This window comes from Taudactylus pleione, unplaced genomic scaffold, assembly GCF_031769625.1.
Source record: "Taudactylus pleione unplaced genomic scaffold, aTauple2 ptg000609l, whole genome shotgun sequence".
NCBI lineage: Eukaryota > Metazoa > Chordata > Amphibia > Anura > Myobatrachidae > Taudactylus > Taudactylus pleione.
The window spans coordinates 8399836-8536008 of NW_028285011.1; the positions used below are offsets into that span (position 1 = coordinate 8399836).

The following is a 136173-nucleotide window of genomic DNA, read 5'->3' on the forward strand; positions in this document are numbered from 1 at the left end:
TACTATATCTAATTCTACTAAATAATTCTGCATATGAGATGTTTACTATGACCCTTGAGTATAATTTAGTATACTTCTGGGGGTTGAGAAACCATGGGTCTGAGAAATGTATTAAGGTAAGCTTGACTCCTCTTGCTGCAAAGGCTAAAGCTAAGAGGGAAGCCAGTGTCTAAAGCTGGGTATACATTGGGCGATATATTGGCTGTTCAATCGAGCAGCTGATATATCGAGAGCAGATTGGCAGCAGAGCAAAATGCCAATATATCTGCAGATATATCAATGCATCTTGCTGTGTGTACAGACGGTCAGCCGAACACATGCTGCATGGACCGCCGGTGATTGACATCTCAGCTGGGCGGACAAATTGAAATGCACGCCCAGTTATGATGTCAGCACCAACACATCTAGTGGCTGATCGGTAAGTTTGTATAGCTTACCTGATCAGCCGCTCTGTTGGCACGATGGCAGGTTGTCAGAAAGAGCAGCCTGGTGTGTACCCACCTTTAGATATAGACATATCTGATAAGGAGGTCAAGGTACTCAAAAAAAGAGAGGAAAGGGAATCTGCTAGTTACTTAATATTTCCTGGTTAGTCTTTTGCTTTTAGAATAAAAAATTAAAATAGTGTACAATTTGCACAATATTTAACCTATACAAATGTTTAAAGGTTAAAAATAATTTGGAAATAGATAGTTTCAGTGTTGTAATAAATTGTTAAATACAGTATCAAAATGGAATTAGTCTTTTAAATTACTTATTTCTATTATTTATTTTGAAGTAGTAAACAGGTTTTAAAAATGTGTTTTTCTGAACATAAAGATGACTGAATTTGTTTTGGAATCCCTTTTTATATATATTTTTTGTGTTATTATACTGTTCTTCTATGTTATTTGCCATTTTTTAGGTGTTGAGGGTGATTACCCCATGTTTTTTATACACTTCACCCAGCTCGCACACACAGGGCTGGCTCCAGGGCTCTGAGCACCCTGTGCCAGCCCGGTAGAAAGCGCTGCACGCAACCAAAATTGGGGGTGTGGCCTCATTTTCATAGGCCACGCCCCGTGTGTGACTTTATCTGGAGTCGTGTCCGCATGGCACGCCTCCAAATAACGTCAGGCTGGGTGTAAAGCCCAGCCCTCCGTCACTGGCTGGGCATCCCCCAGCCCTCTGCCGTCAGTGAATGGATGCCGCGCGCATTATCCATTCACACTCCGGGGGTCCGGCACCGCCGCAACTGTCCCCAACCTCCCGATTTCACCACCCACGGGCCAAATCGAGATGTTGGGGAGGGGTGCACCCACTATGGGTGGCGCCCCTGTGCAACCGCACTGGTCGAACACCCCTAGAGCCGGCCCTGCGCACACACAAGTAGCGTGCTACATTGCTGCGATCCCCACGAATATATATGTTTACAATGAGTTGTGAGAATCGCAGTAGCACACTTGGGGGTCTATTCACCAAGCCTTGGGGGCCCATTTATCGATGTATATTTGAGGTATAATCCCCGAAAACACCTGGTTAACCACAAATATTTAGTATCCCCGGATGTAAGAAGGAGGGACCGTAGATTACCTGCTGTGATCCCTCCATTCCCGCAGACAGCCACATCCCCCATAGGTTTCTATGGAGGGTGTGGGGCTGGCAAATTTACCGACATCCGGAATGAGATGCATTCCGGATATTGGCCCCCCGCAGCTAACTCCATCTACACCTCGCATAATTAACCGGCGGAGGGAGTGACTGCGCATGTGCAGTAGTCCCGGCACTGGCCGGCAGCTCTCCAGGAACATCGCAGGAGCCTGTGTCCGTGCATGTCCTGGATGATATGAAACATCCGGGCACTATGATCGCATATTGCAATGCAATCATGGGCGGTAATGTCATGCCCAGATCGCATTGCAATAGCGATCATTAATAAATGGGGCCTTGGAGAGAGATAAAATAGAGAAAGATACGTCCCAGCCAAGCAGCTCCTGTCATTTTTCAAACACAGTCTGTAACATGACAGTTAGCTGATTGGCTGTGACTTCTCTTTCTCTATTTTATCTCTCTCCAAGGCTTCGTGAATAGACCCCTTCATGACAAGGCAGTGTTATGGTGGAGTCATCGGAAATTCCTTCCATTGCTGCTAAACTGCATGACTCGGTGCTGACTGATAAAAATGGTGTTTTATTAGAACAAATGGACAATGACCTCATGATTACTAAGCCTCATTCACTTGTTATTACCGAGAAATTATTTTCTACAGCTGAGACCACATGAAAGTTAGCAGCATAAGAAGCAGCGGATGAGCCCCACAGCAGATGCGCGGCCACGATTAGTCAGTGTCGGGAACGCGCATGCCCATTTCCGAGTCCGTGCTGCTGCTGCTGCTGCTGCTGCTGGAGTCTCATCATCACGACGCGGCGGCGGCGGCAGCATCTCGCGCCTGGGCGCCCGGGGCCTCGGGATTGAGGGGAGACGGTTGTGGTTCCCAGGTAGCGAATCTGGAGCAGCGCCGCTCGCTATATATACACCACGTCCGACGGCTGTTACCGGAGGTGTCAGATACAAGCTGGAGGCGACACTCTGGACATGAGGAGCGAGCGGGAGACTCAGCCGTCTGTGTTGAGAGGGAACCGGAGCAGTGACAGGCAGAGCCGGGATGTGGAAGTGGGAGGAATGGCGAGCACCGTGAGGCACAGGGAGGAGAGGAAGGCGGCTCTGAGCAAAGTGAGCATCATCCTCTGTGCTGTGTGTCTCCGAGTCCTATTGTTGTGTACTACGCTCCAGGGTGCTGTGCTGGGGACCAGCCTGTGATTGGACCAGAGATGCCACGTGACCTGTCACTATCACTCATCTCCTGTGTTTATGTGTGCTCCCTGTGCATGCCCAGTGTACATAGCTTGTACATGTGTGGGACAGCTAGGCCACCAGCTCCTCTCCAGCTGGGGGGCATGATGGTGGAGCCTCTGGCCAAGTGTTCATGCAGAGACCTATCCTCAACACTGCTGCAGAGCCACATGTTGCCTGATGTATGGTCTACTCTAGACTCACATCTCCATCACTTCATACAGGTCTCCATCATCAGCTGCCTACATGTGGATGTTAAACACTCATGGGGGTCAATTAAATTGCTGGTGGTGCTGGCAATACGCATGACCTAGTGTGTGCATATCCTGCATTTATAGTATCCCCTAGAGCACATCTCTATGGGCTGTGAACAAAAATAAACAATTTTGGGCAAACTTTTGGGTATATATGGAATGCAACAACGTCATGCGCATCCCCTGCAATTTAATTGACCCCATTGTTTATGTATGTGTGTCTTTTAGGCCAGTGACATGACAGAAACGTGTGAGACAGCACCATGGACAGCAGCTAAATTACTAGCTGTAAGGGAATATGAGCAGGCAGACACTAGTTCCATTCATCCAGTATATCCTTCATAGATCACTTTGCTTGCTGCACTGATGGCAACAAAAAAACAAATATGTTCAGTTACAGGTATATTAATATAGACAATTGGCTAATTCTGAGGGTGTAGTTCAATTAAGAAAGGTTTGTGGCAACTTGTCTCCTGGATAATTGCAGGTAAAAATCGCATCCCAGTTTTTGCAATTCATTTAGTTATCCGTGATCACTTAACACGTCGAAATTGCATTTTGTTCTGTGCGCATCTCCCAGAGTAGGTGAAAGATGGGGAAGTGCTTATTTTAAGGTAAAATTGTTAGTACTTAGTGCATTACCTCAGGTAAACTGCTCCCAATGAATAATAATGCATTTGGAGACGTTTAAATAAGACATCATTTTTCTGGTGTTGTATTGATAGGTGGGAAAGCGATTTTTGTGCCTTCAAATGGGAACTGCAAAGGTTTTTACCAACTTTTTACAAATTTATATTTAAACACAAAAAAGAGCATTATAGATATTTTTATTTACCTCATATTGCTTTACTGTAAAGACTTGTATTTGCTAAAATACTGTTGCTGGCTATGATTTTTTTCATCATTAATTAGAATGGAAATAATCAACAATTTTACACCTTTTAAAATCCTCCAATACTGTTAATGGCCAATAACAGTCGTCTATACTGTTCTGCTATGTTATTTGCCACTTTTTTGGGGGTTCAGGGTGATTTCCCCACATTTTTCATACTCTTCACCCTGGTTGCACACAGTACAAATAACTCTCAACATTGCTATGATCCCCGCAAATATCTGTATACAACTGAATTGTGACAATCACAGTAGCACAACTTGATGACAATTATCTGTGATGTGTGTGATTTTTTTGCTCCTAATTGAATTGACTCCGAAGGGTTGACACTTTTCATCAAGTTTACAATAAATACAAATATTACATTTGTCACAAGAGATTTAAGAAACATGTTGATTTCCCAGAATATGTAAGTTACTCTATTATATGTGGTTCTGACAAAAGTTCATGGGAGTCCTGAAACATTGACAACATTTTGACTATCTACTTACATGCTGGAGCTATACCTGGTAACTATGTATTGAGAGCTGTACCTGCTAATACAATCAACTTTGCTTTCCAACAAAAAACAGTGAGTGTCACCTTTTGTTTCATAAGGTATATCTGCATTTTATCTATCTATCTATCTATCTATCTATCTATCTATCTATCTATCTATCTTTTATGCATTGCAGTGCACGTGAGCAAACCAGTGCGAGAGATCGGATCAGTAAAACTTTTTGTGGGGCATATTCATCCTGTATCAGAGATCACCACCCTCATTACCCCTCTTGTGGCCTTGCCCTTCCCCAGTGCAGAAGGCAGTGGAGCGTGGATCAGGGGGGACTGATCATCAGTGCCCCTGCTGCAGCTGATCTCTGCACTTGCAGAAATCAACCTAACAGCGCTCAAGAGGAACTAATTTCCCTTCTTGCACTTTTAGTACAATCGCATGCACCCTGAAGTGCTGCTTGCACAGCATTCTAGGACGCAATTTTGTCAGTGATGTTGGAGGTCACAGACTGCTACAGCACTGCTGGAGGGCTGGAGGAAGAGGAGGAAATCCATTCTACACGTGCAGAACGGATCTCCTTAGCCACAGCCACCGGAAAAAAATGGATGTCAGAAACGCATTGGATGCAGCTATGTCACTGGAGCTCAGCTGGTTATGATCGCATCCCATGCAAACATGCCAATGAAGTGGGCAAAGGAAGATTCCACTTTTGTCAGGGGTTAACCGTACAAAATAGACCCTACAGATTTTTCTTTACCATTTATAACCCATATCCTATGTGGCTTGTGAATGGTGCTACTGCTCAAAAATCAAATCCCCCAGTTTTTCGGCTGAGGTTGTGAGAAGTACCAGAAAACCTGGATTGAAAAACAAAATGGCAGTACCCAGAGGAGTATCCAGGGTTCCAAGCTAGGGAGAGGTAGCATAATTAAATTGTATACTGTAGTTAGTGTATATGCTTACCATATAGTATAAAACACATGTAGTTTATCTTATTTGTGTACATATCATTTTGTAAAAAGTAATGTATAATTGCTGGAATCTGCAGGTATTTTTATTTTAACTTTTCTTACCAAGAGAGGCCTTATTGCTGTGACTCTTGTATTGGGCCTGCACACACGGTTATTATTAACTAATAAAACAAATAAAATGGCATTAAATATATGACAGTTATTTTCAAAGCAGGGCCGCCCATACAATTGTAGGGATGGATTTCAATTTTCAGTGTTAACTAATTACCCTCCCCAATGTGCCTTCTTTCTCTGTTTTATAAGATATAGGTCTGGATATATACAATAAATAAATCAATAGATACAGCATATAGTTGAGCACCCCTTGTAAAATTAAACACATCATTGAATATGTGATAACACCACACATGCAATGTTCAGAATATATTTCTGATCATTTAATGTATAATTACTATTTAGTTGCTGAATTTAACTGATCAAAACAAAATAAAACCGTGAATGTGGCATGCAAAAAAGTTTTGGGTAGCCTTCCAGTTGATCCATTATAAGTTTATTTTTAATTCTAGACCTTGGTTGACTGTTAGACCTTAAATTAAGCCAGGTGAAGATAAATCAATCATTGAAATCTGTAATCTTTACAGGATACTTTGTGTACTCTCAACAACGATGGGCTCTGCTAGGCAACTGCTGAGGTCTTGATAATAATAATTGATTGTTACAAAGCTGAGCAGGGTCATAAAAAATATCTGCAAACTTTCAAGTTGGAATTTCCTTTGTTGGAAGCAGAAGTCATATAACTATGAAAGGTCTGAAGAAAGGTTTTGCTTACACCAAAGTAGTGCTCCACAAAAGCTTTCTCCACTGAATAGTGGTAAAAATGTTCATGTAGAGACAAATGTGTATATAAGTATATAAAGAATAACAATCCTTAAGTATGTGGTTACATTTATAAAGTCCTTGTTTCAGTCTTTGACATTGGGCCTATTTTTTAGATGAAAAAATAATTACAGTCAATATTAACAAATTAACTGAATGCTCCAGAATTGAAGAACTTGTAGATAAAAAAGTTTGGTTGTTTCAGCAAGGCAACAATTCAAAACATACCTTAAAATTAATAAGTGTGAAGGATTCAGGTTTTCGAATGTCCTTCACAGTCCCCAGACTTGAATACTGTTGATAATCTCCAGGAACATCTAATACTTGCAGGGAATGCGAGAGGACCTACTGTAACGATAATTTGTTGTATGTATGGAATAGTTTTACACAAGCTATTTCTGCAAAATGAAAGCCAATACATTTATCTTATCTTAAATGACAATTTGAAAACATATTTGGCTTCCAATATGGTCTGTACTGTTAATAGATAGTAATAGCAACAAAGCCAATCTCACCATGCACAGGGAATGGAAACCACTGGCCACATTAAAATATTTGTTGGAAATTAACAGTTTGTACTTTATTGCTGTTCCTCTTACAGATGAATGATTTCTATTTTCACCAACCATAATACAGATTAAAGATTAGTCCCATTTATATGATCCCTTATGCATTTTCATAATTCAAATCATGTTAAAATTTAGAAAAAAAAATGGTAAAGTTAGGTAAGTTCAGTCTGGAAAGCCTCATAACTAACCGAGTCCCCTGGTTAATCGTAATTAGCGTTGTGATGAGCTGGGGGTTTTCGATCACCTGAAACTTTTTTTTCCCTATGATTTACCAGTGGTTCAATTATTATATTTTAATTTATGAAACAAAATAAATAGTTTTTACTGCCTTTTATGTCTGTAATGTTGAACTACCTAATTTTTGATAACCCAACAACAGATTGTCCAGTATCATAGTACCATGGTTATATTAGAGTAGCTTATTAGAGTATCACTTATTTGTGGTGTCTCTTGCAGGTGGTAATCCGTCGCCTTCCTCCCAGCATAAGCAAAGAACAACTAGAGGAACAACTACATCCTTTGCCAGCACATGATTATTTTGAATTTTTCACCGCTGATCCCAGGTAAAGATGAGGGGTGTTACTGAAGACAAGTACAAATTTTTACTTTTTGATAACGTGTGAGACAAGTATTAACATGTCAAAAGTAGAAGTGTATTGTACTACATAGATAAAATTTTAAGGAATCTATTTGTGCACAATGAACGAAAGGCAGAGCCGTACCTAGACTTTTTGGTGCCCTGTGCCAGAAAGAGCATTGGCGTCCCCCTCATTTTTCAAAGGGACATAATGCACCCAAAAAAGGACCATGGCTTCATGGGGAAGGGCCAGGGAAGAGATTGGGGATGCCAGGAGATGCTAGGGATGAAATAAGAGGAAGTTACAAGCAAGAATGATAATAAACAGAAATTTGACAGGCCCAAACAGCGCCCCCTGACCTGTGGTGCCCTGTGCGATGGCACCAGCCGCACTACCCTAGCTAAGGCCCTGACAAAAGGTTTGCCGCACAGAAACGCAACAATACAGTCAGTTATACACCTATTAACTGAATCAAATGACGCAACGCAACGTTGCGTTCATTTGTACTACATAGATATCAGACCCGCCATCAAGGGTCTGCAGTAGCAAAGATATTCAAAGAAGTTTAGTAAACGATGCAACATAGCAAAGAGTTAATACAGTGACACAACTGAAGGTATGTCTGGGAATTGGAATTTAGAGTACAGGTCTCCTAACAAGGTGCAGGTACCTCCATCCCTGACATCCACCACAAACCTAATACCTTTAGATATCCAGAGTTTAGAACAAGAGAGAGACAAACCAGGAGGAAAACTGGGATTGTCCCAGAGAGGAGTGACTTGGGAGGAATGTGTAATAAATTGTAAGTGCTGGAGAAATCTCAAATTTGGCAAGTGAAGTTAATGACTAGGTGGGTAGAGCATATGCCGTAGCTTTGGGGAACCTCCCAACAGCAAGGGCAGAAAAGCACCATTAGTCGTAGCATGATGTAAATTTGTAAAGTTAGTTCTTGGAATCTTATCCCTCCAGACAAACTGCCCAAACCACTTATGGTTCTGAGCAACAATACCATCAGGGACTTTTAACTGGTTGTGTCTGGAATAAGTAGAGGAGCCTGGGCAGGAGATTCACTTTAAACATCACAATCCTACCAAACCATGAGATAATATGACTTTGCCACCTGAAGATGTCCATTTTTTTGGGACAAAAGGATTCTATGGTAATTTGCTGTACAAAGAGTATTGTAACTATGCCATTGAGCTAACATTTTACTAACAATTGCTGTGCTTTAATATTTTTTTCTTTGCTCACTGTAGAAGTTATTTAGAAAATGTCATACTTGTGCTTCCATCTCGTCCTCTTTTCTGAATACCCCCCTTACCCTAGCCTAACCCTAACCTCCCGGGGGGGGGGGGGGCCTGACCCTAAGTCCCCCCCCTGGGTGCCCCCAACGTAACCCTCCCCCCCTGCGGCTGTCCGTGCCCTGCGCTCGGCTTACCTTCGATCGGTAAGCCAGGTGTCGGGCTCCTGGCGTAAGTCTAATGACAGGCGTCAGGATTTCGACACCTGTCATTAGACACTTGCCAGGATTAGACAGTCGGGAAGCTGGCGGTCGGGATTACGTCCGTCGGCTCCCAGACTGCTTACCCTGAGGCAGGATGGGGGCATACTAATGTAAGCCAAATACAGTAAAGGTGTGTTTACTTTTTGCAATTGTGAACAGACACATATAAGCCTGGGAACAATGTATTGTTTGTAGATGGTCACAGGGAAATGGTAAATACCTGATAGTGATAATGATGGTTGCCAGCACTAGCAAACCATTTGTGATTGGCTGTTGTGAATGCTCAGCTCACACTGATTGGTGCTTTCTTATTGGGTCATAGGATATGCTATTGTGAGTTTGTTTAAACTTCTTTTTGCATTCATGAGACTGTGAGTTATATCTTCTGTATCAGAGAGGGTTTTGTAGTTTAATTGGTGCCTAATAGTGAATCTGTTTCTCATACATAAGTAAATGGTTAATTACATGGTTGCTAGTGGGACATAAGTTTCTGTGACATGTGCCTGGCAAAAAAACAAACAAATATACTACTGTTGCCAACCAGAATGCATCTGAAGCGCTGTATGTGGGCAAAACCTCGCTATCTTTGCATTTACTTTTTATACCATTTATGCCCATTTTGCATCCAACTCTGCATCAGCCCGATAATCTTTACTCTCTAATGTTTTACGGAGAAAATAAAATTTTCTCTCTGTTTGCAGCTTATACCCACATCTCTTCTCAAGAGCCTACATTAACTTTAGACATCCTGAAGACATTCTTCTATTTAGAGATAGATTTGATGGATTTATCTTCATTGACAACAAAGGTTTGATATTTCTTTACATACTGGGTTTGTTTTTAAAATCTTTTTGAACAGTTTAATAAACTATTCATACAGTGGGCCTGATTCAGCAAGGATCGCAGTTGCTTATACGCACGCAATCAGCCGATTGTTGAGTACTGCGCATGCGTATGCATTGCAGTGCGTGTGCGCGAACCAGGCACTGGATCGGGACTGCGATCGCAGTGACTATGCAGACCCATCGCAGAGTGATTGACGGGGGGTGGTCGGCAAAACGCAGGCGTGCCAGTGCGTTTCAACGGCGTTGCATGGGCGTGCATAAATTAGCCACTGCAATACCATATGCAGCCTGAAGCCTCATAGCGTGCGCTGAAGTAAGCAATTCATGAGTAAGGTCTGACCTGCCTTAACTGTGTGTGCGCGCACGTTATAAGTACTCGATTGTACCAATGTTTTCGCAGTCTTGCTAAACATTATGTGTGTGTGTGTAGGTGAAGAGGGTCGTCCTTATGTATTGCTGCGGCGGCATTGGAATTGCTATGGATTAGCATAAATTCATAGTGAAACTGCGTACGTGCGCTATATTGTGATCCTTAGTGAATCAGGCCCAGTATACCTTGAGTAAATACCATTATTACATAGCATCAGTGCAAATGATTAGTATTTGTAACTCAGTTTTGTAACATTAAATCAGATGTATTAATATTATTACAATACTTTTTTTTTTAATTCTTCACACCTCTGTGACACTTGTGACATTGTGAATTACTAAGTATAAGTCTATGTGAATATTGACACAAGTCAATGCAATCAGGGGCAAATTAAAGGCTTGATTCAGAGATGGACGCTACTGCGATCACAGCTGCGATTTTGTACGCAACACAGCTGCAAAAATATACCAATGGTTGTGAAGATCACCCAAGCATAGGGACGCCCACTGCTGCCTTGTTATCTGCATTTGACATTGCTTACTTGCGTATATATCGGTAATATAGTTGCGCATCGAGCAGCCATCTTGCCCTTGCAGCAGGTCTGACCAGCCGCAAACACTGCAGCTCTCCTTGCACGCTGAAAGCGCTCATGCTGTGAATGCAATCGCAATGGCTAATTTGTGCACGCCCATGAAACGGTGTTCAAACGGTCAGACACGCCTACCATTTTCAAGACCATCCCCCCTGTTACCACCCTGCAAACGCTGACCACCTGTCACTCACTTTGCGAATGTATCCTATGTGCAAACATAATCAGTGTGACTTATATGCATGCGCACTGGCAAACAATTGCTCGATCTGCGTAAATATTACCATTGTGCCCGTCTCTGAATTAGGCCTTGAAAGCGATGCCTGCAATGTGCAGCGGTGTTGGTACGCTGGCAGTGGCAAAGTAAATTGTGATTTTGCCCTTATAATACACATCCATAGGGGTGCGTATTAGACTTCAGTACACAACCCAGGGTTTTCCTTATATGCGAAATAGGTACACACTACACCGCGGGCATCGTCCCTAATTGAATCGACCCCTAATAATGTCTATGAAATAAAACTTTTACGCACTGTAATAACATAAATTTAGTTTGATAGTTTCTTCAGGGAATTACAATTACCTATTTTGTTTGTCTGATATTGTAACCATAGACAATGTGCTCCCATCAAAATCGTCAAAGTAATTTCCCATGTGCACTCAGTGAGGGAATATGTTAGACAAGACAGCAATACATTTACTTAGTGTAGTAGGATTTCCTTAGCAATGCTCAAACTTCATTTCAGTAGGTTTGGACTTACAAACAGGGCCATCAGCAAGGTAAATGTGTCATTCTGAGAACACATATTGGAGGAGAAGAGCTTGACATTTAATACAGCTTGGTGTCATACACCAATGATACAATAATTCATAGGCATGTCCTTAATGGTAATACAAGGAGAACCTCATCCACATGTTACCTTATTCCACCTTACTTGTATTTCCACTAAAATGTCTCTGCTCTTGGGACATATTATTAGTTTATTATCAGTATTTGAAACACTCAATTATACAAATTAATGCTTTTGAAGAAGTAGATCTAATGCTCCATGTTCAAAAATGTTCTAATAAGGAAGTATAGATTTAGAAGGTGATAACATTTTCAGACATTGTATACTGTACAGCTAATTCTCCCATATTTTTAGAGGATTGTAGAAAATCTTTCATTCATCTGGCCAAACTATTTTTCAAAATAAAGAAGTTCATGTGACTTTGTATAGTTTGTGTCTTATGGCTAACAAATGGAGTGGTAAACTGTATTCAATAAGATTCATCTTATTGAAAAATGTTAAATGACCTTCATTTGGATCATAAATTGAGCCCAGTACAAGTTTGTTCCCCAAACATCTACATCTGACTCTCAATATAAATCTATCTACCTTCTGGGTCACTGGTATTAGATAAAAATTGAGTAGAAGTCTGTCTCTGAACAAGAATATCCACATCTCTTTTCTTCTCCTGGGAAGATGCTGTCACGGACTGGGGAACTTGGGGTTGTGTACCCGAACTGGGTTGTAAGACAGAGACTCTTGAACCAACAGGTAGTTTGAAACTGGATGGTTTAATGTAGTTTCTGCTCATACAGTAATAGAGTAGACTGTGATATAAGATGTTATAATATAGTCCTCTGTGCAGAGATAACGCAACTAGTAGATACTGAATAAACCTGTAAAACAAAAGTCTTTGAATAGTCACTGGACTTGGAAAGGAACTGTAGGAAGAAACTGTAGACTTGGAACTGAATGAACTTGAAGAATAGAATTTGACTACGGACTGGAGCAACGAGGATTGAACTTGCAGAACTTGGAATTTAACTCCGGACTGGAGTAACGAGGATTGAACTTGTAGAACTTGGAATATGACTCCGGACTGGAGTAACGTGGAATAAACTTGTAGAACTTGGAATTTGACTCCGGACTGGAGTAACGTGGAATGAACTTGTAGAACTTGGAATATGACTGCGGACTGGAGTAACGTGGAATGAACTCTGAAGCACTTGGAATATGACTTCGGACTGGAGTAGCACTGGTAACACACAGGAAACTCAGGAACATAGGTATTAAGTGAGAAACAGCCTAGATATGCTAGGAAGCATAGGTTTCACACCGGGAGCTCAGGAACATAAGTCTTGCAGCAGCAATGGACATTGTTGCACTGGCAACCAGCATGTGTTACAGGAAGGTCTTTTATACCATCAGGCTGAAGCGGATCGGCTGAAGCAACTTGAGACGGCTACTGACTGGATGCACGAATATCACCTGACCTGGCCCAAGATGGCCACACCCATGTTCCAGAAAACTTGTATAATGGCGCGCTATGCGCGCATGGATCTGCGGCAGAGGGACACAGGCAACAGCGGGGATGCTGCAGACGATCCTCAGGTGGAGGCCCCGCATCGTAGATCACCAACACAAAACAACAAACCGACAGCTCAGTGGGCAGCAATGGTACAGCCGCATGGGAAGATGTAGGGGTCTGAGACGGAGGTCTCTAGCACGGTTTGTGACAGATCAGTGATCGCTGTGAGTGACAAAATATGTGGGTCCCAGGGACCCTCCACTTTAACAAAATGGGGTCCTACCTGACCATTTCTGGGTCCCATCATAATTTATGCTTTAGAGCTCCCCATATGCCTCTCAGACCTCCCCTAACCCTTTACAAATGATGCCACACAGCCATGCCCGGCCTTTACACATTATGCCGCCTATTAATGCCCTTTACACATTATGCAACACAGCAGTGCCCGGTCTTTACACATTTTGCCACACAGCCTTGCCCGGTTTTAATGCCGCACATTAATGCCCGGCCTTTACACATTATGCCATACAGTAATACCCTTTAGTCCCTCTATGCATTAGTCCACCTATGCATCGCCCCCAGTAGTAGTCCTCATATGCTTTGCCCCCAGTAGTAATCCCCCTATGCATTACCCCTAGTAGTCCCCCTATGCATTGCCCCCAGTAGTAATCCCCCCTATGCATTGCCTCCAGTAATAATCCCCCTATGCATTACCCCTAGTAGTGCCCCTATGCATTGCCCCCAGTAGTTATCCCCTATGCATTGCCCTAGTAGTAATCCCCGTATGCATTACCTCTAGTAGTCCCCCTATGCATTACCCCTAGTAGTCCCCCTATGCATTGCCCCCAGTAGTATCCCCCCCATGCAGTGCCCCCAGTAGTTTACCCTCTATGCATTGCCCCCAGTATTGGTCCACCTATTTGCCCTTTAGTGACCTGGAGTGCCCCCAGTAGTTTACCCTCTATGCATTGCCCCCAGTATTAGCCCACCTATTTGCCCTTTAGTAACCTGGGCCTAATGCCCAGGTCACTCACATCTTCAATTGGGTCTAATTCCCCCAATGTAGCCTGGGCCTTGCACCTCTATACCCACAGGCCTATTGCCTGAATTTATCCCACGGGCCTAGTGCCCGACAACCCTGGTGGTCTAGGGAGGGGTTAAATAACGGTGGAAGAGGCTGCGGGGGGGAGCTTCGTTAGCTCTTTTTCTTTCCACCCCCGCAGTCCTCTTTGGTTCTCAGCTTCATTCTTCTGCCACTGGCCCATCCTGGCCAGTGGCACAGCCTCTTCCTATCTTCCTCCTTGATCACGCCGTCTTCTGGCCTCTTGCGCGGCCACCGGAACTGTTGCCGCACCGTACCGCTCTTCTTTTGTCTTCGGGAGGTCTTCACTCCTCCCCTCCGCCGCTGGACTGAACTTTCCCGCTCAGCGGCGTCTAATGCAACAACGCCGCGAGTGGCCGGGGCTATGATGCAGCAATCCGCGATTGGCTCGTCGCGTCTGCCTCCTATTGGCTGCTGGACCGCGAGCCATGTTTGGCTACTGGCAGTCTGTCACTCACTGATGGACTTTTAAGACGGAGACAGCAACAGCTTTTCTTCACCTATACAGTGGGTGGCCACTGGCCGGGCAATGAGTGACTGCTGCCCCCGCACTGATGATGCTGTGATTTGTGGGTATATGGGTAGGGGGCGGGGCCTAATGCAGTGACATGCCCGCCCCTGTCAGGAACATGAGACTGAAACAGGTAGTGTGTGTGCTTGTGGTCTCCCTCCTTCTTTCCCTCTGTCTCTCCCTCTGTCTTTGTCTCCCTCCCTCTCTGTATTCCTCCTTCTCTCTCCCTCTCTTCCCCTCCCTTCCTCTCTCTACCTCTCACTCTCTTTCTCCCTACCTATCTCCTTCTCCCTCTTTGTCTCTCTCATCTCCCCCACTTTCTATTTATCTCCCCCCTCTCTATTTTACTCTTCCCCCCTTCTCTCTCTCTTGCTCTCTCCCTAGGTAAAGGGCATAGTAGTAGTGGCTGCAGGGGGCCGTGGAAATTTTACTGGTAGGGGCACCCACAACTAAGTTGCCAAGTGGCCCCCGCAAGCCTTAATCCGGCCTTGGGACCTGACAAAGTGCTTATCTAGCTAAACACCTTCACTGTTGAGGATGAGTGGCATTAAGACCTTAAGACGAGTCCCACATGCTCTCCATAGTGACATATTTGTTAGTATGCTGCCAGCATTAGTTAACATTATTATATTGTTATTACAGTTACTTGTGTAAAATCGGTGACAGGTTTCAGACCATCCAACCATTACTCAGCTATAATGAACCAACTGTGGAAAGCTTGTCTGTTTTCCCTTCCAGTTTTAAGCCTCCTTCTTACAACATGGTTTGCCTTGGAAGCAGGACCAGGGCAGGGCTGTGACTAGCCTACACTTTAGTACATTTTCATTCATTCATCATATCTACACGGATGACATGTCGACATGATAGAATGTCGACCTAACATCCTTGGTGGTCCAGCGGTCACTTACCTGGTCCCGACAGCAGCGGCGTCTCCAGCGTTGTCTTCCAGCCCTAGCAGCTATGTGACCAATACTTCCGACACAGATGTCTGACAGAGGTGCGATTTTGTGTCAGTATTTTACCCTATCCCTAATACACCCCCTATTGGCTAATTCTAAAGTCCCTACCCCTGAGCCAAATCATAACTTCCCCTCACGACCTAACCCTAACCTTCGCAGAGGTACCTAACCCTAACCATAGGCTGTCTGAGAATGTCAACATTTTATATGGCGATATTTTAAATGTTGACATTGTGAACATGTCGACATTCTGAGGATGTCGACATGGTGCCTGTTGACAAGTTTGCCTATGTTGACATTCTAGAGTTGATATCGAGGTCTATGTATGTCAACATGGCAACTTTTGACTGGATCCCATTTGAAGGCAACATAGACATAAACCATCATTTGGATGATTCCTGTCAATGATTATTCCCTGAGCCTTCCTTAAAATCCATGTCTAATAATTTCTTCGGATACTGGGCAGCTGTAGCGTGTCCAGCAGTCTTCCCTAAAGAAATTTGCTCAGCAGCTGTATAGTTCCTGTACAATACAACAACTCCGTAGGTCACTCAAAACACTCTCCACTATACATCTATAATAGTTGTTGTCTCTCTACTCATGCCTGCCGTCCGCATCCTTTACAATAAAAAAATTAGCATTGTTGGGCCTTTTTTTTTTTACCAGGGACTGAATATGGAAAGACCAAGATAAATCATTTTAATTATTTATCCCTAAAAAAAACTACCAAACCATTTAACCGGCTGGAGAGGCTGTATGCTTATTCTCCTAAAGTCAACTATGAGCTCTGCATAATGTGTGCCCCCTCTCCCCCCAACCTGTTTATATATGATATCACTGCTCAGTGATCCATCTGAATGAGGATGAAGTGCAGTAAGAAGGTAGTAGAGCCTCAGAGGCGAATCTCGCCGCTCTTAACTTTAGCTTATTTTCTTGAGACTAAACGTTTTTTCACATTATTATGAAACCTATTTCTGCAGGAGAGTGTTGCAATGTTGTCTCCCTTGAATGAGGAGTTGTGGCTCCTGTGTATGAGTAATAAATCATCCAGGTAAATGAAACAGGATGTCTTGTGAAGGTGAAAGTTTGATACCATGGCTTTCATCATTTTGTCAATTGCTGGGGGCCGGGCCAGTAGTGCTTGAAAATTAAGTATGCTGTTAAAGCATTGCAAAATGTATTTAACATTTATCTGGGGAGACCTGCCCATAGCCCAATAAATCTGATTTAAAGAGAAAGGGGGTGAGATTAGGGTTAGACTCCACCTGGGGAGGGTTAGGGTTAGGCTACAGGGAGGGGGCTTAGGGTTAGGCACCACCTGTGGGAGGTTAGGGTGCGGCCAGGGGGGGTTAGGGTTAGGCACCCCCCAGGGAGGTAAGGGTTAGGCACCACTAAGGGAGGGTTAGGGGGGGGAGAGGCGGAGGGTTAGGGGACTCACCACCCCTGTCAGGATTTTCATCTATTGGGATGCCGCTGTCAGGCTATTCAGCCGCCGGCATTCCATACCCATCCCGTATGTAACATGATAGTGACATATAAGGACTCAGATACAATTGTATGAAGAAGTAGAGAAGAAAGGATGCTGAGAGGAAGATACTTCAGTATAAATAGTGAATGTTGGTGATAGATTAAATAAGTGAAATAAAAAATAAAACAGAGTAGTGGAAATGATTACAGTATAAGGAGACAAGAATGGAGAATAATAAGGTTGAGCCAGAAAACACTGAACAAATAACATTTAATACACAAGGAAAGCCATAGACTGTACAGAAAATATATTATACATTTATTTTTTCATTTAAAATAATGTTTAAATATATTAATTTTGCATTGTGTAATCAGCTTAATTAAAGTCAATAGTAGCCCATGCTGTCTGTGCACAAGTAACAAAAATAATTGGAAAGTTTCTCTAACTCTATTGTTAGTAAATCTCTGCCCTCCCTACAATATGTGTCCTTAGGTCAGGAGTACCCTGCTGTGGTTGAATTTGCACCTTTTCAGAAGGTTTCAAAAAAGAAACTGAAGAAAAAAGATGCAAAAGCTGGAAGTATAGCTGAAGGTAAGCGTGTATGTACTAGTGAAACGTATGTATTAAATTAGCAAAACGTAATTATATTATGCATAAAGACAACCGTCCAGGGACACTATGGACATCGCATGATTGCCGGTACACACTACAGCAATTAATGAAGGACGGAACGATGACTGCACGATCTGCACATGAGATCTCGTGATGCTTGTGAGATCTCATGCATACCCAGTGGAGCCGGCTAGGAAGGGAGACACAGCACATCAGCTCTAGGCTGATAAGCTGTGGACTCTGGCGGGGATCCCCACTCCAGCAGACAAGATGGTTATACATCTCGGCAGTAGTGCTTCCTGCTTTGTCTCGGTAAAGGCAAAGCAGGAAGAACCCAACCCCACCTTACCACCCAACCCCACTTTAATACATGGGAGAGAAGCAGTATCAGCGCACGTAAAGTTCGCTGATACCACTCCACCCCCATATCTCATATTCATACATCTCCCCCATAATGGAGTCACTGGTTCCAAATGGTGGTGTAATATCAGAGCTCATCTGTTTCAGTGCATGTTATCTTTGCTTTTTTTTTTACTAGCCTACATTGTAACATCTTCCAACCATAACTCATTATTTGAGTTGGATGTTCAACTGTTTTGTGTTCATTTTGTAGATCTTGAGTATAAGAAATTTTTGGAGAACTATTGTGCCGATGAGGAAAAGGTTTGCGCAAATCCAGAAACCCTCTTAGGAGAAATTGAAGCGAAAACAAAGGAACTTATTGGTTTGTTATTTATATATTTATGCATTGCATTATACAATTTACATAAAATATTTTATACAAAAAAATGTCTTTGCTATTAATATTTTACAGTCAGAGTAATAGGATAACTAAAGGTCAAAGACTTCATAATTTGTTCAGTTCACCAATGACACTTATTAACATTACTGTAAACCTATTTTTTTTTATTTATTTCTACATCCAATAGTAAAAATACTACTCAATGTAATAAAATGATGAGTAATAATTGTATAACTACAGATGTCTCCTCATACTCCTATACCTTTTGCGCCATATGGCACGAGACGCCTGGTGGGTTTCCCATGCTGTGTACTTTTCTTTCAGTTTTGCTACATTTTCCTCAACTTTTCTACTTTTTCCTTCATTGTGATACTTTTTCTCCTATTTTGCATCTTCGTACAAAAATAGTGTGCTAGGTAGTTAAGATTAGTTTTTTATTGCAAAAGAATTGGTATAAAGTCGCAGATGAAGAATAACAACGCGTGGCATGGGTCACACCTATCTTTTGCGGTCTTACACAGACTGTATACTTTTTCCCATAATTGTGTGCCTTAGTTTGCATATGGTGTCCTGGGTATTTAGGATTAGGGTTTTTTTTTAATGAAGGAAAGGAGTAGGTATAACGTCGCAGATTAAGCATAATGATGCAAGGTGTGTGTCATTAGTATCAGACCTTTTACCTATTTAGTGTACTTTCTCCTCAACTTTGCTACTATTTCCGCAATTTTGCATCTTAAGCTGGGTACACACTGTATGACAGTGATGCGATGTAACAATACATTGCGTCGCCACACCCACCACAGAATGTGGTGTACAAAAGTGCAGTGTATCATTACATGCTGCATGTAACAACACTGCATCGGCCGTGGAATCATCCCATCTGATGTGCAGCACAGCAGATGTTACGATTCTATGAACGATGGCCAGGAACTATGGACCTCATTCAGAGTCGGTCGAAGCGGCCGCACGGTCGTACGCCACCGATGTTCACTATACTGCGCATGCGTAAAGTTCGCAATGCGCATGCACAAACTAGCCGCTACGATCAGAAATTTCTCTCTCCTTGAACACAGCCAGGTCGGTAGTTTGAGTGACAGATGGAGGCGTTTGTGGGTGGTAACAGGGGAAGGTGCTTGAAAACGGGGGAGTGGAGATCTGAACGCAGGCTTGCCTTATTATGCGAACGGCGTTTTATGGGAGTGCATACGGATTATGGGAGTGCATAATTAACAAAGTAGCGTCATGGCACATGTGACATGGGAGGTTTTTACACTGACATGATCGTAGAGCTTAAGAGAGGGTATGGTCAACCTTAAGCTCTACGACCAGTGCCGATGGTCTCGATTAATCCTTATATGCCCGGAGATGACGTGCAATGCGTACGAGAAGGGGGCATATTTTTTTCCGACCGCTTCCTCCCCTTGGTCGGCCAACTACCGATCCGAACTTAGGGACGCAACTTGCGAGGGAATCATTTGAATATCCGGCCCCTTTCTCTGTACGACCATGCGGCCGCTTCGACCGACTCTGAATGAGGTCCAATATTTCAGACAATTCAATGAACTACAGCCGGAAACGATATTTCGTATGATAGATTGTACAGTCGTGGCCAAAAGTTTTGAGAATGACACAAGTATTGGTTTTCAGTTTTTCACAAAGTTTGCTGCTTCAGTGTTTTTGGACCTTTTTGTCAGATGTTACTATGGTATACTGAAGTAAAATTACAAGCATTTCATAAGTGTCAAAGGCTTTTATTGACAATTACATTAAGTTTATGCAAAGAGTTAATATCTGCCCAGTCCAGTCCTCAGCAGTCCAATCCCTGTACCTTTTTCAGAATATCAGTCTGTCCCTGATGTTTTTCCTGGAGAGAAGTGGCTTCTTTGCTGTCCTTCTTGACACCAAGCCATCCTCCAAAGTCTTTGTCCTGTGTCATGCCAATAGTAAAGCATCCTGAGATTATTCATGTATGGGGTTGCTTCTCAGCCAAGGGCTCACTCACAATTTTGCCTAAGAACACAGCCATGAATAAAGAATGGTATCAAAACATCCTCCAAGAGCAACTTCTGCCAACCATCCAAGAGCAGTTGATGACGAACAATGCCTTTTCCAGCATGATGGAGCACCTTGCCATAAGGCAAAAGTGATAACTAAGTCGCTCAGGGAACAAAACATTGAAATTTTGGGTCCATGGCCAGGAAACTCACCAGACCTTAATCCCATTGAGAACTTGTGGTCAATCCTCAAGAGGCGGATGGACAAACAAAAACCTACAAATTCTGACAAACTCCAAGCATTGATTAGGCAACAATGGGCGGCAATCAGTCAGTATGTGGCCCAGAATTTGATTAACAGCATGCCAGGGCAAATTGCAGAGGTCTTGAAAAAGAAGGGTCAACACTGCAAATATTGACACTTTGCATAAACTTAATGTAATTGTCAATACAAGCCTTTGACACTTATGAAATTATTGTAATTTGACTTCAGTATACCATAGTAACATTTGACAAAAAGGTCTAACAACACTGAAGCAGCAAACTTTGTTAAGACCAATACTTGTGTCATTCTCAAAACTTCTGGCCATGGCTGTACTCTTACGGGGCACATACTGACTGATGGCCGGTTCGCTTATAGTGTACTGGGTTCTTAGGATTAGTGTTTTGGAGAGGCTAAGTCCGTAACACGCTGAAATGGGGGTATTGACACGAATTGGGGATAGGTGTATTTTGACACATCTGTAAAAACCAATAAATACTTCAGAAATATTGATTGTAGCTAATCCATTTGTAGGATATGCTAACTCTTATTTTACTGGTTCAGAAAGAGGTCCTCAACCATTATTATCTCTGTATGCATCTCTCTACACTTTTGCTTGAAATGCTGATTGGCTAGACCCCTGACGGATCCACTTGTAATCCTTGGAGAAGAGTCACGAGACATACCCTGTTGGTGAAACCTAGGCACATTTGAGAACTGCTGCTAGTTTGGATGCCCCTTTCTTGTAGATAATTTTTTTGTAGCAAATACTCAAATTTGTCAAATCATGTACCAAACATGGCCAACCCTTTCCACTTTGGCTCATGCTAAATGTAAATATGATCTATAGATAGTAGTTTTTTGAGGTTGGGTGTTGGGTATGGGATGCCAGCGCTTAGGATCTCGGTGCTCAGGATCCCGACGCCAGCATCCAGACTGGGTTACAATGCCAACACCTACCGGTAAGTAGGCTAACCCTACCCCTATACCTAAGCCTCCCTCCCCACTGCCCAAACCTAAATCCCACCCCCAGCTGCCTGAATCTAACCCTCCCCCTCCGCAGCTTAAACACAACCCTCCCTCCCGCAGCCTAACCCTAACCCACCCCCTAGTGCCTAACCCTAACTCCAATACTTACCGTTGGGATGTCAGCAGTCGGGATGCTGGCATCGAGATTCTGATGGGTGTCGGGATTCCTGTGCCGGCATTCTGAGTGCCGGCAATCCCAACTGCATCCCCAGTGCAACAACTGTAAATAGCTTTTATAAACCATTTGTTACTTTTCTTCCACCAAAAGCCCAGAATGAGATGCTGTCCGAAATGTTAACTGGAGCTATAATAGAAAGAGTGGTACATTTTGTATTTTGGTCCTGATAAATGAGTATTGTGTAAGTCATTGTGGCTAAATAAGTAGAACAATTTTTCTTTTGCTTGTTTTTTTTTTTTAACATTCTTTAAAAGATCACTGTACAGTACAGTATATTGTTTTTATCTGTGAAAAGCATTAAAACGTCATGGTACATGACATACATGATGGTGGGCATATTTATACATAGCATTTCATGAATTAATAATAACTATAATTATAACTAATTTTGCATATGTTCAACTAATGCAATTTTGACTTTCAGCAAGAAGGACAACTCCTCTTCTAGAATTCATCAAAAACCGGAAATTAGAGAAACAGGTATGATAGAGCTCTAATTCTGATGAATGCATAATAACAGTTAATCTTATGGCATTTAATGTATATTTAATTTAAATCTGCTCTAGAGAATACGAGAAGAAAAGAGGGAAGACAGGAGGAGACGGGAATTGGAGAAAAAGCGCTTGAGAGAGGAAGAAAAAAGAAAAAGGAGAGAAGAAGAAAGGCGTAAAAGGAAGGAAGCTGACAAGCAAAAGAAATTGTGTGAAAAGGAAATACGAATTAAGGTAACAAAAAGAAAGAGTGATGGAAATATTGATTTAACTGATTAAATGTATCATCAATTCTTAGATTATTGTCAGATGGGCTGATGCAGAGTTAAATGTACGTCTATTTGAAGGGCTTATCTTACATCTATTTACACTACACATGCTATGGAAGCCTGCTTACATAAGTGCTAACAATGCAGAGTCCTACATATGTATTTCTGTTGCATCTCCACTTGCTACTGAGGATATGTAACTGGGCTATAGCGGCATTCTCATATAGACAAAGTACTGTGAAGGCGTTGCTTTATTGTCATGCACCAGACTCTCAGGTCCTGTTACTTGCCCCTTCTGTCTCTCCCGGATGTCCCTGAGGTCCGCAGGCTATAGATCTCCCTGCAGTGCATTACTCAGCCTGTCACCATGCCAGAGTTCCCACCAGTACCGGCACATGGCTGCCGCCATGTTGGTCCCTGTCACTTGTTCACTCTCAGCCAATCGGAATGCTGAATAGGCTCAGCTGACCGCAGCATCCAATCGAGAGACAGCAACCCCAATAAAAGGACTTCATGGAGCGCTAACCAGTGGCCAGTGCAACGTTGATTCCTCAGACGATTACCTGGTCTCTAGCAGCCTGCAGTCTTCTCTGTTGTTCCTGCCCAGACAGCGCAGCCTGCAGCCCAGTTTAGTCATCCGGTTCAAGGCCAGTCCAGTTATCTGATTCCAGTCCTGTCAACCCTGTTGCTACCAGCCTCCACTACTGGTTTCAGCACTAGTCAGCACTATCAGTCCCAGGCCGGTCAGCATTACTTGCTCAGTCCGCATTCTTGGTTCCAGCGAGGTCAGTATTATGGGCCCAGTCCGGTCAGCATTCCAGGTTCCAGGCCGGTCAGCATTCCAGGTTCCAGGCCGGTCAGTATTACCAGTCCCAGCCTGGTCCACATTCCTGGTTCCTGCATGGTCTATACTACCAGACCTAGGGCCAAATGTAATAGTGTCTGAGTTTTGAAAATGTGCGAGTATAGAGCTATACTTGCACATTTTTAGAACTCACCCTATGTAATAGGGTGTGAGAACATGCAAACTCGCATGTTTCTCACACCCCGCAACTCGCAATGCCAAAACTCACATCCAAATGTTTTGCCATTGTGAGGATACAACTCGGCAAATGTAATAGAGTATGAGTTTTTAACTCGTATACTATTACTGATCTAAAACTCGTGAAATAACAGACCTACTTCAGGCTAGCGAGTATAGCCTGAGCAGGTCCAAGTTACACAGAAACATGCACAGATACGTGAGATCCATGCTTGCTTCTGTAATAAAAAATAGTGAAGTGAAAAAGAAAATTATGTGGGGTCCCCACCTAAAAGCACAATCAACACTGGGCTTTTCTGAGTTGGTCCTGGTTGTGAAATACAGGAGAAAAAAAACGTAGGGTTCGGGCTCAATGAGTGAGTCCTGGTTGTGGTAATATAGGGGACAAAATGAGTAGGGGTACCCTGTATTTTCCACAGCCAGCACCGGACTCTTTCTAGCGAGGATGTAATGCCACAGCCGGGGGACCCTTTTACCGGGTCCACCGGCCAAAGCATTCATTACCTTACCGCTACTCAGCCCAGGCCGGGGATCCCTGTGGACAGAAATAGAAGAGTAAGGCACTCCTTTTTTAAATTACTTTTACAATTTTCTTACCCAGACAGCTGTCATTTCCTCTTAGTTAAGTCTACGTCTAGCGTAGATCAGCATTTTTCAAACATTTTCATTACTATTTAGAACATATGGTTGTATCATTTTAAATTAAGCTATTCTATGTGTCAATATTTGTCAAGCTTTTTTATGTGTCAGTATTTTATTAATATCTTCTCTGCTTTTGTACGTTATATTTGTTTGTTTATAAATACAGTAGCCTATTATTTTAGGTAGAATTTATCTTAGAAGATAATGGAACCTTGTGGTATAAAAGCTTAGCCAGGAGTATGGGCACCTTTTTAAAATTCTACACTTAAGGTGGGTACACAACTAGCCGATATATTTGCTTATCAAGTGATCTGCAGTTATATCTGCAGATGATGGTTATTCATTCACACTGAACAACCATCATCTACCTTATGTCCGCGGGTCCCACTGGCCAGGGGCTGCTGCAAGTCTGCAGGCGGTCTGCTGATCTGTCTCTGGGCCTGATTCAGAGCCGCTCGTAAGCGGCCTCTCGTTCGCTCCGAGCGATGTTTGCCCAACTGCGCATGCGTACGGATCGTTATACACATGCGCGAACCAGTCAGTGCGGTCGAAATTCATGTGCTCGCAAAATAGTGAATGCCTGATAATATGAGTGACAGGAGTGGAGTGGAGATCCGAATGCAGGCGTGCTTAAAGGTCGAAACGGGCATTTTATGGGTGTGCATAATTAAAACAGCAGCGTCATTGACCACGTCCCTGGGTTATTTTATAGCCAGAACTGCTCGCAAAATTGTGGTAGCAAAAACCAACCCCAAGAATAGCGAGCAGTTCATACCCTGGTCGATGTACTCGATTAATCTAATAAATAGCGGACATGACGTAGGATGCGAGCGGCCAGGGGGCGTATTTTTTCAAAAACCGACCGCAAGTTTTGTTCGCTCATTCAGACCTAGAGGCGTGAACAGACCGCAAAGAGCGAACGGTTGATTTGAATAGCCACCCCTATTTTCTGGATGAGCGAGCGCTAATTGCGTCCGGCTCTGAATCAGGCCCTCTGTTGGCTAATTGCCTCTCCTTTTCTACGCTATTGGTCAGAACTCATCTTTATCATGTGTGAAAAAGGGATTAGTTCCAGAAACAAGTCTGATGGAATAGCAACAGTAATATTTTATACTAGCTTGGATATCCTATGTGCAGCATGCAAGAGTGATGTCAACTACTGTGCAGGCCAGTGGGTGGTGCAAGTAATCTGACAAAACCAGCCTGGGCTGAATGTTGGCCCAGTCTATGTTTGACCTTTCACAGGCTTCAATACATCCTTGAAGAGTACAAATCCTTCTGCCCCTTGCTGAAGCTTCTAGGAATAACTCTATTCTTCCTTGTGCTTTTAACTAAGGGTCTTCAGAGACCATGACAGTTCCAATAAAGGAACCAGGCTAGGATTATAAACCTGGCTTTGTCTTTATAGGACCTTATAAAAGTGTCCTTTCATTTAAAGAGGACTTTAAATGCCACCTCTATAGCTGCAGTTTGAAAGCACCAAAGTGCTGCTGTGGCACAATACTGGGAAGGGTCAGATACCCAGTGCTTCTGACTGAGGAAGGAGAGCTGGCAGAGTTATCTGACTGTGAGTATTCCTTGTATTTGGATAAGAATTATGCTAGCCGGGAATTAGTGTGTGCCATGCAGCGAGCTATAGACATTAAAGATAGCGAAGGTCTGGAGCCTCCTGACATTATGCTGTTTAAAAGGAATAACAAGTATTCAATTTCCTTTACTTTTATTCCCATTTGGAAGAACTTTGGAAGCGTTGTCCAAACCTTTATCCTCTTCCTAGTGAGAATATAGAAAAATGTGAGCCCTGCCTCTGTAGCGTGCTTGGCCAAGACCATCACTACTCCAATTCTAAAGTCTATATGATACATTTATTAAAGGCCGATTTTAATCGATTTAAAATCGATGAGTTGATCAACATCGATGTTGTGTTTCTGGAACTAAATCACACATTTACAAATACTTAAAAAAACAAAAATGGTCTGTTAGTAAATGTGTGATTTAGCCCCAGAAACACAACGTCCATTAAAATAGACCTTTAGTAAATATACCCCTGTATAATTCATGTCTGGAGACTCAATTAGCCGCCCTGCTTGAGTTAACCTGGTTGTGTAGAAGTAGTCAGAACAGATTTTGGAGGATTTTCAATCAGGAAACACAGGTCTGAGTTGATAACCTTGGTTGAGCACATTTGTGAGTCATCCATGAAGGGGGGGATGCAGCCTTTGATTCTGGTCTCACTAGAGCTGGGATTTCAGCTTCAGTGGTCCCAGCACACTTTGGATCAAGTTCTAAAAAGCAATTGTGGAATCTAAATGGATGATTACGCTTCTGGCCATTCAAACTTTAATCATCTCAATTGTGGTCATCCCAGTGCTGTAAGAGCAGTAGGGCATTGAGGTTCTATTTATTTTTCTTGTTCCAAAAACCAGATGCATCTTTTCAGCCACTTTTTAACCTAAAGGCCTTGGGCATCCAGGTTTTAGTGTACACGTTCAATATGCAGAGGTCCATCACAAACAGCATGAAGATTGGTTTCAGATTTGCAGTTCATGCTCATCGTTTATAATTTTGGGCTCTTCCTCTTTCCTGGCAAAGCTTTGTTGATGTTCATGAACATCATGGCATTTATGGATGCTCTTCTGATGTCCAAGGGGTTAACTCCTTCCTTACATGGAAGATATTTTGATCAAAGCAAGATTCCTATCCTTGCTCCAGACCTGTGCAAGGATAGGAAGATGTCACTGTAAGGTTGTATAATTTACTATCAAACATCCTATCTAGTACCAATGCAGAGATTTGTTTTCCTATAGCTGTTATTTGACATCCAACAGAAATGGGTTTTCTTGCCAGAAGACAAGCAAGAGTTAAGGTGCCTACACACTATGTGATATTTTACACGATTTCAACACCTCGGAACTACAAATCGTGTAAAATATGTCCAAATCGTAAGTGTCCACTCACGATCACGATGCCGATGTGTGTACCCGCTGGTCGTACATTGCATCTTCAGATCTTGCCTGTTACAAGCAAGATTTGCCAATCTCATACATGATGTGTATGTGATCGTGAGTCAAATTGGACACATTGTACACCAAATCATGTCCACGATTGCCGGGGAGCTGCCGGGGGGAAATCGAACACTATATTGCATCATGAGCACACCGCATAGTGTGTAGGCACCTTTACTAAAGAGACTAGTAATATCTCTACTGGTTGTCAGACAGACATTTGTTCTGTTTTGTATGAGGGTCTTAGAGAAGCTGGTATCTACTTTCTAGACTATCTGTGTAATTTGCACAGTTCCATTCATGGGTGTTCCAGATTGAGCTTATGTTGAAATGGAATAAGTGAATTCACCCTCCAGTTCATCGGACTTTCTCCCAGAATACGTCAATCACTCCTCTGATGGCAGAGATTGAAGACCTCAATAGAGACCCTCAGTGTTGGAGGGGGGGGGGGACTATGCTTCTTCAGTGTCATTTTCAGGGGATTTGAGCTACAGATTAGACAAATCTTCCAACAAATGTGCTTGATTATTTTTATTCCAGGTGTGAAAAACTGATAGGCAGATTTTTTCAACCTCTATTCAGCCATATGTCAACATGATAGCATCTCAGTTAAACCCACAAAATGGAGTGGTTCTGCTGAAAACAAGGAACCCACAGGCACCTCTAGCAAACACGATGATGGTACCTTAGTATTGTCATCTGGTTGAATAGGGTGTGTTTGGAGACATCAGACTGGCCAAGATGGTACTGGTGCACAGACATTACCAAACTGTCAGCAGGATAGATGTGGCGTATGTTAAGTCAGGAACTAATTTATCATCAGGGATCAGTGCAGCTAGCTTTAAAAGTGTGGCAGATGAAGCCATAATTCTTAAAGAAAAGGGATGTGGTCTAGACCATGTTCAGTGCTAGAAATCCAGTTTTGTCAAAAACTTATTGTAGGGTTTGGTAGACATATATTTCTTAATGTAATAAAAAGAAGTTTCCAACCACTACCTTCTAAATATCCTGTTTGCTTCTGTTCTTGCAGGAGGTTTTGGAAAATGGGTTTTTACTAAGTTTCTCAAGGGTTCAGATGTCTTCCCTCCCTAGGGCATATTCAGTTGACTGCGTGATTTTTGCGGTAAAAATGACCTCAGCTATTACGGCAAATTTTTAATTGCCGCAGGTATACATGCACCCAAAACTCACGGTATCCCATTTTAAAAATTGGTTGTGGTGAGTAAAAAAAAATAATTTGTAGAGCCACCTATACCCACCCGAAAAAAAAAATATTGAGTAACAGTAATAATGGTTATTACTGTCTCAAAGAAAAAATGCAGCAAATGGCTGATTTTTGTGTTTGTTTTTAAAGTAAAAAAATTACAAAAATCAAACTTTTTTTCATTTAATTACAATAAAAAAAAATGAAAATAAAAGTAGAAAAAGAGAGGTGATTTTTGGGTTTTTAGGCCAATTTTTTTTTATAATCAATTATTTTTCATTTAAATTAATAGATTCATTAAATTTGGGGTGCATAAACTAACAAAAAAGTCTATTTTGGGGTAATTTGAGGCATTGTTTTTCTGCCCACCACTAATTACATATTTATTTGGACTAATTTGCGTGCAATTGGGTATGCCCCTCTGTCTTCTTTCAGAAGACGGTGGCACTATTGCTAAATGTGCATATTTTGTTGCAGAAAGTGATGCTTCTGCACTCAGTACAATCAACCAATAACTCCTTGGTGTTTGAATGTAAACCTCAGCAGCCTCCTTTTGAAATCCTGGATTTGGTGAAATTTAATCCCCTTGACTGAAACAGTAAAAATACCAGGTATACTAGCAGTGATTCACCATAAAATGATAAGAAGAGTCAGATACAGTCATAAAATAAGGGCAAGTGGCATTGCACAATCATAAACTGAGGTCAATGTATGCAGCAGAGAAGGATAACCATAAATCGGTACAAATCAGTACAGGCAGCCGATAAGGATAACCCTAAATAGACAGAAATAAAAACTGATGGCAGGCAAGATTAGTCAAAATGAGAAGGGGCAAAACACAAGCTATCTTAGGGGCGATAGGGGAAGCTGTGTCAGCCGGGGAAACCAGGAGCACGGCACCCGCTGGCGGATCACCCGCCACGTGTGCTGTCCTCCTAAGTGACCCCCGCAGTACCAGTTTATCCTCCTCTGTACCACTAAGGAGACGCTACACGAGCACTGACAAACAACAGTGCAGGTGAACACCATCCGAACATACTTACCCTTCCACCCCTTCATTGCCGGGTGACACAATCAGTGTCTGCAGCACTGATAGTCAGTAACACCTGCCACTGGACTCGGGACTCCCGAACATCAAAACATAATTTAATAACGATCAGGAATCCTGACATTTTCTATAATTTATGTTTGCACCCACTGAAAAAGCATCAGAATTCCCTATACTGAACTTATTTGGACTTACAAAATCCTTTTCTCTCTGGCATTATAAAACTATATACCAGATAATCCACATTAACCAACTCTACTTGGAAGTCAGCTATTTTTCATTCATCAACTTATTTTTCAATTATTAATTTATTATAATGTTTTGAACGTTTTACCCAGAAAGTTTTTATACAAAAGTTTTTAATCCTACCTTTTGAGCAATTCCCTCACTGTCATCCCTCCTTTTCCCTTCGTGTTTCCCTGTGATCATTGTATGTATTTATTTGTCCTTACATAAGTATATGAGTTTAAGACTACAATAAAACTCCTCAATTTAACATAGTCCCCTTACAGTTATTTGATTCAATCAGTATATTTTTATTAAAATTTTTTTTTTTTTTTACTTATATAGATTTTTTAATTATATTTTTATATACATCCATATATATATATACATATATATATATATATATATATATATATATATATATATGCAACTTCTCTCCTTAGGTGAGTGCTAGCTATTCCAAATGAAAAACGTGCCTGTATATTGAGAAGAATGGTGACCTCACTAGCTAAGAGCGCACGATAAAAAACTTGTTTCATTAGTAAAATAACTGACTTCAGGCTGGAGGATATAGGGGGAGATGTATTATAGCGGCACTCAACGTGCCGCTATAATGCTTCCTGCTTTGCCTCTTTACCGAGGCGCCGAAGCAGGAAGCACTAACTATGAGATGTATTAACATCTCTTCGGCCGGAGCGGGGAACTCCCCCTTCCGGCGATCACTGCCTGAGTACACAGCACATCAGCCTAGTGCTGTTACACTGTGTCTCAGTCCCGGCCGGCTCCACTGAGCATGCGTGGGATCTCGCAAATATCGCGAGATCCCTGGATCCAGCAGCCCCTGCAGCAGGGACAGCCAATGGCGTAAATTCATCCCAGACGCCCGTAAGCAAGTTATAATTTGGTGCCCCCAAAAAACAAAAGGGAAAATAAATATGGTGCATATCTATCTATCTATCTATCTATCTATCACATATGCACAAAAACACTAATATAGAACAGTCTTAAGTGGGGTGAATATATTGTGGGTGATAGAGGAGGTGCCCCTTTAGTGTTGGCACCCTGCGGCATGCACCTCCATTGTCTCCTATAGTTCTGCCCCTGGGGACAGCGCTGTTCCTGCTGCGGGGACAGGGCATCGCCAAGCTGTAGCTGTCGATAGCGACAACTGCAGCGGGCGGAACGGTCAGGCAAACTGACCGTTCATACATAGACTAGGCTATCGGCAAGATAGCAGCGCTGATAATGACAGGGGTTCATACATGGGAGAGAAGCGGTATCAGCGCACTTAACATTTGCTGATGCCGCATTGGCGCATCATATATTTCCTCCATAGAGTGGTAGGACGTTCAAGTCAGTTGTAATTGCTCCCACATTGTATAGATAAAGAAATGCATATAGTCACACATATGCAGAGTTGTATGCAACTGTAGTTGAACCTCCCCTATCTATGTAAAATCACCCCATTATCACGCAGTTACATGTCTTCAGCCACAAGTGGAAATGTGTCTGAATTGCGTATGACTCTGCATTGCCCAAACTTCACAGTGCTTCTTATGCTCAACCCCTGAGCAGGGATGCAGTCATAATCCCGGCAAGTGGGATGCTGGCCCTTAGAATACTGACGCCGGGATTCAGAGTGGGTTATTTAGCTGACTGAAGCTCAGGGTTTCCTGGCAACATGATCAGGGGCTCTTTAATTACACATTCAGCCCTATTTGAAGTTTGGGAAATAGGCTTGGTTCAATAAACGTGCCCAGTGACTTAGGCGAGGAGATTCACACATCTGGAGACTGAGTGTCTCTCTGTATAAACAACCATTCTTTGATCACTGTCCCCAAACAGAAAACAGGGCTCTTAATGACAGTTTTAGCAAGGCCCTGGCCAGCTGTCATATAATTCCACAGACTCTCACAAAACATTCTTACATACAACTGTACCAGAGGGAAAAAAATACATGTCATTACCGATACAATTTAATTTGCGGTTATGCCAATTCTGATGGGAAATGAGCATGTCCGCTACAGGGAGGGTTAGGGTTAGTCACTAAGGTGGGATGTTTAGGGTTCGGGGAGGTTAGGTTTAGGCACTAGGGGGGATGTTAGTTTTAGGCAACACGAAGGGAGAGTTAGGGTAGATGCAAATCCCGCGATCGCGTTGTTTGGCTTAAGGACGGCCTCTATGTCTTAGAGAGCGAGGGCAGTGACTGTACGCTGGTGTTTAAAGATGCCCTCTTTTCATTCTTAACCTACGTCATCTCCAGAAAGTGTATGAATCATCGGTAACATCGAGAGCCATCGGAGCAGCTCGCAGCCCTTGAGGTAGACCCTACCCCACCGCAAGCACTGCGATCAGTTCAGGGAAAAAAACAACCAAGTGACGTGTTCATTGACGCTACTTTGCTAATTATGCACACCCATTAAACTCCGTTTTGAAGCTCAGACACGCCTGTGTTCACACCACCACTCCCCTGTTCACAAGCACCTCCCTCTGTTACCACCCACAAACGGCACTATCTGTCACTAAAAGTAGCGCTCAGTCTGTGTACAACGAGCGGCCGCTTCCCGATCGCAGTGACTGGCTTGCGCACGCGCACTGTGAATCATACGCATGCGCAGATGTGCGATTATCACCCCTAGTGAGCGAGCGCAGCTTAGCGACCGGATCTGAATCAGACCCCGTGTCTTTTAAAGCCAGGTGTTACTCCTCATAGAAGTCAGTATTGTGATGTGTAAAATATCATGTCTCTTGTTACATAGTGTTTATGTTCACTGTAATATATCCCTATATTTAGCTTCTTAAGAAACCTGAGAAGAGCGATGACATTATCAATGAGAAGCAAAAAGAGAAGATAGAAGAGATTGAGCTAGAAGAAACAAAATGGGAAAAATCTTCTTCTGGCAGCATTAAGATGAGACCTTTTGAGCACTTTGTGAAAGAACTCAAGGAAAAGTAAGGTTCCATTGTTTGTGTTCCATTACATTCCATTTTATTTGTTGTTGTAATGAGTTGTATTCTAATAGAGAACCAATAATGACTACTGTAGACCAGGAATAGGCAAAACGAAACACGCATTTGGTGGCTTTCTAACTTTTAAAAGAGCCACACTTTTAATCTCAGTAGTTTATTACATTAATACATTTAATCAATGAGCCAGACACCTATATGTAAATAACATAGTAGCAGGTCTTTTAAACAAGCATTATAAGAACAATGCAGGAAGGAACTAGGTATTTGAAGGCCCCATACCAAAAGTTTGTAAGGGTCCATATGTGCCACTCAATGGTGAAAAAGGTATATAACACATGTAGCTTTGACAAGGAAGATGCCCCCCCCCCCCAAGCTCTGGGCCCCATAGCAGTTGCACCCCTTTTACCTATGGTAGTTTCGTCCATAGAACTAGGAGCTGCAAGTGAAGACTTGGAGGGCCTCATGTAGGCCAGGCTCAATACCGTTTCTTGCCCACCACTGGCCCACACTATTGACCGGTTCTGTGTGTATGGGATTAGAAAAAGAGGTCATCAAGGAGCCCAGGTTTAGTCCCAGGGAAATGTAATTGGTTTATTTTTGTGCCCTGTATAGAATAACTGATAACATACTTTTACCCTTTGCCAGAAAGATAGATTGCGCCAATAGCAACATACAGTAGTATCTGTACATAGTATAAAATAAGGTCCCTGGTAGGAGTCTGTCTGTTTGTTCGGGCTAATCTCGAGAACCACTGGACGGATTTTGATGCAGTTTTCACTATTCTATAGAGCATTTGTCGAGGGAGATTTTGTTGTATGAAACATTAAGGTATGACAAAAGGGAGCCAAGCAGAGACGATTTTAGTGAAGAAAGTCAATAAAAAAACTGACTTCTGAGTGCTTTCTTGGCTTACGCTGGACAGAATGATACATATTATCCGGTCTCTCCAGAAAAATTGATGTAAGCCCTGTTTACTGATACAAAATTTATTTTTTTCCCTTTTTAACCATTCCCACTTAATTTATTTGAAAAACGAGTCTTTAATTTCAAATGAGTCCAATTCCCGGTAAGAGTCTGATTTGGCATGACAATAAATAAAGCACAGGGACAGTCACTTAACTTGGCTGGAGTTGACCTAAGTGGAGACTGCTTTTCTCATGGACAACTTTATGTGGCCCTTTTGTGTCACGTCAAAACTAAAACTTTTTGTGTTGACCTCAGGAGGAAAAACAACAAATGTCATATTCACGGCAATTTATAAGAGGATGTATTCACAATCCCAGCTGTCCGGATTCTGGCGGTTGGAATGCCGGAGCCGGAATCCCGACACCAGTCAGAATCCCGGCACCGAAATCCCGACCGCCCGCATCCCAGCAGTAAGTAGTGGGGTTAGGGGGAGGGTTAGACCCCAGGGGGAGGGTTAGGGTTAGGTACTGGGCGAGAGGGTTAGGTTTAGGCTGCGGGGCAGAGGTTAGTTTTAGGTACTGGGGGGGGAGAGTTAGGTTTAGCCAGCGGGGGGGGAGGGGTAGGGTTAGGATACTTACCGACAGGTGCTGGTATCGTAAGCCTGTCGGGATGCCGTCGTCGGAATTCTGACTGCCGAGTTCCCGTGCGCTGGCATCCCGTACCCAACCCTTTATAGGACCTCAGTTAAAAGCAGCCATTTGAAAATTTTATATTTCTACTGCAGGGTCCATAGGGCTCCACAGGAGACCTTGGGGTATAGGTTGATGACGTCAGTCACCGAGCACCTCAATAGTTAGATTTGTGCTCCCGGGATGCACCGGGCTCCTCTCCTATACCCAGCCCCCAGGCCAAGGCACCTCAGTTTCGTAGGTGCTCGGCATGGAGTCGGGTCACTTCAGGAGGGGCTGCATTGAAGGCCAGAAAATAGTTGTTTTTTACTGCAGAGTGGTGAGCATGGGCTGTCCAGAAGACGCCCATGCTGCCACTCCGCTGGCGCCGTGACGCTGGCACTGCGCTAGGGATCACGGCGGGTGTCTGGGGGTTTTGGCTAGCAAAAGCCCCCAGACGCCCAGGACGGTGGCCAGACGCCACGGGGGACATTCAGGTAAGCAGCGGGCGTCCGCGGTGGGCGCCCGCTGATAACACAGTTCATTTACTTCTCAGGGCTGGGGGGTCCCTGGGAAGAGGCTGCGTGTGGCACCTGTCACTAGACCACCAGGGATAGGGGGGCACAGAGTGCGGACGTTGTGGCATCCCAGGGGTTAATAGCACGCAAGGGGAGCGGGCCTTCCCTGTATGACACAGCCGGCCCCTCCCCCGCTGCACTGCGCCCCTCTCAACAGCGGTTTGACAGTTGCAGGCAGCTTTCCTCCCTCAGGCACGCCCCCTGTGATTCCTCCGGCGGCCATTTTAATGTGCATAAAACGCTAGTCTTACAGGGAGCTGCGGAGCCTGGGTCCCCCTACATACCCCTCCTCCAGGGGCGGATTGGGAATTTAAAGTGGCCCTGGAAAATATTTTGAAAGTGGCCCCATGTGCGTGCGCCGAAGGCGCATGCCCTAATAAGTAGGTGTGGCCACGTGGCAAGGGGTGTGGCCTTATGTGAAATTCCTGAAGGCCGCTCCCCCCCATTTTTGTTATGCTGGGGGCATGCCCACCGCTACATGAGCTGATGGATATGCCCCCTATATGCAGGCACACATAAACATACATACTGTCACACGCATAAACATACATACTGTCACACACATACATACTGTCACACACATAGATACTGTCACACACATGCAGTCACACACATATGCAGTCACTCACATAAACATACATACTGTCACACACATAGATACTGTCACACACATATGCAGTGACACACATATGCAGTCACTCACATAAACATACATACTGACACACACATAGATACTGTCACACACATATGCAGTCACACATAAACATACATACTGTCACACACATAGATACTGTCACACACATATGCAGTCACTCATATAAACATACATACTGTCACACACAGATACTGTCACACACATATGCAGTCACACACATATGCAGTCACACATATAAACATACATACTGTCACACACAAAAACATACATACTGTCACACATATAAACATAGATACTGTAACACACATAGATACTGTCACACACATACATACTGTCATACACATACATTCTGTCACACACATAGATACTGTCACACACATGCAGTCACGCACATAAACATACATACTGTCACACACATAGATACAGTCACACACATATGCAGTCACACACATATGCAGTCACACACATAAACATACATACTGTCACCACATAGATACTGTCACACACATATGCAGTCGCACACAAAAATATACATACTGTCACACACATAAACATACATACTGTCACACACATAGATACTGTCACACACATGCAATCACACACATAAACATACATACTGTCACACACATAAACATACATACTGTCACACACATAGATACTGTCACACACATGCAGTCACACACATAAACATACATACTGTCACACGCATAAACATACATACTGTCACACACAAAAACATACATACTGTCACACACATAGATACTGTCACACACATATGCAGTCACACAAAAACATACATACTGTCACACACATAAATACTGTCACACACATAAACAAACATACTGTCACATGCATAAACATACATTCTGTCACACACATAAACATACATACTGTCACACACATAGATACTGTCACACACATATGCAGTCACACAAAAACATACATACTGTCACAGACAAAAACATACATACTGTCACACACATAAATACTGTCACACACATATGCAGTCACACATATACATACATTCTGTCACACACATGTCACAAATACACTTAGACAATACTATAGTGTCCCACTTACCTTACACTCTGCAGCTGCTCCTCCTCCTCTCAGTGCTCCCATCCATGCTGCTCCTGGCCCTGACTTCAGGCAGTGCCGTGTAGCTCCGCCCCCTACTCTGACTCCGCCTCCACCATTCATCTCAATTAATTTCAGATTGCAGCTACTGTAGCTGCGATCAAAGACTGGGGGGCCCTTCAGAGAGAGGGGGGGGGACACACAGGGGCACTTGAGCAGCCTCCCGACGTCTTGCTGCACCTGCTGGCCTTATGTTTGCACAATGCACGAGGAGGGGAGGAGGGCGGGGCGATGTACCGAACCTGTGCTGCTGCTTAACTTACCTTTCCTGCCGGTCCTGGGGCCTCTCCACTTCTTACACTATCAGCGGCCCGGGCCTCGGCACTGCTAGTTGTGACAGGCAGCCGGCGGGCTGCCTGTCAAGAAAGAGACTGCTAAGCTTTGGGCGGGTGACGTGTATAGGGGGCGGGGCCACAGGTGACAAGCGGCCCCACAACCCAATCGGCCCACCGGGAATCTTACCGCTGTAGGTAACGGCCAATCCACCCCTGCCCTCCTCCAAGCAGGTCGGTGTATGTAGCACTATTCCTACTAGACACAAGGTCTAGTTATTTGATAATAGTGCAGTATAGTGCAGGTTTTCCTGGCATTGTATGTGTCTGTTGCTAGCGCTGTCTGACTGTAAAACTCTTTTTCTCTGTCAGCCATTTTAGCTATCCCTGTACTTTCTCTGTCACTAGCCCTTGCGGTGACAGCGCTGCTGAGGGATCAAATTACTTCACAGTTCAGCGGTGAAGGCGGAGCCTAAGTTAAGCTGAGGAGTTTGACACATACATTCATTATGTCTGGCAGTGATTCCGCTCAGGCTGATATCCCCCTTACACAGTTCTGCAACAGGTGCTTTGCTGGACAAAAGGAGGGAGAGATTATTATGAGAGGTAGAGATGGCTAGTGAGTAAGTGTCTCAACACACTGGCTCGAATCATTCAGATGAGCGAATTATTCGAGTCACTCACTGTTTGGTGTGTCGAGACACCCAGCTCTCGAGCCTCTCTGTCAGTGGTAGCTAGTGAATGGAAGCTCTGCCCCCTACACTGCTGATCCGACCTGATCATACTTCTCCACTGTGTCAGATCAGCAGTGTAGGGGGCGGAGCTGTCAGTGACTCACTCTGAGTCGCGCAGCTACAGCCAGGGCTCGGGGAGTGCACTGACAGGAGAGTCAGTGAGAACCCTGAGCTGTAGTGCTGGGCTGCGGGGGGCGGAGCTGTCAGTGACTCACTCTGAGTCGCTGGCTCCCCTGCTGGCTACAGCGCTGCACTATCTAAAGACACTGTCTCAAGACACTTCACTGAGTTGAGCCATGTGGCTCAACTCAGTGCAGTGAATCGTCCTGCCCATCCCTAGTGGGAGGATTGTGTACCCTGTGTACCAGAAATGCAGAATTACCTGCTGGGCCCAGCTCTTCTCAAGAGCCGCCCTGGGCTTGTTTTGCACAAGCACTAACTACCCTGATGGGTCGGCTTGCTGCACCTATAGTGGCCCCACATTCGGGGTACGCTCCGCAGGTTGCTATGCCATCTACGTCACAGGGGATTCCGCGACAGTTGGTTACAACCTACTCCGTACCAGACTGAACCTGTTTGGGTTAATACTCTCTCCAATACAGTGCAAAACCTGATGTAAGTTTTACAGGGGGAGTCTTTCCAGCGCTCTGCTAGGAAGAAGGTACTGTCTTCCCAGTCCCAGTCAAGATGATATATCGATTGATGATGGGGAAATTCAGGAGTTATCTGATACAGAGCTCCCTCAAAAGGAGGCGGAGCCTAAGTCCAAAATTTATGTACTCGGCCTCATTCGTGCAGTCCGTGTGGCTATGGATATTGGGGATGAGGATACCCCAGCAGCCAAATCCAACATGCTTTCTTTAAGGAAGTGAAAAGTTCAGCAACGGCTTTTCCCCTGTCGGATCAGCTAGTTGAACATCTGGAAGAAGCCTGGAAAACTCCAGGCAGAAGGTTTCAACCACAGAAATGGTTGGAAGCCATTATCCATTCGAGGAGAAGTATTTCTCTAAATGGGAAACTCCTCCTTAGGTGGATTCTCATATTACACGTCTTATCAAAAGTGCGACACTTCCTATGCCGTCCATGTCATCATTAAAGGATGTTACGGACAGAAAAGTGGAGGTGTGCCTAAAGTCCATTCCCTCTCGGGGGGGGGGAGGGGGGTCTGCTTTGGATGTTAGTCTCCTAACATCTCGCATTTCATCGGCTGCAGTGTCAGCTGGACTCTCTCTTTGGTTGCAATCTTGGAGAGAAAGGATTAGAAGGTTTACCCTTTAATGGCCAGGTCTTATTTGGGCCAGATTTGGACAAATTCGTGGACACTTTGGCTGCTGCCAGTCTGCCTGTTTACCTTCGGCCCCAATGCCATCAGGATCTGGAACTCAGTCCTTTCGGACTTTCCGTCCTCAGAGTAAGGCCAAGGTTCAGTCCTTTCCCAGACCATCAGGATCTAAGAAGGTCACAAAGCCCAAGAAGCAGGCTTGGAGTACCAGGCGTCTAGCTGCCAAGCCCGAAGCTAAACCCTCAGCCTGACGGGGCAGGCCTCTCCTTGGGGGACCCCAAGGTGGGATGCCGACTTCTTCAGTTCTCCCAGTGTTGGTGGCATACGACAACAAACACTTGGGTAAGGGAAGTGGTCTCTCAAGGGTACACCCTTTCCTTCCAATACAGACCTCCTCATCAATTCTTCCCTACGGGACTTCAGATGGATCAGGTAAAGGCATTGGAACTGCAGAAAGTTATACGATCTATGCTCCTACAGGGAATTATAGTTCCGGTACTTACTCCCCAGAGGGGAACGGGCTATTATTCCACTCTCTTTTTCCTTCCAAAAACGAATGGTGCATACAGGCCTATCCTAAACCTCAAGTCCCTAAACAAGTTTCTCTGTGCCTTGGTTCAAAATGGAAACCCTGCGGTCAATTATACTGGCTATGGAACCTGGGGATTTATGGTGTCTCTGGACATAAGGATGCCTACCTGCATGTCCCGATAGCTTCAGGTTCGCATTGTTGCAACAACACTTCCAGTTTCAGGCCCTGCCCTGGAAGTTTGGACTGTCCACGGCACTCAGGGTGTTCACCAAACTTGCGGCAGTGATGACGGCCCAACTGCGGCTGCAGGGGGTCTGTTTGTTGCCCTACCTGGACGACCTACTATTGCTAGCCAGGTCTCCGGAATTCCTTCTTCAGCATCTACAGCTGACAATAACAGTGCTACAAAGCCACGGTTGGTTGATCAACTGGAAGAAGTCCTCGCTGACACCCTCACAGAGGATGCTACATCTTGGGGCATTGTTGGATTCTCAACAACAGAGGATTTTCTTGACCAGGGACAAGATAACCACGCTGCAGCAGCGGGTTTGCAGCTGCCTGCACAGTCGCCGGGTGTCGATTCACTCGGCAATGCAGTTACTGGGCTCCATGGTGTCGACCTTCGACATGATGGAGTATGGCCAGTTCCATTCCTGGCCTCTACAGACATTGATCCTTTCCAGATGGGACGGATCTCCACGCCGCGTACGAATCCAGACATTGGTACTGTCTCCGGAGGTACATCTGTCTCTGTCTCGATGGCTCCACACAAGTCACCTTACCAAGGGCCGCCCCTTTTGGATCCAGGAGTGGGTCCTTCTGACAATGGACGCCTGTCCACGGGGTTGGGGTGCAGTGACGGGTTCACACCTCTTCCAGGGAAGCTGGACAATAGAGGAGTCCGTGCTTCCAATAAACATATTGGAACTCAGGGAGATTCTAAGGGCTCTTCAGCAAACAAGGCTCATACTTCACGGACAACCTGTGCAAGTCCAGTCAGACAACGCCACCACAGTGGCCTACTTAAACCGCCAAGGAGGCACTCGAAGTCAGGTGGCACTAATGGAAGTGTCCCGCATCCTGACTTGGGCGGAGGAATATGTCCCAGCCATATCGGCGGTGTTTATCCTGAATTGGGAAGCAGACTTCCTAAGCTTTCACGATTTACACCCAGGGGAATGGTCACTTCACCAGGAAGTATTTCAGCTTCTGGTGAACAAGTGAGGACTTCCCAAAGTAGATCTAATGGCATCTGGGCACAACCACAAGTTGCCAAGGTACGGCTCAAGAACAAGAGACTTGGGGGCTCTGCTGGTAGACGCTCTGTCGGTCAAATGGACCTTCCAGTTCGCGTACCTGTTTCCTCCATTCTCCCTTCTGCCTCGGGTGATTCCGAAATTCAAGGAAGAAGGAGGTATGCTACTGCTGGTAGCTCCAGCGTGGCCCAGACATCACTGGTACGCAGATCTTCGGAGTCTAGCCATAGACACTCTGATGCTGTTGCCTCAACGTCCGGACCTGTTGTCCCAAGGTCCTTGTCTCTACCCGGGCCTGAGTCGTCTGTCTTTGACGGCGTGGCTCTTAAAACTGCCCTCTTGAGTTCCAGGGGTTTTTCCAGCTCAGTGGTGAACACCATGCTCAGAGCTCTCAAGCCTGCTTCTGCGAGAATTTATCACAGAATGTGGCATACCTTCTTTGAATGGTGTCTCCCCAGAGGTTATAATCCTCAAACATTTGGATTATCCAAGATTTTGGCATTCCTACCTGCGGGCTTAGATCACAGTCTTCGCCTTGCTTCTCTGAAGGTTTCTGCCCTGTCAGTACTGTTTCACTGTAGGATTGTTACTCTTCCGGATGTACACACCTGTATGCAAGGTGTGCTTCGCATCCAACCTCCCTTTATCCCATCGGTGGCTCCTTGGAATTTGACTGTGGTCCTTAGGGCTCTACAAGGACCGCCATTTGAACCACTGGGCTCAGTGGATTTAAAATGGCTCACAATTAAAACTGTGTTTCTTCTAGCCAGGGTGTCAGATTTGGGGGCTCTTTCATGTCGCCCTCCCTTTCTGATTTTTCATAGGGACAGGGCGGTTCTTCGTACTCGCCCTGGTTTACTACCTAAGGTGGTATCCAGCTTCCACATTAATGAGGAAATTGTAGTACCAGTTTTAAACTCCCCAGACCTTTCAGGTGGTGAGGCCTCTTTGGATGTGGTACGTGCTCTACAAACTTATGTGGACCGTACCAACTCATTTCGGAAGTCAGACTCGTTGTTTGTCCTTTTTAGTTTCCGAAAGAAAGGATGGCCTGCCACTAAGCAGACTTTGGCAGGCTGGATTCGCCTGGCAATTTCAGAGGCTTACCTTCATGAGGGCCTTCCTGTACCATCCTCTGTTAAGTCTCATTCTACTCGGTCTGTGGGTCCTTCGTGGGCAGCTCGTCGTGGCACCTCTGCTGTGCAAGGCGGCCACATGGTCTACTGTCCATGCATTCTTAAGGTATTATGCATTTGATACCTTTGATACCTTTGCCTCTCAGGATGCTTCCTTCGGGCGACGGATTCTCATTTCTGCACAGGAGCGTCCCCACCGTTAAGGAGACTGCTTTGGGACATCCCCAAGGTCTCCTGTGGAGCCCTATGGACCCTGCAGTAGAAAATAAGAGATATGGTAAGACCTTACCTTTGTTATCTCTATTTCTACGAAGTCCATAGGGATCCGCAGGACTCCCGCCCTGTCGCACCTGTGCTACAGATGGACTGTGTTCTGGTCACCGGTTTTCTGTCTCCTTCTGTATGTGAGAATGTGATACTTGAGTGTTCCAGAATTTCTTCCCTCTCTCTTCTCCTCCTCCGGCCACTGGCTTGTTATGAAACTGAGGTGCCTTGGCCTGGGGGCGGGGTATAGGAGAGGAGCCCGGTGCATCCTGTGAGCACAAATTTTAACTATTGAGGTGCTTGACGACTGACGTCATCAACCTATACCCCAAGGTCTCCTGTGGATCCCTATGTACTTCGTAGAAATTGAGATAACAAAGGTAAGGTTTTACCATATCTCTTATTTTTTTTATATATCCTTTTTGTATTTGTGCATGTGTACAGGCATGTGTACCAGTCCAAAATTAATTCCCCACTGGCGCAATCTATCTTACTGACAACTGTGTAGTTTTCTTCCTTAGACCTATTGGCAATTGGTCTTTTAGATTTGCTGCAAGTGAGGATTAACAATTCCAATTTATAAATTGAATAGTACCGGGATTTGGGGTATTATTCATACCCCTATTGTTTTCTATATTTTCACCTTTTGTCAGGACTCATAATGAAAGTGACAAGGAACAAAGAGATAATGACAGGAGATTTCGAGATAAAGAACAAGAACGGCAAAAGTATCAGCGCGTGGAGGATGTCAGAAAATCGAGAACCCACTATGAGTTTGAGAAGTTTTTAAGGCGGAACGAAGATGACCAGAAATGGGGAAAAGCATACAACCAAGACCGGGTCAAGAAAGGCAGCCACAGCAACAGCTTTGCAGGGGATGCTGTAGAGAAACTGGGTAAAGAGGACAAGTGTGATGACATGGCATCCAAAAAGGAACGCATAAGAAATAAGGTTCTTTTATTCTTTTAGGATCATTTTTCATTAGCCAAACATGCCCCTAAATAAGTGGTCATTATACACCAATAGGAAAGCAAACAGAAGCACATTATATTACCTTGTGTGACAAAAACATCATTTTTTCATGAAGCATCTTTTCTGGATGTTATTAATTTAACTGTATATTTTGTTGACTGCACTTAATGAGTCTGTATTGCCAAAATACATTCAACATGGTGAGTAGTAGGAGAGATGTGTTCTGTAACTGTAAGCCAGTGATCGTAACCTTCAAGTTTTATGGAGCAAAACAGGACCACCAGTCAATGAGAGGAATGAAGATAGTCGATAATTTAACATGAATTAATAAAAGCTGCTTTTACTAAAATTCCTGCACTTTGTATCTTCCATTAACTGTCAGCCAGTATTTGAGCCTAAAGAATTTTGGACTATATACTTTAGGGAGGCATTCATGCAGGGCTGTTACTCCAGTGAAGCAAGGTAAGAACCTTGTCTCAGGCTATACATAGAGACGGCAAAGACAAGGTTCTCACTAAATCTTCTGGCTGCTAACCTGCCTCATCCAGCACTCTGGTCACTGGCTGCCTTGCAGTAATTATTGCAGAAGGACTGACATCCGTTTCCTGCAGTTATTGTTGCATGGTGACTGAAAGTGAAAGAGCAGTAGGAAGAGCTATTCTCCCTCTCCGTCCCCTATACTTCAACACTCAGACACAGTGCCACAGCAAGAATCTCATTGAGCTGTGCTATAAGTGCCAGAAGAGAGTGTAAGGCCCTGGAATATGTCATGGAACTGTTGTGCCTATAACAACATGTGCTGCCATTTTTGTTGCAGTGTTTAGAAAGATTGATGTAGCAACCATGTAATTATTTGCAATTAATAGTCTCTTTTCCTACCTACCAGTTGTCATAATGCCCCCATTGTGTGCATAATATTATTGATTCTACCTTTCTTTTACTAGATTTTTTAAAAACATTAGTAAAATTAAAACACCAGTGTTAATGAGAACAGGGAAAGCAGCCTCCAAAGGAGATTTAGTTAATTTTCCGACAGCCACAATGTCGGCAGCCTAATGTCAAGTGGAGTATGCCGACGCAGTAGTAATGTTAATTAAAGCATTGTACCTGTGTCATCAGTATAAGTTTAAACATGATGTTTTACAATGCTTCAGCATTCTCTGATGGACACCAGGCTGCTGACAAACTTATTGTTGGCATTGTGATCCCTGGTGATCTTACACACTTCCCTAGCCAAGTGCTCTATGCAGACCTTCCATCTGCCCAAACTCTGCACCACAACATGCCATCCAGAAAAGCCTCCACTTTGAGATCTGCGTATCAGGAATAACCTGAATAAATTGGGCTAGTCCTGACCATCTCCACAAGGACAAGTGCAAAGATGAAGTGTAAAGAATAAACCATATTTTAATCCTTTTTTGAATATGACAGAAATACACATGGACTGATTCAGAGTCGCACGCTATGCCGATATTCACGCAAATGGCCGTCCCGATTGTTACCGCATGGAGACACGCAGAACAGATTTGGATGCAGGATCTGTGGATTTAAGTGGGTGTTCCTGGGAGGTAACGGGTTGGCTAAGCAGACACGGCCGTATTGCGGGCGTGTTGCTGTAAGTGGCTGCATCCAAAGAAGCACATCCGCTCACACAGGAGGCCATACTCGAACATAGAAACTGCACCTGCTTGCTATGGTATGTCTAAGATGCACCAAGACGGAAATGCACCATCGCAAGACGCTGCAAGTGGCCGCCTCAGTGTTCGGCCTTGTCAGTAGAGTGGTCAGTGGTGCAATATTTGGGTGTACAAGTAAAAGTCACCACACAGCTTGTCCAGGTTAAAACAAACAAAATTATACTTTAGTATTGGAAGCATACAGCAACAGAACATAAGAAACAAAATTGCCCCCATTCAGGGCACTACCTAATTTCTTCAGCCCTAATTATCAAGGGCAGCTAGTCTGGGACAACCTTATGCAAAGTCAGAGTCCTGCCTGCTTCTTATTGGTATGGTCCACTGGCCTGGCTTGGCTGCCATAGCCACACCTGGGCTGTATCCTCTGGGCAGCAGAGTGGATGCTCACGTCCCTTTGTAAACTTGTGTGGGTGGGTGGATCTCACCATCACAGCACAGATTCAGTGACTCACCAGTGCTGCCAATCTTCATTCTACCAGTAATATGTATATATATGTACCTACAGTATGTGGAATTGCTGCTTTAGATACTGCATAACATAACAATATACAGAATGTTTCTCCCTGGATAAATACTTAAGTTGAACAATCCCTGGAGGCTGTGGAAACCAAACCTCAAGCTATACTTGGGAAAGCCACAGTTTACATATGAAATCACATTTATATAGTATGTGTACTTTGACCAGTGTAATAGGATCATTCAAATACACAAAAATGACACAGGTGATAAAGCCCCATTTATCCAATAACTGTTATGATTCATATGCGACATATATGGGGCCAAAGTGAGTGGTATTTTAGGAGAAAAACTGAAAAGTTTAAATTAATAAATAGAGTGGTCCTAATGGGATGGTAGAGTTTGATTAAAGTCACACTCCACTAGTGAGTGGTTGTCGTGGGATATAAGAAGATCTCCCTCCCCTGTTAACCTGTCTCTAGAAGGAAGGCTCTACACATTGGTATGTTTTATCTTTTTTATGTACCACACCGAGTGGGAGAAGAATAGGAGAAGCACCTTTAATTTCTGGGGAACATTCATTGTGGACAAGTATATACATCTATAGAGATCTTCTGGACATTCCAGTATTTATTTCCATCATCGGAGACTCATATGTAAGACAAGCGCTCACTCTAAATTCCATTTGTATTTTTGTATTTCTATGTTGTTTTGGGGGGTAGGGTGATACCTCAGGAAGTTAACAAAGACGGCAGCTAGTTTATTGCGCAGAGGAGTGTTTCGTATTTTTTGTGTAAGTTTAGTAAGTATACCCCATATCGTCTACATGATATATGGTACGGCAAATGGCCACTTGATGGACAAAACCCACCATTTATGAAATTTGCTTTGCCCTTTGCGTATGTGTGGGTGAAAATTGCTTTGTTCACAACCTAACAAGACAGCGTCCCATTTTATGTTGAGCTAACAAAGTAAATGTGCATTTCCACTAATTGTGTCACAAGACACAACTCAGCCCTCACTAAGAAGTCAAGTAAATTTGTCTGATGTCTATAACATATCACAATTGGTAGCTGAAATCCTGTAATATTGGAGTAGGTTTTTGTTAGAATATCCCAATGTCTAATAAGAAATCTTGCATTCAGGCAAATAAAGCATGATTTTATGATTGGCTTATTACAGGAATCCATTATAATCTTTTGGGTACTTGTGTACTTTACGGACTCATTGCAGAGAGAACCCAAGTGTCCTACACTCATTATTATTATCAGTTATGGTAATTATGGTAAATCCCCTTCACGGAGAGGACCCTGACGTCATCAGCCAGTGTCCAGCATCATTTCCAGTGTCCAACGTCATTCGCTACCATCCAAGTGGGCATGGAGGGGGAATATAACCTTGTGGCGAGCGCAGCGAGCCCGAGAGGGGACAACTTTCTTCTTTATGTGGGGACAACTTTCTTCTTTAGGTGGGGACAACTTCCTTCTTTAGGTGGGGACAACTTCCTTCTTTAGGTGGGGACAACTTCCTTCTTTAGGTGGGGACAACTTTCGGTACATGTGTACGTAAAGTACACAAGTACCATTTAAAACATTCATTGGGTTCTCTCTGCAATGAGTCCGTAAAGTACACAAGTACCATCTTTTGTGTTCTTCCTGTAGTATTTTGTCATTTTCCCTTACAGCCAAACTTCTGTGAAACCTGCTTTTATCAAATCATTGTAGAAATGTATTGGATTCATAAATAATTATTTCAGTGGCAGTTCTTTGATTTACACTGGATTACTACTGAAATGTAACATCATTTATTGTCTGTACAGATATGTCTAGTTACATCCTTGCTGCTTGAGCGGCAAATCGCGCCCTCGAATGGTTACACGCACCTGCGACCCCATAGGATATGGTGCGATCTCAGTGTGTGCTATAGCGTACCATAGCATATGCAGCGATGTAAGCGGATGCATCTGTACATTTCACAGATAAATCTGTCACATCACTCCATCACCATATAAGATGATATTTGTGTCCCAGAAATTAATATAACTTTTGTTACAGTGAACAAATGAGTGAAATTGATATAGGTGGGGGAAGCATTTTGTGTCTTTCAGTCTCTCCCAACCAACCCCCCCCCACAAAAAAATAAAAATAAATATATATATATATATATATATATATATATATATATATGTATATGTATGTATGTATGTGTATATCGGCAATACAATTTTACCATATCATAATGTTTTCCAAAAAACATTAGCAAGGATAGATGTATTTTATTTATTTATCAACAGTTTCTTACCGTTGCGCTTTTCAGACAGATATATAGGTAGGAAGGCCCTGCTCGCAAGCTTACAATCTATAGCGAAATAGGCATTGATACACAAGGATAGGTGCTATATATTGCAATTTGGTCCAGCCAGACTTTCAGAGTTTCTTGGTGGGCTGTATGATCCAGTTTCACAGGAATGTAAGCCAATTGTCAGGATGATGTGAAAGAAAAACAATGAGGTTATGTATGGACTGTGAAAGGGGATGTAATTAGACATGGAAGCTATCAATGTTATGTGTGCGGTTCTGAAATCTGATAAGCTTGCCTGAAGAGGTGAGTTTTCAGGGAACGCTTGAAGGATTGGAGACTAAGGACCTCATTCAGAGTTGGTCGTTGCGGCCGCACGGTCGTACGCCACCGATGTTCGCTAAACTGCGCATGCGTAAAGTTCGCAATGCGCGTGCGCAAACTAGCCGCTACGATCAGAATTTTCTCTCTCCTTGAACACAGCCAGGTCGGTAGTTTGAGTGACAGATTGAGGCGTTTGTGGGTGGTAACAGGGGAAAGTGCTTGAAAACGGGGGAGTGGAGATCCGAACGCAGGCGTGCCAAATTATGCGAACAGCGTTTTATGGGAGTGCATAATTAACAAAGTAGTGTCATGGCACACGTGACATGGGTGGTTTTTACACTGACATGATCGTAGAGCTTAAGAGAGGGTATGGTCAACCTTAAGCTCTACGACCAGTTCCGATGGTCTCGATTAATCCTTATATGGCCGGAGATGACGTGTAATGCATACGAGAAGGGGGCGTATTTTTTATCTTCCGGCCGCTTCCTCCCCTTAGTCGGGCAGCTAACGGTCCGAACTTGGGGATGCAACATGCGAGTGCATCATTTGCATATCCGGCCCCTTTTCATGTACGACCGTGCGGCCGCTACGACCGACTGTGAATGAGGTCCTAAGTCTTATTGTCTTATTGTGCGTGGTAAGGCATTCCATAGAGTGGGTGCCGCCCGAAGAAAGTTCTGTAACTATGAATGGGATAAAGTAATGCGTGGGGATGAGAAACGCAGATCTTGTGCAGAGCGGAGAGGTCAGGTTGGGAGATATTTTGAGATGAGTGAAGAGATATATGTTGATGTGTTTTGGTTAGTGGCTTATGTGTAAGTAAAAGTATAAGTATTTCAGTTCAAATTATGTCATAAATGTACTTAATTGTGATAAGTCATATATGACATGTTTCTTCGGCATTGACCTATATACAGGCATTTAGCATCAAATTAAGTATTATGCAGTTATTCTAAAGGTAAAGTTATTGTTTGGGCAATTCACTGACTAATATCACTGACCTTGGAAATACTCTATACTATAAGTATTTTTTTATATCCTTCCACTTGTAAATGTGATGGGGTTGATAATCTTCCATATCCCTCAGGAATTTCCTTAGATGTAGTGATAGCCACCTGAGGGTGCTGTATATTAAATTTGGATTTATTACTCTTGTGTACAATATAATTTACAAATATGTTGGCTCAGAAAGGAGTCTGAAAATAGTGGATTCCTTGTTACCAACCAAGATTTGTACTTTCCAAATAGAGGCGCAGAGTATGTTCGATTCAGGGGACCCCCTGAAAGAAAATGTAGACTTCGCTGCAGGGAGCAGCTCCCAGATCAGCCCCTTGCTGTGACAAGCTGGTGATGGTGAACAGGGACCGCTGTTGGACTTAGTCAACAATAAGAAGAATACCTAACAAAGCCATGGTCAGAAACAATGGGGTATACAGTACAGGAAGGCAACACAGTATCAGAATTCTTGAGTAAGGGATAACCTGTTGTTTAATTAGACACATCTACTGTAGTTTGAATTTGGCATCCTGATCCAGGTAAAAACTATAACTGCATAGTGCACTGATTTATAAAGTCAATGCCAGCTGTTGTATCTCTATAATACCTGGTTGGATTAGAATTGAGAATGGGTAGGCACAGTGACTGGTACCTCTGTGACAGGATGTTCTCACATAGGCAAAGTTTAGTGACTGGAAGTTGTGCAGAAGTATGCATACACCTGTTTTCAGACATATCGTTTGCAGTGAGCACCAAGTATAGAACAGATGCCAGTTTGCAGCGATTATGATGACAGGGCCGCAAATGGGGGGACTTGAGGAAGGCGCCGAGAAGACGGAGCTGCACTGGCAGACAGCCGCCCTTTAGCAGCCCTTGACAGTAGAGACACAGCGATGCCATGATTCTAATATGGCGCCGGTCATGAGCCATTCGGAGCTTGCAGAGTGGCAGCCAATCAGCAGCAGCTCGCGTCCGGCTCCACATTATAATGATGGTGGTGGTGTGTCTCTAGCCTCAAGGGCTGCTGGAAACAGCTGGCTGCCAGTGCAGCTCCAAATCAACACCTGATGCAGGCACACAGGGAGGCAAAGTAAGAGGCTGCTGGAGGAGAGAGGGGGAAGGTAAGAGGCTGCTAGAGGAGGAGGGTAAGAGGCTGCTGGAGGGGGGGAGAGGAAGAGCAAGAGGCTGCTGGAGGGGCAGAGACAGAGGGTAAGAGGCTGTTGGAGCAGGAGGGGCGTAATGTGTAATAGGGGCATTACTGTGTGTGGTATAATGTGTAAGGGGCATTTTTGTGTGGCATAATGTGTTATAAGGGGCATTACTGTGGCATAATGCACTATAAGGGGCATTACTGTGTGGCATAATGTGCTATAAGGGACATTACTGTGTGGCATAATCTTATAAATAAAATTAATTGGTTTATTTGTCTGTCCGTTTATGCATTCGAACACTCCTGCACCAATTGGGATGAAACCAATGCAAAGTGGTGCAGTTGGATCCTGGCCAGGTTTTAGGGGGGTTAGGGTCCCAGTCGGACCTCCCAATGGTGTACGCTGGGCAGAACTTTGACCCGGAGAGCCTGTTCTGGACCTTCCACTGGATGGACTTAGATGAAAACTTCACAGAGGGGTGGTAATTGGTCTGGGATGCCTGTTGAGTGGTTGGGGTCCCAGTCGAACCTCACGGCGGAGTGCGCCGGGAAGAACTTTGACCCAGGGAGCCTGATCTGGACCTTCCACTGGATGGATTTGGATGACGTCACATAATAAAACTTAATAACTTGAAGATTTAAACCCAGGCAACGCCGGGTACTTCAGCTAGTGTGTTATAAGGGACATTACTGTGGCATAATGTGTTATAAGGGGCATTATTGTGTGGCGCATAATGTGTAAGGGGAATTACTGTGAGGCATAATGTGTTATAAGGAGCATTACTGTGTGGCATAATGTTCTATAAGGGGCATTGTGGTGTGTCATAATGTGTTATAAGGGCACTACGGTGTGGCATAATGTGTTATAAGGGCATTACAGTATTGCATAATGTGTTATAAGGGCATTACGGTGGCATAATGTGTAAGGGGCATTACTGTGTGGCACAATGTGTTATAAGGGGCATTACTTAGTGTGGCATAATGTGTAAGGGCTGTTACTGTATCACGAAACCACACTCCTTTTTCGTGAGCGCACGTGCTTGAGGCATGTGCAGAAGAACGTCTTTTTTGGTTTGTTTGTTTGGGGGATGCCAAATTTCTGTCTTGTCCGGGTGATAAAAATCCTAGGCCCTGATGATGACGTGTATCAAACCAGCCTTAAAGATGTGTACACATATAGGAGCTGATCCTGAGTCGGACACAGACGCTGCCTTGGCTGCGTCTCTTGCTGCAGTCACATCTGCGTCTTATGCTAATGTCACAGACGATTATCTTCAAACTGAGATGCCCACTTACAAAATCTTGAGGCGGTGCATATCCATCTTAGAGCATCTTTAGATGCACCCTCTGTGCACCAGTGAAACTTGCACCAGCCCTATGGCAGGTGCAATTTCAGTGTGTAAGTACGGCTTCCTGTGTGAGCGGTTCAGTGTCTTTGGACCCAACCACTTTCAGTGACATGGTTGTGATATGCCCATGTTGGCTTAGCCACCCTCTGTTACCTCCCAGGTACGTCCACTAAAATCCACAGACCCTGCATCTGATTCTGTACTGAGTCTCTGAGCGGTAACAATCAGGACGCATGCGCAGACTTACAACACGGCATCAACACTGCGTCCACCTCTGAATCAGGCCCTTATCCCAATTTGGGATGATTTGCGTTCAACTCTGCATCGGCTCCTCAATGTGTGATTAGTATTACTTGGTTATGTAGCAGCCTGTTTATTAATGGGGCTGAGTTTCTATCCTTGGAATACTCAGCTAATTACCTTTCCAGTCCAAAAGCAATACTTTCACAAATGCTAAGGAAGATAAAAAGATAAGGAATAACAGTGATTCTGGTGGCACCGATTAACCAAAAAGTTCATAGCACACAAACATTTTCAAGATGACAGCAGTTCCATCATGGCGTATTCACCTAAGGCAGGATCTGTTACTGTGACTCAGGGACCATTTTACAACAAAGACTAGCATTACTAGCTTTTACAGTGTGGTTGTTAAAGACCCCCCTTAGGATCTGAATTTAGTATTGATGGTTTCACAACATTGGGCCTGATTTAGCTTTGGGAATAGAGTGCGATAGAGCAAGTAACTGTGCACCTTGGTAAAACCATGCTGCACTGCAGGTGGGACAGATGTAAAATGTGCAGAGAGATTTAGATTTGGGAGGGAGGTGTCCAAACTGACATCTAAATTGTAGAGTAATAATAAAGCTGTCCAGCATTTGTGGGCTGCATGCAAAAGCAGCCAGTATTTGGTTACCCCAAATGCAAACATTTTTTATGTATTTACACCCCTTGTATTGCAATATGGTTTGTCCAGATTCACAGTTACTTGCTATATCTTACTGTATTCCCAAAGCTGAATCAGACCCTTTGTCCTTTCGAGTATTTGATAGTTTCTTACTTGGAATACTTCTTTCTTTTGGTTGTTAATCCAGGATAATGTGATGCCAACATTGCACCAAGATCAGCATTTGGAAGAAGAGGGATCCCTTTGGACAATGAAAAATGTCAATAGGATTCTTGAGCTTCATAAAACATATACTGTAGTCAGTTAATCCTCTATGATGTCCTTTAGAGAGGTTGTTTTCATTGAAGTAAACTATTGCTAGATATATTACTTTGGTAATTTGGCAAAGTTGCTAAATATGTAAATGATCATTCTGCCAGATCAGTGAGCAAGTTGGGCAGCCACTTTATCCTCTACATACCTTCACTACGTTTTATAGGTTCAATATTTTTGTATCTATAAATGCTAGTTTAGGACGCAAGGTGCTGACCACTGCAGCTTCTAAACATACCTGTAACTGCAGCTTGACATTTTTTTCGGATGTGGTAAATCTTGTTGACATTCATGATGTTGACATGAGAATGTCGATATAGTTGTAATGTCAACATCTAACATGTTGCCAAGTTCATGATGTCGACACTGATATAATGTCTACATATTTGAAAAGTCAACACTGTGTTTTTCCACTATTTCTATCCCTAAGATTAACCCTAATGGTAACCCTAACCCTAATGGAAATGTCGACATTATGACAATGTCGGCAATTTGCAAGTGTCGGCATTTTAATCATGTCGACATCATCAATACTGTTTTTGGACGCAGCAGCAATGCTAAAACTGCTAATGTTGCAGGAGGAGCCTGAAGGCAAAAAACGCCCACTGCCTGCATTGCATATCCGAATGTTGCGTCCTAAGATGCAGCATCAGATAGCCATCGGCCACCTGAGTAAGCCTAAGCTTACTCAAAAAGGCCGCCGGAACTCCTCTGTCGAGGCCAGGAAATCTGGGTCAGAAGATGTAGACCCAGGCCTCAGCACATCTACAAAACGGACAAATAGCCACAACCTCTCAGTCAGGTCACTGCGACCGGGGTTGCAATGACAATGCAGCACATGCGCACTGTTGCCCCAGCGCATGCGCAGTCTCCAAAACATTGGTAATTTGCATCCAATCGGGGAATGAGTGTGAGTCTGAATCAGGCCCTATATACCCAATGGACTCATATTACTCATGCCCCTTTCTATCATTCTATTTTTTTATTGTTCCTACTGTATTAATGACTTCTTCCATGATTGCCCCTTCAGTCACCCCCTTCTTCCCCCACCATATATGCAGAGCATAGTAAAGCAGCACCATGACATCCTGTGCACAGGACTTTCATCAAAAATTGTGGAGCCCGGGACTGACAAATTAGGAAGCCCCCTCCTGTGTTTAACTCCAGCCCTGCAGTCTCTATCCAGTTCCAGCCAGTCCCTTCTGTCGCCCCAGTAGGCACCCATTCTGTCTCCTGCCAGCCCCCCTTCTGTGTCCCCAACCAGCCCCCTTTCTGTGTCCCCAGCTAGCCTCCCTTCTGTGTCTTCAGCCAGTCCCTTTCTGTGTCCCTGGCCAGCCTCCCTTCTGCCTCCCCAGCCCCCTTTCTGTGTCCCCAGCCAGCCCACCTTCCATGTCCCCAGCCAGCCTCCCTTCTGTGTCCCAAGCCAGCCCCCTTCTGTGTCCCCAGCCATCCTCCCTTTTGTCTCTCCAGCCCCCTTTCTGTGTCCCCAGCCAGCCCCCTTTCTGTGTCCCCAGCCAACCTCCCTTCTGTGTCTCCAGCCAGCCCCCCTGCAGTGTCCCCAGCCAGCCCCCCTGCTGTGTCTCCAGCCAGCCCCCTTCTGTATCTCCTGCTACCCCCTCTTCTGTGTCTCCAGCCCCCACACTTACCTTCTTCTTCTTCCTCTCCTGCTCCTCTCTTTCAGCAGTGTGGTGTGACATTATGCTGGGTCTCCAAAAAAAGAACAAACCTTTAGTGCACATGGGGGTGGGGAGTGGGCGTTAGCTGGTGGGCCAGTGAGCGGGCAGTGGTATTGTGGATGTCCTCTCTGTCCAGGCCTTGGACTCCAGTCCCGGCAGTCCCCCCCTGATACCGGCCCTGCCTGTGCAGACCAGCCAGCCTCCTCTGAGAAATATTTTTTACTGATGATGGGAGATGAGCTCTGCACTCAGAGGCTTATCATCATACAATGGTCCTCATTGAGTGCAGTGGAGCTGGAGGGGCAACATAGTGTTGAGGTTCCCCTTCAGCTTTTTTTGTGTTTGGTGCTCCAGAATGTCCTCGGATGCAGCAGTGGATCACAAAATCTGCCAGGATACACAAGATGCCTCCTGCATCCGGCATTAGCGTATGTTAGCTGGCAGCGTACAACTCTGAAGTAGGCCCATTCTTCCAGAAGCATTGTAGTTTGTTAATATGCATTTTAGCAAATTCCAGCCTGCTTTGTTTATGTTCTTTCAAAGTGGAGGCCTCCTGGGTCTTCTTCCATGGAACCCACTGTCATTCAAAATACTTGGGATGGTTTGAGCAGACACTGACGTACCTTAGACAGCAGAGTGACTACTTTTATGTATTTAAATGGAATGAATAACTAATTTGAAGATTGAAGATATATGTAATGCTAATTCAAGAAAACAGTTTGAAATATCACTATAATCCAACAAATCTTTGATTTTAGAATCTCTTTGAAGAACAAGCAATAATGTATCTCTTTCACAGTTTTTTTGGTTTATTATATTACATAGCAAAGACAAGCAGGTATACATTAGACAATAGCTTTTACTTTAATCACTTTTCAGGAGGAATGAAGCATTGTTTCAACAATCTTTAAGGGTACCAACTAATTTGTCCACGTCTGTATAAGAATCATGCATAGCTTTTAGTATCATGAAATTATTGTTGCTCCAACCAGCCCCACTGCTGTGTCCCCAGCCAGCCCCACTGCTGTGTCCCCAGCCAGCCCCCCCCCCTACTAACATTCATTAACTTTTTCCAGTTCCTAAGTATATAAATTCACCTATTTGATATGCATGCTATGCTCCAGAACGCCTTACGTTTTTAGATCTAAAACAGAATTCCATGAAGCAAATTGTTTTTGGAGACCGAAACTTTCCCACCCTCAACTGTTGGTTTGGACGTTAGAAGATACTCACACCTGCTGGCACCTCCACACCCAAGATCCTCCCTTGCAAGCATCCAGAGTTTAAATAGGAGAGGTTGCAGTTAGGGATTATTGACTAAACTGATTGGACAAGCCACATGACGAAGCTCTACCTGCAGCAATTTATATTTAAACTCCTAGCTGTTATCCCTAGGGGTATATTTACTAAAGTGAGAGTTTTTAGAAGTGGAGATGTTGCCCATAGCAGCCAATCAGATTCTAGCTATTATCTTCTAGAAGGTGCTAGTTAAATGTTAAGTAGAATCTGATTGGTTGCCATTTCTGAAAACTCTCACTTTAGTAAATATACTCCCTAGAGGATATTTAGCAGTGCAAATATGGCCCCCATATACCAGCGACGTTTTGCCGCGATGCTGCGTTCCTGCGCTGCCGGGATGGAGGATCGGTGAAATCCAACATGTTGGATTTCACTGATTTGCTCATCACGATCTAAATATGAATGTCATTTGCCAATCGGTGATATTTAACATGTATTATTTAATCCAATCCTCCGACTTATCGCGGCCGGCTGATTGGCATTTCCATTGCCTAGTGTATGAAGGCTCTGCACCTAAAGTGTGGGGTTTTTCAGTATGGAAGCTTATGGTCCTGCTAATTGGGTAGAGGGATTTGGATTCCACTAATAAATGTATTTCATGGATTTATTATTAACTTTTTCATTTACCTTTGGGTTTAATGAGCTGCTACAATAGAAAAAAAAAATAAGTAAATTGAGTAAGTCTTCTACTAGATTAAGCAGAGAGATGACAACATTTAACTTTGGTAGTTTTATTTATTCTGGCTATTTGGAATCAAACCATGAGAGTTTAACGTTAATATTAGTTCTTAAAAGATAATTCCATCCAAACTAAGAATGAGTCTAATCAGGTAATATAAAATAATGAATGAAGTTATTAATCTGTCATTTATTAATTAAAATGGGTTGTTACAATTTCAACAACGTTGTGTTTGATACTGCCATGTATTGTGTAATCTTCAATCTGATAACAGCTGGTTGTGGCTTACCTTGCGCAGGATCGGTCGGCCATGCAGTTATACCAGCCAGGAGCTCGCAAACGCATAGCTACAGGATTTGCAAGTAAATATGTGGAAGAGGCCTAATACAGAGAGAACGACGCAGACAGTATACCAGGAAGAAGATCAGAGAAGAATGAAAATGCTGGGTAAAACACAATTGCTGAAAAGTACAGATTTCTATGTAAGTTCTCTGACCCGATCAACAGACCATAGGTAGGTCATAGAACATGGACAACAGAAGCTGAAACCATGCCACATGTTACCTGCCTCATGATTGTTATGGAAAGGAGAGCAGATATGAAGGATGTGTATACTTTTTTTTGTTAACCCCTTCAGTGCCAAAAAGCTCCTAACAAATTTTACAATGGCCACTCTGTCCAGTTCAGATGTACTTTTTAGGGTCATAAAATTAGCAACTTTGACCAACCCTTATTTTAAATTATGATTGTCTGTTATGAATCATTAATGTAGAACTTAATATCCAATGTCTTCACTGATATTCATAGATAAATAAAGCTAAAATTGAATGGCTAAATCCACGAGAAATTTTGCTTTTATTTGTTTTTTAATTTTTAGCAAAAACACTTAGTAAGTTTTTCTTTTATTTTCAGAAGACATTGTGACCTAATATGAGCAGTGATAGTTTCAGCATTTTCCAAGCCGTAGTATGCAACTAAATGGAAAGAGCTAAGACGCTTCTTATATAGTGCGTGGATGTAGGGGAAGATTTACTAACCAGTTTGAAATACTGGCAGGATTGTAGCGATTTTCCAACGTGCCAATTTATGAAGCTGAATCACACTGTAAAACTGACATAAATCCACACTTTAGAGCAAAAAAAACTCTATTACGATTTTCCCCATAAGTATACAAACCACCAGATTTACTAAGCAGTGGGTTTCTATGCGCTGCAAACCCCTAAAGTCCCACTGCAAAAACACTGAAAAAATTAGTTACCTCTGACAGGCATGTTTTTGTAAAGAGCTGCACCGATCTCTATGATCCAGACAGACTTCTGTATATTATTTTTATTAAAACAAAAAAGGAAAAAATAATAATTCCCCCTTCTAATAGAAATAAATTGATGATCAGCACTAGGCCTCTAAACTTAGGTGGCTAATAAAAAACATTCGGAGGACAAATAGTGAGGGGCCCCACCCCTGAAATTTACACTAACCAGCAGTGGTGTCACTATAGCAGGGGACACACACACAGCGTGGGGTCCTCTTGCCTTAGTACCAACTAGCCATAGGCTGGTCAGCATGATGCTGCGTTCCCTAGAGGTGGTTGGACCCTGCACAAATAAATGTTTGTATCCCTTCCCCCATAGAAGAAACCAGCACTAGGCATAGTTCTTACACCCACGTAATTAGGTGTGGGGTAATATTAATAGTTAGAAAACAGAATTAATATTTCCAATTTACTGGCACACTAAAGGCCCCTGCTAGCCCTGTCATGTCCAATTTAAATGGCTGCCATAGCATACTGACACTTGGAGTACCACAAGTGTCAGCATTCTCCGATGTAAAGAGCCCTCTGGCTCCTTGTGCTCTTGTAAAAAAATTATATTTTCCACGTCATTGGTCACATATAACCTTAGAGATGATCCTCTTTGATCCATGAACTCTTGAATTAAATCAAAATAATATACACTTCTCAGAGCCGGCCCTAGGCATAGGCATTCTAAGCAAATGCCTAGGGCATCTGGAATTCCTGGGGGCATGCCACAGCTCTGCTGGCTGGTGCAGAGATTGATAGGAGCTCAGCTCTCTGATCAGGCCAGTGGAGGGGGGTGTTGAGGGTAATTCCTTCTCTCTGTACTTTTCAGGATTCATGCAAGTTACAAGGAAGTGCATTGTTCTTCAGCAACCCCCTCGAGGGCCCCCCAGCACCAGCAGTGTCTGGCTACAGCTTCCCGGCTAAACAGTGAGTGGAGTGCAGTACTGCTGGGGAAACTTTCTATGAAGAGGAATGCTGCAACTTCTGCTTTTGTGATGCAGTGTATCAACTGCCCCCATTTACCCCCTTACTACCTGGGGAAATGGGCATGTATCTTAGTCACTGTGCCAGCTGTTGCAACCAGCAACAACTTACATTATACCGGTACCAGCAACAACTTATATTGTCCTGTATGAGAATATGAGGCTGTGTGCAGGATGTCAGAGGTCTATTGTGTGTGTTGGTCTGGAAAGCCCACACAGTTCAAGGTGGGTTAATAGAACTGCACTCTAAGGGGGTGCAGAGGGGGTTAAATGCATTGTAGCAGAACTGTCAGATCTTTTTGACAGTGACAGCTTCATATATGGGCAGGAGGGAGATAAGAGAATGCTGCAAGGAAGGGACACTCACCTACACATGCACAATGTTCCAAAAGCTGCCTGAATTCCCAGTTTGTTGTACTTCTTTGGCTGACATTACTGTAGTCCTATGCCAGGGTGCAGAGAAGGGCTCTCTGTCATGTGCTATAATAATAATGTGCACTGTCTGTGCTGTATGGTAGGTAGGTGCAGAGCCTCTAGTGCCAGCTGCAGGACAATGAGCCATGAGGTTCTGCAGATATGACTTTTCCTGGTCCTGTTGGACTGCTGCAATGACTGATCTGGTCCCCATTCTCAGAGGCTTCTCCAGCACCAAGAATGTCCCTGTTCTCAGTTAAAGATACATATGTATGTACTGTGTCACGGCATGTGTATTATGGAGCATGTGTATGTACTGTGACATTAAACAAATAGAGACATCACACATTTTAAATGTTCATTTTAGCATTGTGAAGCAGGGGGCGGGACCACGATGACGCGATTCAGCACAAATCGCATCACCGCCCTCTCCCCCCGACTATGAGGGTTTTTATCATTACTGCGGGGAGGCCGGGTGGAAGGCTTGATATCTGCTAGGGGGCACCAGCCAGAATTTTGCCTAGGGCACCAAATTAGCTAGGGCCGGCTCTAACACTTCTGAACTAACCCTGTTAGGAGCCCCGTCACTAATGACAAAGTTAAAGCTGTCATCCCATAGTAATGAATCTGAGTGCTATGATTGGCCAGAGTGCTCCATGCAACAGTGGCCAGGAGAGAACTATCATTTGTGGTGGGACCTTGTTGGAGGTATTAGTGTATCGCCTATATGGTTTCTTTTTTTTTTTTCAAAGATCCCAGGATTCCTACATGGAACAAAGAGGACCGTATTCATTTGGATCTAAGCGAGTAATAAAGTGGTGAATAAGGGTGTGTGAGGAGTATTTTTTAATAAATTACTTTTTTCAAGGTCTCCTGGCAGTCACTTAAATTTGGCATGACCTGTAGTGTGCCAGTAAAGAACAATATTAATTTTATTATTCAATTAATTTTTTAGCCCCACAGCTTAGAGGTCTGGGGAATAGCCCTAGTGCTATTAGCATTTTTTGCAGCAAATCTAGAGACTATCAGGATCAACTGTGGGTTCTGCTCATAAGGTCAAAAGGAAATTTAGTAAATACTATGGATTTGACATATGGCGTGCGGGTCCAATAAGTTTGTAAACCCCTTCTAACCAGCCACTTAGTAAATTCAGTTATTTTTGAAGGTATACTTGATAAAATAAAGTAATACACACTGTAACATGTAATGTCTCTCTTGATTGTACAATGGGAGTTAAGAGACTGGTAATGATTAGCCTAGTAGCATGATGCTTATAAGGGTGTCCAGATGCACACGGACACAGAGAAAATGGATGTATTATCTGGATGATAAAAGTGGAACTTGGGGCCTGATTCAGACCCGGTCGCTAGGCTGCGTTCACACGTAGCCTGCCGATGTTTGCAAGCTGCGCATGCGTACAAGACGCAGTGCGAGAACTAGTTCATGCGATCGGGAAGCGTTTACACCCTGTACACAGACACTCCACAAGCGTGAGTGACAGGTCGTGCCGTTTGTGGGTGGTGACGGGGTGGTCGATGGTAACAGGGGTGTGGGGGTGCGAATGCAGGCGTGTCTATGTTTCTGAACGCCATTTCAGGGGCGTACATAATTAAGACGCAGCATCAGTATACACGTCACATGGCTGAATTACACACAGCAGCACTCGCAGTGCTTGCGGTAGGGTATGGTCAGCCACAAGTGCTGCCTATGGGTCCGATGTTATTCAATGTTATAGATTGTTTAATACACTTCCTGGAGATGACGTATGTTACTAAAGGAAAGTGGGCGTCTTGTATCCGGCTGGTGGGCATCTAAATACATACCGCGATAGCACGGCAAGATATAGTGGGCATGCTTATGTCTTGTTAGCGATCACAGGATTTGCATACTTTGGCTGCCGACGGCTGCGTGCGAACGCATCCTAGCGAGCGGATCTGAATCAGGCCCTTGGTTCTAAGGCTATTGGTAGAAACACAACATTAACAAGGATGTTTTTAGATTTTATTGGCTAATTTGCATCCCCCATTCAGTATAATAGCCCGCACAAAGCAGAATACAGATGGAGCACACCCACATGCTGAATCCAAGCTAGTTTCTAAATGTCCTCCTTACAGAGGTCAAACCTGAAGGATGGATCAATGAAAATATCAATCAATAAGTCAATCAATAAAACATTTCACTCCTGTATGGTTTGTCTGTATACAGAGGAAAATTACTACATAAAAAAACAAATCTTTAACCTTTTTTTTCCACTAAAACAAAGTGCTTTTACTTTTTTGCATCCAGGCTGGACCCTCCACCTTTTCAGTGAGTCTTCTTGTCTTCATAGAACCTGATCCGCTTTTCCTTGGGTTTATCTCTTGTCTTGGTTTGATTTTTTCCCAAAATTCTTCACTGCTGCACAGCTGGGGAATAAACGTTTAGACTCAAAGATCTGGCAACAGTTTAAATGAAGTATTTTTGTAGAAACACTTTGTACTCGCTTCCTTCATGTATATTATGTTTCCGGGTGCATACATTGCGTAATGAAAAATATAATTTTAAGTATGTACATACTATTTAATGTAATTCAAGTTATATCATTATGAGAGTTTATCATATTATAGTGTGGCATGTCAATACACTTTCCTGTTATTAAAAACACTTTTTCACATACTGAGTAATAAAAAATAACAAAAAAAGTAACATATATTTCTATGTACATTTCTCTTTGTCTCACAAATGTGACCCCAAGTCTATAAGGGATGTACACAAATATTGGACAGATATGCTCATAACATTATAAAAATGTCCATAACATTATAAAAATAAGCGTATATGGATTAAACTAATTGAGTAAAAATAGAAGAATCACGGAAAAGTATTTTTCTGGTTATTTTTAACATTTAATGTCCATCTTTGAAATAAAATACGATTTTCAAGGTGAAGTAAACAATAGAAATACTGAAATATCAAAAATGTTCTATTCAGATCGAAAGGGGTAAATGTAAATGTAAAAGCAGGGTTTTCTAACTTTGTGAGAATAATATTTGTATATTGTTTCTATATACTAAACATATATAAAGAATGTTTTGCTTCATAATTTAAACAGAACCTGGCGTGGGGAAAGCTCGCAGTGGAGCCCTTTTTACACAGATTCAGACTCAGTCACACACGCATGTACAAATGTCGCACATCCCATTGATCAGTGTACGCCAACAATGCAGTGCCATTAACTATGGTTTAACTATGTGAATAAGACGCACATTTTTTTGTAAAAAGGATGTGTGACCGAGTCGCACAGGACCTGGTACACCGAGAGGGGCTATTTTGCCCAACTGAAGCAACAGTAAGAAAGAACACATCTGCATTATTTCCCTGCTATTTGACAAGGCACTCGCTTGGGCCTCTTCCATGTGGGAGCGTAATGATCTTCTGCTTCACAATTGTTCATCTTTGCTGGAGGCCATTAAGAAAGTTTTTGATGAGCCAGACAGAGTGGAACTTCTACCCTAGTTACATTATTCCAGTTCTGAACCTTAGCTTTTGAAATGTCATTGCACAACAAGGCCATGGTCACCACATTTTGGCAGGGTCTTAATAAAAGAATTAAGGACGAGTTGGCTGTAAGATAGCTGCCCACCTTCCATGATGATCTAAGCTCACTCTGCAATAAAGTAGATATTGGCTTCAGAGAGTGGGTTCAAGAAAAATAATCTATTTGACACTTGAGAATTTAATTAGCATGCCATTTCCAGACCTCGCGGAGCAACGGCTCCCTTCTCCAGCTTTGCTAGTGGAGGCACCAATGCAAATTGGATGCTCCAAACGGACGCCACAGAAAGAGAGAATCGTTTGAAAAATAATCTGTGACTTTATTGCAAAACACCAGAGCACATGGTAGCTGAGTGTCCCAACAAACCGGGAAACTCCAAGGCCTAAATAGTAAAGAAGTGACTGTTCTAGGTTCTCTATGCTCTACACCCATGTCATTGGAGATCCATAATAAGGATTGGTCAAATTCCTGCGTTTCTGGCTTTCAGGGCTGCTGAGCATTTTATTTGTATGTCTTTGGTTTCAGATTTAGGACTATATATGCAATCTCTTAATCCGCCTTTATACCTTGTCATCATAAACAGGAATAAGGTGTTGAAAGAAAACTTTTTTCTTAAAACCAATACTATTATCATGCGTGTGGGAGCCCTCCATCGGGTAGAAATAAGCTTCCTGGTCATTCTTCTAGCCATAAATCCTTAGGTGGACTGGTCAAATTATATCATGGGTATGTACATGCCATTCTCAATGCCTACAAAAAGTAATAACCTGTACCATGTCCCGCATTTGCGTAGCTCAATCTGGAGTCTTTATTCCTACACAGTAACTGTCTTTTGCTGATGTGTGTTCAGCAAGCATCAAGCTGAGTAGCTTCCACCACATATGTCTGGGCACTGTGCTTTAGAGTTCTTGGGAAACCCCCTCCCAGGGGTCAGGTAATTCCACTATCCATACCTGAAACCTTGATTATATTGGTAAAAATCTGTATCAGGATTTTGTCCATAAACCTCCTTCACCGGCAGAAGCAGGCTTCTTTTTTGTAAAGAAAGGGAGGACTTCATCCCTGCATCAATTTCTGAGGCTTCAATGCTATCACCCCATTTCTGAGTTATGTGACCAGATAAAGTGAGATTAGATTTTCATCAAGTTGTTTCTATGTAGAGCATAAAACCTAATAAGCATTAAGCCTGGAGATGAGTGGAAGACTGCATTCAACACTGGAGACAGTCATTTCGAATATCTGGTCATGCCATTTGCGCTTAGTAATACTCCTGCAGTTTTTCAGTTTCATGAATGAAATATTTCAAAATTTCTCTACAAAATGTGTGGTCATGTATCTCCATTATATCCTCATCTTTTCTAGGACTCTTTCCTTCCATCAGGAACAGGTTTGGGAAGTCTTCAAAAAAATATTTTTACTGTAAACTGGAAAAGTGCTCACTGAAGTAATCAACTATTCCCTTCCTTGGATACATATTGTCTGCTCGGGGACTTCAAATGGATCAAGAAAAAGTAAAGGCTATACAGGATTATCCACAACCTTTGGGTCTAAAAACCACGCAACGATTCCTTGGCTTTGCCAGTTACTATTAACAGTTCAAGAAGGGATATTCTTCTGTTGTAGCACCCATTTCCCTTACCCATAAAGGGAGCTAACTCTGCAAGTTGTCCTTTTAAGACCATCCAAGATTTCAATATTTTAGAGAAAACTTTCCTCACAGCTCCCATCCTAAACCAGCCGGACATTACTAAACCGTTTCCTTGAAGTGGACACATTCTCTTTAAGATTCAGAGCAGTTCTTTATCATAGACAGGTCTCAGGAAAACTTCACCCCTATGGGTTCTTCTCCCAAAAAATTCTGGTGGCTGAAAAGAACTACGTAATTGGAGATAAGGAACTTTTGACTGTCAATTTGGCACTGGAGGAATGGCGCCACTTGTTGGAATGTGCAGGTTATCCTGTGATTGTCTATACTGTTGCATACTTACAAAGTGCTTTGCAATTAAATTTTCAGCAAGAATGGTGATTACTTTTCTCCACCCATTTCAATCTTATAATTACTTTTCATCCTGTAGTAAATAATGGGAAAGCTGATGCCCTCTCTCGTTCTTTTGATTCAACGGATGAAGAGAGCACCACTGAATCTAAAGCTTTATTGAAACTTGGGAGTGTGTTACCGACTAGTGCTAGTTAACAGAATTGTAATCTTCACCAGGGATATCCTTTGTGCCTCCAAAATAATGCTTCAAACTCTTATCTTGGGCCCACTTTTCCCATTTGTCTGATGATATAGGGGTTAGAAAACTGGTCTCTTCAAGTAGTCTCTAGAGGTTATTGATGGTCATCTTTGTGATGAGATGTCAAGGATTTTGTGTCAGCCTGTACCATCTGTACACATAAATCTCCTACTCCTAGGCTATATGGTCCACTTTTCCCTCTTCTGTTACCAGATAAACCTTGGACTCATCTCTTAATGGATTTCATCTATGAATTATCCCCTTCAGAGGGTTATAATGCTATATGGTTGATTGTGGATCACTTGTGAAAACTGTCTCACTTCCTACCTTTAAATGTCATGCTCTCTCCTTCCAAACTGACTTCACTTTTCATTCAGTGTGACTTTCATCTCCATAGCTGTCAAATTGTTTGTGATCTGGAGAACTTTGTGCAAACAATTAGGAATTAAGTTAAATTTCTCCACGGCATACCATCCACAGTCAGATGGACAGACCAAAAGAGTTAACCAGGATTTGAAAAATTCTTAAGAATATGTATCTAAGCCTCTCAGGATGATTGGGTCCATATTCTACCATGGGCAAATTCACCCATAACAATCGATGTCATGAATCGTTAGATACAAATCCATTTTTCAATGTGTATGAGATACATCCCTTTGTGTCTATGCCTTCCATATTCCCTCTTTCTGGAGTGCCAGCTGCAAATTCCCATTTCCGAGATTTCATGTCAATATGAAGACAAGTAAAGAACAAACGTTCTTAAAGCTTCGTACAAGTTTTCTGCAATTAAAAAGAGGAAGATGGTACCTTGTTTCAACCAAAGAGACCGGGTCTGGCTATCTACTTGCTACTTCTGGTTGAAAATGCCTCATATGAAGTTTGCACCTCATTTCATGGGATCTTTTAAGATTGTTCAAATAGTCAATCCGGTAACATTCAGGTTGAAACTTCCAAGATAATTACGGATTCATAATACTTTTCATGTTTCCCTCTTAAAACCTCTAATAATAAATTGGTCTTCTTCTTCCTCTCGCCCTGCTGATACTATTCTTGTGCATGAGCAGGAGGAGTATGAATTTAATGGAATATTGGATTCCCAATCCCCTTGATACACTATATTTCCCTCTGCATTGGAAGAGTTTTTGTTCTGAAATGCACTCATAATTTGCTGATGAACCCCTTTTGGAGTGTTCGGTGCCCACCCCTAAGAGGGGGTATACTGTCACAAATTGGCACTCAGTGCCGTATTACCAGGTCCAACAACACAGCATGTTGTGCAGTTCTCCTGCCTGACAGCCAGCCTGTCCTCTTCAACTGCCAGCAGAAGCAGGCGAGTTCTGGCTGTCTGTGATTGCGCTGGTCACTTGAATGTAATGTCACACTGGTGCCAAATTCAAACCTGCAAGCTACTAAAGGCTGTTTCTGAGCACTACACAGTGCCAGAGTATTATGTCACTTTACCTGTTCCAGCTTCTGCAGTTGTCCACTTCCGTGTACTATACTAGCATTCCCGCTAGGCTGTTTTAGTAGGGTGCCGCGCCCTACCCGATTTTCAAAAGGGCAGAATGCACCCTGCCCTTTTGGCAGTGCCCTGCTAAAACAACATGCCCACCCATGGGCCACAGTGTCCTGCGGGTGGGAAAAATAGCAGTGCAGCGATGCGCACGGCAACTATTCACAGAGAGAGGAGAGCTTGGGGACAGAACTGCATGTCTGTAAGTGCCAGGCATGCCCCCAAGATTGATGAAAAGGGGGTGCGTCTTAAAGGCACGCCCCCTTTTCTCATGGCCATGCCCCCTTTTTGGACACGCGCGACTTTGGCGCACGCTGGAGTGCCCTTTCTAGGTCCGGCACCCTGCCTGACACCGGACCTAGAGTGAACACTACCATACCCAGCTTCCTCCTGACTATGCTAACTATAAACCTTTTGTCTGTGCCCAAGACCCTGGTTTGTCTCCACGTTCTGCAGCCTTACTTGGGAGACTGTTCTTGGAATTAGTGAAACCTCTGTACCACTCTGATATCCTTAGAGTGGTACAGATTTGACACCTCCATGGGGCAGTTAGAGGGCTGCGACTTGCGGACTCCCTGCAGCGAAGTATATCCCGCCATGCGGCAGTTCTTGGTGAAAACCGGGGGTTCCATCAGACACTGCCAGTACAAATCCTGGTATGACAGAATCCAATCTGCCCGTAGACATGATAATGACAAAGGCCTGCTACCAGCTTGGGACCTTTCAATTTTTTGGAAGACTCATTAATGACTTAAAAAATACATGATGTAAAAATACATCTACAGCCATGGCCAAAAGTTTTGAGAATGACAAGTATTGGTTTTCACAAAGGCTGCTGCTTCAGTTTTTATGATGGCAATTTGCATATACTCCAGAATGTCATGAAGAGTGATCAGATGAATTGCAATTAATTTCACAGTCCCTCTATGCCATGACAACGAACTTAGGGCCCGATTCAGACCCACTCGCTAGATGCGTTTGCACGCTGCCAAAGTATGCAGATCCCGCGATGGCACTGCAAGGCAATAGCATGCCACTATGTCTTGGCGTGCGATCACGGTGTGTATGCAGACGCCCACCAGCCTGTCTTAAGACGCCCACTTTCCCTTCGCAATACACGTCATCTCCAGGAAGTGTATGCAACAATCGGTAACATCGAGAACCATCGGATGCATACGCAGCACTTGTGGTAGACCATACCCTACTGCAAGCACTGTGAGTTCTTCAGTGTAAAATTCAGCCAGGTGACGTGTACTATGATGCTGCGTCTTAATTATGCACGCCTCTGAAACGGCGTTAAGACACTCAGGCATGCCTGTGCTAGCACCACCACTCCCCCGATTCCAGCAACCAACCCCTGTTACCACCCACAAACGCCTTGTCCTGTCACTCAAGCTAGCGAGGGGCGATCGCTTGGCAATCGCATGGACTGGTTTGCGCACACGCACCAATATGTACGCATGCGAAGAATGCAAACATTGGCAGGCTGTGTGCAAACGCATCCTAGCGATCGGGTCTGAATCCCAAAAAAAATTTCCACCGCATTTCAGCCCTGCCACAAAAGGACCAGCTGACATCATGTCAGTGATTCTTTTGTTAACGCAGGTGAGAGTGTTGACAAGGACAAGTCTGAAGATTACTCTGTCTTGCTGATTGAGTTAGAATAACAGACTGGAAGCTTTAAAAGGAGGGTGGAGCTTGAAATCATTGTTCTTCCTCTGTTAACCATGGTTATCTGCAAGGAAACATGTGCAGTCATCATTGCTTTGCACAAAAAGGGCTTCACAGGCAAGGATATAGCTGCTAGTAAGATTGCACCTAAATCAACCATTTATCGGATCATCAAGAACTTCACGGAGAGAGTTTCAATAGTTATAAAAAAGAGTTCAAGGCGCCCAAGAACGTCCATCAAGCTGCATGATCGGGGCACCACCAGTGCAGAGCTTGCTCAGGAATGACAGCAGGCAGGTGTGAGTGCATCTTCACGCAACAGTAAGGTGAAGACTTTTGGAGAATGGCTTGATGTCAAGAAGGGCAGCAAAGAAGCCACTTCTCTCCAGGAAAAACAGACTGCTATTCTGCAAAAGGTACAGGGATTGGACTTCTGAGGACTGGGATAAAGTTATTTTCTCTACTGAATCCCCTTTCAGATTGTTTTGGGCATCTGGAAAAAAAACGCTTGTCTGGAGAAGGAAAGGTGAGCGCTACCATTAGTCCTGTGTTATGCCAACAGTAAAGCATTCTGAGACCATTCATGTGTGGGTTTGCTTCTCAGCCAAGGGAGTGGGCTCACTCACAATTTAAGAATACAGCCATGAATAAAGAATGGTACCTGTCACGGCCAGGGTTTCTCGGCATGGTAGTCACCGGGTATTACCTGTGAGGTCGTTATGGCGGGGGGCTCTGGCAGTGGTGCTGGTGTTTGGCGAGGGGCATTGACTGCGCGTGGTTCTGTGCGGGCACATTGTCACTAGGCCTGGTGAGGTCTGGCGGTGGTTCCGTTGGCATGGGTGCCGCCATCTTGCCTGCAGCCATGTGATTCCGGCTGTCCAATCCTGGTAGGTCATGTGCTCATTCCAGCCAGTCACAGTGCGGCACTTTAGGAAGGTCCAGAGCCTTCCTTCCTTTGCCAGTGCAACGTGTTTCTCGGCTGCAGCTTAGAGAGAGTACCTGTGCCTTACCTGCCTGCTTGTCTGTTACGCTACTAGTCTGAACCTTGTCTGCTCCAACCTGCTGGATTTACCCTGCACCCTCCACATACCTTTCACCTGCCTGAGTACCTGAACCTGCTGTTCCCTGCACCTTGCCTCCCTTCACTCCCAGCTGGACTTCATTACCACAGCCTGCATTTGTTACAGCTCATCATTCCTGCATTTGTTACAGCTCATCATTCCTGCATTTGTTACAGCTCATCATTCCTGCATTTGTTGCAGCTCATCATTCCTGCATTTGTTACAGCTCATCATTCCTGCATTTGTTACAGCTCATCATTCCTGCATTCGTTACAGCTCATCATATTTGTTTACTGGACTCTTCCTGCCTGTCACTATCTGGACATTTCCCATTAACCCCCACTACAGTTATCAAGGGCACTTTAGTGCTATACCTGGACTTTTTATTTGCCATTCCCATGTCTTCTAAGTCACTTATTAAAAACGCCACTTTTTCATTTAAGTCTGCTTCTGTGTCTGCTCCTATCACCACCCCGGGTCCACAACAAATTCAGAACCTCACAGTTCGCACTGTCCCCATGGATCCGGCCACGGAACAGGAGTCTGGACTGGATTTATTTTGCTGTATTGCTGGTCGTTTAGAAAACCTGGAAGCTATGCAACATCAAATGGCCCAGTTCCTACAGGAGATGTCTGAATGCCAAGATAATTAGCAAACCTCGTTAATCACCCCTGGGGTATCAGCAACTTCACCTCCTCCTGTGCCTGGTAATACAGGGACCAGGGTATCCCCTCGTCTACATCTACCCATGCCAAGCAAATTTGACGGTAATCCTAAACTCTGTCGTGGCTTTTTAAATCAGTGTGATATACACTTTACATTACAGCCTGATAACTTCCCCACCGCTAAAACCAAAGTGGCATACATTGTTTCCTTGCTGACCGGCTCGGCTCTGGATTGGGCCTCCCCACTCTGGGAGCGTTCAGACTCGCTGCTGGATAACTATACACACTATTCAGGAGGATTTTCGATGAACCTGGACGCACAGCATCGTCCAGCATCATGACCCTGAGACAAGGAACCCGCCCTGTCAGCCAATATGCCGTACAGTTTAAAATTTTGGCATCAGAGCTTAAGTGGAATGAGGAGGCCCTCACCTCAGCTTTTTGGCATGGTCTATCCGACCGATTAAAAGATGATCTGATTACCCGTGAGCTTCCTACCAATGTAAATGATATGATCTCACTCTGCAACAAAATTGACCTACGCTTCAGAGAACATCAGGCTGAAAAGCACAGAACTGACCGGCAAAGGTCATTTACGTCTCCCTTGCATACCCGTCCACCCCATTATCCTATAGATGAGGAGCCCATGCAGATGAACCAAACCCAGCTCTCCAAAGAGTAACCTCAGAGAAGTATGCTAAAAAACCTCTGTCTGTACTGCAGAGATTCGGGTCACCTGGTGGCCTCCTGCTCCAGCAAGTCGGGAAATGCCCGTTCCTAACTAACCTTGGGGACATCAAGTTAGGAGTTATTTGCCATCCTCAAACACTAAAGATTTCAAGATTTCCTTAGCTTTGGATCTCAAGCCCAACCCTGTCTTCGTCTCTGCTCTATTAGACTCTGGAGCAGCCGGAAACTTCATGACTTCCAGCCTAGTTGATAAACTACAGATTCTTTGTTCATCTCTCAAGCAAGCAATTTCCCTGACTTCTGTAGATGAACGTCCTCTAGCTAAAGGAGTGGTCACCAAGGAAACTCAACCAGTATTAGTTCATGTTGGGGCACTCCACTCCGAGTCTTTAAAATTCTTCATGATACCAGAGGCTTCTCAAGAAATCATTTTAGGAATACCCTGGTTACGCCAACATAATCCCAGGATAGACTGGTGTTCAATGCAGATTATTTCATGGGGAACTGACTGTCAGAAATCCTGTCTTCCCAAAATACGATCTGTAAGAAAGACAGTTTCGTTACCATCTCCAGCTATACCTGAGGAGTACCAGATGTTCTCTGATGTTTTTTCTGAGCAACAGGCGAACGTCTTACCTCCCCACAGAGAATGGGACTGTCCTATCGAGCTGCTGTCTGACAAGATGCCACCCCATGGTCGCACCTATCCTCTATCCGTGCCTGAGACTCAAGCCATGTCAGAGTACATCCCGGACATTCTAGCAAAGGGATTTATTCGACCTTCCACCTCTCCCGCTGGAGCCGGCTTCTTTTTCGTTGGCAAGAAAGACGGAGGCCTAAGACCTTGTATAGATTACCGGGGCCTCAATGATATAACGATTAAGAATCGGTGTCCTCTTCCCCTGATCACTGACTTGTTTGACAGAGTTAAAGGGTCCATCATATTCTCAAAGCTGTATCTGAGAGGGGCTTATAATCTCATCCGCATTCGTGCTGGCGATGAATGGAAAACCGCCTTTAATACTAGAGATGGACACTTTGAATACCTTGTGATGCCCTTTGGGTTGTGCAATGCCCCTGCCGTGTTTCAGGGCTTTGTTAATGAGATTTTCCGGGACTTGTACATCTCGATTGTAGTTTACCTGGATGATATATTGATTTTTTCATCTTCTGTAACAAAACATCATGAACATGTGAAGGAAGTATTGTCCCGTCTGAGAAAGAGCCTTTACTGCAAACTGGAGAAATGTGTCTTTGGGGTTCCCAGTGTGCCATTCCTTGGTTACATCATCTCTGGCTCCAGTCTAGAAATGGACCCCAAGAAGGTGCAGGCGATTTTGGATTGGTCCCGTCCTCAAACTTTGAAAGCCGTCAAGAGATTGCTTGGGTTCGCCAACTACTATAGACATTTCATTAAAGGATTTTCATCATTATTGGTGCCCATTACCGCGTTGACCCGAAAAGACACTAACCCTGCCTTATGGCCACCTGAGGCAGAGACTGCCTTCTAACTTAAAAAAAAAAAACAGGCAGTTATTTCAGCTCCAGTCTTACGACAACCAGATTTGGATAGGCCGTTTCTAGTGGAAGTGGATGCATCTTCAGAGGCCGAGGGTGCAGTTCTTTCCCAGCGTTATGACGAAAATCGAGTTCATCCCTGTGGGTTCTTCTCCAAGAAGTTTTCTCCTGCCGAGAGAAATTGTGTCCCGTTTTTGATGTCCCAGCTGTAGAAGACACAGGCCCTCATTCAGAGCCTTACGCTCTGAGCAGAGCGCACGCTCTGAATGAGGGCCGGTCTCCATGAAAATGGAGCGTCCTCCTGGACGCTCGTATAGCTGTGGGTCACCACCCACAGGCTATACGAGCGTGCATTTTGATGGCCGCGATGGTCGTGACCATCGCGACCATCGAAACTGCGAGCCGGAGCCTGCGGTTGAGGTTTTCAACCGCAAGCTCCGGAGTGATTTTGGCTCTATCAGAGCCAAAATCACTCCCACTGACATCACTAGTGATGTCAGTGGGCCGGCTTTTGACGGGAGGCGTTCCCGTGGGAACGCCCCCGTCAGGGAGGCACGCCTACCAAAGGGGGCATGCTGTCAATCAACATTGACTGCACGCCCCCTTTGATCGGACACAACGAGCGAAGGACTTTCCTTCGCTCATCGCGTCTGGCGCATGCGCACGACGGAGCTCCCTCCGTCGTGCGCATGCTCAGTCCAGAACATCGACCCACTTGCGAGCGGACAGCCGCTCGCGAGTGGGTCTGAATCAGGCCCACTGTACGGAAATTTGCTTCAATCTGGTCTCAATTTCGTACTGACCTGGAGAAGGCGTCCTCCCGTTACAAATTTCAAGCTGATCAGAAGCGTAGGAAAATACCACATATGCAAGTTGGAGACCAGGTCTGGTTGTCCACCCAGAACCTACGACTTTGAGTGCCATCCATGAAATTTGCTCCACGCTTCATTGGGCCCTTCTCCATCATAGAAGTCATTAACCCTGTGGCTTATCGCCTTCAACTACCCCCTTATCTGAAAATTCCCAATTCCTTTCATGTCTCCCTGTTGAAACCCCTGGTGCTAAACAAATTTCACAGAGTCCTGCCTGCTTCTCCCCGTGTCCAGACTGAAAGGGGCATAGAGTTTGAGGTCTCCCAGGTCTTGGATTCCCGTCTCCGCAGAAGACATTTGCAGTACCTACTGGACTGGAGGGGCTACGGCCCAGAGGAACATTGTTGGACCGATGCCCAAGATGTCCATGCTCCTGCAGTCATCAAGAGGTTCCATGCTGCCCATCCGGAGAAGCCAGGTGAGTGTCCTGAGGCTACCCATAAGGGGGGGCACTGTCATGGCCAGGGTTTCTTGGCATGGTAGTCACCGGGTATTACCCGTGAAGTCGTTATGGCGGGGGTTCTCTGGCAGCGGTGCTGGTGTTTGGCAAGGGGCATTGGCTGCGCGTGGTTCTGTGTGGGCACATTGTCACTAGGCCTGGTGAGGTCTGGCGATGTTTCCGTTCCGTTGGTATGGGCGCCTCCTTCTTGCCTGTGACCATTTGATTCCGGTTGTCCAATCCTGGTAGGTCATGTGCTCATTCCAGCCAGTCACAGTGCGGCACTTTAGGAAGGTCCAGAGCCTTCCTTCCTTTGCCAGTGAAACGTGTTTCTCAGCTGCGGCTGGGAGAGAGTACCTGTGCCTTACCTGCCTGCTTGTCTGTTACGCTACTAGTCTGAACCTTGTCTGCTCCAACCTGCTGGATTTACCCTGCACCCTCCACATACCTTTCACCTGCCTGAGTACCTGAACCTGCTGTTCCCTGCACCTTGCCTCCCTTCACTCCCAGCTGGACTTTATTACCACAGCCTGCATTTGTTACAGCTCATCATTCCTGCATTTGTTACAGCTCATCATTCCTGCATTTGTTACAGCTCATCATTCCTGCATTTGTTACAGCTGTCATATTTGTTTACTGGACTGTTCCTGCCTGTCACTATCTGGACATTTCCCCCACTACAGTTATCAAGGGCACTTTAGTGCTATACCTGGACTTTTTATTTGCCATTCCCATGTCTTCTAAGTCACTTATTAAAAACTGCACTTTTTCATTCAAGTCCGCTTCTGTGTCTGCTCCTATCACCACCCCTTTGACACTTATGAAATGCTTGTAATTTTACTTCAGTATACCATAGTAACATCTAACAAAAAGGTATATAAACACTGAAGCAGCAAGCTTTGTGAAAACCAATACTTGTGTCATTCTCAACAGCAACAGCACACCAACGAGAAATTGCCCTATCAACAGTCTCATTTCAACTTGTCATGCCACAAAACAAAATCTGTTGCAGGTATGAAAACATCACTCATCCAACCAGAATGTGTAAAAATTTGCACCAAAACAAATGTAACCATATTGACATGCAACCTCCATGCACATTAAATAAAACTAGGAGCAATTGTGCAAGCATAGGTAATATAGCATATAAATCTGTAACCTTTAGCAAACCAGTTTCCGTTGACTGAGCACACCTGCAGTATATTCATTTTACTGCTATTCAGCATTTCTAGCAAGGAACTCAAAGAAAAATAATTGTTAGTGCTTACTAGAACATGACCTTTGGAAAATGAAAATCTATGGAACAACGGCAGTGTATTGCTTACCTTCTGGTATGTCCTACAGGTTTCTGACAGCTGCTTAATGTCTTGGGAGTCAAGAAAAGATAAGATACGAATCTTGAGGGTATCAGGTATCCGAACAATGAAATCAAACTGTCCTCTGCACAGGTTCAGTACATATTCCATTGTGTTCTTGCCAAAGATCTTTTCTAGTGGTTCTACAAGGTTTAAAAAGCAAAGCTTTTAATAATTTAATGTGAAACTGAGCAACATGTTATAGTCTACAACACAAAGAATATACTTGCAGAGAAAGAAATATGCTCTCAATAAATTATACGTTGCTAAAGTATTGTTTATACATGAAACCCTCCAATACAACCTACAATATAGTAAACAAAGTTCCCATTCTCAGTGAAAGTAGTAGGTTTATAGACACACTCATGTTCAGTAAGAGTACTAAAATCTACAACACAATTTAATATTAAAGACAAACACCACACAGCATTATGTTGTTGGACTATGTACTTTACACCCCAATACTCCAAAAACAGTTTAGCTGTTTTTTTTACAAATATTAAAGACACAGGGCCTGATTCAAAGATTAATTTCCGATGCGCTGTGATCTCACAGTCCCCCCTAACCACAGCATGATTGACATGCTGCAGCTCTTGGGGATGGAGCAGGGGCTCCTGATTTCTGAAAGGGATGAGGTCAGGGTCTGCGTCGGTGGATGAATATGCAGAGCAGATACATTTGTACAGCTGCTGCTCAAATGAGCCCCCAAAACCAAGTCAAATATTAACTTAATGATTAATAGTACATTATAGATTAGATGTCTAAATGGCGCCAACACTGAGTTTAGCTATACCCAAGTAGCACACACATCTTCTGTCTGCCAGCATTATTAGCTAATGGTGAGCAGTAACACTGACACCACGCAATTGATGCTGTTACATGTGACAGTCTCAGCCATTAAGAATCAGCCTGATAGTGTCTGTTGCTGTCACACATGAAAGCCTACAGGGACAGCCGCGGCTTTAGCTAGCTGAGGCTTAATCCAGCAGCGGCTTCGGTGCAGCTAGTCGATAAGAATCAGCCTGATTTTTATTGATTGCTGATGTTGGACGTCATCGCTATCTACCGGTTGATCGTGATTGATGCTTTTCCCCCCTCCTCATACCTCCCGCCCCCCGACTTACCTGCCCACTGCAGCGCCTCTGGTGTCTGCTCTGACACGTGGTCTCCCAGCAGACCACAGTACAGTTCAGAAAAAAAAAAAACTTTTTTTTTCTAAACTTTATTGTGTTCTGCTGAGAGAACACGTGTCAGAGCAGACACCTGAGCCGGAGGAGGGACCAGAGCGCCGGAGGAAGACGCCGGGGAACTGCACACGCTGACACAGGTAAGTGTCACTTGCTATTCGCCACCTCACAGTGGCGGATATTAACTCCATCAAATTCCGAAAATACATAATTTTCGGAATTTGATGAATACCATAATTTCCATATCCCCATACTAAAGTATGGGGAGTGTGGAAATTAACGCAGTGGGACTTAACCAGGAGATATCAGTGATATCTCCTGTGTTAAGTCTCTTCATGAATACTAAAATAACGTTAATTAAGGAAAATGTCCTTAAAAATTTTATTTTAGTGTGGATGAATAGGCCCCTTAGTACATATGACACTTATGCATAACAGAGCCAGTTATTTCTTGCCCCATCAACACTTTTTTTACTCACCTTCTTGACTGACACAGCAGCACTACATGGCACTCAAGACTGACGCAGACCTATTTTTGCTACTCAAGACAGACTGAAGTTTCAAACACACTTTTTGGAGGTTTACACTTTGTCTATAAGATGCATTCAAGGTCATATCTATAAATTGTAAAGAGCACACCTCAGAAACGTACAGTTATTCAATGCAGTGCAGAAGGTTAGCGATGACATCTCTAAAGTTAAGGTCATCTTCGTTATTGTCTAAAGGTTTTCCACTGACTAAACATCACACACCTCTTAACATAATGTGGCTATTTTATCCCATACTGCTATATCATTTACAGAATAACAGAATAAAGAGATAAGACTTTGCAATTTATACACACAATTTTTTCATAAAATTTTATATAAAATAAAAACTGGACTAATGAGGAGGGGGGTTTAATACTGTCCTATGTCACACACTAGACAAGCTGGTCCCCTAAACAAGATTATGCAAGAAGCTGTACGGATCCATTCTAATCTTGGCAGCCAATGGTTTGATACAAAGGGTATTGATTGGGAATGACAAGTGGCAGAATTGTCTGTGCTGATGCTTGGGCTGAACACGGATAAACCGAGCCCAATGATAAAGACTGAAGACAAGGATGTTATTACATAGGGCTTGGATGGTCCACAAAACCTTGCCACGGGATCCCAAATTTCCCAAAGTGTGAAATATAAGTGGCCTTTCAAAAGCTTTTTTTACATTTGGTGACAAAATCTGCTAACAAAGGTTTTATTTGGTTGATGTGGATGGTAAGGGACATTGGCCCTGATTCAGAGCCGGACGCTCTGACAGAGCGCTCGCTCTGAATCAGGGCCGACCCTCTTAATTTTTAAAGCGGCCTCCTGACCGCTCGTATAGCTGTGGGTGACCACCCACAGCTATAGCGAGTGGCCAGGAAGATGGTCGCGATGGTCAAGACCATCGCGACCATAGAGCTTGCGACGAGACCCTTGTGGTAGGGTCTTGTTGCCGCAAGCCCTGGAGTGCTTTTGGCTCTATCAGAGCTGAGAGCACTCCCACTGACATCGCTTGTGATGTCAGTGGGGCCGTCCCCAGACGGTAGGCGTTCCCATGGGAACACTTCCGTCTGGGCAGCTACGCCCCCGGCACGCCCACCAAAGGGGGGGTGCTGTCACTCATCATCGACAGCATGCCCCATTTGTAGCGAGACCCGGAGCAACGGCTTGCTCGTCGCTGTCCAGGTCTCGCGCATGCGCACGACGGAGCCGCCTCCATCGTGCGCATGCGCACTGGGCCACCATTGACCCGCTTGCGAGCGCTCAGCGCTCGCGAGCGGGTCTGAATCAGGCCCTTTATCCTTCTAATGTCTGCCGAGTAGAAACAAAGCCTATTTGGTCTGGATCAATCTAAAGAGTTATATAGTTAATAAGTCTGTTAGATAAACCTGTCGCAAAGAGATTAATGCCCATGATTAGCAAATAAATTGATCTTTAGTGGTGCACTTGGTGGGGTCTTTATTAGGTTTGGGAATTATTATGATATTGGAATGACTAATATCAAAATGACATTTCCACTTGTATAACAAAGTTAATGACCTGTACCAGTTATAAAGTTAAAGTTTGTGCAAAAGTTTTATAATGCAACATGGAAGAGCCATCAGGGCTGGCGGCCATGTCCCTTTCATGCACGAGGGGTAGGGAAGTGCAGCAGCGGGTATCAACATACCTCATAACGCCTCTGCATTATTTATATTATGGTTCATGATGTGTATACAAGTAAATAGAGTTAATAATCAAACAATCAACAAGTGAATAGTTTGACAGACAGACTTAGGCTGGAACTGATGATTCCTGTAAAATGTTACATGGACATGAGAGAGTATGCCAAGAGATGCCCAGACATGCCTGGGCATTGTTTACCATTCGTACAAGGTGTTACCTTACAGAGCATAGACACAGTTAACAAGAAGAATTTATAAACATATATTTTCTTCTATAAACAATGTAAGTCTGCTCTTGAAAGTCATTACTGTATTCATTACAGTGCAGAGGGTGAATACTTAGGAAGTAGTCTGAATCATTGATGTTGCAACTTTCTGTTTTAAGTGCTGCACTATGGTAACTGAGGCATTACAATTAAGTGGCCAACATGACACATCAGACAAAATGATTTACTTGTGAAAGGCCCATTGAAAGTATGATATATTTGGCAGCGAAACAATTATGATTACAATTCAAAGTTGGGCAACAGTTTTACATCTAGTCTGTAGTTAACATTTTCTAAAATACAGAACTATTTGGATAACACAGAGATTCTGACACAAGGAGCCAATAACAATATTATATTTATCAATTTATTTATAATTACCCTGGTACCCACACGATGGTACCAGGATGGGACGCTTATCTCTAGGTGGGGAGCAGTAAGTCCATTTAGGGAGGGAGACTAGAGGAGGAAGTCAGACAGGAGATCATTATTTATTCTATGGTGATTTATATGTAGGCATGCAGGAGGCCAAGGTGGGGATGAGACAGAAATATTAAAGGTAAGAAGGTCATGGACATGGATAGTTAAGCTGAAATATATATTGCAAACACAGTTGGACATCCCCTCATTTTTCATGCACTGCCGATGTGTTTGCCCTGCCTGCCTGCCCCAAGAATCGCCGCTGTGTCCAGCATGGAGAGTGGGAGTAGGAGACTTTTCCAAACCAGGAGGTAAGAGAGAGGCTTAGACACAGCGGCAGTGACTGTAGAGTGTACAATGGTGATGTTGAAGTAAAAATAATAAGGGTGGGTGTGTCTGAGGAGAGGATATGTGCAGCCAGAAAGCACAATGGTTAAGGAACTATGAGCCAAGGAGTCTGTAAATAACAGCTGCTCTGAGTGGGATGAATCATAATAGAGAAATTATGTGCACTTTATATAAGGAACTGAAGAGAGAGGGAAGGGAGTGAGTACAGTGGGGTAAGCATAGCCGCACACCACTGATATGTCACGTAATCACCCTGAACCCATTTTATTTTAAACTCACCTGTCCGGGGTCCCGTGTCGGGTGTAAGCACTGCTCGGAACACCGAAAATGGCCGCCGTGGCCATTTTACCCGTTTTCTGCACATGCGCAGTAAACTCTGGGCACACTCTAATGCCCAGAGTCTACTGCGCATGCACAGAACATGGGAAAATGGCCGCCGCTACCATTTTCCCGGCGTTCTGCGCATGCGCAGTAGACACCGGGCACACACTAGTGCCCGGAGTCTACTAATGCTCCAGTGGCTGGCCAGCCACGTCAGTTGGCTGCCGGCCACCGGGCAGAGAGGAGGGGGCACCGCATGGGGAGTGCACACGGGCCCCCTCCTCTCTTAAGACGCCCCTGCCTCCTGCTGCATTACCATATTAGTGCTATCGCAGCTACTAACATGTTAGCAGCTGCGATAGCAACTCCATCCTCTGCTGAATCAGGCCCACTGTTCAGTTTACATTGAATCCTTTAAATATTGAAGTGCCCCACAAATTTCTCTAAATAATCTTTTCCTGCAATACATTTCTATTTGCATAAATGTGCCTTACTGTATTTTTCTACCTCACACTTACATAAGTACATGCCACATTCCAGTTATTGCAAACTGCATCTATAAAATAATTTTGCAAGTATATTTGACAGATTGCCAGTAAAACTAGTAATGCCCTTGGCAACAACAGTAATTTGGCCACTTCAAAATGCTGCCTACTAGCAGTTTTGAATCACACTGTCATTACATGAAACTTTCTAATTTGTTCTCTTAAAATACTGCTCATTTCACCTTCAATTATGTTTTATTGCAATCATAAGAGTGAGGGCTTACTTTATTACATATCTCACTAATGCATAGTTACTTGTACATATATAAATGTGTGATCTACAATTTGTGACTTGTAACTATTGCTGTGTATTCTGGGCCTGATTCAGAGCCGGACGCACTGAATCAGGGCCCTCCTACATGAAAATGGAGCGGCCTTATGGACGCTCGCATAGCTGTGGGTTACCACCCACAGCTTATGCGAGCGTCCATGATGATGGTCGCGATGGTCAAGACCATCGCGACCATTGGGCTTGCGACGGAGACCCTGCGGTAGGGTCTCGCTGCCGCAAGCCCTGGAGTGATTTTGGCTCTATCAGCCAAAATCACTCCCACTGACATCACTAGTGATGTCAGTGGGGCCGGCTTCAGACGGTAGGTGAACATCGACAGCACGCCCCCTTTGGTGCGAGACCCAGAGCGACGGAGAGCCCGTCGCTAGCCAGGTCTCGCGCATGCGCACGACGGAGCTCCCTCCGTCGTGCACATGCGCAGTGGGGCAACATCGACCCGCTTGCGAGCGTCCTGCGCTCAAGAGCGGGTCTGAATGGCCCCCTCTGTTCAATGAGTTTTCTAAACTGAAACACAAACATGTTTCTCAAAGTGACAATTCAACATTAGATATATTTATCTTCCATGCAGAGCTTATACAGGATTATCTAATGGCAACAAAAATAAATAAATCTACCTGGAATATTACATTATGTGAAGGTGGTCATCTTCTTTGGAAGATTCTCCTACATTCTTATATTTGATTGGCTCTTTAATTTAACAAATGTAAAGGGTTAGGATGCAGAAGTAAAATTGTTATATGGAAAAATAATTGCATAATCCAAGTTTTTTTATGGTCTGTGTTACACCACAACTAATCTCAGATCACAGAATAGCTACTATTTAAAAGAAAATAAAAATCTAACCAAGTTCAGTGCTATTGTTTTTGGTTATGTGCTATACCAGACACTTACTGTGCAACATTGATGCTTGTAAGAATTCACTGTGTGTTTTCTTTACTTCTATTGGTGGCATTTTCCTGTGCTCAGCCCGGACAGAGATCTTCCACGATCTAAACGTAACCTAAGAAAGTTTAGTGACCAAACAGAGTTACAAGTTTACTAATATATTAATAAGCATCACTGTACTTGTTCTGTGGGGTTAATTCAGTTAGGGGTGATTTTCAGTTGCAATGACATACAAAACGCAGGCAATAACAACGTCATTTGCACTATGGGGCTGTGAGCAAAAATCCACAAGTCCAGCAGTACTATAAGTGCGACTTATAGCCACACTTACTCGCGGGCGCAACATAGTTGTCTCTAATTGAACTGTGCCCTGTATGTGAAAAGATATCTATCATTCAATTTCAATAAAGGCATGACTGTATAATGGTTATATGATGTTTGCTCTAAGCTTTCTGTCATTTCGTAATTGTATTCTGCTTTACTTGGGTTAGTTTCAGCGTAGACAATATTGGATGATGGTGTAATCACAAATCAGTTTAAGGGCTCAATTCAATTAGCCGTGACTATGTCGCACCTGGAAGTAAATGCAGCTATATGCCGCACTTACGGTACCGCCAGATTTGTGGCTTTTTGGTTGCAGCCCCATGGGGCTCTGTACAAAAATCCAAGTGTGTGAGGCGAGTACCTCTCCCCCTTTGCCCCTAATTGAATCAACCATCAAGAATTAGATTTGTGGGTTATTGGTTTGACTGTGATTGGCTCGCAGCCGGCGCCATATTTGACATGCATTCGGCACTGGATTGCTGCTGGATATAAGTGACTGGGAAAGCAGGAGGAGGGGCAAGGCCAGTGAGTGAACCATCGGCGCTGTTTTCACCTGGCTGGACCAGCTGAAGAAAGTAAAAAGACTAAACCAGGTACTACACAGTTCCTGAATTTACCCTGTGCCCCCCAGTCAGCCAGTCTTCCGTTTTCCCCCAACTCCAGACAGCTTTCCCTGCCCTGCTCCCCCAGTCCAGCCAGCCTGTCCTGTCCCACCCTAGTCTAGCCAGCCGTCTCTGCCCTGTGCCTCCCCCCCCAATCCAGACAGCTTTCCCTGCCCCCCCCCCCCCCGAATCCAGACAGCCTTCCTAGCCCTGTGTATCCTAGTCCAGACAGCCATCCCTGTCCTGTGTGCCACCGCTCCCCCCCTAACCATGTCTAGCAATCCCTGTGCCCCCCAATAGGCGCAGCTCTCTCTGTCCTGCACTTCCCTTCTGGCTTTTTATGTAGATCTAACATTCCAGTGTATTTTATATTTTATTTTATGTGCATCTGGCTTATTTGATGTTTTATACGTGGTTTTGGCTGTTTCAATGTATGTTATGTGGTCCCTGCAATATATATATATATATATATATATATATATATATATATATTATGTGTCTGTGTGTATGTATGTAGAGTCAACTTTGCTTTTCCTATATACATTTAGTATAGATTTTGGTTTTGTGTATAAACTTACTGCAGCTTTTTCTTGTGTAGTTTCATCTATTATATTATATTTATATTGTATTTATAGTTTGACAAGTTATAAGAACCACAGCCCAAACACTGAGAATTTTTAAACTGGATTACGCAACAATTGATGCCCCCCCCCAGTGTAGCTCCGCCCATCTTTGCCCCATTCCCCCCGGGGGGCCCTGCCTATTTTGTAAGTACCGGGACCAACAATTTCTGATGGCAGCCCTGATGGTACTCGATTGTACCAATGGTTTTGCAGTGTTGCTAAACATTATGATGTGTGCTAACTGCTAAGTAATGTGGGCGTCCTTGTGTAGTGCTGCGATCACAATGAATTAGCATACTATCGCAGTTGAACTGCGTGCGTAATCGCAATTGCATACACAGTTGCAATTCGTAGTGTGTCAGGCCCTCTGTACCTGGACAAACCCTGTTCCACTGCCAGGGGTGCAAATACATGTATTTTTTTGCATGCAGGGTAAATACTGACTGCTGCGTGTAGCCCACAAATGCTGGACAGCTTTATTGTTACACTGCAATTTATATTTTAATTGGACACTCCCCTCCAAAATCTAAATTTGTCTGGACAGTTTGAATCTGCCCCACCAGCGGTGCAGCATGAAGGGCCGTAATTAGGGGTGTGCGAGCAGTGCGGGCGCACAGAGCGCAGAGCCTTGTGGGAGGCACCACGGCTCCTGTAACTGGCTAGCAGGGTGCCTGGAACGTCACCCTGCAGCCATAATTTATGCAGCAGTGCCACCTGGAGCGTCCCTAAGATGCTTCAGATGTGCACATCACTGCCCTAACATCCTGAGGATGCTCCGGCTATTGCTGTAATGCTCGGTGTTCGTAGCCCCCTCCATATGACGTCACATGGAGGGGGCGTGGCCTTAACCGGGCAGCGTGAGCTGTAGTTACGGCTCTGGCAGCATGGTATGTCCAAGTGCACAGTTACTTATTTCTGTTCTGCTCCTAACTCAGAATCAGCCCCTCTCTATACTGTATATACTGTATACATATTATTCCTTGTAGTTAAGGGTGCAATCTTATTACAAGGGTTACATGTTAAAAAAGTAAAGCTGAGTTAAAAACAAGGGTACTGATTCTGAGTTGGATGGATATCTTTGCATGGATGCAAATAGCGAGTTTTAGCATATAGCACTTGCGTAGATGTAAATTAATGTATATTTGCGAATCTCTCTCCTGTTCTGAGACGGATGGATCTTTGCTGTATCTGTCTTTGCATGAAGTGGGCATTTCAGGGCAGGAGCTGGGCAGCAACAATACAATTGCATTAAACTGTTCTGTCTTGTGTGAGTGTTGTGGGCGTGTAGCTTGCGCTTCGTGCTATTCTGGGTCATGCATACCAAGAAGGGAAGCCTGTTACAGCATGGGGCTGGTGCACGTACCAACACTAATGATGAAGGTTGGAGCTGGTGCACGTACCAATACTAATGATGATGGTTGGGGCTGTGGACGTACCAATACTAATGATGATGGTTGGGGCTGTGGACGTACCAATATTAATGATGAAGGTTGGGGCTGGTGCACGTACCAATACTAATGATGATGGTTGGGGCTGTGGACGTACCAATACTAATGATGATGGTTGGGGCTGTGGACGTACCAATACTAATGATGATGGTTGGGGCTGTGGACGTACCAATACTAATGATGATGGTTGGGGCTGTGGACGTACCAATATTAATGATGAAGGTTGGGGCTGGTGCACGTACCAATACTAATGATGAAGGTTGGGGCTGGTGCACATACCAACACTAATGATGAAGGTTGGGGCTGGTGCACGTACCAATACTTGTGATGAAGGTTGGGGCTGGTGCACGTACCAATACTAATGATGATGGTTGGAGCTGGTGCACGTACCATTACTAATGATGAAGGTTGGGGCTGGTGCACGTACCAATACTAATGATGAAGGTTGGGGCTGGTGCATGTACCAATACTAATGATGAAGGTTGGAGCTGGTGCACGTACCAATACTAATGATGAGGGTTGGGGCTGGTGCAAGTACCAATACTAATGATGAGGGTTGGAGCTGGTGCACGTACCAATACTAATGATGAAGTTTGGGGCTGGAGCATGTACCAATTCTAATGATGAAGGTTGGGGCTGGTGCATGTACCAATACTAATGATGAAGGTTGGGGCTGGAGCATGTACCAATTCTAATGATGAAGGTTGGGGCTGGAGCATGTACCAATTCTAATGATGATGGTTGGAGCTGGTGCACGTACCATTACTAATGATGAAGGTTGGGGCTGGTGCACGTACCAATACTAATGATGAAGGTTGGGGCTGGTGCATGTACCAATACTAATGATGAAGGTTGGAGCTGGTGCACGTACCAATACTAATGATGAAGGTTGGGGCTGGTGCAAGTACCAATACTAATGATGAGGGTTGGAGCTGGTGCACGTACCAATACTAATGATGAAGGTTGGGGCTGGTGCAAGTACCAATTCTAATGATGAAGGTTGAAGCTGGTGCATGTACCAATACTAATGATGAAGGTTGGAGCTGTGGACGTAAAAACTGTGGGCTTGAAGTCGCAGGGATCCTCGCACTCTCCCTACAGAGACCCGCATTAGCATAAGGTGATAAATCATGCTTCCGCAAATACAGCCGCTCTGTGCCCCACAGAATCCACCCCAAGATAATCAGTCAGCACTAAGCAAGAAAACAAACCTGTATATATATAGATTAGAAGCACCAAATGCTGAATAGCATGGTACTGTCAGTGAGCTGTAACTAGGGAATGCAAACTGTAATATGTATATTCCAATATACAATATCTCTATACTGATTTTATTTTCTCATGGTATGCCAGCTTAAATGGTTAAGTTTGATAAAGAACTTCTCAGGGAATAGGAGCTCAGCCTCATTCAAATGGGTAAGCCCTAGGCTGGGCATTATGATTGTATATAATGATGGTCATTATATGTTCAACCTTTGTATATATCAATATTTTTATTACAGGAGTATTTATAAATATAAATGTATATAAATGTGCAAAACTGCATCAATTGTGTCTAAAAAACAATGAATGCATCCATTGGAAGCGCTATAGGCTAACTCCAGATACCCGGCACCTCCAGAGTGTACATGAAAAATAGTCCTCTTGTAGTGAGAAAGAAAATGGAACTGTGGGATCCCATCAGGATCTCTTCAACCATTCAATCTTATTTACATAGAGCTATGTGTTTTCTATAATCTACTGCATTTGTACAAATATAGGAGCATAATGTTATAAAACATAGAGCATATTTGCACATTGATAAATGACCCTTATTGCTGGCAAACATGAGTGGTCCTTGGTGGTCTCATCTGCTTCTGCCCAGTTTTATATATCCTCCCCTAAAAACGTATTTCTCCATACTGAAGAGAAGTGGTGCAGATAGAGGCATGGGCAGTGATTTTAGCTCACACATGCAAGATAGGAGTCTAACTCTTATCTGGAAAATAAAAAGAACAATGGCAGGGCATCGTCATATGGGCTGTGTAACTGCTGTTTGCAGCAGGCACTGCCATAGAATGTAAGGGAAGTCTTCCTTTATAAGTGTATTTCTTTATAAACCCACTAGAAATATGTAGGAAAGATTTCAAATTGTGGTTAGTCTGCCTTTAAATGTAATTACAATTTTGGTTATTGTATTTACATACAGTGGCTCAAAAGTAATTAGGCTGAGATGTTAACAAAACACATTAAAATCAATGGAATAGCTTGGAGTCACATCAACTACCCTAAAGATATTTTACTGAATTCAGGAAAAGGAAAAGTACATTCATTGTTGGGATTAATCTTACCCTTAGGTGTCTTGGCAACTACTGGTTTGAGAAGAAAAAATGAGCTTTACCTCTTTATGTGTAATGGTAAGATGGTGAAGGTCTTTGCTGGGAGCAGGAGCCTGGCACTGGATTTCATACAGCGGATCTTGCAGAAGAGATACCATAGTAATACAGTATACTGTAGGTGTTATCTCCTGCCGGTGCATGTCAGTAGTTTATGTAAGCCTCCCCATGTGTCTTCTGGGATCTGTGCACAACTCCCTCCTCCTTAGGTGGCTTGGCAAATCTGCCTGGTTAGTGATCACCACATTCCTGGGTTCCATCTGCTGAATGCAAGTGTTAATATTTTATTCACTAAGCAAACATGACTTTGTTTACAGTGTAACCTGCTCAGTTTCTGGCAAGAGGACAATAAGACAGGAGATCAGAACATTTGAATTAAAACCTGGAAACAGATTAAACGCTACAATGTAATAGCTTTTGGGCTTATTGTAAATGGCTAATTTCCTGAGTCACAAAGTCATAAACTCAATCATATGTCTGCCTAACTAGTTGTTGTCCCATGACAAGTCTGTTTGCTCAATAAGTTTTATCATCCATGTACACCATAGCAAACCCTAACTCTCCTTTATTGTGTTCCTATTTCAGTGGGTAAGATGATCTTTGCCATTATTTTCAAACCTGTATGCCTTGTAACTGATATTATATTTATTTACTAGCTAAACCCTCTTATTGACTCCTAAATGTGTGTGTCTGGCTCTTAAAATGATTATAGCCATTACTCACTGTCCTCCCTCTGGTTTTCATTACATAGATATTTATGGTTATATAATGGTTCCAAACACTAATTCATAAATCCAATATATTTCTATTAGGTACAATTTTTTGGCAACCAAGTGAAAGAGTTTGTGCTTACGGAAAAAGGCAGCAGTTCTATGAGTCAGAAGATATCAGTAGCAGACAATATCAATACTATGCCAGATTTCAATATGAATACGCAAATTACTCTATCTCCTTATTATCTATCCATAAAGAAATTGAGTTGTTTGATATTGGCTGGAAATTGTTTTCAACATAAAGCTCCCAGCTCCATAGAATCCACTGGTCATTATTCAAGTAGATAATACAAAATAGCAAACATTATTTATTTTACTAATATACATCACAGTTACTATCAATTATGTCATTTTCAGTGATATTTGGTTGTTATTATTATTATCCTTTATTTATATGGCGCCACAAGTGTTCCGCAGTGCCTTACATAGTACATAGAACTAATAAGTGAACAAGAAACAAGTAACTTACAGTACATTACAGTGCAGGACAAGGACACGATTTGTATACATTGCTGCAATAGCGATTAAACACTCACAATAAGCAGCAGGGAGTTGGCAGTCACGTGTTAGGTGCCCTTATGGGGAGTAAAGAGTCAAAGAAAATGTAAAGAGAAGCACATGAGGGAAGAGGTCTCTGCTCATGAGAGCTTATATTCTAAAGGGGAGGGGCAGACAGACATGTGTGACACAGAAGGGGAAGATAGGGAGGAAACAGCATGAAGTTGGTTAGCATGAGAGCTGGAAGGCCTTGATGAAGTAGTGGGTCTTGAGAGCCCGTTTGAAGATTTGTAGAGAGGTGGAGAGTCTGATAGCAAGAGGGAGAGCATTCCAAAGGTAGGGAGCAGCACGGGCAAAATCTTGGATGTGGGAGGGGGAGGAAGTAATCAGTTGGCAAGAGAGGCGGCATGCATTTGTTGAGCAAAGTGGACAGGCAGGAGTGTGAAGGGAGAGAAGGTCAGAAATGTATGTGGGAGAGGATTTGGTGAGCGCTTTGTAGGCAAATGTAAGAACCTTGAATTGGCATCTGAAGGGGAAGGGTAGCCAGTGTTGGGCTTGAAGGAGAGGGGAAGCAGATGTAGAATGTCTGGAGAGGAAGGTGAGCCGAGCAGCAGCATTGAGAACTGATTGTAATGGAGAGAGGTGAGAGACTGGGAGGCCAGCTAGGAGAAGGTTACAGTAGTCCAATCTGCAGATGACCAGTGAGTGGATGAGGGTTTTAGTGGCATCCTGGGTAAGGAAGGGTCTAATCCTGGAGATATCTTTTAGGTGGAAATGGCAGGACTGCGAGAGGTGCTGAATGTGTGGTTTAAATGAGAGGGATGAGTCTAGGATAACTCCAAGACAGCGCACTTTGGGGCTAGAGGCGATAGTTGTGCCATTAATAGATAATTAAATTGTGGGAAGTGAGGTGGTGGAAGAGGCTGGAAAGATGATCAGCTCAGTATTAGACATGTTAAGTTTAAGAAAGCGCTGGGACATCCATGAAGAGACAGCAGAGAGACAGTTGGAGATACGGGTGAGGAGCGAGGGGGAGAGCTCAGGGGTGGAAAGGTAATTTTGAGTATCATCAGCATAGAGATGATATTAGAGGTCAAAGGCGTTTATGAGTTCATCTAAAGAGGATGTATATAGGGAGAAAAGGAGAGGTCCAAGAACAGAACCTTGGGGAACTCCTACTGTTAGTGGAAGTGGTGGGGGGAAAGGAGTCATGAGAGGACACAGAGAAGGAACGATCAGAGAGGTAGGAGGAAAGCCAGGAGAGGGCAGTGCTACGTAAACCAAGAGAGTGAAGGATTTGCAAGAGGAGAGGGTGGTCTACAGTGTCAAATGCAGCAGAGAGGTCAAGGAGAATAAGCAGAGAGTAGTGGCCCTTGGATTTGGCTGCAAGGAGGTCATTGCTGACTTTTGTGACGGCAGTTTCAGTGGAGTGGAGAGAACGGAAGCCAGATTGAAATGAGTCAAGGAGGGAGTGGGAGGAAAGAAAGGTGGTAAGGCAGTTTTAAACAATACGCTCAAGGAGTTTGGAAGCAAAAGGGAGAAGTGAGATGGGTCGGTAATTGGAAAGTATGTTAGGATCAAGGGTAGTTTTTTTTAAGAATGGGGGAGACAAGGGCATGTTTGAATGCAGAAAGGACAGTGTCAGATGATAGGGAGAGATTAAGGAGGTGAGTAAGATGGGAACAGGCAGAAGGAGACAGGTATGTAACAAATAAAGAGCGCTTGTGAATAAACATGTATGAATGTAACGCAATACCTGTAAAAAAAAAAAAAAAAAAAAAAGGGATTAGTAAAAGATGTTTAAAACCCTTTTTTAATTTTAGGAAAGTCCATAATTGACATCAGGGTTCCGATAACATGCCTTGCAGTGCGGTGTGATACTGGAGTCAGACGTGAAAAACTAACTGTCTCTCCCTATATCTGCCTACCTTTAACGGCTTCCGCTCCGTCCGGCTGGTTTTTCAAGGGCCAGGAGCCTGAAACGCGTTGGTTTTAGCGCACATCTGACACACAGCAGAGACATAGTGACGTCATCACACTGCACCTTTGCAGCATCGGGCCGTTTACACGGACGAAGAAGACGATCACCCCGTGCAGGGAACCAGCCGGACGGAGCGGAAGCCGTTAAAGGTAGGCAGATATAGGGAGAGACAGTTAGTTTTTCACGTCTGACTCCAGTATCACACCGCACTGCAAGGCATGTTATCGGAACCCTGATGTCAATTATGGACTTTCCTAAAATTAAAAAAGGGTTTTAAACATCTTTTACTAATCCCTTTTTTTTTTTTTTTTTAACAGGTATTGCGTTACATTCATACATGTTTATTCACAAGCGCTCTTTATTTGTTACATATTGAAATTATTTTATTAGGAGCTGCTTTCAAAATAACATCCATAGCGCAGAATATATATTTTTTTATCAGAAGGAGACAGGTAACAGAGGAGACAGGAAGGGATTGGGTCAAGAGGAGAGGTGGAAGGAGGGGAGGACCGGATGAGGGCCATGACTTCCTCTCCAGAAACAGGGGAGAAGGATGTCAGAGTTGGCGAGGCAGAAGGGGAGGGGTGGTCAGGAAAAGGAGGGAGAGGAGTGCTGAGGGTCTGATGGGATATGATGTCCTCACGTATGGAGACAATTTTAGATGTAAAGTAGGTGGCAAAGTCAAGGGCAGAGAGCGAGGAGGGGAGGTGAGGAGGGGAAGGGCAGAGGAGTGAGTTGAAAGTGGCAAATAGACGCCGGGGGTTTGAGGACTAGGAGGAGATGAAGTTCTTGAAATATGTTTGTTTGGAGAGGGACAGGGCAGCACTGTATGATGAGAGAATACATTTGAAATGGAGGAAGTCAGCCTTAGAGCGTGATTTTCTCCACTGACGCTCGGCAATTCTTGAACACTTTTGCAGGTACCTGGTGCATTTGGAATGCCAGGGTTGTGGTGTGGATCTGCGAGGATGAGTAGTTATTGCTAGCGCAACAGAGTCAAGAGCAGTAGTAAGGGAGAATTGTACAGGGAAGTAGCTTGTTCAGGACAGGAGAGAGAAAGGATAGGGGAGAGAAGAGAGTCTAGTAGGGAGGAAAAAGCAACAGTGTCAATAGCCTCAATGTTACGCTTAGTAATGGTAGCCTTAGGAGGTAAAGGAGGAGAAGGTGAGAGGGATAGGTTAAAAGAGAGAAGGTTATGGTCAGAGAGGGGGAATGGGGAATTGGAGTAATCAGAAATATCACAACGGTGAGTAAAGACCAGGTCAAGTGAGTGCCCACTCACATGGGAGGGTGATGAGGTCCATTGGGCGAGACCAAATGAAGAGGTGAGGGTAAGGAGTTTAGCTGCAGAGGATTCTGTGGGAATGTCAATATGAATATTAAAATCACCTAGTATAATGGAGGGAAGATCTTTGGAGAGAAAGTGAGGTAGCCAGGAAGCGAAGTTGTCAAGGAATTTGGAGGGCGAGCCAGGGGGACGGTAAATGACAGCTACTCTGATGTTTATTGGTTGGAAGAGGCGTATAGCATGAACCTCAAATGTGGGCAATGTAAGGGATGGTTCAGAGGGTATTAGCTGGTAGGAATAACTGGTGGACAGAAGGACCCCAACACCACCACCATGGCGACCCCCAGGCCGGGGGTGTGGGAGAAGGTGAGGCCCCCAGAGGATAGGGCAGCAGGAGAAGTGGTGTCAGAGGGTGAGATCCAGGTTTCAGTGATGGCTAGGAGATTCAGGGAGTTGGAGATGAAAATGTCATGAGTGGGGACCAGTTTATTACAGACTGACCCAGCATTCCAGAGGGCACAGGATAGAGAGATAGCGTTTGTGGGGGAGATGTGAATAAGATTATCTGGGTTGCTGTAATATGGAGGTAAGATAAATTTGGGGGACCGATATGAATAGAGTTTAGTGATGGTGTGGGCACCTGAGCTAGAAAGGGAACCTGTAGGAGGTGGTCAGGTAGGGAGATGTGGACGGCAATGGGATGAACTGACAGGGAGAGTAATATAGGAGGAGGGTTTGGTGGTGGGGTAGTAAGACAGAGGGGGGGTAGAACAGGAAGAAAGTGGAGAATTGGGAGAGGAGGGAAGAGCAGGCAGACAGAGGAGGGGGGAGAAGGGGAGGAGGAGGTGGAAGAGATAAGGGGGAAAGGATAAAGGTGGAAACGGGGCAGAACAGAGGATTAGGTAGAGACTGAATGAAGGAGGGAGTTGAAGAAAACCTTGTCATGGTGTTTATAAGTAAACAAGAGGAATGAAATTTGGAAATGTAATTGAAATATGAGTGCAAGAGATTTGTAGAAGTGCAAGTGAAAGTACAGTGATGGTAAATATGTATGCAGATTAACAAGTTTGTTATTGAGAGTATTAAAAGTGGAGATCTAATGTGTGCAGAATTTGAATAATAACGCAGATCGTAAGCAGACAGAGGATGTGAGGCTAGGCAAGAAAGCTAAGATAAAGGACAGTGTTTCAAAGAGGAAATATGTAAACTGACATGGGGACAAGTATGATAAGCATAGAGATGTATGTGAGAATCAGAAGGCCAGTAGTATTCACAGCAATCGAAGTGTTGTGTTCTTGCCTTGATTGTGCAGGGAATCCAGTTGTAACTGTCCTGATTCTTTAGACCGTTGAGGTTTGAAGTTTGTTGGATCTTAGAGTTTCCTCCTTCTGTTTTACCTCGGTTTAACGCAGGTATAACACTACAGTTTTTGCTGTAAAGGTGCAACCTAAGCACTTCACAGACAAAATGATTAAGCAGACCTTGGTGTAATACAATTCCCATCATGACATCTTCACAGAATAGGGTTATATTGTAATTCATACCCAACAGTTGCAATTATCAAAGGAGGGTCCATATTTTTTGTGATCTGAGGAGGGGAGGCCTTAGCTATTTGAGGCCTGCCATCGTATTTGTCCAAGTTGAGTATGGCTTGTGCAGATCGGGATAATTGCCAATTTTGGCCCGATGTACAGTAAATGGTATTTGGTTGACACGTCTTTGAATTGTGATTAATATTATTCAGTAACATTTAATATCCACAGAATAAGTACAGATAACAAATATTTGCATCCAGTATACAAACAAATTAAGTTGGATTCAATAAATTGCTTATTTTTCTCTTTTCTTTCATACTTTTCTTATACACAATACTATTCCCTGCCACACATATTATTTAAGCATCGACAGACTTTAGTTAAACCCTGACCCACAGATTTTGTGTTAGTAAAACTATTAATTTTATCAGTCACTTCAAAACCAGTAAGAAAATTGTTACACTAAAGCTGCATACACACGTAACGATTTTTTGAACGATTTTACTATAATGACGTCGTTATCGTTCAATTGTTAAAAAAATCGTTCAGTTTCTGAGTTATAAATATGTACAATAATTGTTCTTGCACGTTCCCGTTTGTAGTTTGTAGTTCATCGTCCATTTCTGACTGCCCAACTTAACGATTTTCATTAAGGGAAGGAACATTTTTCGTTCATCGCTGAAAAAATCATTCAAAAAATCGTTCCTTACACCAAAAAATTGTTCACTTTTTCAAAGGAAAAACTGATCGAAAATTGCTCACTAACAAAATTGTTACATGTGTATGCAGCTTAATACATGCAGAAAAACAAATTGCCGGGTCAAGCATTTGGACCCAATAATTTGCGGATCAACATGGGCCTTTTTTCTGTTCTTACTGGGGTCGAGTCCTATGACTCAGCTGTCTGATTAGTGCTTAATATATAATTGGATTTCCCGTGAAATAGATCTTGATATATATATATATATATATATATATATTTATACAAGCATACATATATATCTGTTGCCTTCGGCATGTGCAATATATATATATATATATATATATATATATATATATACAGTCATTTTAGACTTGAGGAGTCTGTACAAATTCTGATAAAAAAAATGTTGTCTCCATAGTTCATAATCAGTCCCACAAAATATATATTTATATACAGCTGACACCCACACTATAGGGGAGTGCTATATACACATGTTTGTGTATTTTAAAAAAGTATATATTTATAACAAGCACATTTTATATATTTATTTCTGACTGAAAAGTAATTTTAAAAAGAAAATAAATGTTCTTTATTGAATTGAGTAAGGGTGTGTATTATCTTTTGGCGCTGTGTCCTTTCATTTTCACAAAAAATGTATATACATCTAGTAATTTTTTGGCTTGAGGGGCTCGTACACTCCACAAAAAAAAAATTCAGAAAAAATAAATGTTTGGCTCAACAGTTCATACACAGGCCCAAGGAGTACATTTCTCCAAAAAAAATTATATGTATACACCCAACCATTACAACTTTATTATAAGTATATATATTTTTTTCAATTACATGTTATTGATGCATTCATTTTTTTGTTGAAATCCATTAATATTGAGTTTAATAACCCCCCTTAGTGTTTTTGCACGAGGCGGATTTCACACCTGTGGAATCTCATTTTCTAGCTGAGTTTTAAAATTCGGGGCTGATAAATGAACAGAGGTTTATCTGATATTATCAGAAAAAATGGAGGAGTTACCATGCTCAACCCCTATATATAGTGTGTGGTGGTATATGTATAAACAGCTAACCTAGTAAGAGTGTAAATATCTATTTAATGGTTAAACACAGTGTTAACGTTAAAATAAGTATTTATATACAGTCAGTTAACTGGTACAGGTATATAGTACAGGGTCAAATGACAGTATATGACATATAATTACACTGTTGAAATGTGGCAACATAAGGCACAGGTTATACATACAGTACAGGGTGAAAACTACTGCACAATACTAAGGTATATATGCTGATACAGTTGGAGACAACTAGTAAATTCAACAAAGTCCAGTATTATATGGGAGATGATGAGTCCATGTGTGTGTAGCGTGCTACATAGTGCATATAAGAGTCAATCACAGAGAGCGGCATCCCACTGTCCTGCTTCTGTTTGTGGTAGGTAGTGCTTGGCAAGAAAAAAAAAAAATAGAGCGGCCACAGTATTACCTCCAAGACTAGACTGCCCACAGGCTCTGCTCCCCACAGTGCACGGCATCTAGTCAGTGTTCAAATTTTCTCCCAACCTTTCCCCCACCCACGGAATACTGTGGCCAGTGGGTAGAATAGAGGGACAGGGTCTGAAAAGCGGGACTGTCAAGCTAACATTGGGATGGTTAGGAGGTATGCAGTGTTACTGTGCATGGGAGACTGAGAAAGGCATATTCTCACCTCCACCGTACGGACACATGCAGACACAACTGTGCACACTGGGAAGTCTTCTATAGAGCTCCTCCCAGCTGCTGCTGTCACTACATGGGAATTCAAAGCAGTAACTTAATTGAGCTGGAATAGGTATGGAGCCTGAGGTAAGGTGCGAAGGAGGTGAATTGAACATGACCCGTTCCATTAGGTACAAAATGCTCTGCTCCTGGACTTCCCACCTAATGTATGATTGCAGCCACCTGTGGTGAAACACCTGCCTCATCAATTACCTAGTTCAACACAGGTGACTGCAATCATACATTAGGTGGGAAGTCCAGGAGCAGAGCATTGTGTACCTAATGGAATGGGTCATGTTGGAGGGTAGGAAGGGTGGTGTATACTGTAAAGCTGGCCACACATCTAAAGATTATCTGTCCAACCAACCAACTAGTTGATTGGTTGGAATGAAAATCAGGTAACGTATGGGAGTAAATGATGATCAGCAATTTGCTCCTAAATGCCAGAAAACAGATGAAAATGGTTGTCAGACAAGTTTGTTAAATGTTTGATCTAAACAATTTGTTCAAACAACAGTTTTTGTCCATTTTCCGGCATTTGGGAGCAAATTGCTGATTGTCATTTCCCTTCTGCTCCACGGGAGGTTTCTTACCAGATTTTCATTCCAACCAATCAACAAGTTGGCTGGTTGGACAGATAATCTTTTGATGAGTGGCCAGCTTAAGTGTACTTCAAAATGCATTTACGTGTTTCTGCTTTTACATCCTATATCAGTTGTGGGTCTGGTCTGCAGTGTCCAAGTACCTTCCCCCCCCCCCCTTGCGCTGGCGCATATGCACTATGCTAGAGTCTACCCCGCATGTACATATCTCACAGAGAATGGTGTTTGCACTATTTTCCTGGAGAACTCCTCTCAGAGAGTAGGATGTGGGGTGTGGGCCCCCCTGGACCCAGGGGCCCATGTGTACCCATTAGGGATACAATACAGACCCTCCAACATGACTCCTTCCACCAGGTACAAAGTGCTCTGCTCCTAGACTTCCTACCTAATTTATGATTGCAGTCACCTGTGTTGAAACCTTCTTCTCATCAATCAACCAGTTCAACACAGGTGAAAGGAATAATAAATTAGGTGGGAAGTCCAGGAGCAGAGCATTTTGTACCTGGTGGAAGGGGTCATGTTGGAGGGTCTGACACCATACCTCCCAACTGTCCCGAATTCAGCGGGACAGTCACGTTCTTTTGGGACTGTCCCGCTGTCCCACCCGTGGGCTGCAGTGTCCCACGGTGGGGGGGAAGTTGGGGGAAGCTTACACCGCTGCTCTGCATAGCAGAGCAGCGTGCACGCAGAGCGTGAATAGATGCTGTGCGTATGCGCACAGCATCTATTCACAGTACGGGGGGGAAACCAGGGGGCAGCCCAACATCTCAGAGATTCTGGGCACGCCCCTTAGAGATGCAAACAAGGCGTGCTGCAAGGCCACACCCCTTTTCATGTAGACCACGCCCCTTTTCAGGGACGCGCACGCCTTTGGCGCACGGATGTCCCGATTTAAGCAATTCAAATGTTGGGAGGTATGTGACACTACTGCACAAGGCACCTCCAAATGTAGCCACCCTGCAGGGAATAATAAATGTAACATATAAAGCTAATCTGTAGAAACAGCACCGACATAGTAGTAGGTCGCAGGGTGCATAGAACAGTTTCCCAATGCTCATCCAGAAGGGGACCTAAATCTTCTCACCTGGAATGAAGCTGGAGAGGCCATCAGTCATAGTAATAACATAGCAATAGCAAATGGAGGTGAGCTACCTGGACCCCAGGGCTGTAGCCTGTTGTATTACTGATGTGATTAAATAAAGTTGGTTGTCAGCCTGGGAACCTTTCTCAGCAACATTCTCCTAATAAAATGTGGTACTTAGCATCTGTGTATGTATATATGAATAATACATCCCACAGATATACCCTGGTGTGATTGGTGCACTTAGAATAGCCCCTCCCATCACACAGGCCCATGCCAGGGCTTTCCTGACTGGTTACTGCAGTCACATGAACTAATCAATTTCAGCTGATTAATGTGCTGCAGTGATTTCTGTCTTCCATCAAGCAGAGTCTCGGAGGTCCCAGATGCAGCCTCATGTGACCATATATAGGTCTATTCACTGCTGCCCTTATGGTTTTGATTACTATTATTATAATATTTTAGTATATATATTTTTTTCTAAACAAAGTTCTACTTGTCAATCGGACAACACTTTCCATAGCTGCTCTGCAGATCCTAATGGGGAAGGGAGAGAATGTAGTGCTGAGTTTTATGGCCAATATGAAGTTTAATTGAAAGTATCACAATACGTCTGAGGGAGGTCAGTGCCATAAACAGTGCTTAATCCTTAATTGAGGTGATCACTGATAACATTAACAAACAACGTAAAGTTTTACTTCTTTATATAGAGGTGCTATTGATTTCAGTTTGTTTATATAATTTTTTGGGTTTATATAAGCATTGTGCTGAATGTGATTTGATTTACAAATGTAATGCTCCCCAAAGGAATGTAAATGATACACCAATATTTTACATACCTGTATTGATAATGTTTTTTTATACTGGAATTCATTTTTTTATTAATTAATTTAAAAAAAAATAACCATAACCAGTGAAATTGGGTTCATACAAAGCAGCACAAAAATTAACAGGGACGCCCTGCCATAAAAAGCTTAGTACTGTCTAACTGTCACTCCACACCTTCTTGTTCCTCTTATAGGACAAGAGTGTAAGAATTCTGGACCAATCTTGGTCCAGAATTCCCTATTTTAAAGTTAAATTTTACTTGAAATAAAGATTACATTTATTTTTTAAATATATTTTGCTTCTTAATGCCTAGAAGGACAGGCAGTCCTTCAGCCATGGCTCCCCAGAGGGGTTTTCTCCACAGGGGCTTTTCCCTCTCCTGAGTGCTGAAGGATGATTCTTCGGGGAAGCAATCGGGAAGCCGACTGCGTAAATACCGGCAGCCGGCTTCCCGACTGTCATATCCCGGCAAGGGTGAAATGCCGGGCGTCTAGATGTAGACGCCCGCATTTCCCCGATGCCGGGAGACCGGCGCCCGGCATCCCGATTGTAGTGATGCCGGGCGCAGCGAGCGGACAGCCGCAGGGGGGAGGGTTAGGTTTAGGGCTCCCGGGGGGGACTTAGGGTTAGGCACCCCCCCCGGGAGGGTTAGGCTAGGGGGAGGGTTAGGGTTAGGCACCCCCGGGGGGGAACTTAGGGTTAGGCACCCCCCGGGGGACTTAGGTTTAGGCAGCGGGGTAGGGAGTGGTTAGGGTTAGGCACTTAGAGGGGGGATTAGGGTTAGGCCCTTGGGGGGGAAGTTAGGGTTAGGCACCCCTAAGGAGGGTTAGGGTTAGGGGGGTTAGGTTAGGTTAGTAGACACTTACCTACTCACGATCGGGATTTCCAGCGCTGTCGGGCTTCCGCTGCTTCTAACTCTGCTCTTGTCGGGCTGCCGCTGACGGGAGTCGAACCGGGAATTTCATACCCATTCCATTCTTCGTGAGTCATGAGGTTTCCGCCATCTTGTTCCTCTTATAGGACAAGAGTGTAAGAATTCTGGATCAATCTTGGTCCAGAATTCTCTATTTTATAATGCAGAGTAAATAAAACAAAAGTTTATATATTACTTGAAATAAAAGCTTAAATATTTTTTAAAAATATATATTTCTGCGTGAAGTTGTCTTTATTTTTATGAATAAATGCTCTCAAAAGGCGAAGAGGCTGAAGTGAGGCCTGGCGAGGTAAATGAGAGCAGAGTTGGTAATGGGAGTAATATGGTGGTGGGGAGGTTGAGAGGATGAAAGCTCAGCTTAGATAGAGTATAGGTAAAGGTGTCAGATCTGCAGGCTTAGAGCCTAAACACTGAGGTAACACTGAGGTAACAATGCAAATGAGAGGGGTTTATGGAGACATGATGAGATTGGATCAATGCCTCTGAGTAATAAGTGATCAAGAATTGTAAGTAAGAGATTAATACAAGTCAAGAGATGACACATAATTGTGGAAAATACTAGGAGAGATCCTTGCTAAATCACCAGAACCATGCATTGTTTATTATACACAAGAGAGCATCAGGCGAGGCAGCCATCTTGGGTGCACTTCTTCGGTTACAATGTGCAATTAGCAATACATGAAAATAAGACATACAAGGGTAAAATGAAAAGCGACTAACAGGATAATCACTGCATAAATAGTTCTGCAGCTTACAGGATGAGGAACATGGTCTTACTCTATAAGGACCTCATTCAGAGTCGGTCGTTGCGGCCGCACGGTCGTACGCCACCGATGTTCGCTAAACTGCGCATGCGTAAAGTTCGCAATGCGCGTGCGCAAACTAGCTGCTACGATCAGAAATTTCTCTCTCCTTGAACACAGCCAGGTCGGTAGTTTGAGTGACAGGATGAGGCGTTTGTGGGTGGTAACAGGGGAAGGTGCTTGAAAACGGGGGAGTGGAGATCCGAACGCAGGCGTGCCTAATTATGCGAACGGCGGTTTATGGGAGTGCATAATTAACAAAGTAGTGTCATGGCACACGTGACATGGGTGGTTTGTACACTGACATGATCGTAGTGCTTAATAGAGGGTATGGTCAACCTTAAGCTCTACGACCAGTTCTGATGGTTACCGATGGTCTCGATTAATCCTTATATGGCCGGAGATGACGTGTAATGCGTACGAGAAGGGGGCGTATTTTTTGTCTTACGGCCGCATCCTCCCCTTGGTCGGCCAGCTAACGATCCGATCTTAAGGACGCAACTTGCGAGTGCATCATTTGCATATCCGGCCCCTTTTCCCTTACGACCGTGCGGCCGCAACGACCGACTCTGAAAGAGGTCCTAAATGCTTTCATCTATTTTTTTCCTTTACAAAATGTTTTAAGTGAACTGAGGTGAAAATATCAAGAGGGGCCAGTCACATGCAATAATGTCCAAAAAGTATCTGGCTGAAAAAATAAGCAAAAAACATAAATACAAAAAACTGATATTAATCATGTGATACTGTACTCAGAAGATGTTAGATTCATATTCATACTGATATTGTTTTGGTGCAATATAAACAAATGCAAGCATATGAGACCATCTAAACATATACTGTATTTATAAAATTCTAATATCATACAGGTTTTATCTAACTTTCACTTGAAAACCAATTTCAATAAAAACACAATAAAAGTGTGATGGCATATTAGAGAATAAGTACTGTCACTCCAATATATATAAGGGATGCTGTGAACAAAAATAAATTATATTGGGATAAATAGAAGCTGTTACAATTACCAGGTGTAGGCAGCCATGGAGGATAACCACACAATTGTACAGTCAGACACACTGGGTTGATATTCTGTAAAAGGGAAAGCCCCGTGAGGCTGGTCCAATAGCGTAATATGCACTGGTATTCAAATGGGAGAGGGCCAGTGTGAGAGTTACAGCTACTGATGGTCTAGTGTAGTCCGCACTAGTATCTGGATGGGAGCAGGCCAGTGTGAGAGTTCCAGCTACTGATGGTCTGGTGTAGTCCGCACTAGTATCTGGATGGGAGCAGGCCAGTGTGAGAGTTCCAGCTACTGATGGTCTGGTGACTTAGTCCACAGTACTATCTGGATGGGAGCAGGCCAATGTGAGAGTACCAGCTACTGATGGTCTGGTGGAGTAGTCCGCACTAGTATCTGGATGGGAGCAGACCAGTGTGAGAGTACCAGCTACTGATGGTCTGGTGTAGTCCGCATTAGTATCTGGATGGGAGCAGGCCAGTGTGAGAGTTCCAGCTACTGATGGTCTGGTGGACTAGTCCGCACTAGTATCTGGATGGGAGCAGGCCAGTGTGAGAGTTCCAGCTACTGATGGTCTGGTGACTTAGTCCACACTAGTATCTGGATGGGAGCAGGCCAATGTGAGAGTACCAGCTACTGATGGTCTGGTGGAGTAGTACGCACTAGTATCTGGATGGGAGCAGGCCAGTGTGAGAGTACCAGCTACTGATGGTCTGGTGTAGTCCGCACTAGTATCTGGATGGGAGCAGGCCAGTGTGAGAGTACCAGCTACTGATGGTCTGGTGGAGTAGTCCGCACTAGTATCTGGATGGGAGCAGGCCAGTGTTGAGAGTACCAGCTACTGATGGTCTGGTGGAGTAGTCCACACTAGTATCTGGATGGGAGATACGCTGTCTTCTTTGGGGTGCAGCTCTCTCAGACACAGCACAGTATATTTTGGTGAGCTGTGCCCCATAAAAAAAGAGTCTCCTTTCCTCTCTCCACATCTATACAGTTATACATCTCTATGAAGCATCACCAACCATATAACAATTTAGGACTCCCTGTATAGGGAACACTAAACTTACAATATTTGTTGGTTTTCTTAACTATTTTGTTAATTATTAGCTCATTTGCGGTACCTCTCACAGTACTGTCTCTGGGCCTGATTCAGAGCCGGATGCTCTGACAGAGTGCTCGTTCTGAATCAGGGCCATCCTTCTTGATTTTTAGAGCGGCCTCTTGGCCGCTCGTATAGCTGAGGGTGACCACCCACAGCTATAGCGAGCAGCCAGGAAGATGGTCACGATGGTCAAGACCATCGCGACCTTCGGGCTTGCGACGAGACCCTTGTGGTAAGGTCTCGTTGCCGCAAGCCCTGGAGTGCTTTCAGCTCAAACAGAGCCGAAAGCACTCCCACTGACATCACTTGTGATGTCAGTGGGACCGGCCCCAGATGGTAGGCGTTCCCATGGGAATGCCTCCGTCTGTGCAGCCACGCCCCCGGCACGCCCACCAAAGGGGGCGTGCTGTCACTCAACACCGACAGCACGCCCCCTTTGGTGCAACACCCGGAGCGATGGTTTGTCCGTCGCTATCTGGGTCTCGCGTATGCGCACGACGGACCCGGCTCCGTCGTGCGCATGCGCACTGGGCCACCATCAACCCGCTTGCGAGCGCTCAGTCTGAATCAGGCCCTATGTCCCTAATGCAAAGATATACTGTATACACTTGAAATGTGTACACAGTAAGTGCAGATCAGACTCATACACAAACAGGAGCCCGTGCAGATTGCTAGTTATAGGGGCATATTCAATTAAGTGCGAGAGTAGCAAAAATTCTGCACCTGCAGGGACTTTCCTGCAGGAGCAGGATGTTTGCTATTCAATTAGGTACAGGCTTTTTCATTATTTGAGTGCCAGGAGGTTTTATTTGCGCACTTCTAGAGCACAACCAATTTTTCTTAAAATCCATCATTTTAGGAAAATTGATCGGGTATTGCTCTGGGACCCCGGTGGCAACCCCCCTAATGACTTATTAAGCAATTGTAAGTTTGCAATTAGCTTAATTAGTCATTAATTACTCACCATTTGCAGTGCTATCCTCCTCCTCCTGTTCTTTCCAGCATTGCAGACAGCTTCTAGGGACTGGCCAAGCACAGGACAGGTATGTACTACCCCTTCACCACCCTCCCCGCACATTACACTACCCCCTCTACCCTGCACCCCCTCCCAGCACACTCTACACTATCCCTGCTACCCTGCACCCCCTCCCACACACACTACACTATCCCCACTACCCTGCACCCCTTCCCCGCACACACTACACTATCCCCACTACTCTGCACCTCCTTCCGCACACACTACACTATCCCCACTACTCTGCACCTCCTCCCGCACACACTACACTATCCCCACTACCCTGCACCCCTTCCCCGCACATACTACACTATCCCCACTACTCTGCACCTCCTCCCGCACACACTACACTATCCCCACTACCCTGCACCCCTTCCCTGCACACACTACACTATCCCCACCACTCTGCACCTCCTCCCGCACACACTACCCCCACTACCCTGCACCCCCCTCCACGCACACACTACACTATACCTGCTACCCTGCACCCCCTCCCACACACACTACACTACCTCCACTAGTCTGCTCCATTCCCTGTACACACTACACTACCCCCACTTTCCTGCACCTCCCTCCCCAAACACGCTAAATTACCCCCACTATCCTGCACCCCCCTCCCTACACACACTACACTTACCTTCCCTGGCCGGCTTCATTCTTCTGCAGTGGAGCAAATGAGCCGGTCCAGCCTTCAGAGGATGCGGAAGCTGGGCTCAGATGGTAGCAGATGTCCGGAGCAGGTGAGTTCTTTCGGTATTGGGAGCGCGCATACCCGCAGTAATCCAAAATTGGTTGCGAGGTCCGCGTGATTTTTTTGCAGTCACCACCTCGCGCCCATTTAGATATGCCCCACAGTGGATATCCCTTATCTCTCCTTGTCATATACAGCATTGAGCAAACTGGATTGTGGCCGGAGGCCGGCCACACGTGATTAAAATGGCTGCCAAGGCATTGAGGGGATTAACCCTCATGCCATTGCGCCATTTTTAAAAGTACAGTGTAAAAGCACACTGCACATGGTTTATAATAAACTGTATTAAAGTATATATGTATTGCTGTAATGCACTGCAGCCAATCTGCAATGCATTAGTGCATGTAGCAATGTATATTTAATAGGCTATGCACTATATGGTTTAAATGTATGTTTTGTAGAGAAAATGCACTTTTGGTATAAAACATGACCAGCCTCTGTGGCTGCAGGAAACTAGATGCTAATTTCATTCCCTTAGCAGGAGGTCTGATGAATAGGCTTGACTGGAAGTTCTCTGTGTAAAGGTGTGACTAGTGTCATATAGCCAAACACTTCATGTACAGAACTTCCTTTGAAAAGACAATTTGTTTTAAGAACCTTTTGGAAGTCACTGAATGTGTTAAGGTTGGAAATGCCAAACTGATTGATACTTCCATTGGGAAGGATGAATGTCATTTACCATTCCTGTGAAATGTTATATCAACATTTTAGGAGACAGTATAATGTATGATAAATCAGTTTGTGTTTAAAGTTTGGGTGGTGGATTAGGAAAGAGGATATTGAGTGACTCCTTTGAAATGTAATATGTTAGGGGGCGTGGCCTGACTACCTTCCTGGGCAGACGTGTTTTCCGGAGCTCCAGCTAGTTCATCAGAATTTTGCCCTAATTATAATTATAATAATAATTATTTTATTTATATAGCGCTTTTCTCCCATAGGACCTAATACTCTGCAGTGCCCCACAGAAATTACACCCACACAGTCCGCTGAGTGTATACTTAGCCCCGTCCCTGTTCCCAGGTTTCTGGAGAGCCTTGAGAGGGTCCCGAGTGTAGCGGCCCGCGCGCTCACCAGAAGCTGCGGCCTCGAGTAGAAGGCCCCGGTGCCGGGCCGCGTGACGCGGTAGCGGCTGCTGCCGCTCTATCTACACAGCAAACGGGCTAAATCCCCTCTCCTGCCAGCGGTCCCCGATCTCCCCATCCCCACCATCATTACCTGTGAATGAGCTGTCTGGGGCGCGGCTCTCTACGGTGGGCTGACTGTGGTTCTCGCCGACTCCTGTCTATGCAGAGCTTTCACACCATCCAGTGAGTACCTCCGGTCTCTGCTGCTGGCGACCGGGACCCTGTTGTACCGGCACACACCCGACGCCCGTCTGGGACCTGCAACCACGGCTCTGGATGAGCTCCGTTTCTGGGGCCCACATTTACCTGCCAAAGCCGGGGACCGGAATCTGAGGTGTCTGGAGATTGTGAACGGCGCTGGCGCGAACGCGGCTTTCCTGCGGCTTGACAGAATATAAGTGACTGTTCTACTTTCAGCGTCTCATCTAGTCACTATACCGTGCTTCATACAAAGCTCCGGAGGGCACCTCTGTTTCCTGGATAGAAGCTGATCGCTTTTGCAGTACAAAAGATGTCTGATTAGTGATGGCCTGAGTCTAGGCTCAATGGGCCCTTTTCTCTGATTGCCGCTGTGGATCCGTGTCTCATTTATAGCTTTCATAACGGACTTTATCTACTTAACAATTTGATCTTGTCAATCTATCTCCAAGGTATCTTAGTCTTTAGTACACTGTCCCACAAAAACAAGAAATCGACAGCTACAACGACCCCGAGCATCTTCAATACTAGGCCTAAAACATCTACTCAATCTATTGATCAACCAAACTCACCTCAATCAGCCTCAGAGATGGATATAGACCCTAGTATCCTTTCCACCTTAGTTGATAGTATTAAGGTAACTTTTCAACAAGAATTAAAAAAGACTGTAGATGACTTTAAATCCGATCTCACTGCTCTAGGTACCTGAACGGACGCACTTGAGTCCAAGACAGACGATCTTTGTCGCTATCAGTCCGTGGTGGACAGGGAGCTCACTCTGTTGAGGTCTGAGATCAACGATATTAAAGAAAAGCAGGAAGATCTTGAGAACAGATCTCGGAGAAACAATCTACGAATAAGAAATGTTCCAGAATCAATATTACCATCATCTTTACCATCTTTTTTGAGGGAACTTTTCCAACATATACTCCCTGACCTTGCGGACTGTGATCTACTCCTAGATAGAGCACACAGAGCCTTACGGTCCAAACCGTCCCCTGGTCAAAACCCAAGAGATATTGTAACGAGACTGCATTACTTTTGCACCAAGGAGAAAATTGTCAATGCCACAAGGGATACCCCCTATATTAAATTCCAAGATATTCAGATACAGATTTTTCAAGATCTTGCTCCAACCACGATACAGAAACGAAGAGACCTCAAACCAATCACCAAAATATTACAACAACATAATATCAAATACCGTTGGAACTTTCCCTTTCAATTACAAGTTTTTGCCAATAACACAAACCACCTGGCTAAAACAGTGGAAGAAGGCCAAAAAATCTTAGAATCTTTAGAAATTCTTCGAGAACCCATCGCTATGTCTGTCTCTGCTGCAACCGATGGGCTTCAACGGAATGGTCAACAGTTCCTGATCGTCATAATGGTCGCACACACCCTCCATGAGGTTAAAAAGAGTTTAGATTGATTAATATATCTGGTATATTGTTTCTTTCATTCCAATGTTCATATCTGAATGTTTTTTGATTTTTCACAATTTATTCGATGTGCTCTTCTGTTACGTATAGATTTAATTTAATGGTATAGTTTTAGCCCCGCTTAGGGCTGAGTTTGAGTTTAAATACAGAATTCATTTATTATGGTTCAACTGGCAGATATAATATTTTAGTTAATTTAGATTAATATCATTTTTATATCCTAATTTTTTGCTGATACTTAGGTAGTGCTATCCTAATGTGAGATATACTCTGCCTAGCATAAAGGTTGGTCTATATTTCATTAAATATTCTATTGCCACTCATAAATAATTTAGTATCTAATACTTACGGGATCGACACGGATCCACTTACAGTTATATTCATATTTAATTTATACACTTTTTATTTTTCTATTCTGAGAAATATTATTAGCTGTTTAAGGACTCTGGGCCTTGATTGGCTGCTGGCTGAAAAACTATTTCCGGCCACCACCCCCACACCCTTGTTTACATGCTAGCAATCTTTATAACCTCGTTATTGTATGGATTCCTTACTGGAATCTATGTTTTTGAGGGTTCTGGCCTTCTTAGGCCTTTTTTTCTTTTTGTCTCTCTCTTTTTCTCTTGCTATCTCTTCTTTCTTCCCCTAAACCCATCTGGATTTGCTATTTTTTATCCTTTTCTATACCTTTATACCCAATTGTGTATTTGATTGAGCAGTTACTATATTTCTTTATATATATCCATGAATGTTAATGGCCTAAACTCCCCTAGAAAACGTATAACAGTTTTGGGGGCCTGCAGGAAAGAGAAAGCAGATATTGTACTACTTCAGGAGACTCATCTGACTGGTGCACACACCCTGCTACGAGGTAAACTTTTCTCCCAAACTTATTTTGCCTCTGCAGACTGCAAAAAACAGGGGGTAGCCACTTTGATTGGTAGCAAAGTACCGTTTGTGCTTTCTAAATCTATAGCTGACCCCGAAGGTCGTTGTCTTATATTGGTGGGTACACTTCGTTCTGAAATTATTTCTATTATTAACATATACGCCCCGAATAGTGGTCAATGCGCTTATTTTAATGATACTTTCAGATGTATAGAGCGAATTGCTAGAGGTCACCTCATCATTGGAGGTGACTTTAATACGGTACTTGACCCTACTCTAGATAAATCTTCCCCCTCCCATCTTAACATAGCTCAAGACACTCCTCGGGCAACTCGCTCTCTGTGTAACAACATCAATAGATTGACTTTAATAGATTCTTGGAGACTTAAAAATTCCACAACTAGGGATTACACACACTACTCTGCCCCACATCAAATTTACTCGAGAATAGACATGATACTAATTTCACGATCTCTTGCCCACATGACGACCCGTGCTGACATCATGCCATTTTCATGGACGGATCATGCTGGCACTTATATTACGATTGATCTATATAAATCTCCCCGGAGATCAATGAAATGGCGTTTGGACGATGCTTTACTGCTAAACCCCTCCTTCTTTAATGATATTAAATCTGCTATTGTTGATTATTTTGAGCTTAATTCCTTAGAGGAAATTTCTTCAGGTGTAATCTGGGAGGCCCACAAGGCCACAATAATAGGCAGGCTTATAAGTAAGGCAGCTTTTCTTAAGAAACAATCAGCGCAAAATCTCTTCCCTGGAAGTGGAAGTGGCCCAACTTTTGATGCAACATAAACTACACCCCTCCTCAGACTTGCTTGTCAGGATTGAGTCTCTTAAAGGTCACCTAAACGCTATTCTCTCACGCAGATCTGCAGCTATATTGAAAAAATTACAACAAAAGTTTTACGATAAAGCAGATAAGGCGGACTTGGTCTTGGCGAGCAAGCTTAGACAAAAGAGAGCTTCAGGGCTGATTAATAGGCTCAAACTCCGTCACTCAGGCACTGTCACTTATGATTCGGAAGAAATAGTGAATGACTTTTTGATTACTATAAAAGTCTCTATAATTTACCCCATGATCCTTCTTATACGGCTCGCTCCGATGTCCATTCTGATTCATATCTATCCAATAACCTCCTTCCGTCTATCAGTGAACAGCAGTCGCTAGAGTTAGGCTCTGATATTACAGATGAAGAAATCTTGACAGCCATTAAGCAACTTAAATCTTCTGCTGCCCCTGGCCCAGACGGGTTCACTCCACAGTATTACAAAAAATTTGCTAATCTATTGATTCCCTTTCTAAAAGTCTTTTTTAACAAACTTCTTGACGGGAACTCTTTTGATGGGGCGACTTCATTGGCTAGCATTGTAGTAATTCCTAAACCAGACCGAGACCCGGAACTCTGCTCTAACTATAGACCCATCTCTTTATTGAATGTGGACATAAAAATATACGCAAAAATTTTAGCAAATAGATTAAGCCCTATTTTGCCCTCCCTGATACACCCGGACCAAGTGGTCTTTATATCTGGTCGCCAAGCATCAGATAATACCCGACGGTCTATTGATTTGATCCATTCTATACACAGTCAAAGGCTCCCAGCAGTAGTTATGGGTCTAGATGCAGAAAAAGCATTTGACCGTATCTCTTGGCCATTTATGTTTAGTGTCTTCAGATCAATGGGCTTTAGTGGGAGATTTTACAATGGTATTGCGGCACTTTATGCCGCTCCTAAAGCTTCGGTTTTGGCCAACGGGGTGGCCTCACCCATCTTTAATATCTCTAATGGTACGAGACAGGGTTGCCCCTTGTCTCCCCTGATATTTGCAATGGTTATTGAACCTCTGGCAGCTAAAATTAGATCTAACCCCAACATCAAAGGTATTAAAATAAATAATATTGAACATAAAATTGCATTATATGCTGACGATGTTCTTTTGACTGTTTCAGATCCGATCCTTTCCCTCCCTCACTTATTCAAGGAGATTGAAGAATATGGTAGCCACTCTGGTTATAAAATTAATACTCTAAAAATGGAAGTTCTCGACTTCTATGTTCCAGGAGATGCTAAGCATATTCTGGAATGCAATTATCCATTCCAATGGCATAGACGACACATTAGATATTTAGGTGTTAATCTTACCAAAAATTACCATCAATTATTTCAAGCTAATTACCCCAAGCTCTTAGCACAATTTAAGAAAGATATTGATATGTGGAGTGGCTGCTATATTTCATGGATTGGTTGGATCAACGCAGTAAAAATTAACCTATTGCCACGCTTACCGGTGAGGATTCCTCCATATGTATTCAAATACCTAGTATGTATTACCTCCAAATTTGTATGGTCTAAAAAACGTCCAAGGATTAGACGGGATGTTTTACAGAGACATACATCAAGAGGTGGCTTAGGCCTCCCAAATTTTAAACTTTATTACATCGCTGCCAGGCTTGCTCAATGCATTATGTGGAGCCAACCAAAATCAGAAAGAGTATGGGTCTTGCTCGAATCAAATACTATTCGTGTAGAATCGCTGTCTACCTTATTGTGGCTTCCTAGAGTCTCTAGGCCTAAAACCAGCTTAACCCATCCAATTGTGTCATTTTCTTTAGAAATTTGGGATCTTGCTAACCGTCGATATCACATCGCTCCACATCCAAGCCCTATGGTTCCTTTGTTCGACAAGCCTGAGTTTTTACCAGGTTGTCGTTCTGCATTTTCTAGGCAGTGGCAAGATGGGGGATCAGGACCTTGAACGATATTACTCAAGATTCAACCTTTCCAACATTTGCGGACATACAAAGTTTAACATCCCACATAAACTTTTTTATCAATATCTACAGCTAAGACATTTTCACTCCACCATGAAAAGTCGGCTTACCAGTAGATCACTAACTACATGTGAATCACTATCTCTTCGCAGAACTAGCTCCAAAGGCCTCATTTCAACGTTATACTCAGGTCTCACAAAGTCTAATAATGGTATAAAAGATCCACATGAAGTAGCATGGGAGGCGGATATAGACGGACCTCTAGATAATGAAGTTTGGGCGGACATTTATACAAATATAGCCTCTAGCTCTTTATGTGTCCGAATAAAAGAAAATGCCTATAAGCTTTTTTACCGATGGTACTATGGCCCTCATTCAGAGCCGGATGCTCTGAGCAGAGCGCACGCTCTGAATGAGGGCCGTCCTCCATAATTATGGAGCGTCCTCCTGGACGCTCGTATAGCTGTGGGTCACCACCCACAGCCTATACGAGCGTGCAGGTTGATGGCCGCGATGGTCTTGACCATCGCGACCATCGCCACTGCGAGCCGGAGCCTGCGGTTGAGTTTCTCAACCGCAAGGACCGGAGTGATTTTGGCTCTATCAGAGCCAAAATCACTCCCACTGACATCACTAGTGATGTCAGTGGGCCGGCTTCTGACGGTAGGCGTTCCCTTGGGAACGCCCCCGTCTGGGAGGCACGCCCCCAGCACGCCCACCAAAGGGGGCGTGCTGTCAATCAACATCGACAGCACGCCCCCTTTGATCAGACACAACGAGCGAAGGAAAGTCCTTCGCTCGTCGCGTCTGGCGCATGCGCACGACGGAGCTCCCGCCGTCGTGCGCATGCGCAGTGCACACCATCGACCCACTTGCGAGCGGACAGCCGCTTGCGAGTGGGTCTGAATCAGGCCCTATGTACCATCAAAACTACATAAAATGTTTCCTGATACATCAAATTTGTGTTGGATATGTGGCACTGACATTGGAACCTTTTTACATACATGGTGGTCCTGCACAAGACTTGTCCCGTTTTGGGAGGAAATTAGTTCCCTTCTTCACACTTTGATTGGAATACATATCCCACTTAACCCTCAATATTATCTATTACCACTTCAGGCTCCAGATGTCACTCATCACCAACACAAACTTATTAGACATGTTATTTCGGCTGCTACTTGTAGTATCGCAACAATGTGGAAAACATCTGAAGTCCCCACAATACATGAGATAATTTCTAAAGTATGGCATATATATTCTATGGAACATATGACAAGTATTTTACACAACTCCTCCAAAAGTTTTATTAAAACATGGGATCCATGGACTTCGAACTTTCAAACACCTTTAGCATTCCAATGATGGATTCCTACACTTTTAAGCTTAATCGCACTTTATTCCATTAAGGTTTTTATATTTTCCTTTCCTCTTTTTTCTTATGTGGTCTGCCACGCCACACCCTCTTCTCTGATTATATTGTTTTCTCTTTCTTTCTTTTACCCTAAGGGAAAAAAAATATATATAGATGTGTTTGTTGTATTTACTAAATAATTGTTTTTTTATATGAGATAATAACTATGTATCTGTTATTATAGAGCCTCTGCACAGGCTTCAATGTTTCTCATTTTTGTATTTCTTACATCTATTGAATAAAATATATTTAAAAAAAAAAAAAAAAATGTAATATGTTGTCAATTTATATTTTGTGAGCTAGCATGATTGGCTAGAAGGAACCCAGGGTGGACTTACCCCCTGTGGCACTGTGCCCTGAGTGGCATAAAAAGGAGGCTTCGTGCCTGGTAAAATTGTACAACCCTGTAACTTCTTTGAGGAGAAGAACTGCTGACTTGATAAGAATTCTGTATGCTAATTATTTCCCTTCATTCGGAAGGCTGAGTCTTCTTTAAGACTGTGAGCAATAAAACACTGTTTGCCTGACGTCAAGTGTATCTCAATCCTGCGACCATCAGAATTGCGCCAAATGCTATTCCGTTCTCTGGCTGTTCTGGATAAGAGCTCCGTGTCTCCAAGTTCAAGCCCTCTGCCAAGCTACCGTGCAGACCTGGTCCATTGCGAGGGATCAGGAGGAATCAGCCGACACCAATCAGGGGGTGTGTGGCCGCAGCTAGTCAAATGCATACGCAGCAGAAGCGGTTCCAGGTGCCGAGGTAGGAGCCTGAGAGTAACGTAAAAAGCGGTTCCAAACACCGATGGTAGAGTTTGGTGGTGGCAGCATTGTTAAACGCCCACAGCGCAGTGGGCGGAGTCAGTGACAGGCGGTCACTGACAGTGAGTGGGAGTCCAAAAGCGCTAACCCGTGACCAGGGCTGGCCTAGACGAAGGCATCCGGTCACATGGATCATTGGTCAGCTAAGCTTGAAATCACAGTACTGTTGCTGCCCTCATACACAATATATATTGTATATACATACCCTTGTGAAAACAATTGTAAGAGCAGCTCACTTTCGAACATACTCAGGAGGAGCCTGTATTGCAGATTGCTTGTGTGACCCAGGCGAAATACTGACTAAAGCCATAAAGGAGACTTAGATGAGCAATACTTTAGTAGATGAACAAAAAGTTGATTTTATGTAAATGGTGCAGACTCTCCAACATGACCTGTTCCATTAGGTACAAAATGCTCTACTCCTGGACTTCCCTCTTAATCATACTTGCCTACTTTTGAATAAGCATTTCAGGGAGATTGTGAAAGCAGCACCTATGTGTGCTTGTTACAGTGGGCATGTACTGATAAATCTGAGAGGCGTGTCCTAAACCTGACTTACATCCAAATGTAAACCAGCCCAAAAGCAATTAGTAAGATCTGTTTGTTGATGAAAACACACTAATACTTTTCAGAAATTCATAGGGATCATTGTGCCTTATAATAACCAATGCAAGGAAATGACACTAATGATCCCATTTGAATGTATATATCTCTGTTTTTTAATATAACAGCTTCATAATGGGGGTAAGGATGAAATGAGGGAGATTGCTAGACTCTTCAGGGAGACAGGGAGATTGCTACTATTTCAGGGAGTCTCCCTGACAATGAGAGAGAGTTAGCAAGTATGCTCTTAATTTGTGATTGCAGCCACCTGTGGTGAAACACCTGCCTCATCTATTACCTAGTTCAACACAGGTGGCTGCAATCATACATTACGTGGGAAGTCCAGGAGCAGAGCATTTTTGTACCTAATGGAACGGGTCATGTTGGATGGTAGGTGTATGTATGTATGACCCTGCCTGTATGTGTACTGTATGTATGTATGTGTGTGTGATCCTGCCTGTATGTGTATGTATGTATGTACTGTATGTATGTGTGACCCTGCCTGTATGTGTAGCGTATGTATGTAAGTATGTTTGTATGTATGCATGTATGATCCTGCCTGTATGTGTATGTATAAATGTATGTGTGACCCTGTCTGCCTGTATGTATGTATATGTGACCCTGCCAGGTATGTATGTGTATATACATATATATATATATATAGCAGTTATATTATATAGCGCACGCTTTTTTTGGGGGGGGCACCATAGCATGCTCGTGCTCCGGGGACCCTGGCCACATGCAACAGAATACAGTCACTCAGTGCGCATATCTCTCACCTACCTGCAGCACACCCTGCAACAGAATATAGTCATCCAGTGCGCATATCTCTCACCTACCTGCAGCACACCCTGCAACAGAATATAGTCATCCAGTGCACATATCTCTCACCTGCCTGCAGCACACCCTGCAACAGAATATAGTCATCCACTGCGCATATCTCTCACCTACCTGCAGCACACCCTGCAACAGAATATAGTCATCCAGTGCACATATCTCTCACCTACCTGCAGCACACCCTGCAACAGAATATAGTCATCCAGTGCGCATATCTCTCACCTACCTGCAGCACACCCTGCAACAGAATATAGTCATCCAGTGCACATATCTCTCACCTACCTGCAGCACACCCTGCAACAGAATAGTCATCCAGTGCGCATATCTCTCACCTACCTGCAGCACACCCTGCAACAGAATATAGTCATCCAGTGCGCATATCTCTCACCTACCTGCGGTACACCCTGCAACATAGTCATCCAGTGCACATATCTCTCACCTACCTGCGGCACACCCTGCAACAGAATATAGTCATCCAGTGCGCATATCTCTCACCTACCTGCAGCACACCCTGCAACAGAATATAGTCATCCAGTGCACATATCTCTCACCTACCTGCAGCACACCCTGCAACAGAATATAGTCATCCAGTGCACATATCTCTCACCTACCTGCGGCACACCCTGCAACAGAATACAGTCATCCAGTGCGCAAGGAAACAAACTACGTTTACCTGGTATTATAGGGTTCAAGATGGGGTCTTTCTTTAAAGTATGTCAATGTTTTTGAAACACTTTTTCAGCAAAATCGTGTTGAGAAATTAAATCGGATATAAAAGCAAAATCAAAGGCTTCATTTTTCTCTTCTTTTTTCTCTTCTGGAAATAACAGTGTGTTTCTATCAATCTTATTAGTATATTAAATGCTTCCTCAATGTTTGCCTCATAACTATTCCATACAAATATATGCATCATGTTTTCAGCTTGTTTAAAAATATAATTTTCAATGCAATTCCATCATAATCATTTAATTTGCCTTTTTGGGCATCGAATCTAGCCAATTCTTATGGTGACAACTTGTAGTGTGGATGTAAATGTCAGAGTCCATGGGCTTAATATAATTTTCTATTTGTATTGTTCCCTCTTCAATATAAATATTCAAACCAAGAAAGTAAATGGCTGTTGCACTTTCAATAAATGGTAATTTAATTTTAAAATCATTATTCTCAAAGTTATTCGATTGAACTCAAGTTTTAGGTAGGTGCGCTGCTACATAGTAATGAGCTTGTCCCCCATGGTGCACAAATGTAGAAGAGTCTAGGGGGGTCATTCAGACCCGCTCGCGAGCGGCAGTACGCTCGCAAGCGGGTCGATGTTCCCCACTGCGCATGCGCACAACGGAGGGAGCTCTGTCGTGCACATGCGCGAGACCCGGGGATCGAGGGGCTTTCCATCGCTCCAGGTCTCGCACCAAAGGGGGCGTGCTGTCGATGTTGATTGACAGCATGCCCCCTTTGGTGGGCGTGCCTGCCAGACGGAGGCGTTCCAATGGGAACGCCTACCGTCTGAAGCCGGCCCCACTGACATCACTAGTGATGTCAGTGGGAGTGATTTTGGCTCTGATAGAGCCAAAATCACTCCAGGGCTTGTGGCAGGGAGACCCTACTGCAGGGTCTCCGTCGCAATTCCGATGGTCGCCATGTTCAAGACCATCGCGACCATCTTTTTGGCCGCTCACATATGCTGTGGGTAGTCACCCACAGCTATGCGAGCAGCCAGGAGTCCGCTCCATTTTCATGGAGGAGGGCCCAGATTCAGAGCGAGCGCTCTGGTCAGAGCGTCCGGCTCTGAATCAGGCCCTAGGTTTGCAGCCAGGACAATTGTATATTTGCTTAAATGTACTTGCTGCCTGCAGTATGTGGGAATGAGTAGTCTGCCGTGCTGGCAGACTTGTGACATCATCATCACAGGTGCAGTGTGAGGAGCTAAGCCTTAGGCTGGGTACACATTAGGCGATATATTGGACGATTTGTCATTTTCAGGCAAATAGGAACAACATATGGTTCACAATGCATAGTGTGCACGCTCCATTGCGCGTTCATGTGTGTCGTTCATCGCATTGCCACATCGGATGTGCTGCACGTCAGAAGGGAACATGTCGTGAATGATGAGGTGCACATTGTGCAGTGTGTACGCTCAACCGGAAGACCACAAGATATATTGGTCCAATCTTTTCTCTGACTACGTCACCTGAACTGCCAGTGATCTACACGATGATTGCATAGTGTGTACAGGAGAAAAGATGCTCTGACATAATATATTGTGACGTCGCTTGTAAGATTGCATAGTGTACACTCTATATCTTGTTTTCTGGGATGAAGGGAAATTAGAACGACCTTTGTGTCTTTAGTAGGGATGTGCAGGCTCGGATAGGTTCGAGTTTGCACGTGGAGTTCGGATTTTTCCCTCCAAAAAAACGGAACTCAGAACGAGGCAAAACGTCATCTTACATGGACGAACATCATCATTCCTGGTCTTTTGTCCAGGAATGATGATGTTCGTCCATGTAAGATGACGTTTTGCCTCGTTCTGAGTTCCGTTTTTTTGGAGGGAAAAATCCGAACTCCACGTGCAAACTCGAACCTATCCGAGCCTGCACATCCCTAGTCTTTAGTACATCGTTCTGATGTGTACCCAGCCTAACAGAGCAGCCAGCGACCACAGCAACCAACCTCAGTACAGAGCACACTTGTATATAGGCTGAGCAGTAGTGAGTGTCATCGATTAACAACAAAAACCATCTGTGTTCCCGAACTAATGTAAAGCTGGGTACACAATGTGCTGACGGATCCGCCGACACCCCGACCGATTAGGTAAACTATTGTGTTCCCTGACATCACAACTGGGCAGGCATTTGAATTCTCCTGCCCAGTTGAGCTGCCAGTCACCGGCGGTCCCTGCAGTAAAGGCTCATACACACTAGACGATAAATTGAACGATATGGATGATAATGTTCATAGCGTTCAATTTTGTCCAGTGTATATGCACAATTTCATTAACGATGTCTTTCATCAGCCGAATTTGCAGGACAAGTCCGGGGATGTGACAGGTGATGTCACTGAACAATATCGTTAACGATATCCGTCAGTGTGTATGCTCAATGTCGTTCCCGACATCGAGCCCAGCAGTTCAAGGTCAAACACTTAACAATATCGCTCATGTAGCATATTATTAAGTGTGTATGAGCCTTAAGTGTTGGGGTGGTCAACTGACCGCTACACACAGCCAGATGCGTTGATACATCTGCAAATATATCGGCCATCTGCTGTGCTGCAGAACAGATGCGATATGTCTGTGAACTACGTTGTTCACAGATATATTAGAGGTACACAGCAACCGATGCGCTCGCGATGTATGTCGTTCAATTGCAGATGTATTGCCAAGCACCGTGTACCCAGCCAGATTAAACAGTGTGTTCTTGCAATGTCCCATGCTGAGAGGCGTTGTATAGGATAAGAAGAATCAGCTAGCGCGATCTATGAGGCTGATAGGGCATTATGGATGAGCAGGATCAGAGACAGGGCAGGGCGGGTTATCAGCACAAATACAGTGAGTGTAAGTAACATACAGTAGTGATTATGTATTACCCGCCCAGGGGCTGCTATTGCTGCTCTGCAGCGGCCCCTAGTGGTGATCTAAGTAACAGCCGCGCTCCCCTGCTGGCGCAGCGTCGCGCCGGAAGTGATGCCACGCGGCCCCGCGAAATTGACGTTTAATTTGTCGTCGTCTTCGCCGGGATTCTGAGCTGCAGCTCCCATCCCGGGCGGCGATGAGCGGGTCCGGGTCTGACAGGCAGAAGAGGTGAGTAGCGGCTGGTCACACACTGACATACAGCGCCGTGCTGAGAGGCCGGTAGCTGCTGTCCGTGCCCTGTGTGCTCCGTACAGCCGGGTGTGAGCCGCATCCTCCCGCACAGTGGGCGCCATGTGCGCATTCTTGTATTACGCTGTAGATTGCCATGGATGTGCGTCAGCCCGGCCCCCGTCACCTCTGCTGCCTTATTTGAGGGTATTCATAGCTGAGCACTGATGGTTAAATCAAATTTAATTGCGTTACCTGTGCTCAAGTACGGATAGCCTTAAAACATGGCCTGTTTGGGTGCTTTTAGGGTGAAGTTTGGAAACCGCTTAGCAGGAATATTATTATAGTTTACACCTGGTCACAGAACAGCGGGCAGAGAGTGACTGGTGAGGATGGGCTGGAGGGAAGGAGAGTTTGTTCTTCCTTTTCCTTCTCATTTACACCTATCGGGCTTGTTTCCCATAATGACACTATCCGCAGATGGAGAACGTTTCTAGAAATGAACCGGAGAGCTGAGCTTTCTACTATTCTCTGATTATATTCCCCATACTATTGTGTGACGTGTGCAGTTATTAGGGGCACGTCTGGAAAAATGTGACATTTGTCATAGTAACCCCTTCTCTGCATTAAACAAAGCTGTGAATGAATAGACCCCATATAGCTAATCTGTGTACACCTATGACAAGTTGTGTTTGCAGCGCAGGAATTATAATAGCATCTCCTTATACATGGTCCTACACTCCACTTTGGAAGTCCTTTATTTAAAAGATATTGTGTGTGCAGCCATGGCATGGTGACATCTCTGGGAAGAAGGACGTGGCCACAGCACCCTGGGGATGTGCCTTTCATATCTGAAGTACAAACTGCTCTGCTTTCAATATCTTCTATGCCTTGCAGTGCAATGGTGAGCTGGTCATAATGGGCGCAAGCTGACAGCCTGGAAAATACCCTAGTATCTTATTTATACATTGAAAACAGTGCAGAGTTGTTAATACAATTACATTGGATTTAGGTGTTTTTTTTTGTTAATAGATGCTAAGGGGTTATTGTGTTAGTGATTGGGGTTTTTTAAACCCTGCACTTCTTATTGTGTTTTTGCCCAAAATGTAAAAAGATAATCCTTTTACAAGTCCTGTTCTGCTAGTAAAATCACTGCTCTTTTAAATTTGGGGCATAACCTCGATTGGAAGAGCTGGGTTTTAGAACCTGACACATAGTAAATAAACCTGTAAACCAGAGAGATGGTTTTGAACTACAGGACTATTCTGGTGGAGTCCTTTTGTAAATGTTATCACAGCCACACTTCTTTAAAGGCCCATACACACGGTACGATATTGCTGTTTTTGACTGGTCAGGGCGACAAATCGTTTAAACAGAGCTGTGTGTAGACACGATGCTGATGCCCGCTCCTGTTGGTCGGGGTCTGTGATCTTTTGAAAATGCTGAAAGATTACGACCTGTCTTTTACGATTTGACACACATCGTTCCGTGTGTATGCACTATGAACGGCTTCAAGGACCACGAACGGTTTGTCTCCACTTTTTCTGGCCTCTCCCCTCCACCATCTTGTGCCAGCCGACAGGGAGACCAGATGCATCGTAAGGTTGTTTGCTGCCAAATGATATATATCGTTAACAATTTGCAGTAGTTAACGACCCATCTATATCGTTTGTACAATCGTTCCATGTGTATGCACAATATCGTTTTTGTCTGGGAGTGTTCAGGAGTTAAAGGGAATTTGTTAACAAGATCGTATCGTTGCCTTCATCATTCAGTGTGTACCCACCTTTAGTCTTTAATTCATGCTGTGATATCATACAATTTTTAATCAGGAGAGCCCTGAAAAAAACTGATTTTCCTTTTTGGACACAGGAAGAGGGGCAATTATTTTTCCTGTGGACTGTGTTGCAGCTAATTATGGTGGGGCTTTAATTTCCCAGCATGACTTATCTGTGAAGCCCTCACACAAGGAAAGAACAGATCATAAAGAGGCAGGGCTAGGTTAATTGTGTCAAGAAAGTCTAGAATACATAGTTGAACAAATGTAGACAATTGTAAAAAGAAATGCATTCACCTGATCTATTTTTTTTTTTTTATAATTTCACAAATTAGCCTAATTTTGTCTTTTTTTTTTTTACATTTTTTTCAGAGATTGTGCAGACATCACTTCAAGATTACACGCTGTTGTTGAAAGTTGAACAATGGAAGTCATGCATAAATTCAGTGATCTAAACTGTAACCGCTGTGGTTTCCATGGCAGTGATTATAAAAGTGTACAAATTCACATGGGAACCATCCATCCAGAATTCTGTGAAGAAATTGATACAGCCGGTTTAGGAAAACTCGTATTTTACCAGAAAAGTGCAAGATTGTTCCATTGTCACAGATGCTTTTTTACAAGCAAGATGTTCTCCAATGTGTACTATCATATTTTAGATCAACATGCAGCACCTGACAAATGGGTCAGCGACAAGAAACCTATTGTCGAGCCTAAATCAGAAGACATTTCAGTAGCAGGGTCTGATAAGAATGATTCTGAAAGTGTGATAAGTGAAGATGAGAAATCTGTAGATGAGCAGGATCAGAAGGACAAGATACATGAAGTTGTAAAATCTGAAGAAAATGACACACTCACATCTTGGCCAGAGAAAATGCCAAGTCAAGATAACCAAGATAATTCAGACAGTGAATTTAAATGCAGCAGCTTAGAGAAAGCAAGTGTGTCTCCAGAGGCCAAAGAATCTAGCAGTGATCCTGATTTACCAGAGTCTGAATCTAGCAGCAGTAGCAATATTAGCAAAGCAAACTCCGTGCAGGCAAAGGTTGGTATGGAGTTCTCTGATAATGATGCTGCATCCTCTCCATCTAAAGACATACCAGAATTTTCAGATGAAGACGAAGAGCCTGCTTTACCTGATGGCTTACCACATTTTTCTGAAGATGAAGAAACTGTAATTCAAACAAAGCATGTAGTTCAATCTGCAGAAGCTCAATTGTTGGCTGACAATTCAAGGGGGATTGAGGACATATCTGAGGATGAGATGCCACCTGACGAAAATCCCACCGATAATGTAAGTGAAGATGACAGAACTCTTGCTCAATCAAAGGAGACTGAAGACTCATCGGAGGAAGAAGAGACACTTGCCCCAATTAAAGAAATGATGGAGTTTTCTGAGGATGAAGAGGAGGATGCTCCAGTGCTACCAAAAGATATCATGGAGTTTTCAGAAGATGAGGAAGAAGAGCCTACTAATATACCTAAACACATCATAGATTTTTCAGAAGAAGAGACTACAAATATATCTAAAAATATGGATTTTTCAGAAGAGGAGGAAACCACTAACGCATCTAAAAATATAATGGAATTTTCAGAAGAAGAAGAAACGCCAGGTTTGTCAAAGGACATTATGGAGTTCTCAGAAGACGAGGACACTCCAGCAATGTCAAAGAGCATAATGGAGTTTTCAGAAGAGGAGGACATTTCCCCTCCATCAAAAGATATGCCCAAATATTTAGAGGGTAATTCCACTCCAACTCAATCAAAAGACTCTGAATATGTAGAAGAGGCTGAAGCTTCTATATTAAAGGATTCCTCTCCATTTTCAGAAGATGCTGGAATTGCTGTTGAGGGAACATCTATTCATTCAAAGGACATTATAGATTCATCTAAAGCTGTTTTGCATTTTTCAGAGAATGCAAGCAATCCATCACGGTCCAAAGATGGATTTGACCCTGTAGACTCTGGAGAACCTTCTCTAAGTGCACCAGACACCCAGGATGCCTCTGATGATAAAGATGGCTTCCTCAAAGATGAAGAAATACTGAAGCATGTTAAACGTGTAAAAGGCAGGTTTCACTGCATGTTGTGTGATTGTCGACCTTTAAAAAGAGGTCCTGTTTTGCATCATTTGATCACCAGACATAACATGCCAAGTCCTTTTGTATGCAAAACCTGTGGGAAGACATTTGTGATGGAGACCCATCTGAAAAACCATCTTACATCTCACACCAAAGGCTTATTTAAATGTCACAGATGTAATTTTCAGACTGACCATGCAAGGGGTTTCAAGAAACATCAAACACATTGTGAAAGCCGTCACAAAGAAGATGTCAATAAATCTGTTTTGGATTTCCAGGAGGATGACAACGAAGAAGACTAAAGCCGGCCATACACTGCGATATAGTAGCTGATCTGACGGATTGGCACGATATAGCTGCTATATCGTACCGTGCACTCTCCCGTGGGGTCGTACATTGCATCCCCCAGATCTTACGGAAAATTCACCCGATCTGGGGATGCGATGTACGACCCCATGTTGCGCTATGCAGGTAAGGGAGGGAGGTACCGGCATATCGGGCGGTCGGCCACCACTTCGCAACGTGTGCGGAGACCGCCTGCTATGTCGGGCATTGGATCGGCCGTCGTAATACATGGTGCATATCGCACTGTGTATGGGCCGGTTCACTCTCTTCACCATCTGTATTTAAACTGATTGTGCTCTTTATTCTGCTGTAGAAAAGCGAAGGGTTTTTTTTTTGTTTGTTTTTTTAAATATAGGAGCTTAGTGTGTTACCACTTTTTTTTTTTTTTTTTTTTTTGTTTAGAAATGTCATGTCTTTTGAAAACAGCTTTAAGAGTCTTTAAGTTTATACAACTAAAATGTACAGTAAAATTACCATAAAAAATAGCTTTCTGTATTAATATGTTTTAGTAGTTGGTATATTTTTTCTCTTGAGATAAAGGACTTTTGACTTCTTTAAAATATCTGAAAAACAAAACTTATGAATATGCAGTTTGAGAGGCATATTTATTTGCTTTTGTGTACCGGTGGCCTACACATTGTAGAGGCAGCCATTTTGTCTGATGAACCAAGATCCAGGAGCAAGTATACATTCTCGTAAATAGTCAGCGCTTAATACTAGCAGTGACCGGTACACTTCAGATATGTGGTTTCTAACCTGTTTGTGTGTAAATTCAATCAGTGGAGATGCTGATTAAAATAATAATAGTGCTTGTTTTTGTAATTTGCTTACTAGTAATAGTTTTAATGTAATATGGACCTTGTGGAAGAATGTGTATAGTGTCAGAACCCTTGTGAATACAAACTAGTTTTAGTTTGAAGAGTTTTCTATCTGCAGTGTTAAATTGTAACCGTTCTTTATACAGTATTTATTTGATATTTTGTTTGCAATACTAACCGTTTTTTTTTTGTTTTTAAATACCCGAAACCTTGTTGTTTTGTGTCTATTGGAAATTATTTTTGTAATCTTGAGTTTGTACATTATATTGTTTTCCTAAACATGATTGTATGATGTAAAATTGTGTTATTTAATGTACCGATCTATCTTTTTGTTTCCTTTTAATAGTCACATAAGGTATAAGCTAGTTGATCTTCTTCTTCTTTTAAAAATGTTCTTTAACATGCTCTTAAAAGACCTATTGCAGAAGCAATTGGTTTGGGTGCATACAGTGTATAATGATAAAGAAAATACCTTGCAGCAGTGTAATGGGGGATTTTCACCAGCACTTTTAACATTGCAATAATTTGTGAAGCAGCGCGTTACATTTCCTGTTTCATAGCCACTTGGATATCATGTTATAAAGTAGGCTGAACAATGTCATCAATGGAGAAGTCAGTGTGTAGAACAAATCAAAATATATTTCTGATGTTAGTGCTTATGCTTTTTTCTTCACATTGCCTCTTTGCAAGGTATTCTTTATATGTACACATTACTCATTTACTTTATATATTTACATAGCAATGTCACATCATTCAAATTCTGTTTTCCTGGATTCACTAATCTCTTTTAGGAGCCCATTTATCATTTAATATTTGATGCATTTCCTGAAAACACCACCTGTTTTCAGGGGATACCCACAAATATTAAGTATCCCCCACATGTATTATGGAGGGATTGCAGCAGATATCTCCAATATCTACTGCTGTCCCTCCATATCTACCAGCTTCACAACTCTTCTGTTTCTATAGGGGATGTGATGCTGTCAGATTTAACAGGTTTCGGAATGCAAAGCATTCTGTTACTTCATCCCCACAGCTTACACCATCTGAAGATCACTTGTATAAAGAAATAATAGTTATAGCACAAACTGAACCATAGTCTGTCAATATTAATTTATTTAGATCCATAAGTATACACAGGTAGCCAAAAAGAATGGTCAGTTCAATCATCAATCCATATAACACCTTTCCACTAATAAATCAAGGGACTATGGACCTCATTCAGAGTCGGTCGTAAGCGGGCGTTTGGTCGTACCCAGCAATGTTTGCAAAACCGCATGCGTAAGTTTCGCAATGCGCGTGCGCAAACTAGCTGTTACGATCGGAAATTTCTCTCTCCTTGAACACAGCCAGGTTGTTAGTTTGAGTGACAGGATGAGGCGTTTGTGGGTGGTAACAGGGAAGGTGCTTGTGAACGGGGGAGTGGAGATCCGAACGCAGGCGTGCCTGACTATGCAAACGGCGTTTTATGGGAGTGCATAATTAAGTAGTGTCATGGCACATGTGACATGGAAGGTTTTTACACTGACTTGATCTTAGTGCTTAAGAGAGGGTATGGTGAACCTTAAGCTCTATGACCTGCTCCGATGGTTCCTGATGGTCTCGATTAATCCTTATATGCCCGGAGATGATGTGTATTGCGAACGAGAAGGGGGCGTGCTTTTAGTCTTACGGCCGCATCCTCCCCTCGCTCGTCCAGCTAACGATCTCATCTTAACGACGCAACTTACGAGCGCTTCATTTGCATATCCGGACCCTTTTCCCTTACGATCGAGCAGCCGCAACGACCGACTCTGAATGTGGTCCTATATATCAGTGCAACTCATATAAAGCAGCCTGAATTATTTAAAGGTGTTAATGACCAACACCACAGAAATTATTCATGTGAAACATTAATCCATATAACTGCTGTAATTCAAATTGACTGTTTCATATGAAGCTTTCATCTGGTTCTGTTATATAAAAATTCCCCCCCCCTTTTTTTTGGGGGGGCTACCTGTGTGTACTTATGTATCTAAATTAATAAATATTGTCAGAATATGGTTCAGTTTGAGTTTTAACAATTATTTTTCTATTATAGGATTGTTTTATTGTGGTGCTTCTCCGATCTTCACCCTAACCCACATATGCTGGTTTATTCACATCTCCTGAGAATTACACATATATTATTTATATAAATTGTAAACACAATATATAACCACTCTAGCTAGACACAGATAGTCTATACATAACTGAGAATCTATACTGCTATTGTGATATTTTAAGAAAAACTCAGTTATATTTTAATCAGACTAAATATAATATAATATACTTTTCTCAAGCGTGCCCCCAAACAAGAGTATCTCCTTTTTTCTGTACTCAGCAGACAACCGTAATCCATGTGGTTATCGAGTCTTGACCCTGGGGAGCACCACCAACATAGCTATGTAGTACAATTATTTTGTTAAGATATACCCTATACTGTTGGTACTTGATGCAACTTCTAAACCTTTTTCTTTTGTCCTGTGCAGAATCCTCTTCCCTAACCATCTGAAGATCCCTGGCATAGGAGTGAATAGACCGCTAATGCGGTCACTTCACTCCTGGCACATCGCAGGGATGGGCACTTTTCGGAGCCTTTATCCCTGTGGGTGCATTTTGTTAAATTCAAGCTCTATGGTCGTATCCTGTAATGCAATCATGGGTGCTAATATCGCGCCTAGATTGCATTACACATGCCATCATTAATAAATGGGCCCCTTATTCTCATTACTGTTTTTTGGCTCAACTTAACTGCCTTACTGGCTGTTGCGGTTCTCCATCTGTAATTTACCATCTCTGCAAATAAATAACTATTATTATTTGTAAAGACACCACAGTGCTCTGCAGAAACAGCAGTGGGGTAAATTACATACATACAGCTGGCTAGCTATTGCCCACATCTTTACCCACGATGAAATCGCTTCTGCCATTTTTTATTTGAAGTGTTATAGTTGAATTGCTTTGCATAGGAGTTCTGCCATGAGAGTGGCCCACATGACCAGCGGTGCTATACAAACTGGTGCTAAAAGAGCCTTCACCCTCCACTCACACCAATGTCACTGGGTGCCCTGTGCATAGAATGCTCTGTAGCCTATCCTATTCAGATTAACGTGGGCCCAAAGCACCTCTCCTCGCCTCCCCACCCCTTAGCGACCGCTTGCATTGTGCCACCCCTATTTTTTGCATTGATGTAAATAAATTGTTTTTGTTATTGCTCAGCTGTAACTTGATTGACTGAGATGAAACAAAGTGCAGGTTATTTCTATGAGTTTTCACTACAAAATGATGCAGTTTTCATGAAAATAGGTTCAGTAGTTTTTGTGCCAACTCGACACAGCATTCTTCTAATATTAATAGAGTTCTACAGAATAAATGCAGGCATGAAAACAAAGTTTACAGAGGGTCCTTCTCATCAGTGGGAAGTCTAATGGGAGAAATGCCAGGTGCAGGAGCGAGTGTGATTTAGAGTGGAGATTGGGACTGCTGTATTATCGGTGGTAGTGGGGTAAGCACTTAAAGAGTTGGTAATCCGAGGTACAGGTCACGGGTAGATCTGTGATGGAAATGGAGCGAACGGTGTGCTGAAGAAGAGGTTGATTTATTAGTGTTGAAAGCAGGAGATAGATACTTGGAGGATGAGTATATAGAAGTGACCCATAAACTAATCAAAGTATATAATTTGTTACTTGTGTGAGTGCAGTCGCAATGGAAGGTTGGAGATGGAATCCTGATCACAGAGAGTTGGAAATGGAGTGCGAGGAATAATTGAGACATGATTGTACAGATGTTGCCCAAGTAGATTGGAGTAGAGACTGGGTTGAGAAGTGGTTTCTTTATAATTGTTGGTATGAGTGAGTGAAAATGATCAAATAATGTAAAAATGGTAACAAAGCTAAACCTGTTGCAAGGCCTACATATGACAAATAATGATGTATGCACTATGGGGGTGATTTATCACTGGACGGTATTGCAATGTATGCAAACAGCTTCCATCCTTGCTATTACGTTAATGCAGCAGGTGTCATGCCTCCTTTATGCATTAATGATCCGATGCCGCATCTGATAATCTCCGTGATCCTTGGCCGGCTGAGCGCCCATGGGGTCATGCAGGCTGGCCATCGCAAATGTCCAAAAGAGGCCAGGAAATCTCTGAAACCCTGATCTCTCACCAGCCCCCTCCTCCCATCGACGGCGACATGCCTCAGTTTTGGAAAACTCAGGCTGTCGCTGCCCCCTCCCTGCCCCTAAACAGCAGCAGACTGTCAACCACTGATGGTCTGTTGCCGCTCTATGCACGATCACGCAGGACCTGTTCTGCACATGTGCAGAATAGGTCCTGCTCAGATTCCTGACTATTGGGAATCTGCATACAGCAGCACAAGGAATCACCCCCTATGTGACACACAGTGCCAGAGTCTATTGGGGACATTCGCCGGCGAGAAGGGATGTGGTGACATGTACAGGGACTGCACATGAGTACCCCGTTCTCTCTTGAGCTGCCACTACAGGACTTCTATGTTGGATAGAGGCCCATTTTTGACACACTGCATTAATGTGTAAGTGGGACAACAGGTTCTCAAACGCCGTCTTCAGGACCCCAAACAATGCATGTTTTCCAGGTTTCACAGAATCACAAGTAAAATAATTAGCTCCACCTGTGGATCTCTTCAAATGTGTCACTGTACTAGGATATAGCGAGAATTGCAGCAGGCTTGTGGTGTGCATTGGATTATCTAACAAACCAGTGATGTCAGGAATGGTTTTTCTGTGCTCAAAAGCGATCCTCACATTCGGAGTGTACTATTGGCATACAGAGCTCTGGAAATATGTGGTAAATCAACTTAGAACTGAGGGCCTGATTCAGAGCCGGTCGCTCTGACCGCGCTCGCTCTGAATCAGGGACGGTCTTTTTTTTTTTTTTTTTTAGAACGGCCTCCTGGCCGCTCGCATAGCTGTGGGTGACCACCCACAGCTATAGCGAGCAGCCAGCATCGCGACCATCAGGCTTGCGACGAGACCCCTGTGGTAGGGTCTCGTTGCCGCAAGCCCCACAGAGATTTCGGCTCTGACAGAGCCGAAATCTCTCCCACTGACATCACTCGTGATGTCAGTGGGGCCGCCCCCAAACAGGCGTTCACATGGGAACGCCTCCATTTGGGCAGCCACCCCTCCAGCCCGCCCACCAATGGGGGCGTACTGTCACTCAACGACAGCACGCCCCCTTTGTTGCGAGACCCGGAGCGACTGAGTACCCGTCGGTATCCGGGTCTCGCGCATGTGCACGACGGAGCCGGCTCCACCTTGCGCATGCGCACTGGCCCACCATCAACCCGGTTGCGAGCGCACAGCGCTTCCGACCAGGTCAGAATCAGGCCCTGAGAGCAGACCAGGCTAATCCCATGAAATTGTATCCGTTACAAAACAAAAAGTATTAAGACCTTAAAAATATGAAATTTCATCACAATTTAACATTAAAATGAGGCTATCACTTTATACTGAATACATAAGATGATCATTCTAAAGCTAGACGTGTGTACCCAGTGATGGCAGATGCCATGACCTGATATATCGGGTAATCCGTATACACTGCCTGATTTGGTGTACGCTGCATCCAGAAGCATGGTGGCTCCTCCAATTCTCAGTATGGCCTCCACTGCAGGCCGCCCTGAACATGTGACGAATGACGCGCACAATAGTGCGTACACTTTGGATGATTTGACGTTCCGATTAGTTGGAAATTGGCAAATCGTCCAATACATCATCTAATGTGTACCCGGCTAAACTCTTTACAGCAGGCCTAAACAGGTCATCACTTTGTGTTCCCTTTTTCCCTAACATCACATGAGAAGTGCAGTCTAGCAGTACTCTGTGCTTCCACACTAGTAGATGTTTAACAGTGTTTTACTTCACAAACCTGCAAGGCGGAGTTCAAAAACTTAGCTGACAGCTCATACTTTATTTCTGAGATTTTCTTTTTTTAATACAAAATAATAGGACAAGGGGTGGAGAAAAATAGGGCCATAGAAAAGAACAATGAGAATAACATTTCAAACAAGTAAGCGAATGTATACAGCAGGGGTGGGGAACCTATTTTTCTGCCGAGGGCCATTTTGATATATATAACATTCACGGGCCTGGTGCAGACCACGGCCCCCTCCGTATGATGTCACAAGGGGTGGGGTCACAATCACCTGTGATTACAGCAATGCCTGGAGGATGCTCCAGGGAGCTGTAAGGGCAGCGGTGTGACCGTCTGAAGCATCCAGACGTCACTGCTGCATAGATTCTGGCTGCAGGGGGCCATTCTAGGCACCCTGCTAGCCAGATGAGGCTAGCAGAAAAAAGGTCAGAGGGCCACACCAAATGACTCCGAGGGCCTTTAACGGCCCCAGGGCCTGAGGTTCCCCATCCCTGGTATAGAAGATGGGAAAAAGCCAACAGTGTTTAGCCAACTGGAAATGTCCAATTTAGAAAAGATAAGTCTAAAGCTGCATACACACACAACGATTTTGTTACCAACGATTTTATGAACGATTATCTGTCAAATTTTTTACAGTGTAATGAACGATTTTTTGAACTACAAACGATTTTTGTAACTTCCCTTAATAAAAATCATTCAGTTGGTCAGTCAGAATGAACTACAAACGGGAACGCGCATGAACGATAATCGTTTATCTTTATAACTCAGAAACTGAACGATTTTTCCAATGATTGAACGATAACGACGTTGTTATAGTTACATCGTTCAAAAAATCGTTACTTGTGTATGCACCTTTAGGTCTGATTTAGAATATCACCAGTGGTTTTTGATAGTTCCGTGATTCCTATTTTATTTAGAAATCGGGAATGATCTTGCCTAATAAACTCCCAAGATGGTACATCATCATGAAGTTAGGTTTTGTCATAGAACAATGTAAAGTCAGGCTAGGACTATTGACTTGCAATAGCCCATTTTACTGTAGAGCTGGATTTCTCTCTGATGAATATGTTCGATAAGGTATAAGTTCAGTGGTGATTTCCAGTAGGACATGGAGGGTTGGCTAGCTGGTAATGGTTTAATATAAAATGGCATAAACTAAAGACCTGTTTTATCTATATAATACTTCTGAATGGTGATAAAAAGTGTGCTTCGCTAAGGCAGAGATTTCCATGCAGACACACACCAAGCTATGACGGGAGCCGACGGTCCATACACACCGTGGCCAAGTCATACAAAGCTGAGGTGGGAGCCGTCAGTGGGGACAAGGAGTGAAAATGAATAATGTCAGAAGAGAAATACAGTATGTATATTAATAAAAAAGAATGTGTGCCATGTTTTTCAATAGAATTTAATAAAGAACTGAAATAAAAATTTTTTTAAATTGATACTGTATATACTTTTAGATATTGATGTTATTTTAACTGATTAATTTCACCCCAGTAGGTGTCACTGTTGCTATATCAAATGATGTCTCTGAATCTTGAATAACTAATCAATAACAGGTCAGAACCCGTCATCTCATACTTAAGTAATTGAATATTAACATAGAAAAATGCTTGTGATCTCTCTCCACCTGTGAGTTACTAAAAGGTGAGGCAGTGAGATGTAGGAGGCCCATGAGACAGCACAAGTGCTAATGTACTAATGCAAAAACGATACTGCAAGCATGTACTGAACTCTGATTGGAAGAGCAAAGCACATGCTCCTCTGACACCTAGTGCTCAGCATCTGTATAGGTAAGATCTCATCAGAGAGGCTGCTAGTGAGTCTATAGATGGTTTTTAATCGACGGTTGATTATTTTAAACCATCTGTAGAAATCCATCGATGGCTGAGTGCTGGACTGGTAATGCTGTTTTTTTCTGACATTGGGGTGGAACCATCAATGGTGCGGCATCGGTGCCATGCCATTGATGGCCAAAAAAAACTTGCCATCGACCATCAATGGTCTATGGGTCTGATTCAGCAAGGAACGCAGTTGCTAATACGCACGCAATCGGCCGACGGTTGCGTTCTGCAAATGCGTATGTATCGCGATCGAGCCTGCGATCGCACCGACTATGCAGACTCATCGGAGGGTGATTGACAGGAAGACCCGTTTGTGGGTGGTAACAGGGAAGGGGGGGGCGTCGGGCGAACGCAGGCGTGCCAGTGCATTTCAACACCTTTGCAGGGGCATGTATAAAATACCCACTGCCATGCCCTATGCATTCTGGTTAAACATTACGGATGTGTGTAAGCTAAAGTGGACGTCCTTATGTAGTGCAGCGGCGCCATTGCGATCGCAATGGACTAGCATACTATCGCAGTTGAACTGCGTGTGTAATCGCTATTGCATTCGCAGTTGTGTTCCTTCCTAAATCGGGCCCTATTGCTATCCCTAGAGGCTGCTGTAACTGGAGTGAGCTGTGTGACACAATAATACAGCTCTGTCCATATGCAAATAATTGAAGGGGAGGAAGGGATGTGACATAGTAAGAAAACATTGGTCACAAAACATTCTTTAGTCATAAACATGGTTTCTAAAATGTTGTTTTCCGATGTTTTCACTTGTTTGAAGTAAACTTACAACTTAAAAACATATTTTACTGATAAGGGTAGATTTACAAAACACAGAAAAGACAAATGACTCCGCACTGGGTTAAGATTCAAAATACTCTATATAGTATTTATAGAAAGCAAGAGTGTATATGATGGTGTACCTCAGGAGCATATTTTTGGGTTGATGGTGCTCCTAGAATCAGTATTTTGAGAGGCACACTTGTGAAAATTGTAAATATTAAACTTGAATATTATGATTTCAAAAAGTAGACAAACATACAAAAACCAATAAATATAAGCAATTATCTCATTATAGAGAGATTAGGGATGACAAGTGATTACATTAAGGAATCTTTTTTATCTAATAAGACGTCTGGTGTTTGTGATGTGCTTAATTTTGTTAACTTAATATCTGAAGCACAAATCTTCTTTTAAACATCTAAAAGTTTCAATAAACAGAAAATAAAGTGATGATTGTCTGTTTTTATTCGGTATTCCATATAGTAACAGAGATACACAACAAAAAAATCTCTGAAAGTAAAATGATATCTGCTTAGATTAGTAGAGTCCTACTCAGTGTAGCAATACTACTGGCATGGTCAGTAAAAGGAGCTCTGCACTTAATTGTAGGAACTAGAGCCGTTACATATCCTGAAGTTTATGAGATAATTCACCAAACATAAGGAATTTTGACCAATAAACATCTCGGCAATATATAATACCCAAGGTGTGTAATACCACTTTTATACCAAAGTTCCGAGTCTGACCCGGGGGTTGGAACAGGGTTCCAATCCAGAACTTACCCCTTTCAAACTGTATCACCGACCCAGGATATTCCCAAGTCGGCGCCGTTCACACCGGAGCCGGGTCTGCAGTGACTTGGCTCTTCCGGTGTTGCAGTGGACGCTTGGAGATTATGTCATCTCCAAGCGCAACTGAAGCGGCCAATCGGGCAGCATGCGGCACAATCTGGGTTATCATGACCTGGATTGCACTGTTTACACTGCAGGGTGGCATGGGAACGACCCGTGGCCAACCCTGCAAAGTACCCGAGTTGGATCCCTGGATCCGGGTGGATCCATTTACTCGACAAAAATCACGTGTTGATGCGCATCAACCCGGGATTTTTAGGTCGGTGTAAAAGGAGTATTAGAGATATAGTGCTACTAGAATATATACCTTTCTCCACAGGGCGATTTGTGTGTTATTAGATCACAAAGGTGGATTGCTCTAAAAAAATATTAGTATAAGTAATTTAATACATATGAGTGGTTTGTACATTCAATGGAGACATAAAAAGTTATCCTATTACATATATGTTGATGCCCCTTAGCACAAAATTTTTCAATCGATTGCAGAATTGCCACAATCGATTGAAAAAGGGAAAGCTTTTTATACACAATCGATTGCAAATTGCACGATTGTTGCAATCAATCTCTGATGTATGGGGGCCTTTAGACACTCCACCATGGGTACCACAGTGTACTTTTTCCTAAATATTGTGTCTTAATCGCATTGTAGCCACACTCAAGGCTACTCGCCGTGTCCTAGGGATGCTAGGATGTGACTTGTCGACAAGGAATTGGTGTAGCGTGTATAAAATTGCAGTGGGTGGAGGAGGGAATAGCCTCGGCCGCTTGTATGGAAACCATTTTTACTCAGATGTGTGACTTGGTCACGCACACATATGTACAAGTACAGCAAGTCCCAATGGTCAGTGCACAATAGCAATGTCATTTTGTTGCTTCTTGTCGGGCGATTAACATGCAAACTTGGAGAGAAAAGAAGAAGCTTGGAGCGGCTAAGTTGTAAGGAAGGGGGTTTACCAAATAGCGGCGGTCCTTGCAACTTACCTGCATCAATCGTCTTCCCTAAAATCCAGGTCTTATTTGCACCCTTAAAATGCCTGGAGCAAATGTGTATGAGGACCCATCTGTACTGACTTCCAAGGTTTATGCCTCGGGGGAGGGAGGTCCTTTGCATAGGCTTCTAGAAGGTTATTGGGCCCAAGTTCCGGAAAGTTACACTTTCTGAAGCTTGATGCGTATGGACATATCTCAGTCCTATAGAATTCTGTGATATCTGCTGCAGACCTTTTTATTACATATCTCACCACTTATTTCTTTCTTGCAATGTTTTGACTGCGGAAGGTGACGTCGCACATTTTGATTCCACCAATGAATCAATACGCACTGCGTGCTGCCTGGGTGGCTCTGGCTGCAGAGAGTAGATCTCTCATCACTAAAAGTGCGGGAAAACCTCAGAAAGACATTTTTGGAGGATTACCGCAATACATATAGCTGTAAACCTCAGAAAATGTCAGTTTTCTGAGGTTTTACCACATTTTTAGTAATGAGAGATTGTAACTAACTGTAATAATTAAGTTTCACTTATCACATATTAATTTGAGCTTTTGCAGTATTGTACAAACTGTCGATGTTGTTTACTGTGCTCACTATTTACTGTCTCTGCTGTACTGTCCACTCTGCTCCCATCCAGTCTGTCCTTGTTGCACTGCACACACGGCACACTTCACGTGACTTAGAGAGACAGACAGTCTACACGTCACTCACTGCCCTCTCTGATGTGACGGACTTTGAGCTTAGCCAGCCAGAGCTCAGAGTCCGTCATCAGCACCACACATCAGTCAGCCCACTGACAGTTACTCTGCTGTCTCAGACATACACAGAGCAGGACGCTGAGGTGGAGCACACATGGCAGACCGGCTAAGCATGCTGATCTATTCTCTGCAATGAGGTCTGCCTGGGAGACAGAGCCACCCAGGCAGCACACAGTGCATATTGATTAGTTGGAGGCAGGCCGCAACAGCAATCAAAATGAGTGCCACCACCTTCCACAGCAAAACTCTCCAGGGGGTTGGGTGGGGTGGAATTGCAATCACGTTATCATAACCCCATCCACCCATGGATTGCAGCATTTTACAAGTGGAGGTAGGGACTACATTTCATTGGGATACATCTGCTCAAAAGACCTGATTCGCTGCATTTTACTGCAGGGTGGGACTAGGATTCAATGCGAATTGCGTCATCCAACCTACAGGCTGCTCACGTCAGTCAGGAAGTGGGTGGCAGCAGGAGATTGGTTAACCTAAATTTTAATACACTCATCTACTTTTAAATGGACTATGGGTCTGATTCAGAGTAATTTGCTAATCCCGTCGCGACTGCGATATTTTGCTAAGCTGCTATGCGAAAATATGCAGTTGCAGAGAGATGTATTGAGACACCCACCTGTGGCTTTGCAAATCCAAGCATCTGCGTAAAATGTTGCAGCATTAGTCGATCAGATGTCTACTCAGAATAGATGGCACCAGTGAAGCTGCGTACAAAGACGCAGTCGCTGGATCCGACACACCTAAAAACCGGTTACGACATGCTTGTGTTTTTCTATCCACCCCTCTGTTACCATTTACAAATGTCCCATAACTGCCATTCACTCTGTGTCTAAATCTTCTCTAAGAACGACATCACAGAGGCACCGGGACATTTGTGCCGTGCGACCTAGACGGATACGATGTAACAAAAATATTGCCCAACTGCATAAGTATCGGCATAGCTGTACCAGGCCCCATGTTTCTCTTGTTTGATTTGATCTACTATTAGATGAGAGGAGCAGGGTGTGATACAGCTCACAAGCCAGTGACGATATATAATTTGTGGGTAGCGTTGCAGAATGCTGGAAATTGCAGGATAATATGCCTGGTCTCTCAGAGCTAAGTGAGAAATGTCTGTCTATTACTGTGTCACTCTCACACAGTAAATACAAGATGGCCCCGCACCATACTTGCCTACTCTCCCAAAACGTCCGGGAGCCTCCCAAAAATTGGGTGTCGCTCCCGGCCCCCCGATACAGTAGACAAGTCTCCCGGCGGCCGCCTACAGCATACTCCCACACAAACTCCTGCAGCGGGGGGGCAGGGGCAGATGACGCGATTCCTGCTGAATTGCGTCATCATGACTCTGCCCACTGCTTCAAAATGCCAGTAATCTTGGCATTGTATAGGGGGAAGGGGATAGCGTGGTCGTGCCCCCCGCTCTGCCCCTAATGCCGGGTAATATCACTGGCTGCGCCCCCCTATGCCATGCCCCCTCATTATGCCAACCTGGCTGCCCCCTCCCGGAGAGGGCAGCCAGAATGTCGGCAATTATGCCCCGCACATGCTCAATAGTAACTTTGGTGGCCGTCTTGGAACAGGAAATGAAGCCTCCCTGGAGGAACAAGATGAAGCATTCGCAGTAGTGCACTCCCTTATCAACATCAAGAGGGTGTGGGAAATCATACTGATCCTTCCCAAAAGTGGCAAATAAGATAGCAGGACAGTGTATACGGTTGTTAGTGGCCATATGCAAAGTATTGGAGACAGTTAAATGGTGTCAAATGGTTATTTTTTGCAAATTTTATAAAATTATGACATCAATTACAACCAGCAAGTGAATTTTAGCAAATAAAATTGTCTATAATGTTTGGGGTAAGTATTTCCATAGTGATTAATAATAAGTGCACTCTATAAATACATGTTTGTAAAAAGCTGGAGATAAAACATTTACAAGTTCAAAAACCCCAGATCACAACCCATATTTCAGTTTTTGCTTTATAGAAAATTACATGAAACATGACGAGTTTGTTTGCCATATTTTTCTATTTAATAACTTTTAAATACATTATTATTCATTGCTGGTGTGTCACAGAGATACTGAGCTGTGGCCTTGATTCAGGATGCAAGTAAAGCTTTGGGTGCTTGTTCTCGATGGTTACCACCATCGGGCACAGATCAGAACTGTATGGATCTAAAGATGGTGTTGACAAATTATGCTTTGATGCATTCCGCCCCAAACAGAACCAACAGGTCACTTAAGACTACGGCGATAAACAGGAATCTTCAAAGACTTGGAGGATGTATCAAACCTTCTAAGGATTAATGTTCGTGGGTGCTTGAGCGCTCCCAATATTTGTGCTGCCACAGCTGCTAACCATGTCTATACATGACACTTTCAGGGGGGTTAAAATGAGTACCTGCAATTATTTCATAATATTAGTTCCTATGCTGTAACCTCCTAAGCACTATAAAAACAAATATTCTAAATTTTTTATATTTTATTCACACCTTGGGCAAAGTTCGCTCGCTAGCGGGTCGATGTTGTGAGACTGCGCATGCGCACGACGGAGGGACCCGGCGAGCGACGAGAAATACGTCGCTCGGGGTCTCGCACCAAAGGGGGCGTGCTGTCGATGGTGACTGACAGCACGCCCCCTTTGGTGGACGTGCCGGGGGCGTGCCTGCCAGACGGAGGCGTTCCCATACCGTCTGAGTCCAGCCCCACTGACATCAGTAATGATGTCAGTGGGAGTGACTTTGGCTCTGATAGAGCCAAAATCACTCCTGGGCTTGCGGCAGCGAGATCCTACTGCAGGGTCTCGTCGCAAGCCCGATGGTCTTTGACCATCGCGACCATCATCATCATGGACGCTCGCTATAGCTGTGGGTGGTAACCCACAGCTATGTGAGCGTCCATGAGGACGCTCCAAAAAAAGGTAGGAGGGCCCTGATTCAGAGCGAGTGCTCT

General features: G+C 43.7%; 3 protein-coding genes across 8 annotated transcripts; 2 read left to right on the forward strand and 1 right to left on the reverse strand.

Annotated features, from left to right (window-relative positions):
• The first annotated feature begins 2317 nt into the window (after positions 1-2317).
• Positions 2318-61588, forward strand: UPF3A (UPF3A regulator of nonsense mediated mRNA decay). 6 transcript variants are annotated; one of them, XM_088454147.1, is made up of 11 exons: positions 2318-2712; positions 7344-7450; positions 9671-9777; positions 17604-17702; positions 18337-18447; positions 22353-22408; positions 22495-22653; positions 32649-32806; positions 42898-43139; positions 56655-56870; positions 61340-61588. In XM_088454147.1, exons 1-10 carry the CDS (start codon positions 2575-2577, stop codon positions 56720-56722), a joined length of 1245 nt encoding a protein of 414 aa, XP_088310273.1. In that variant the 5' UTR covers positions 2318-2574; the 3' UTR covers positions 56723-56870; positions 61340-61588. The 6 variants fall into 6 exon arrangements, with proteins under 6 accessions (XP_088310273.1, XP_088310276.1, XP_088310275.1 ...); XM_088454150.1 differs by having other exon boundaries at positions 56655-56803; XM_088454149.1 differs by lacking the exon at positions 61340-61588 and adding an exon at positions 58486-59779 and having other exon boundaries at positions 56655-56803.
• Positions 61306-86534, reverse strand: LOC148480619 (F-box only protein 36-like). Its single transcript, XM_088454152.1, has 4 exons — positions 86439-86534; positions 81068-81176; positions 74581-74753; positions 61306-61458 (listed from the first exon to the last, which is right to left on the reverse strand). The coding sequence occupies exons 1-4, from the start codon at positions 86532-86534 to the stop codon at positions 61306-61308; spliced, it is 531 nt and encodes a 176-aa protein (XP_088310278.1).
• A 30390-nt stretch (positions 86535-116924) lies between these two features.
• Positions 116925-131040, forward strand: CHAMP1 (chromosome alignment maintaining phosphoprotein 1). The gene is made up of 2 exons (XM_088454154.1): positions 116925-117026; positions 119176-131040. The coding sequence occupies exon 2, from the start codon at positions 119228-119230 to the stop codon at positions 121184-121186; it is 1959 nt and encodes a 652-aa protein (XP_088310280.1). The 5' UTR covers positions 116925-117026; positions 119176-119227; the 3' UTR covers positions 121187-131040.
• Positions 131041-136173: the final 5133 nt, after the last annotated feature.

What these genes read in the sequence shown, in the direction of transcription:
- CHAMP1 (XM_088454154.1), top strand. Translation starts at nt 119,228, where the DNA reads ATGGAAGTCATGCATAAATTCAGTGATCTAAACTGTAACCGCTGTGGT.
- LOC148480619 (XM_088454152.1), bottom strand. Translation starts at nt 86,534, where the DNA reads ATGGTATCTCTTCTGCAAGATCCGCTGTATGAAATCCAGTGCCAGGCT. An exon ending in TTACCATTACACATAAAGAG is followed by an intron (nt 81,177 to 86,438) that starts GTAAAGCTCATT and finishes AAACTTTCTTAG; the next exon opens with GTTACGTTTAGATCGTGGAA. An exon ending in CCTGTAGGACATACCAGAAG is followed by an intron (nt 61,459 to 74,580) that starts GTAAGCAATACA and finishes TTTATTCCCCAG; the next exon opens with CTGTGCAGCAGTGAAGAATT.
- UPF3A (XM_088454145.1), top strand. Translation starts at nt 2,575, where the DNA reads ATGAGGAGCGAGCGGGAGACTCAGCCGTCTGTGTTGAGAGGGAACCGG. An exon ending in TTTTTCACCGCTGATCCCAG is followed by an intron (nt 7,451 to 9,670) that starts GTAAAGATGAGG and finishes CTCTGTTTGCAG; the next exon opens with CTTATACCCACATCTCTTCT. An exon ending in AGCTGGAAGTATAGCTGAAG is followed by an intron (nt 17,703 to 18,336) that starts GTAAGCGTGTAT and finishes TTCATTTTGTAG; the next exon opens with ATCTTGAGTATAAGAAATTT.